At 41.7% G+C, this 144179-nt stretch overlaps 6 protein-coding genes and 2 long non-coding RNA genes across 12 annotated transcripts in view; 5 read left to right on the top strand and 3 right to left on the bottom strand.

Moving 5' to 3' along the window:
- The window catches only part of cacng3b (calcium channel, voltage-dependent, gamma subunit 3b), a 35190-nt gene extending 7652 nt beyond the window's left edge, over nt 1-27538 (top strand). For both annotated transcript variants that reach the window (XM_030407909.1, XM_030407907.1), the window contains 3 exons: nt 13189-13272; nt 16447-16587; nt 17770-27538. In XM_030407909.1, coding sequence (XP_030263769.1) covers nt 13189-13272; nt 16447-16587; nt 17770-18281 — 737 coding nt within the window. In that variant the 3' untranslated portion in view covers nt 18282-27538. The remainder of the gene's footprint in view (nt 1-13188; nt 13273-16446; nt 16588-17769) is intronic.
- An 8927-nt stretch (nt 27539-36465) lies between these two features.
- On the top strand, nt 36466-57772 carry LOC115576199 (E3 ubiquitin-protein ligase RBBP6). 2 transcript variants are annotated; one of them, XM_030408699.1, is made up of 19 exons: nt 36466-36995; nt 39033-39138; nt 40739-40787; nt 44642-44686; nt 44809-44891; nt 45156-45252; nt 45369-45508; nt 46645-46817; nt 47902-48005; nt 48103-48267; nt 48562-48713; nt 49652-49754; nt 49854-49911; nt 49994-50036; nt 50121-50441; nt 50564-50701; nt 51555-53708; nt 54809-54911; nt 55195-57772. In XM_030408699.1, the coding sequence occupies exons 1-19, from the start codon at nt 36830-36832 to the stop codon at nt 56449-56451; spliced, it is 5457 nt and encodes a 1818-aa protein (XP_030264559.1). In that variant the 5' UTR covers nt 36466-36829; the 3' UTR covers nt 56452-57772. The 2 variants fall into 2 exon arrangements, with proteins under 2 accessions (XP_030264559.1, XP_030264558.1); XM_030408698.1 differs by having other exon boundaries at nt 45156-45267.
- A 3092-nt stretch (nt 57773-60864) lies between these two features.
- LOC115576201 (uncharacterized) lies at nt 60865-85591 on the bottom strand. Its single transcript, XR_003982792.1, has 3 exons — nt 85193-85591; nt 83702-83841; nt 60865-61134 (listed from the first exon to the last, which is right to left on the bottom strand). It is a non-coding gene; the product is annotated as an uncharacterized LOC115576201 (long non-coding RNA).
- Nucleotides 85169-100732, top strand: LOC115576200 (uncharacterized). Of its 2 annotated transcripts, none has more exons than XR_003982791.1 (4): nt 85169-85487; nt 87033-87084; nt 94456-94554; nt 100619-100732. It is a non-coding gene; the product is annotated as an uncharacterized LOC115576200 (long non-coding RNA). The 2 variants fall into 2 exon arrangements; XR_003982790.1 differs by having other exon boundaries at nt 100616-100732.
- Nucleotides 100733-100873: 141 nt separating this feature from the next.
- On the top strand, nt 100874-122143 carry LOC115576198 (trinucleotide repeat-containing gene 6A protein). 2 transcript variants are annotated; one of them, XM_030408696.1, is made up of 24 exons: nt 100874-100980; nt 101820-101867; nt 103543-105597; nt 105693-105888; nt 106013-106485; nt 106808-106939; nt 107033-107197; nt 109707-109895; nt 110026-110192; nt 110353-110430; nt 110530-110697; nt 111485-111640; nt 111954-112073; nt 112416-112553; nt 112853-112948; nt 113086-113260; nt 113640-113783; nt 113976-114146; nt 114243-114383; nt 114992-115099; nt 115275-115502; nt 115877-115947; nt 116351-116490; nt 117312-122143. In XM_030408696.1, the coding sequence occupies exons 2-24, from the start codon at nt 101822-101824 to the stop codon at nt 117658-117660; spliced, it is 5706 nt and encodes a 1901-aa protein (XP_030264556.1). In that variant the 5' UTR covers nt 100874-100980; nt 101820-101821; the 3' UTR covers nt 117661-122143. The 2 variants fall into 2 exon arrangements, with proteins under 2 accessions (XP_030264556.1, XP_030264557.1); XM_030408697.1 differs by lacking the exon at nt 111485-111640 and having other exon boundaries at nt 117312-117660.
- Nucleotides 122144-124296: 2153 nt separating this feature from the next.
- On the bottom strand, nt 124297-128031 carry ndufab1b (NADH:ubiquinone oxidoreductase subunit AB1b). Its single transcript, XM_030408836.1, has 5 exons — nt 127810-128031; nt 126336-126455; nt 125795-125882; nt 124671-124785; nt 124297-124561 (listed from the first exon to the last, which is right to left on the bottom strand). Exons 1-4 carry the CDS (start codon nt 127978-127980, stop codon nt 124694-124696), a joined length of 471 nt encoding a protein of 156 aa, XP_030264696.1. The 5' UTR covers nt 127981-128031; the 3' UTR covers nt 124297-124561; nt 124671-124693.
- Nucleotides 128032-128438: 407 nt separating this feature from the next.
- On the top strand, nt 128439-132299 carry dctn5 (dynactin 5). The gene is made up of 6 exons (XM_030407194.1): nt 128439-128633; nt 128826-128894; nt 129019-129137; nt 129496-129607; nt 130992-131094; nt 131195-132299. The coding sequence occupies exons 1-6, from the start codon at nt 128586-128588 to the stop codon at nt 131290-131292; spliced, it is 549 nt and encodes a 182-aa protein (XP_030263054.1). The 5' UTR covers nt 128439-128585; the 3' UTR covers nt 131293-132299.
- A 3030-nt stretch (nt 132300-135329) lies between these two features.
- hapstr1a (HUWE1 associated protein modifying stress responses a) lies at nt 135330-142558 on the bottom strand. Its single transcript, XM_030407193.1, has 5 exons — nt 142112-142558; nt 140923-141003; nt 140266-140333; nt 139856-140066; nt 135330-137736 (listed from the first exon to the last, which is right to left on the bottom strand). Exons 1-5 carry the CDS (start codon nt 142305-142307, stop codon nt 137426-137428), a joined length of 867 nt encoding a protein of 288 aa, XP_030263053.1. The 5' UTR covers nt 142308-142558; the 3' UTR covers nt 135330-137425.
- Between the last annotated feature and the right edge of the window lie 1621 nt (nt 142559-144179).

Below are 144179 nucleotides of genomic sequence, written 5' to 3'. Positions count from 1 at the left end.
TTTTCATTTTTTTTAAAAATGTGGTTTGGGTTAGATCCCTTCATTCTAATTAAAAGAAATCTTGATAGTTAATGTTGCTATTTTGGACAATGGTGATCATCCAGCATTAAGTAAACTGTGTGGGGAAGATGCTTTACTGTTTTGATGCTGTAATTCCACCGTGCACAAAGCAACACCCATAAAGAAATGTTTTTCTAAGATTGGTGTGGAAGAAGCACCTCGAGCATCTTTAGGGTGAACTTAAACTCAGCCTTATTGCTATTAATACCAGTACATTGAAAGGCACAGTATGTCGTTTGTGCATCAAGTGGTCTTTCAATCAAAATGAAACAAAAGACATAGGTAGGGTGGGATCATGGGAGTTGTTGTCTTCATTGTTCAACAACCACCATCATAGAGGAGAAGATGACGTTAGTGTGAAAGAAGCCATTGGCCTTTAGGTTTTCTCTATACTTTGTGAGTTGCATTATCATGTTATTCGTATTCCAAGTTTTACCTAAATGTTATGCTTTTATTTTTATCAAACACCACAGGCACGTAGTATAGCCTTACTTTGAAATGTGTGGTGGCATGACAGCCAAGTGTAACGGCAAAGTGTGTAATTGACCTGCCGAGCTTGTGAATGTGATGTTTTTTGCCTCTCCCAGGAGCAAAAAGTGCAAGCATTTGTGAAGTTATGATACCAATGAGGAGAGCTGAGGATGAGGTACAGATTAGGCTGAAAGTCCATGTCAGAAGGAGGTTTGGGATGATCGGGTGGTTCATTAATAGTACCTACATCCAGGCAACCAGGGTTTCAGCCCTGTTAGAAGCAAGTGGTCAATAGTGACTGTTCTTAGAAAGCAGCTATTTTAAGTGAAACCGTGATGTTTTCCTCAGCCTAACAAAGTCGTTTTGGTGCCTTTATTCTGGAAGTGTAACCATACGTTGGTGACACTGAACTGCCAACACTGCCAAAACACTGCCATCGATTTCACCTCACCACAGACTGTATAGCCATCACATGGTTTGGGCACTTGCAATAAATTGTTTGCAGTAATTTGCTGTGAGCAATCTTATTATTCTAGATCTTGGTAAAAAAGGATCAAACGCAAGTTCTGTTTGATCGGAGAAGTTTCAATACCACTAACATCGCTACTGGGGTATTTTGGTTGATACCTTTAAGATACTGAGCACTGATCCCCAGCCCTACTTATGCCCCTCTGTCAGTGCCTGGCTCTTTTAGCTGAATGGGAGCAAATTCTCATGGCCAGCTTTCCATGAAGAGTAAACGGCTGTTGTATCAGCATGTTTTGGAATGAGTCGTCCACATACTTTTGGCAACATAGTATGACTGGATCCTAGAAACAAGCATGAACAAAAGTGAGAAGAGATGAGAGGAAGATGACGGGGGAAATTGGAAGGCAATGAATGGATGTTTTGGTAATGAACGTAGAAAAAGGGAAGTAGAGTAAAGAGGGGATGATGAGAAGATTTGAAACAGGAAGAAAGAAGTGTTTTGGAGAAAGACAGAGAGAGAGAGAGAACATGGGCGTTTGAGGAACAACAGACTGAGAGAGAGAGAGAAAGAGGAGAGGTGTGCAACCAAGCAGAACCTGTCTCGTTCTCTTTCATCAGCCATCACTGTGGAAACTAGCCTCTTCCTCTCCCTCTTTTCCCTCCCTCCCGTCTTCTCTCTCCTCCGCCTGGAAAGAGGTAATCAGAGAGAGTGAGTGAGGTAGGGACAGAGAGAGAGAGGAAGAGGCACAGTCACACACACTGAGCTGTCAGAGGCGCTCTGAGGAAACAAGCAGTCCAATTTGCTCTGCTTTTCAACTTCCTTTCCTCGCTCTTGCTCACTCCCTCCTCTTCTTCTCCTCTGTTTTCTAGTTGACAAAACGCTTTATATTCTGGATGCATGTGTTTGTGTGTGTGCATGTGGCTGGGCTGAGACGGGCCACTCACATGCAGCTTTTGGACCATTCATCAGCTGATTAGGGACAGCTCCCCTGGGAATGAGGCTGTCCTCACCACAATAACTACAGCAATGGTCAATTGTTCAGATACCTAAAACGACCTGTGTTCATGTTTTACTGACACAAACCCATTTTCTCTCAGAAGCAAAGGAGAAAGTTGTTCGATGTTACAACACTGGAAAACCTTGCAGGAAGTTGCTTGGTTTGGACTGAGCGTGACCGTATAAAGAGTGTGATTTTACCATGCCAGTCTTCTGTTTGCATCCGTAACCTACAAACAGTGAAAGATAACCATGATCAGTTCCTGAACTTAACCAAGTAGTTTGTGGCCACACTCTGGACTATGTTGTTGGATAGTGGGTGCACCACTTTAGCCCTGACTAGAATATGTCATCAGCTACCGTATGGATAGCTAATTCTATTTTATACAGACAGTCATGGTTCCAAGATGATTTACTTTTTCTAGTGCCACCGTGAAGTTGACATGGTTTTGAGGAGATTAATTATATGACTTTGGTGATCTCTTCCTTTGACATCTAGTGCCATAATAAAATCAGATGTTCAACCTGTTTAATACTTTGATTAATGATCAAATTCCTTTGCAAACTAATGACTTCCCCATTAGAGTTGGATGTACTTGGTGTTTAGTGGTAGTTGGCAAAATTAGCATGCGTAAACAAAACAAAACCTAAACCAAGATGTTGAACCTGCTGAATATTACCTGCTGAAGAACATTATGTTTGCATGCTAATGCTAGCATTTAGATCAAAGCACTGCTGTGCCCAAGTACAGTGTCACAGAGCCAATAGCATGGCTGTGGACTTGTAACCACGATCATTCTCTAACCGCAACGTAATATTTGCAGGAAAAGATCATCTGAATCCTTCAGTTAGAGACAAGTCTGTGTATGTGTCACTTTAGAGGGGGACAAATTCTTTTGTCATTTAGTATGAAGGACTTGTTTATGTAAAGGCATTTGGTGTCCCTGCTTTGTTTTAACTGCAGCAGCACAAATAGATAAAAGCTAAAATCCTGTAATTATTAGTTAAATTTAGCCAAGTTAGAAACTGCTAACTAAACAGCCTATTCAGTTTTAATACCTCCGCCAAGGGTGTTATATTTTGACCCGTGTGCATTTGTTGGTTGGTTGTCAGCAGGATTACACAAAAACTACTCAACAGATTCCCACAGAACTTGGATGAGGATGGATCTTGGACCAGAATAGACCCTATTAACTTTTGGTGAGGATCCAAGTGAAGGGCCTTAAACTTATTTACTTATTTCTCACTTTCTTTTTGGGGGGGGGACATTTTCATTAATTCCTCAGGGAATAATGCATGCATCCAAAGACAAATCTGAATCTAGTAGATTATAACATGTTTTATTTGATATTGGTTCAGGCTTAATTGAAAAAAAGGGGACTGTTGGGCCTTGGCAGAGGTAAGCATTCTACTGAGTGCCGTTCCAGTTAAAATAACTCATTCTCAAGAACATCAAATGCATTTCTCTTTGCACATATATCTCATGGTTTACTGTTGTGGGAATTCAGTTTGTTTTTACACACAGAAGACACAATGCTCTCCCACTACACTCAAAGTAAACCCGTAAGCTCTCATGTCAATCAAATGCTACAGATTTGACATATTTGCTTCCTGACATCACCTGATTTCTTTTCTCCTACCTGTCAAAACATGTTCACCTCATACTGTACCTGTCGCTTTGATCTGTGAACACATTTTACTGACCTGAATCTATCCTTACTTCAGAGCACGCTTGGCTGATTATTGTTATTTCAGTTGTCTGTGGTTTTTGCAGTGGTCTTGCAATTTATGGTGATTTATGGTGTTTCTGTGTTTCAGTGTGTGTGCATATGCGGGACAGAGTTAGATCAAGGACAACACAGCTGGCACCTCATGCCCAGCTAGTCACAATCGTTGGGGCGTCTGGGCACGTTGTTGTTTGTGTTTGTCTCCTTTTTAACCTTTATTTGAGGCACTATTGTACCTAGTGGGATATACTCACTGTTTAGCATGCACACTGCATTGTGCGCTTGTGATTTAACATGCAGAACTAGACTGCTACAGTAGGCAAATATTTATGTTCCATTCAGAGTTCAGAGTTGTTCACCTCTGTTGTGATGATACAGTTTGATTGTATCAATATTATGGTGATGATAATTAAACAGATAGGGGAAAGAAGACAGCAGAGAGTGCAGGCTAACCAAAAAGAGTTAGAGAGAGTGAAGCAGAGTGGAAAAAAATAGAGATGGAGGTGCAAAAAGATAAAGTAAGATGTGAGGTAAAGCTAAATAATAAAAGTGTGTTTGTAGCTCGGCACTCTCAAGAACAGCTAGCAGTTAGTCAGGAGTCGGTGAAACGGAAAGTGTTTCTCCTCTACCTCTCGTCTTTTAGCCCTTGGATTTGCTGTACTAGTGTTTTCATACATAATTTCCCAATGTGTGTGTGAGCATGTGTGCTGAACTGTGTGTCTCAGGGGCCCTTTCAGACATGGAAACTGTAACATTCATCTGTCTATTTAATTGTGGCTTTTTGGCATTAATACAATGGTCATCATGACATAAATGTTCAGCCGATATTCAAATATAAGCAGCTATTATTATCATTCTGAGTAATAGTACACATACTGTACTTCACTGCAGCCTTTATTTTGGACTGCGTCATGGAGTTGTGCCTAGGTAAGAAATGATAGCATACATGCGAAGAGTGCACATGTGTGTGTCTGTGTTCATATGAGCATGTGTGTACAGATATGTGACAGCAGCAGCGTACTGGGCCCAGTAGGAGAAACTAAACCACATGACTCAGAGACACACACAGGATGGCAATCGTGCGCGAACTGGACTCCCATGCCTATTCGCCGTGTCCCATAATTCCTTGCTGTGGCTGTGGTTGCAGATGCCCCCAGGCCATGTTGACCTTTGTGAGGCAAATGTCTCCTGATAGATGGTCCCACCGTGTGTGTGTATGTCTGTGTGTGTATGTGTGTGTGTGTGTGTGTGTGTGTGTGTTTGTGTGTGTCTATGTTCATTAGTTTACTGTTAATTAGAGTGTATCCACAACACACACAGGCTGAAGCACACCACACACACAAACAGACTTTGATGTCTCTGTATGCACATGCTTACATGACCTTCGAGGTGCATCGAATTAGAGAAACAGATTAGAGTTGTGACGTAGTGTCGTAGGGGTGGGAATCTCTTGGCACCTCACAATTTGATTCGACTCAAATTCAGAGGTCAACGATTCGATTCTAAACCGATTATCGATGCATCTCGATGCAACAGTTTTTGTGGACATTTCCATGCATGATTTAAAGAAATAATAATAATAATTAAATCTGACTTTGCTACTCAGAGTTTGCTAATCACTTCCTACTTTTGTGATGGTCATTAAAAAAAATCAACAGATGAATTACCTTCTCTAATATGTTATTAAAGAAAAGACTTTTCTTTGTCACAAATAGATATGACTTTCTATGAACACAGAATCCTCCTGTTACAGACAATGAGCATATCCCTGAGAAAAACAGTATACTGTAGCCTATATAAACATAAAAACCTATGTATCAGCTCTCATACTAAAACATGGCTACTTTTGGTCATTGATAATAAAAAAATAAACAGATAAATTTTTCTGCTCTATGTGTCATTAAAGAAAAAGCTGCTCTCAGTCAAAGATAACAATACGTCTTCTCTTATCACAAAATCCTCCTGTTATGGGTAATATCCCAATGCTATGCTACTTTATGCCGCTTGCATTTCAACACATTGTGCAACAACTTTTTGCACAACGTGCAGTCTGCACAAATGTATCCGACAGTATCCACACCTGTTATGGATTTGCAGCATTTTTTGTCTGCTACAGTATAAATGTATCTTCCGTAAATTACTTGCAAATCATATTGATGGATGGGTGCTGGTGTGGTCCTTTTACTCAACACTTAGGGCAAGCTGTCTGCCATGATACAAGGCTACAGCAAAAGGTTGTCTGTTTTGGTGTAACAGTGACAATCAAGCATTTCTGTTATTTACCAAAAGACATTTTAACTTATTTTTAATTATAAGGGAAAATTCCAACACTATATTTAAAAACATATTGATATAATGTTAGACTGCAAGAAGGGCTGACTGAATGTGATTGCAGTTTGACTTGTTTTGGCATAATGTTCATTTTGATGGTGTTTATTCTGCCTAGGGATAGCACGAGCAATAGTTGACCAATTTCAGGGTATTTAAATGTATATGAAGACAATAGTTTACTAGTGTGTTCCTATAATTTCACTGTATAGTCTAAAAATTGACAGTACTTTAAGAGCATGTAGGTTCTTATATATAAAGAAGGATATCGTCAACATATTTAGAAAAATGTACATTTTGTACCGTTTCTCAGTTTTCATTTTAAATGCAGGTCACTATGAATTGCTATGGCTAGTGGTTTGATTGCAATGGCATTTAATGAAAAGAATAGGCGACCTTCTGTTGTTGCATTATTATTTGTATGAAGAAAACTTAATCCAGAGTCTTAATCCAGTGTAACTTTCAAACCAACTGAACAAGAGGCCCTATTGTTTTTTTTTCCTGTCTGATAAAGTGAAATAATACTGTGAAGGACATTATCCAAACTCCTGCTTATCTAATTTCCCAAAAATTTGGAGAAAGGGAAATTGTACTGATCTGAGCCACCAGTTCACCTGCTTAAGTTGCATCTAAGTAAAGGACATTATTTAGAGGCCATCATTGAGGTACAGGTTTGAATAAAATTTCAATAATTGAGGTAATCTTAAAGCCATCAAATAAATGACTAATAATTGTTTATTGATTAACTTTTTAATCCCTTATCTGGAGACAAACCTATGGGTGTCTATTTTATTGGTTCTGTTTATCTCTCAAATGGGATCATGATTTTAATCATGTAATGGCTTTGTTATTACAGAAAATGTGCTAAGCCCATATGTATTGATAGCTATTTGTTTTTATCGTCCACTTGAGTGTCTTTGAGTGATTTTGCAGTGCAAGCCACATCCTCCTCTCGTTCCGTTTCTCATAAAAGTGTTGTGATGCAAATTAGATATTAGCATTTGTTTTATATTAAGTGGGGATGCTGCTTCATCAAAAAAACTACCAAATGTAATTTTGTATTGCATCGTTGGAGCCTCTGTGTAGTGCCTAGACTCAACCTAAAATAATTCATTCACATTTTCTGAAAGGTTTTAGGTGTTTTAGATTTTCCCTTTGTCTGCCTGCCTCCTGCTCCTTTGTAGGTTTTGTCCTGAGCCAAAAACCTTTGTTGTATTTAAATTGGCTATTGAACCCAGAGGGCTGATATCATTGAAGTTTAGGTTTACTGCATAATCAATCTGAATCAACATTATTTCACATATGCACTGCCTTGGAGAAACAAAGAGAGAGTGAGGAAGGAAAGCAGATTGCGAAGGCGAATAAGAGAGAGTCGAGGGAAAAGGAGATGATGATGTCGAAGAAACAAGGTTGAAAGTTAGACAAAACTACACAGTAAACAACAAAAACTAGTTGCAGGGATGTAATGTAACCTTTAATTCATGAAACAAAATGTTTCTTCCTTTTCAAACCAGGTCATATGCAATACACTATTTGGCACTGTGTGTCTCTAAGTTTGTGTGTGTGTGTGTGTGTGTGTGTGTGTGTGTGTGTGTGTGTGTGTGTGTGTGTGTGTGTGTGTGTGTGTGTTGCACTGGTTTCTCTTTGATGAGATCATAGACTGGTTGTGACACTTGACATAAGTCTGTGTGACAGCTACTGACTCACTCACTGATACAGCATTTGGAGGTAGCTCTCCAAAACCTCAGTGTGGGCTGAGGAAATATGTGACACCCACCTAACCTACACACACACACATACACACATAATTGGTTGCAGAAGTGTTAATGTATTTGCAGACTTATTTGTGGTTCCTGTAGCTGTTCTGTCAATCAAGAACTGTTGACAACTGTTGGAAGGCTGGAACTGATAGGCTGGCAACCTGTTCACGTTGTTTTCTTCCTAATTACTCACTCCATGCATGGAAACACCGTAGCCCACCTGTGAAACCAAACAGAATAAATAAATATAAAAAATGTATGAGATTAATATCTAAAATGAATATAAAGTGCATTCCTTGGACAAAGCTGGACAACTAATACATCTTTAAAAACAACAGACAAGAATCTGCATCTGGGTCGAGATCTGCATCAAAGTACACACATAGTGCTGGACAATTAAAGTGCAGTGTGTCATGACCCATTCATGTCCCTAAAAAATCCTGGGTGTGCTCCAAAGGTGATTCACTAGTTTCTTCAGCTGTTGCCTAACTTTGATGAATGGTCTGATTTAGGCCTGTCTATCAGTGTATGTCAGCATACATTGGTTACCATGTCACAGTATGTACAACAATCTAAGTTGTTGATGTATTTTTATTATTTTTAGACAAAAGTTGAGCTCTATGACAAAGAGGATAAGATACTTCTAGCTTTAGATAGACACTGTCAGGAGTAGCTGTTCATTGTTGGTTTTGTCTTTTCATGAATTTTGTTGTTTATAAGTACAGAAAATAAGTCAAGGGATATCTGTTAAGCAGCAGTTTTCTTAATAGCTGCCTCTGTTGGCTCCAGAAACACATTTTTGTGCACTGCCGTAAAAGAGCTGCAATGTGTTTGATTTCCTGAGAAAAATTGGGTTTGTTTTCGAGGATGAATTAACTGACAGTTGAAAATAGCAAAATTACCAAGAGTGCAGCCTTTTTATGTTATCTTTGACTTTTCACATCTTTCTTTCAAGCTTTGAATACAGCCAATTCCCCTGGTGTAAAGACTTTTGAATGCAAAGGTAGTATATCAGTTCATACTAGAGGCCACATATCTTCATGTATCCTCCATTCCCTGATTATGTGTGCGTGTGTGTGTGTGTGCGCGTGTGTGTGTGTGCGTGTGTGTATGTGGGTGTGTTTTATTGTTTAAAGATTCCCAGTGCGCTGTTTGTTACTCACACATTATCATGATGAACATGCTGACCTGGAGGTCCAAGACAACAGTCTTAATGATCCTCCTGCGTGTGAGTTTGTGTGTTAAGGGGTTATTTTTAGCGTACCATCTTTACCCTCTCTAAAGTAATAGTGTGGCCTCATCAGGTACACTCACACAAAAGTGTGTATAATGAGGTTTGTGTGTATGTGTGTGTCGGATTTTAACTGCGTTTATTCAGTTGTGATTTAGATTCCCAACCACTGAGAGATAAATAAAAGCATCCATCTAGCTCTCGGCTCCCTCCACACCATCTTCGCATCCACAGCTGCAAGTGTGTGTGTGTGTGTGTGTGTGTGTGTGAGAGAGAGAGTGTGTGTGTGTGTGTGTGTGTGTGTTTGTCCCTTCTTTGTGCATCGCTTCACTGGCATTTCATTACAAGAGGCTGTTTGGTGCTCTATACATCAGGATGGTTCGATACATTAAAAGGCAGGAGGTATAATAAATTTCCCGTCCGACAGACACGAGGCTGAGCTCTGACTGATGATGCTGTACACCTTAATGCTTCCAACAGTTCAGGCTACAATTACCTGATGTTACTACAGTCAAACCAGGCCACATTAATGAGTGAGAGCAGTAATCTGAGTTTGTTTTTTTTTTCATCAACAATTCCAATTTAAGAACAAAACCAACAATAAAGTGCTCCTTCTTAAAAGGGGTGTCTGTGTAGCCAAAAACTATTAAACACATTAATGAGCTGTGCTGCTGCACTGGTTGATATGATTTTTCATTAAAATGAATGTGGGCAGTGCAGTTAGTCAGCATCCACCATCCAACCCAGCGCAAAAATGTGTATCCATCCTTAGCCAAAAATAGTCTCCAACAAATTAGACTTTTGTGTCATTTTTGGTAAACTACTACCACTTTTAATGCCTCCGTGCCGGCGAAAGCTGTGGCCGTAGGCGTTATGTTTTTGGGATGTCCATTCATCCGTCCCATTCTTGTGAATGTAATGTCTCAAAAACACTCACTTGTACTCAGGGATGAACTAAATTGATAGAGTTTGGTGCCAAAGGTCACATTTTTGGCCATTAGTCAATGATTCATATGATTACTATGAAACATGTTTTACACAGATGTCTATTGGTTAACATGATTTTATATCTGAGTTTATATTCAACAAAAAATGTTCTGGCTATTTTTCAACACCATAACTCAGGAACAGCAACTTTACTGGTGTGGAGAGGCACACAGCTGCAAGGCAGTGATTCTAGTTAGAAAATGAAACTACATATCCTTTTTAGGAATTAAACTATATACTTGTCACTCGTTTATAAAGATTATGTCTTCAACAAAACGGGTGGTCTTAAGGCTGAGGGAACCTGAGAAAATAAGCACCAGGGTTATTCTTTAATATTCCTTAGCTGATGATTATTGGTGTGGTTAATGTAATGTTCCAGTGCATAAGATTTAATGGCATCTAGTGGTGAAGTTAACATTGCTCATCTCTCCCCTACAGCAGCTGCTTTAAACACGTATGGCCCCTCTCTAGAAATAGGCGGCGCACCATGGCTGACTCCGTGGAAGAGGACTTGCTCCCTCTTAAGATCTAAAAGTAACAAAAACACAAAGATGCGCGGTTAGTCAGATTGTGAAAAATGCCCTCAGCAGCTCTCAGAACCTATAGGTTAATGTCTTCTGAAGTCTTGTCATGACAAACATTCCCAAACCAGAAGACATTAAAGCTAGGGTCTACAATCCTGGAGAGCTAGCAAGAGAGCTAGCAAGATTTGAAAGTGGCACCGATGTTGACTCGGTCCAACTTCTTTCTTTATCCAGAGCCTTTATCGTTGCAGCCTTTTCTGCCTCAGGCTATCTTTTCCTTGCCTTTTTAGCGGGGTGAGCTGTTACAAGTAACACTGGCTGCATTTTCTCTGCCATTGTAACCAAATGAACGTCTTCTCCTGCAACTCCGTATTTCTGCAGAGGAGTGTGCTGAACATTTCCGGCATCGGTGAAACATAACGTGTGCACGCGCGGAGGAGGGAGGGACAGAACGAGACATGAAGGCATCTGACCAATCCGTGCATCTGACCAATCCGTGCTATTCGGGCCGGATAGCACAGATTGGTCAGCTTTTTCTCAGTCCTACAGCTGCCACAGAGGTCCGATTATTTTCGTTCCTTTTCCTGAATACATAATGTATTGACTACTCTCAGGATAGCAGGATCATTTCACCCAGTATAACAAAATGTGTTTCTGAACAACATTACAGACCCTAGCTGTAAGGTTAATAGTCATCTTTCTTAGATGAGTAAGGAAACCAGAAAATATTCAGATATGATGAGCTTGATCCAGAAAAATTTACTCAAAATGATTATTCAATTATTAGAGTAGTTGTAGATTCATTCCGTCTTGTTTGCTTTAGCTCGGACAGTTTGTATGTGGTCTGGAGACACACTGGACGGATAACCACTGAACAGGACAGACCCGAAAAGGGAGAGCAAACACAGATTTGTTAAATGCAGCCATTTTTAATCATTTGGGTTTCTGATAAATCATTCATTTTTTTCAAACCAGCCGTTTCAACCAAAAGCAGAACCATTGATAAAAGTATGAGAAGACGAGGATTGCAGCAGTCCTAAAAAGGGTGTTCAAAGAAGATACCGTACATATATTTGTGTGTATTCAAATGTAGAAAAACAGACTTTGATTCATATGAAAATGTTATAGATTTATTAACTATAGATATCAAACACTGTATAAATGTCTCTTTTGTCAATCAGAGTCTCAGTCAGAATTAAGTCACTGACTGCATGAGCTGGATGAATCAATTTATGAATGATTTTCTGAGTGTGGGTACTGGAAAGAGCCTCTTCATATGCAAATAAGCAATTAGGTTGAGTCGCTTGTTGTTCATCGGCAGCCTCCATCCTCCCATTTCTCTCTCATTCTGACGTGTCGTTGTGCCACCAGAACCTCTTTCAACCACCACTTCCTCTCTCTTCATCCTCCTTCATCTTGCCTTCTCTCCTCTTTCCCTTCATCATCCCTCCTCGGTCACCCCCCCATCTCTCGCTCTCTCTCTCGCCCTCTCTCTCTCACACATCCCCTGTGGTGTTGACCGTGTGTGAATGGGCCTGAATGATGGGTGGGAATTAAGCTGTGTGTGTGTGTGTGTGTGTGTGTGTTTGAGGCGGACTTGTACTAAGGGGGATGAGTCACTGCCTGACACACGGCACGCTTTTAGGAGACTGCATCCCAGTCAATACAACACAAACACGCACGCACACACATACACACAAACTGACATACTCTAATGTAAAGGCTTTTACTTACATGCATGATTGATAGGGTTCATATATCAGTTTAATGAGCTTTGGTGATGCGAGATGTGTGTACACTTGATGTCTGTATTTTAGTGTGTGGTTTTGTATTCAAAGTGGTAATTGCGTGTGTGTGCGTTGGTGTGTGCGTTTGTGTGTGTATGTTGGGTGTGATAAGGCTTTTCATTGGTGTTTCCCACACATGCCCTGGAGGCTAGAGCTCTGTCCTGGATCATCTGTCATCTCTCTCTCTCGCACTCTCTCTCCTGCTCGCCCTTCTGCTGGTTTTTCTGCTGTTCACCTACATGTATGTAAATGGATGTGTACATGTTCACTGTCCAGAAAATGGGATTACGACGCAGTACAATCACACAGAAAGATTGCTTACTGATTATTGATTGTCAAAAAGTGCGAAATCAGTCAGTCGATGGCCATGTTTTCCTGACCAAGCGGTTAATCATTTGACAAAAGATAATTGACACTTTTAGCCTAGTGTTAAATCTAACCATACATTATTCTTGTTTTGTAGATACTACAGCTGACTAGCTAACAGCTGCTATCATAACACCAGAACAATTTAGCATTTTTAGGCATTTGCAGTGCAAGGCCTGCAGGTGTGACCATTCAGGAAGTATGTAAGCAAAACCCTGTAGAAAGATACCGTCCTAACTTGAATCATTGCTCAAAAAAGTAACTCTTAGGATGTCAGGATATGATATAAAATAAAACAAAACCAGCCATTTATGCATTCATTCTGGTATGAATTAATCTTGACTTCCACTGACTATTTACCACTTTGTTCCATTTTAATTCAATGTGTGTGTATGTGTGTGACTGCATGTGGAGTAATACAATTATATTAAATTTTCTCATGTGTTACTAAACAGATTCTAATGTGTGTACCCTCTCTGCAGGAACATTCAGAGGTGTGTGTAAGAAGATCGATCACTTCCCAGAGGACGCTGACTATGAAGCCGATGCTGCTGAATACCTCCTCCGTAAGTTCAATATGACACACAACAAGCACACGCTGCAATGTTCACAACCAGCCTCAGATATCACTGGCCTGACTGGCCTGGTTTTAAGGTCCCACAATTTGTGTAACCTGTTAAATATGTGAGGAGCCTAAATAAGCCATGTTGACTCTAGGGCTGTAATCTCCTAGTCGACTGGTCGAATTATTGGTCGATACGTTCTGGCTCGACCAAAATTCTGATTGGTCGATTTTTAGCGTGTTAATTACATGCTGCTATGGCAGTGAGTAAACACACAGCGGGTCCTCTCCATCCCAATGCTGTGTGTCATGCATAGGCAAGGCAAGGTAAGGCAAGTTTATTTGTATAGCACAATTCAGACACAAGGCAACTCAAAGTGCTTTACAGGCACACACAAATTACATTAAAAGACATAAAAGTTTCATTTAAAAGACATTAGAAATTGCATTAAAAAACATTAAAAATAGCATTTTAAAACCAGTAAAAACATTAAGAAACAAACATCAAAACAAGTAGGCTAAAATAGAAAAGCTTTAAAAGAAACAAGACTGTAGGGTCAGAGTCATAATGCAGTTCAAAGACTTGAATTGCTTCAGTTAAAGCAGTGAATGCATATGGCATTTGACTTCATCAGGACGAAAGTACCAAATGCTAATGGGGTGTTTTCAGAGCACCCCTGTTTCACAGGTAACAGTGTGTCTTTAGAACCCCCCCACCTTTTTTTCACTATTTTGGATTAGCCCAACCCACTACAGACAGCTCGACTTCAAGCATATCACCTAAAAACGGTAAGCTAAGGTTTAATGTAAGATCAGGCTCTTATTTTACATTCTAACATAAACCTGAAATGATGAAATGATCCTAGAAAGTTTAAAGATAAAGCCCCACAAACTGATGTTAGTTCATGATGTGCAGTCTTCCTTGGCCCTGGTATTAACATTGTGTTACTCCAGTGGGTAAAATAGATACTATGTTAGCAGCTAAGACGCAGTTTAGAAGAAAGATTTAGAGAAACATCGAGTTGTGTTCATCCAGCGGAGATGAAATCGCTGCAGACATGATGGAACTATCTTGCGTCACATTGGCTGGGGAAAATAAATAGTAGCTACAAGGAACAAGAAAGAGGATATAGATGAACAGAGAGGGTTTAATGGAAACAACAAGAGATATAAACAGACGGTAGGGTTTTATCAGCAAGCACGTGAGAAAAATGAGACGGAAAAAACATCGCCATGATGAGAAAATGACGAAGGATAAAGGAGGGAGTGCATTGTTATTTCAAGAAAGAGTAATAGGACAGAGGTAAACAGGATGCAGCCACAGAGATATGGAGAGGAGGGTGAACAGAGAGGAGGGGGCTCTGTCTGTTCCTTCTTCCACAGTAAACACAGAGTAAAGATGGACGAAGCACGGAAAATGCAACAACAACAAGGAGAAAAAAAAAGGGAAAATGGATTCAGCCTGTGCTTCTTTTTCATTGCTCCACTGAACACGGAGCAACATCCCCAGAGGCCGCCAATTAGATCGCAGGCCTCAGAGCTGGCCATCCAATGGGGAGCGGGGACCTAGTGACCGGCATTTCATACAGCCCAGGGGTGTGGGCCACAGGGGCGGGGCTTATAACTAAAACCACGCAACGCAACTGGTCACTGCAGCTGTCAGTCATGCTCGAGATGTTTTGGAATGCAGGAAGCGTAAAGAAAACAGATTCACGCTCAGACGCAGAAAGACAAACATGTCAAACACAGGAGGTCTTCAGTTATTATTTTTTTAAACGATACACCTGTGATATATGGTATACGCATCAGCTGTTATCAGAAAAATAGCACGCGGCTCACTTCTGCATGACAAGCTGTTTGTAGATATCCTTCAATATGGTGTCACATCATGTACACATATGGGCCTCTGACAAATACTTCACTCCTACTGCAGCGTCGCTTTCATTTTCATCATCTCTGCGATTCATTATTTTTGCCTTGCATATGTGTCAGTGCGACTCTCCATCTGTCTTGGTTTTAGTCCATCTTTTCCCTCTACATCTCACTCTCTCTCTCACTCTCTCTCTCTGTGAAGCGAGGCCTCTGAACGCTTTAACATGTTCTGGATTCAAACTCAGTCAAGCATGCAGCAGCACACTGGCGCGCACGTGTGTGTGTGTGTGTGTGTGTGTGCATGCACAGTGACACATTTTTCATTGTTTTAGCACTTTGTTTAGCAAAGTGGATCCTAACATTAAAAAAATGACAATGAGATTAAAGACAGATTCTTTAATGAAGTCTCACCAGTTTATTTTTTTACAGTTTAAGTCAATTCGAACAAAATCTCACATTTACAAACACCGTTCACCCAATATGTTGCTCAATCAGCGGAATACATTTTGATAAACGTTACTGCAATTCACAGATATGTAGCAACATTACGTTTCTTTAGGTTTCATTTTCAATTCAACAACTTGTGTCCACGCTGTGCTCATGGGCTGGTCAAGTTTAGGCACATATACCACTTGGTTAGGCAGAGGAAAATATCATGTTTTGGGTTAAAATTCCTGTATTGGTCGCCACAAATGCAATTGAAAATTTAGCGCCGTTTAGCTCAGTTGGTAGAGCGTGCGTCCCATGTGCCGAGGCTCTGCAGCGGACCTGGGTTCGACTCCCGGCCCGGGTCCCTTTGCTGCATGTCACTCCTCCTCTCTCTCTCCCTGTTTCCTGTCATATCTTCAGCTGTTCTATCAATAAAGCCATAAAAGGCCTAAAAAAAGAAATATCCCTCTTGTGTCGCCACAAACATGGCAGGAAATAATTCTGATATTTTCATAAAAACACAGTGATATCACCCTTACAAATGTTGAAACTCTGTCTCGAACTGCAGTCCCTGGCTTGGCAGCCTTCTCACCTGTAACTCCACCACTGTCCCCTTCACCTCAAGATATGAAAGTCTGGCCATGAACATGTAATGTGAACGTGATATGACATATTTTGCAGAAATGTCAATAAAAGTGTAAAACATATAGTATAAAATATAATACATACAGTATATAATGTACTTGAACACACACTTTCCCTCATCAGTTTCTTTCTGAACGGAAGCATCTTTACACTGCACAAAATGTTTGTACCTGTCAGTTGTAATCACGTGTCCACTCTTTTCTCCTTCGTGTGTGTGTGTTTGTGTATATAGGTGCTGTGCGTGCCTCCAGTATCTTCCCCATCATGAGTGTAGGTCTGCTGTTCCTCGGAGGGCTCTGTGTGGCTGCCAGCGAATTTTACCGGAGCCGGCACAACGTCATCCTCAGTGCGGGAATCTTCTTTGTCTCTGCAGGTGAGTCTGCACTGTGTGTGTGTGTGTGCGCGTGTCTTTTTTCTAGAAATTTAGATAAACATAGATGGCAGCAACGGGCTACGTGTGTGTCTCTGTGTGTGTGTAATTTTGTAACTGTGCCGCCACTTCCAGCAGAGGATGAACCGCGCTCAAATATTTGTAGAAGAAGCCCGTCAGGCATCTAAAGCACACAGAAGTGCCTGTGTGAGAAGCCGAAGTGTAGAAATTTGGTCACAGCAGCTGATTAATCAATCAGCAAAAACAGCACAATGTGTGGGTACACACACATCATCTATCACATGGATGCTGACATTTAGCCACTGAAAACACACACACTTCATACTCTCGCCCCTGATACATACACAAAGGGTTGTAATTGCTGTTTAGTGGGATGTGTAGGGTCCCATTGGGTTTTGTAGTAAATTTATGGAGCCAAATTGGTAATTATTTACCACAATAGTGCGGGGCTGATGCTGGTTAATTGCTGCTGGCTAATTGTCCCCATTCTGTGCGTTCCACTGCACTGCATGAGTACTGTATTCTGGACTAATGATATGGAATAAGAGAGCCCAGCTGTGTGCAATGACTCTCTCCGATGCTTCCATCAGGCGCCAGTGCGACTCTCTGATACTTTACTCCCGCTTATCATTCACTGTTTAATCTCACTCATCTGCCACTTTTAGCCACAGTAGTGGTTTGGCTCTATGGCAGTGCCAGTCAGACATCCACGTGTCCCTTTGGATTTTTTGTAAGATGGTCCCATTTCTCGTGTTGGAAAGCCGTTTTTGATGTGCTCAATGTGAAACTTGCACGCCAGGCCTGTGAACTTCCCTTTCTTGATGGTCAATAGCTCCATTGCTACCAGTGTAAACAACCCTGGTCCTCTGAGCTCCCAGTCTGGGCATAATCAGCCTATCGGACCGCTAGTTGCACAGCTAACTGAGCTAACGGCAGCTACAATTAGCAGCAGTTGGGGGTTATTCCAGGTATACACCCTTTTTTTTGGAATATGAAATCGACAGATTGCACCTTTTACTGTAGAGCTGTAGAGACCAACCCCTGTCTCTGAGAGTTACTGACATTGTGTGCTGTTCTTATTGTTTTTTTTTAGATGAGTGTCAATCCCAAACCCTTTTAATTCCCATCTCCTATCATCTTTCTCTTTCTTTTCTTGTCTTCCAGGGCTCAGTAACATCATAGGAATTATTGTCTATATCTCAGCCAACTCGGGTGACCCGGGCCAGAGCGACAGCAAAAAGTCCTACTCCTACGGCTGGTCCTTTTACTTTGGCGCCCTCTCCTTCATCATGGCAGAAATGGTGGGCGTTCTGGCCGTGCACATGTTTATCGAGAAGCACCGCAAGCTACGGGCCAAGTCCCGCACTGAGCTCATCAAGAAGTCCGCCTTCAGCCGCATCCCCTCCTACCGCTACCGCTTCCGACGCCGTTCCAGCGTTCGCTCTTCTGAAGCCCCCAGCCGCGACGCCTCACCACTGGGGAAAGGCGGCTACACGGGGCCCGCCGCCTCCGAGATGCCCATGTACACGCTGAACCCACGCGAGGCAGGAAACACCGGCACCAAAGCCGGTGGCGGCATGGGCGGGCTGCTCAACTCAGAGAGGGAGTTCCTTCAGAGCAGCACGCTCACTAAAGACTACAGCAAGGACCCCAACCGCAGGACCACGCCCGTGTGAGGGAGCGCTGGCTGCAGATGTAACGCCCAATCAAAGTATCAAAGAGAAGGATGATGTGAAACACAGGGGGAGTGCGAGCGAAAGCAGGGGACACAGGGTTACTGGGTGGGAAAAGGGGGTTTGCTAAACTTTGACTGTGAACTGTGAACTTTTAGCCTTCGAACTGTGAATCCTGAGCCCTGTGAGAGTTTCAGTGCGTGTAGCAGGGTCGGTTTTGACGGAGAAGTTGTTCCCAACTCCACTTTACCACATATCACTGTAGTTATACCTGTAAATCCTTACATATGAAGGCACATTCAATTTATGCTCATAAATTGACTTCCTGGCTTTTGAAATGGGATTTAAAAGCATATCGTAAGTGGTTTGCTGTTTGGGGCAACTTCTCCTAAAATAATGTGAACTAATGGAGAAGAGGAAAGAGGTCGAGAGACTCTGTGTGACCTTTTGACCTCTGTCCTCCTGACTTTTTCGGATAGCAGCAGTTGGGATTAGTGCAGGGAACAGCCGTCGAGCTCCGAGCTGTCTCTCTTGAGTACATTGGTGTTTTAAAAGTGCGGAAGTTAACACCTCAGGATCGGGGTTGATTCACTTTCAGTTCGGCTGGATTCAAAAATATAAAGTGAAGATGCAGTTTGTCCATTTAATGGCAGCACATTTGTGGCACTAGTTATTATTTTCTAGACATATTGTATATAAACTCCTTTCATATCGATTGATTGATTTGACGCTGGAGAGGCTCACTTCATAACCGACCGAACTAAAATTGGATCTAGCTCCTTCCTGCCAACATTTACCCCCATCTCTCTGATCCCCGGTCAGTTGTTAAACCTGCATAGTGGTTTTTTTGATGAAGTACACTGACTACAGATCAGCTGTTAGGGGGGGAAGAATGGTGTGACTCAACAAAACTATCGAATCTCTTTTAGATGGTAACGTTACATCATTGGTGCTTCCTTTGACCCCGGCCACACCAGTCATCTCGATTTTTTTTTTTTTTCACCTAAAACTTAAAGAGATGATCAAAATATTTGTCTGTCTTCACTCGTCACATCTCACCCTCCACATTTTTCTGTGTAGCCCCATGACTCACCTCACTGCCACACCTCCTCTCACCCTGTCTCTCTCTCTTTTAGGTCCTGTCTTCCGTTGGTGTTGCTCGTATAGACTAGTTAGGATTTCCGGAGGTTGTTGGTTCAGGGTACCGTGGAGAGGAGACCGCTGAGCTGTGAATATGCTTTAAGGCAGAGCCAAAAAGACATTAAACAAACAGATGGACTTTTTTCCTTTTCTTTTTTTTTATTTGCCCACTACCTCTTTCAGATGAATTTAACATACAGTTGTCTTCTCTTGCCAGAGCAATTGTCAAAAAAAAAAAACCTTTCAGCTGCAGAAATAAACACTGAGAAAATGCTCACTTCAGTCTAAAGTACACATCTCTCTTCTCCAACAGAGGATTTGTTGAAAGTTCAAGATAAATAGATGGAATTGGAGGAAGTCCCATGCATTATTCAGAGGATTTGTGCTCCATGCATCCAGCTGTCACTCACAGCCTCTCCCCCTCTTTATCTCCCTTACATGTGCGCATACTGTATACACAAACGCACAAAAAACGTCTGCGCATCTCTCACATGTCTCCTACATACAGCTGACAGTCACGGCCCTATTTTATTTCAAACACCTGTTCATCTTTTCCATTTATCTCCCTCTCTCCTGCGCTCTCTCAGATATTTAGACGTAAAAAATGCTGAACGGATGGATTTAACTCAAACTTGGCAGATGTGAGTTGAGGTTAGGTCGTCGGTGCGCGCTCTCTGACAAAGTCGCTTTCCACTCGTGTACATGACGGGCACACTCCTCTGCCTCGATGAAGAGTCCTTAGTTGCGCAATACAACACAGACAAAGGGTAAAAGGGCTCGTTTTTCAATGGAAAAAGCAATGGAGGGTTTGAATCCACGCAGTGATCGGATGAACAAGGCGGCGTCAGACGAGAGATGCAGATGAGGCTGGATCAGTGTCACGAGCCAGGTGTCTATTCAGAGTATGGTCGTGGAGATAACCAGAGGGCAGTTTGCCAGTCGCAAAACTGTTATACCATCAGTCAAAGCCCGACAGTCAAACCAAATGAGGTAGAAACACGACGGAAATTAAATTTCTGTTGAATGTTACATCAGATCTGCTGCTATTTTTCTCTCTTCTCTCAGATCGGAAACAGCTGATCAGGCGTGTCAGTTCGCCATGTCCGAACTTAGTCGAGAGAGGTGTGTCCTTCTCCCACAAAGTGCATTAACTATCCTTTTGAATCGAGGAAAAAAAAAAAAAACGCAAGCAAAAGTACGAACAAAAGAATCTTTATTGCGAAATTGAGGACGCTTTTTCTAATGCTGCCATTTCGATCAATGCTTTCTAATGAAATGCTTCAAAATGCACGTACCATACACCGATGGAAACATGGCTTTTGTTGATCAGTGACGTTTTGAAAGCTAAAGACAGGCTTCATTTTTGCGTCTGAAATATATTTTTTGCACACAGACATCCACCCGATCGCCTCAGAACTTGGTAATCTGTCGCTAGCTGTCGTCCAACACTGATGAAAATCTAGCCTGTTACAACACATACGAAGAGCAACGAATACGAATACGAATGGCAACAGGAGTGCAGGAGAGTGCCGGAGATCGCTTTGAACCATTTGTCAACGACACCTGATCACACATACGTACGTAGAAGGGGGAGGGGTTGTGACGGAGTGATCGGGAGGCTAAGTAGAGTTGTGGAGAGAGCGTGTGTAGCTAGTATAAATGTTAACAGCATTTTTCTTTGTCTTTACCTCCCTAAGCCACCATTGCACTGTTTTGTACAAACTAAACATGACGCGACACAACGCTGATACCAGTCACACTCTGAGAGTTATTACCCTGATAATAAAAAGATGTTTTAAACCTCAGTCACACTGTTTAATTGATGACGCTGCTGTTTTATCCAACGCCATAATGGGAGTTTAAAGGGACAAACGTGCATCACCACGGACTTGCTCTTGCTGTCCTCCACATGTAAATATTAATTTTGCAAGCTTAACTACAACATCAGCAGTTGTCACGGGATGTGAAAGGGGGGGGCAAAAAAAAAACTGCTTTTCTCAAAGCAAGGGCTTTTAATTTTTAAAGGACAGGAGCACACAAGGGCTTTTTATGCTCGGCGCTGCGGCGACGTCGTTTCAAGGGTGTCGTGTGAGGAAGGAAAGGCAAAGTACATTTGCACAGGAGGAACCGTTTTTAAAAACCAGCTGAGTAGCTAACTGAGTATATAACACGCTTCTTGCTAAAGAGGAGCCGAGGTAGAGTAAACGCAATGACTGTACTCTCCTACTTGTGTTAGCAACAGGTAAGCCTTTAGCTGCTTTTTTTTTTGTTGTTGCTAACTTTAGCTTACATGGGTCACTTTCTGAAGTAATTAGAGATGAAGAACATTGCCTTAAGCAGAGGTAGGATCATTTTCTATTAAACGAGAATTATTTAAGTTAGCTTAAGGATCAAACATATATGAGCAAAATATTGTTAATCATACTTGGTGCCAAATATTACTCAAAATGTTTCCTGTATATCCTGGCCTCCAGGTTAGCTTTAGACTCACCGCTCTAAGTACTCTTTTTTGCATAGGATTTCCTGCAGTATACCGACTCAGCAGTAGTAGCTATGTAGCTCAGCACATCAGAGGCCCCCCTCGGATCCTGACGGTCCGCAGGGGGGTCAGGGTTCAGAACCGCATCCATGAGCCATGTCAGCATTGACCTTTCAAAACCATGCATGCCATATCCATCCGCTTCCAGTGCTCACATTCGCTATATCTCTAATCGAGTCTCAAATGGCACCCTAAGCTCTATGCCCCGTAGGGACACCGGACTGCTACACTTAAGACGCCTTACAAGGGTGTGTGGACCCGTAAGCCTGTGCTGTGTTTAATGATGTTTACTCCAATAGAGCGCAGGGTGCTTTTTGAGACCAAACCTCTGTCTATCTCTTCTTACCGCCATACAGCTTTGATACTCTGATATCAACAACAAATAATTGTATTATTAGTAAAAAAAAAGAAAAAAAATTTATTCTACTCTAAAGGTGCCACTGTGCAGAGGATGACAAACTCTGACACATATTATAGTTATTAATCTATTAACAGGGGGTTTGATCGAAGGGGAGCAGAGTTGGGAAAGCAGGGGTCGTAGTCTTTGTAATATTATATTATTCTAGTTTCATTTTCTACTTTGATGTGGTTTGTGAGATTGTGTTGTTTTGATCACATCTGAAGCCTCTGACAGGAGGAGGGCGAAGAGACAGTGGAGCGCTCGGACGATCTCTCGTGGACATTCACTTCACCTCACTGGTGCCAGAGGTCACTTTACAGTTTGTCAGCGGGACACTCAACACTGAAAGTGCAACACACACACACACACACACACACACACACATACACATACATGCTTTCCACTACACTTCTGAGGACTTATAGACCCTGTGCACGACAGATGAAATTGACCTGCAACAGGGGCCGAATGCAATCCATTACAACAGTCTGTTAAAGGGGCAATGTGTAGTGTTGGAGAAATTTTAATATTTATAATATTAATGAGGTAATGATACAGACTCAGAAATATAACTTAATAAACAAGCTGTTCTCGGAGGAAAATAAGGTCCATGAACAATGTTGGTGGCAGGGTCCGCCACATATAAACGAACTAAACCAGTATGAAATGGTGTTGTCCCTTAAGGTCAGTTTGTTTATTCAGTCATGTAAACAAAGAGTTTGTCCATTTAGTTTTACATACATTTTGTTTAAAAATCAGCATATTCTCTGATTGAAATGTCTTTTCCCAAAACTACACGTGCACCTTTAAACTGACAGAGGAAAAACATTGGAACAATTGACAATTTAAGGCTTTGTGATTTGTGACTCAACTACTCAACCACAGCTTCAAGCCAACACTTTATAGTAACTATCATTGGTAAAATAGTACATTTATAGTTAATTAAATTAGTTAGTTAATAGTTATTTCACTGTTAACAAGCTATGATACTAATACTTTATAAAACATTAAGAAATTGCTTGACTGATGTTTTAATACTTTGTAAACAGTGAATAATTACCGTGTAGTTCATCTTTGAACAGGATTTCGATTGCATTTCATCTTTTGTTAACAGTGAAATAAATAATAACTACAGTTAAATCTTACTTTTCAGTTCGGCTCGAGCTTGAGCTCACATTCATATCAGGTCGAAATGAAATGAAATTCAAATGCAAAATCCAGGAAACTAAGATATTACCAGCAGATGGAGATATTAATCATTTTGTATGAATAAAACAGCCATGCTTACCAAATCCTAATGAGGAATCTAAAGGTAGATAATATAAGAACTTCGACTGAAAACATTATAGTTATCACAGACCGTGGAGAAATAACAGTTTCGACGTCATCCGACATGTGTTCCGAGCTCCCAGTCCGGATTCCCAACTGCACAGCTAACTGAGCTAATTAGCTTGCTGCAGCTACAGTTAGCAGCAGTTAGTGGTGATATGCTGCCCCTTGATTGAGTCTTTATACAGAAGGTGGACGATTTTTACGTAGTGCACCTTTAACCAACTTAGTCCTAAATCTAACCTGAAGGAAAGCAAAACACAAAAATAAATGTCCTTATTTCAGAAGAGTTGTGTGGGATATAGGTCCTCATAAGTATATAGACGCATTAACACAACACATAGCAATACAGACACTCGTTAATGGTCCAAAAACATACACACACACATTCGTTTATGCACAGAAACACACACTCATACAGAACACACTCACAGCTTCAGCTTCGCCCAGTGCGGTTTGGGTACAAAATGTGTCCTGTTCAAAAGAAAAAAATCACTGTGTCACGTTTGGAAAAAAAATCATTCTAAGTGTTTCTTTGGGAGGAAAAACAACAAACTGTTTCTGTCGCTGACGTGTCGCTCCTCGACGGAACTTACTACACTGAGCCAGTTAATCGAACACGGAGGACCAGAAGAACTGCTTGAGAAATGTGAATTTAATGGAGTAGTTGTGAGACAAACACACGCTATAAGCACTCTACACTTTGCACTCGCTCCCAACACACACACACACACACATACACACCAACACATACAAGGTTACTGTGTGAGGAGGGCTTACGGGTGGAGTTATGTGCCTGCATGTTTGTGTGTATTAATATTTACGTGTGTGTGTGTGTGTTTTTGTGCGTGTGTGCGTGCAGTTAGCCTCTCCTCACCCATGCACCCAGTGCCTGCCTGTCCTGCCTTCAGACAGCTCCCAGATCAGCCATGGGGCTTCCAGTGTAACCTCCTCTGCATTCCCACGACCTGTAACGGTTGCACTGGGATCAGTTTTAGAGCTAACTGCCCCGATCATTCCTCAGCAGACGCAGCCATACAAGATACAAGGACTGTTTTGGAGTCAGTGGTTTTCTGGTGGATTACGTGTGTTACTGACAAAAACGTAGTAAGGAGTTTATGCTACAAAGCTGAAAGGGAAGTCATTTCTTATTTCAAAGGTCTTTTATTCAGTCACACACACTGCTGAGATCTGACTTGTCGTCTCAGGCCTGCGCGGCTGATTCAGGATCAGCAGAGGGGGCTTAGCGGGATAGAGAAGAATCTATCGTATCCCTAATGACAGCTGGTCTTGAATCAGCACAACCTAGTGCAGCCTGCTGAGAGCCAAAAATCTACTCGCTTGGCTTGGTCGACATTTTTTTTACAAGAGCTTTCACATGACAGCATGAGAGGTCTTTCCACTACCACTGCCAATCAGAAGCAAAATGTGTGTCGTTAATATGGAGAGATTCTGGACAGGTAGATTGTTGGCTTCCAATACAAGTCCCCTAAAGAGAATCTATTCAGCCCGTTTCTCCTGACTGCCATCTTCCTGATTTTGAATCAACCGTCAGCCCCTTTAGCTAGAGAGATTACATACCTGTCTCACATTCCGCATATATTATTCTGACAGCAAGTACAGAGCGGTTCAAATCTGCTTTTTTACGGTTTTCGCCTCCAGCCCCCCGTTCAGGCAGTGTTGTTTACATGCAGAACATATCCGAGGCTGGCACGGTTGACCAACCAAGGATGAAAGGCCCAAAATGGCTCTGAGAGTTACGCTCCGCATCAGGTGCATTCAGGCTCCCTCTTGCATAAATTGCTTATGAGCGGGAGCAACAGTACATGTGAAAGGTTTCCTCCCCTTGGAAAAGGTGTTTTGGAGTTATGAGAGAAATCGGACAACAAAAGTTGATCAGATTCCTGCTGAGATAAGTTTTTATTGGACCTCAGACGAATTCCTTTTATTGGATAACTGCTCAGATTTTTTGTAGAAGTCAGACTCTTATCTGAGTAAGCCATGCCCCAAAGAGATGAAACTGTCCATCACTTTCTACTGAGCCATGTTGTAATGAGTAGAGTCAGGCTACCGGAGACCAGTGAACACAACACAAAGCTATCACCGTGTTTATTCACAGTGTTCACAGGCTGTAGGGGGTTTTAGCCTTGCTAGCAACTTGGCTCCATAGATTGAAATGGCGGTCGGTTGACCACTGTGATCCGGACTGAAACATCTCACCAACTATGGGATGGGTTGCCATGACATTACAGTCTGTATAATTGTAAAAAAAACAAACTCGCAGTTATACCAGCAACGCTAATTCCCATCAGCCTTAGCCGTACTTTGCCTACAATGACAACACGCTGATGTTAGCATTGTCCCTGTGATCTTAACAACATGCTGGCGTTAGCATGCGTTAGCATGCAGCCTCACGTAGCTGCTAGCTTGGCTGAGGACCCCTTAGTCTTGTTGTGTAAAGGTGCAACATGCAAGAGGTTTAGTCGGAAACATTCAGAAATTGACTAAAGTTATCATGAAATAACATTTGATATTGCACCTTTAAAGGGGCATTAAGTAGATGTAGATTTGGAGAATAAATTAAGTCACAGATAATTACAATACTGATGTGGTAACATCACTCAGAAATATTTAACCGATTAAACAAGCTGTTCTCAGAGGAAATTAAGGTCCCCGGAACACTGTTTGGAGCTAGAAAGGTGGCAGGGCCCGCCACATATAAACAAAGTGAAACAGTTTTGTCCTTGTTGTGTTTTCATTTAAAGTCAGTTTGTCATGAAAACAAAGACAGCTTGAAAAAAAATCTGCCAATAAAAATTCTTCCCCAGAGTTACATCGTGCACCTTTAACAAAAAGACAACACTTCATTTAGTGAATGGTAACCTGACTTTATCCATTTCAAACTGACCTGAGGACTGTTAGAAAAAACTAATGCCAGAACACAAACTCAGGAGAAGAAAAGGAGGGGTTAGTGTCATTTTAACTTTTTATGTATTTCTTAATTGATTTACCTGCACTTAGGCAGTGCACAGTAACAAGAGTCCCCATGACAGCAACAAAAACAGAGTCAAAGAATATCAGTTAAAGCAACGATTGATATTTTAATATCATTGTGTTAATAATGTGTAGCAATGACCTGGAAAAAAAGCAAAACGTTGTTGTTTTTTTGTTTTTTCAGGGAGCGTATCTTGCAGGCGTTGTAGCAGTTTGCTTTGAGGTGAAACTATTCATACGCAGATGAGGAGAGTAAATAGCAACCAGCCGTTACCCTGTGACGAAAGTGAAACGCAGAAGCCAAAAGTGCAGTTGGAACCTGAAGTAGCATTAACAGATAAAATCCCCCCGCAAACGTGGGTTGTAATTTCAACACACCTAAAAGAGGTCGAAGGATGATCAACCGTTTTGAAATCTGTGTTCATGGGCAGCTTTTATCCTGCTCCATACCTCTGAGCCCTATCATGAGTTACTTAGTCCTCAACAAATACATACACAAACACAAACACACACACACACACACGTACATGCAGAAACACGCTGGCTCTCACATTTGTCTTTCTATACACAGGCACACTGACTGTATAACTCTTTCACATACACACACACACACACACACACACACACACACTCTCTCTCTCACACACACACACACACACGCACACATATAGCTGCCAGCCAGTTTCACTGTATACTTTATAATGTAAACCTCCAACTAACAGCGGTCTGACATGGACACATGCTGTGAATAAAAGCACACTTTTACTTACATGATATAAATATGAGTACCTATATCTAGAGAGAAAGAATATTATATACAGTATAATAAATAGAAAAATAAAGAGTCACCTTTTCAAAGTGCCTGTGGTGAGTTCATTTTGTATTTAAATGTGTGTGAGTGTCCGATGTGTATCTGTGTGATCTTCTCTTGCATCCTGGACACACACACAAGTGAAAAACCCTGTATTTTGGTGGTCTTGTTTTAACAAATGAACACTGTCAAATCTTTATCACCACACAGTGAGCTAAACCTGCACAATATTGACGAGAAAACATACCCATACAGCGCAAACACACACACACACACACACACACACACACAGGGACACGCTTGATGTGTATCAGCCGTGCTGTGTCAACCGTTCTGATTTATCCGTCCGATAGATAACTCCTCTGCTTATCTCCACAGCCACCACACAGATGTCTGAATGAGGGAGAGAAAGAGGACAGGAGGAGGATGAGAGTCGAGGGGGGAAATGGGAAGCAGAGAGGGGAAAAAAGCTAATGAGGAGACTGGAGGATGTGCCAGATTTGAGGTGTTTGAAGGAGATAAAGACTGGGAAGCATATAGAGGACTGTGTGTGTGCGTGAGTACACAGACGAACACATGTGTGTGCGGGTTGCTCTCCATCTGTTTATTTGTCGCTTTTTTTCCTGATCAGACCGTGATTGAAAAAGATGCATCTGATAGTATTCCCACGTCTCCGCGAGAGCGCTGCATCATTAATGTGCAGTATTTATCAGCGTGTCACATCAGGTGGTCTCCATCTGTTCACAGGGAGTGCTGCAGGAGCCACCGATTGAAACATTGTGAGGAGTAACTTGTGATTGGTGCAACTTTCGGATAAAATGTTGGCATTTGACATTTCTGCAAACCACTGATGTGTTCACGTTTGTACCTTATACATAGGCTACAGTAGCGTGCCATATCACATTCACATAACTTGTTTATGACTTATATATCGGGTGGTGGACGGAATGTGGGTGGAGTTATGGACAATCAGGCTACCAAGTCAGTGACTACAGTTCAAGACTGTGTTCCAACATTTTAAAGTAATTTTTAACAAGTGACCATGCCATTTCAACATTTGTGTGTGTCACACCACTGGGTATTTTTGAAACCTCAGAAGAATTTCCAGCAATGTTTGTGGCGAATAAACCAGGTATGTGTGACAGACAACTCTAGCGGTATTTGCAGAGACCAAAACAAGTCGCCAAAACCTGATTTCCTAAACCTAAACCTCCAAATGGTTTTTGTGCCTAAACTTAACCAGATCCTAAGCACAGTGCTGTAGAAAATTGTAACCTTAATGAAACATCAAGTTGCAACATAAAGAAATGGTGGATGGAGCTACCATGACATCATCCACTGACTGATTTGTGGACTACCATTTTGAAGCCTCAAGTTTGGCATTATGATGTCACCATCTTGTTTTCTTGAGCCAGACGTGACCATATTTTGAATAAAGGATGGAGCTGGGGGAGCGCACCTCTATCCTGATTGACTCTGACAAAAACATACCCTTCTTATACTTCAATTTTACTTTCACCACATAATGAACGCCCCCATTTTAAGGTTCTTTTTCCAAAATGGCATACCGAAATTAAAAGCATGACAGCTCCCACATAGTTTGAGACTCAGGGATGTGCTTGGTACCATTGGAAAGGTAACACCCTTAGTTTGTTTTAGAAGTGTAAGTGTGATTCTATGACATACTGACACAGAGTTACAGAGGTTGGAACACAGGTTTTGATTTCCGTCCAAACACAAGGGTGTTCCTATGTTGGAGCGGTGTTCCTTAAGGGGTTAAACAGGACCGTAATTTACTGAGTGAACTGCATGCGTTCGCGTTGAAACGAGCAATTGAGGACATTATAATGAATCAAGTGAGAAGTAGGGTCGTTTTCTCGTAAGCTTACACACAATCTGACTTCTATTTGCAACCAGTGGAGTTGGCCCCCTGCTGGCTGTTAGAAGGAACGCAAAATGAAGGCATTGGCTTCACTTTCAGACCCAGTGTCTGTGTAACCCTGCAGGAAAGATATCAGATCTGAAAACATACACCATTATCCCCGTCTCCAAACGATTATCACATCGCCCCCTCTCTGTGACAGCCAGCTGTTCGCCCTGCCTTCGAATGGAACCATTCAAAGCGGATATTAACATTTGTCACTCTTCCGACGTCATCGATCGAGACTAACTTTTCTCTCAGCACGTCCACTCCCCGACAATGTCTGATTTCACCCCTGACATCCACATCAGATGGACAGTGTGACGCTATGTGTTTCAGTATTCGCTGCATTACTTTGTTTACTTTGTCTGTGCTTAAATGTTATATGCGTGGCCCAGTTTCTTTCGGATTCACGATTGTACATAATCAGAGCATACGTAACAGCGAGACTGTGTGAGTGTGTAATGTGAGAAGGAAGGATTCGGCGGAGAGCTCAGATTCACCTGATGAATATTCATAATCGTGACGTCGCCGATGGAGCTCCGCGTCGTCGTCATAGAGATTAGAGTGGATGACGGGATTACGGGTGACTCTCCGCCACACTGGGACTGGCTGCCACTCTGCTTTTGTTCCTCCTAACTGCCTTTATATGTGCCGTTTTGTCACTCAATCTCTCCTGCCGCTCATCTCCTCTGTCGCGCGGAGATATTGTGACCGTCGCCCATGTTCCATTTTCCCATTTTTCTCTCTTTCCCCTCTCGCCCCAGCTCTCTCTGCCGTTGTTTTCCTTTCTTCTCCGTGATCCTCTTAGCCATCTTCCCCTCTCTGCCACATTTTTTTCCTGTTTCGACAAACCCACCCTCCCATTGAGCAGTACGGTACTGTAGTAATTGCTTTCTTCAGCTCCATTGGCCCAATAACAGAAAATGGCCCCTTATGCTAATAGCCCATAAAAGACGCTGAGCGTTTCCCAGCAGGAATCCCACATCAGATTATTTTATAGGGCTGTGCCAGACTGTAATGTCTTACCTCTGTGTGCTCTAAAAATAAAACAGGAATTTGTGCAGACTTTGTTCTGCATACTGAAGGTCATTGCGCTGAGCCGATCCTTTATTTCTGACAGAATATCAAAAAACAATTTGATGTTCAGCCTCGAGGACACACACACACACACACACATCTGGCAATGTTAGGATATTCTACCAGGCAAGCACCTAATGTTACACACAGATACAAGTGTAAGTGTGTGTCTGTGTTTGCGTGCGTTTGTGTCCCAGTTGGATGTTGCTCTAACAGCTGTTTGTGACAGAATGAGGCTCTGAGGGAGAGTTGCTGCCGGCTTTGATGTCCTAATTATCTATCTATCTATCTATCTATCTATCTATCTATCTATCTATCTATCTATCTATCTATCTATCTGTCTGTCTGTCTGTCTGTCTGTCTATCCATCCATCCATGAATGCCAGCTTGTGTGTTTAAATCTGAGTTCACCAGCTTTGTGAAGTCAGCTGTCATTGTTTTTGGAGGGTGTGTGTGTGTGTGTGTGTGTGTGTGTCTGGATTCACCGGGGACACGCAGCAAACGTCTTGATGTGTGCGCGCATGTGTTCCTCTGTTGTTGTACGCCGTTTGGCTGCACATTCGTATGAGCGCGTGTGCAAGTGCGTGTCCTCGCTTGTGTGGGTGCATGTGTTTTATAACATCTGTCAGTGCACCTGCACATAAAGCCATGCTGTATAGCCCATTATCTGCGCCGTTATATTATACAAGCCACTCTCACACTTGCAAATCAGTCTTCAGCCTGAATCTAACATGCTGGCGTCAAGTTTGAAAAAGGCCACAGCTGCTTTTCACGTGCAGTCTGCCTCATTAGCACCTGTTAACCCCCGCCATAACTCTCCGTGCATGGCATCCTTCACAGCATGAGCATTAAAGTGACATTATATCACACAAATTGGAGGACGGAAACTCCTCCTAGAAATCCCATTAATCAACTACCAGCTGTAGACTCCAACAAGAGCAAAAACACTAGCAGCAAATTTAGATCAGGTACAGCAGTGCTTTGAGATAAACGCTAACATCAGCATGCTAATCGGCTAGCTATGACAGTGCCACCGTGCTGATTTTAAGACACTATAATGTTTTGTAGCGGTAGTAGCCAGACACTTCTTCTTTTTCATTTTTTTTCTGAGGACATTACATTAGAACCTGGGTACGGTTTTGGAGGCGGTGCCCCATTCATTCCCGACGAACGCTGCTCAGTGGTGCATGAAGCCAAAAAAGCTCGACTTTGTGGTGATTTCCAAAATCTACGCTCAGAAGAACGTATCCATCATTTTAAAGCCACTTCTTCCACAATGCCAGCTCATGGAAAAGAGTCTTTCAGTCCAATGAAATTTGGAAAGTCTGGACGAGCTGCACTTTTAATCATTTTATCTCTATTCAAGTTAGCCAGGCATAAACCAGATGTTAGCCCGCTTTGTTGGCGGAAGCCCCTTGTGTGCACATGCGATGGGCTGAGCAACAGGGAAGATCCTGGTAATTTCAAACCCGGGAAGTCAAGCTTTATTTTTTTTTTTGATGAGCAGCTCCACCTCCAACGCTGTGGCCAGATTTAATATAAAGTCCTTGCTTGTGCCACACACTGGGGTAGTAGCTCGCTAGCTAGTTACTGCGTCTTGTTCTGCTCTTGTTCTTTTTTCCATTTGATGGCAGGTGGAGACCAGCATAAAGGTGCATTAGCACCACTTATAATGACAAAGTGAGAATATACTATCTGTGTCATTGAAAGGACATCAATATTACATTTTCAAACATAACGATTATGTTTCTTGCCACTTCTAAATTGTTCATAAAGCAAAAATGTTTGGCAAAGTAAAATTTTGATCTGATGATGGTGCTTGATAAGAAGTCTGAGGATCAACAAAGTCATTATTGTTCCTGAGGGGAACATGAATCTCTGTTCTGAATTTCTGGGCAGTCCGTCAAAGAGTTGTTCCCTTGAAAAGTCAGGGGCTCATCAAGACATCAGGATTCAATATCTGGGAACGTCTCTACCGAATGTTGTGCCAACTCATTTGTTGAAATGAAGAGATGCTTCAGTCTGTCCACCAAAGCGGTGGATAAACTGACCGACTGGCACCAAAAATGCTTTTCCTTCGTCCACTGTTGATGGCGCGCAGTGAAGTCGAAGACACAAAGCATCAGATCGGTGCCAGACTGGGTCGACAAATCTTCAGCGAGTTGAGTTTCTGAGGACAAGAGACACTTGTGTTCTCCGAGAAGGGCAAACTGAGTGAAGAGCACTCTGAACCATTGTCACTGACAAAGAGAGCAATGTCGTACGTGTCTGTGTGTGTGTGTGTGTGTGTGTGTGTGTGTGTGTGCATGCGTGCGTGTGTGTGTGCGCGCCTTGAGTGGAGTAACACTATGGCCATCTGCAGTGTGAAAAAAAAAGCCTTGGAGCTGTGAATGCTGCTCAAGCAGAAAGACAGGAAGGAGGGAGTGTAAGGTGGAGGGGAGGATGAGGGAAGGACCGAGAAAATGAAATAAAATGTTTGTCCCAGTAAAACTCACTCTCGCATGTAAACACACATTATTGTCATTGTGAATTCACATGCATTACCATATACGTTGCCTCTACACAGTATTGACGACCATTTCAATTTGCTAAAGAATACATTTAAATTAGAAGAAATAATAAATCCACCTTTGGCCCTTTTTTGGAAAATTTCAAATAGTTGATCAAACTTCCCACAGATAAAACACACAAACACAGTGATAATATAATAAACACATCATTTCCCATCCGTAATTTACACATGCACACACACACACACACACACCCACTTAAAGCTGAGAAATGTAATTGTTTCCCAGCAGCCCTTTGATGGCTGAGTCACTGAACATGTCCTGTATCATATCACGATAAGAAGAACATCAGTTTAAAGGCAGCAGCTGTTTCCCTTTCATCCTCTCTCCCTCTCTCTCCCTCTGCATCTCTCCATCCTCCCACTGCTTTCACAATGGTGCGCTAAGCCAGGGAAGATAGGGCAAATCCCTCCTCTGAGCAGAGCAGGCACGAGAGAGAGGGAGAGGGTGGGGGGAGACCGAGGAGACGGAGTGCAAAACACTTCCTCAAACACTCCTCTCTCATCTCTCCTTTCTCTCCCTCCATTTATCGGAGTCCAACCAATCAGCGTGTTTCCTCTATGTGTGTGTGTGTATGTATGTGTGTGTGCATGTGTCATCACGACCGACCTGTAGTGATGATGTCAGAGAAGACTCCTGCTTCCCAAGCTACTTTCTCACTCGTGCTCTTTCTTCACCTCTCGTCTTCCTCCCTTCAGTGGCGAGGCACGAGTCCTCTGGTACACTCGTTTTAGCTCAGATCGTATTTTTCCTTGATTTGACAAATAAATGCTCAGTTTATCGAAATGTGTCAAACTGTTCTTATTTTTTGCCTTCCAGGTGTGTTAGATCAGAAGCTTGATAGCACTCTCATGCGTTTGCAGTGGCCTATAGAGCTGCAGCCAGTTAGCTTAGCTTAGCATAAGGATAGGACACAGGATAGGACATCATTATCGATTTGCATTTTTACTGCTAGCCGTAGAGACCATTGCATTGCTGGGTTGTCAGCATTAAATAGCTGGCATGCCAGTGATTCCACCGGCATCTGCTCCCAGCCAAAGAAACAGAATCAATCAAAGTGTTGGTCAGATCACTTCCGGACACAAACCCCACGCATCACGCAGGAGTTTACATGCAATTTAATCGCCATTTTGTTCAGTGTATCCAAGTGTATCTTTACATCTCATTCATCTGAAATGCACGTTCGGTGCTGTAATATCTCATAAATAATTTAATCAACGTAAGGTCCCTGTTGTGGAGGCTGGATATCAAAGACGCTAGCAACACTGAAGCGTCGGCTAAATAAAAAAACAAGCATAATCAAGCATAGTCAAATCAGTCGGACAGCAGTGTTTGTCTGTGTATCTTTAAACATTACACCTAAGGCTCGGTCTGTACGCTGGCAGATTTACCACCTATAGAATGGCTAACTGTCTCTTTAAGGCCGACATTAGCTACAGTTTCTGTGCAGATGAAACAACTGAGATGTGTGGTAGGTGGCCTTTGTTAACTTCAGACAGAGCCAAACGAGCTGTCTTCCTACTGTTTCCAGTCTCTATGCTAAGCTAAGCTAACTGGCCATTGGCTGGAGCTTCCTACTTCCCGCACAGATATGAGCGTTTCTTTTTCCTTTTTTTTCATTTATCCCATCACAAAAGCGAAAAGGCCTATTTTCCAAATCGTCAAGGAATTGCATCGTGGAAATTTTAACAATTCAAAAATGAATATATCGATAGTGAAAATGTAGAGCTAATTAATGGAAAGAAAAAAAGAAATTGTGATGCCAAGAATTCAACTCTGGGCTTAATACCAATAATGTAATTGTTGATATGTTTAGCTGTCATTTCATGCAGTCCAAATCGAATTAAATCCCACTGTAATTAACTCTTTAATGAATCTGGAATATTAATTCCTGTTTCCTCAATCACACACACACATACTGACTGAATCTCAATGGCGAACTGACAGGATCCAGTTGGAGAGGAGAGGTCAGTGCTGTTGTCAAACAGCGCTGTCAGGTGACATAGGGCTTTATTTCAGCTAAGGACAATTAGGCATTGTTTTTTAATGGGCTTTGGGCCGAAGGTGTCAAAGTATGAACCTGGCAGAACAACTCCCCACTGCAGCACAGCTCAGCTAACACAAACACACACACACACACACACACACACACACACACACACACACACACACACACACACGTATGAGTGTCATAAATGGTACTTTGTCTCCCTCTAGTGTGGTTTTAGGCCACACGCAGCAGAGCTACTAATGTGCAACAATTCAGCTGAGTTATGTGCATGTTGTTGCTTTTGTTAATCAAAAAATTAAAAGAATAAATAAATGTAGTTCTTTTTCTACTGTGTACCTAAATCTCAATGAGCGCGGCTGCTTTAGAGTGAGTTTTCCACTGGGATTACAATACAATTTATTTAAATGATATAACTCAACAAACTACAACGTTAACAGAAGGAGTGGACAAGTGGAGGCGATAAAAATAATCTTTATTAGATGTAAATGTGGTTTCATTTGCGCCAGGCTGCGTGTTGTCCCCTGAGCAGGTGCGCTGCTCTGAGCGTGTGGATCACAGTGTTGCCTTCAGGGGTTGAGAGAAAAACATGTAAGAATCTAAATTCTAACCTGCATGGTCAGCTGTAAGTGTAAAAATATACATAGTTGTTTTTAGGCATTATCACAAATGTGTATGAAGGTGGCTGTGTATGTGTGGACATTTTTTCTCTTCTTGTATGACACTAGGTTATATATTATTGATGGGAATGCTATGCAGGACAAAATTATATTTGTGTATCTTTTTCCAGATTTTAAGTAGATCCTCGTTGTAATATACTTGAGCTGCAATGTTTAGACTACTTTTATCGGCCTATTTTTACCGACATGCACTTGACTTTTTTCTAATAATGATGATAATAATAATAGTAAGAAGAAGAAAGAAGAAGAAGAAGAAGATGATGATGATGATTTCAGAAAATGAAATTATCTTAGTTATATCAAACATAAGGTTACAGATTGAGTTGTGGAGATACTGTTGAAGTGGATATATACTTCTTTGCTCTTGTAAACCATAATCTCTTATTTTGTTTTAGTTTTTTAGTTTTAAGTTATTCTTTGGAAACTCCGATCTTTTATCTAGACCCTGAATGCGAAGTATTTGCAAAGAGTAAACTAAAATCAGATCACGTCAAACAATAATAAAACATCAGATAAATATAAAACGTCTTGTAAAAAAATAAATAAAAAATCAACAGCGTCTTAGAGCACATACGCATAAAACAATACTTTTTCATCCATTAATAAAAACTATAAAAATCGATACAGGGTGTTTCGAGCGAAGGGCAAAACTCAACAGGAGTGGAAGAGGTCGGAGCGTGCGGGCACCACGTGAACGCAGCATCAGACGGTGCGTGCACTGTGCTGACGAGCCGTTGCCTGCGGAAACAGCTGGTGGTTTCTGTCAGCGAACAGTTGAGCGTTTTTGGCAGGAATAAAAGTTTAAGTTAGACTCGAAACAGACTGAGGTGGCTTCGGTTTGCCTCCCCGACGCTCTTCCGCCAGACGCCGGGAAATGTCATCCTGTGAACGCCACTTTATCGCTCAGTTGTTCGCGAACGTCGTAGCTCCACAGACCGGTGACGCTCGACGCTGCTAACGCCGGCTAGTTAGCTAACTTTATTCTCCCGTAGCAACTGACAGGCTTCAGCCAGCGCCGAGAAAGTGACAGCTGTCTGTCTGACAGTGTGGGACGAGCTTTCTTTTTGTTTCATTCCAGCATGACTCATGTTCATTATAAATTCTCCTCCAAACTCAGCTACGACACGGTGGTGTTTGACGGCCCGCACATCACGCTGAAGGACCTGAAGAGGCAGATCATGGGCAGGGAGAAGCTGCGAGCCGGGGACTGCGACCTGCAGATCACCAACGCACAAACCAAGGAAGGTAATATCACACAGACACACGGACGGACTGATGATAGGAGTGTGTTTGTCTCGACTGTTTGAACTTCGGAAGAAAAACACGTGGTCCAAGGTTTTTTTCACAGCTGGCTGGTGAGAGAGGTTTTTTTTTTTTTTTTTTTGCGTCACCTCTTTCAGCTCGACGGGGGGGTCCAGAAAAGTCAAGCACTGACAAAAGGTGGGGGGGGAGAATAATGAATGGGACACATTCCTGCTGCATTTAAGCTTCACGCCGGTCATTAGGCGGCCTGGTGCCGGTGGCAGCATGCATGTAGAGGTCCTCGCACATGGGATGCGTTAAAAATAGCACAGGTGTGGTAGGGAGCACAAGCCTGGCCATGACCATAAGATCAGAGCTGAGCCGCACACACGCACCAAAATGGAAATGATCAATAAAGGGGATCAGTAATGAATGAATTGGCCAAGTAAACCCAGTATTTCTATGTTTGACGCAAAATCAGAGCTTCATTGGGAGTTTAAAGAACAGATAAAGTAAGTTGAGAAGGGGGCATTGTAGAAGGCACAATAATAAAATGAGTGATATGCGGATCAAACGTGATAATCACCCACGACTTCTAAGAATTACCGAGAGTGAGTCACTATCCTGCAGCTAAACTCTGAAAAGATCCACAGCTACCTGACAGTTTATACTGATGGGAGAAGAGACGATGGTTACAAACAATGAGAAAAGAGGGCTGTGTCATTCCAGCATCCGAAGGTGTCAATACTTTTTATTTATTTGTTGTTGGGTTTTTTTTTACTCTCCTGAGTGATTTTTAGAGGAATGTAAAATAGTTAACCAGGCTCTTTGAATTAATACTAAAATCTTTATTTTGCAGTCATGTTTTTGTAATGCCACAGCTTTTTGTGACATGGTGAAATATACACAGCAAAATACACACACATAAAAAGAAGTTACCCTTTGTAACATGTTTTTAGTATTTTTTTTTAAGTATTTTTGTTGCCTGAACCAAACTAAACAGTGAAAGAAAAAAAAAGGGAAAATACCTGAAAATAACTATTGAAAAGTAAAATAACATGCAAGTATGAACTTAGACAGCAACTACTTTGATAATCCAGGAATTGTTTTAAGGGATTTCTTATGGTAAAAGGGCTCATAATCCACTACAATTTAGTTTTCATTTCTTTTACTATCATAGAACATCTGATAGATGAAATGTAATGAGTAAAAAAAATAATCAGTAGACTAGTAAATGTATTTCTTGTTATTATGAATTCATTTATAAAGTTATTTCATTATTCAATTATCAGCTGCCTTACCAATCGATTCTCGATTAATCATATGAAATATGTTGGAACTTTTTCCATTAGAAAGCTGTTTTTAACACTGATATGATCTATGTTTGATGTAAAATCAGAGTCGGCTACATCAGGAGTTAAAACAACAGATGAAGGGCAAAAGGCTACCTGAATTTTAAATTCGGTAAGACAAAATAATGACTTCGTTTTGATGACGAGGCCCCCCCCCCCGTCACTTTTCTACAACTGGCAACAAAATCCAACCCATACTGAGGCGACTTAATGACTAAAATGTCATATCAGTTTGTGTCAAATGGCTTTTTGTAATTTTTTTTACTAACAAATGACATGTATTTAATTAAATACATTTTCTCATGCCAGTATTTTGTATTTTATTTGGATATATTTGAAAACCAATTATCTGTAATCTGTTATTGTAAAATACTCTTGATTTATTTGCGCCCGTCTCTGATTGTCATTGATCGTTAACATCCCTTAATAATTAATTGTTGCTGTAGATTTACAAAACAAAGACTGAGACTTGGAGTAGAATCCTTCTTGTTAAAGTCTCAGACTCGTTGTTTAAGACTGTGCCTAAGATTAAATCTCAAATGTACTGATTTCTCAGTAACCCTCAAGATGAGAGCTATTTTTGTGAAAGTAAAAATCCACTTGCCTCTCCAAAATCCCAACTCAAATCATTTTGTGTGAGCTAACCCTTCCCCTCTAAACCCTCATTTTCTCCATCTGTCTCACTCAGAGTACTCGGATGAAGAAGGTCTGATCCCCAAAGGCTCCTCCGTCATCGTGAGGAGGATCCCCAACAGCGGAGTCAAGTCCGGCTCGCACAGCAAGACCCGAAACACGTAAGTGCTGCATTCCTGCTTTGTGATTAGTGTTGATATCCCTGCTGCTGCAAAGTCTCCACCCTGCCTTCAGGAGCCACCACCTGGCACCTTCAAGTCTACCTGTAGTGTGGCAATGAGGACAGGTGTGATCCCTTCAGCTGATGGCCAGTATTTGATAAGACAGGGTGTTTTTCATAACATTTCCATGATAATTATGCTCACAGAAAAAGAGGAGAGACTAAAACTGAAACTCTACCATGACGTTCAGAGGGATTACCCAGATATTAGTCGGGCTTAGACAGGGGAGGCAGCGGTGTTGTGGGTTTTATGCATTGAAGGCAGGAAAAGACCTCACTGGAACCAACTGGCGGTCATGTGATTAGCCCCGTCAGCAACATGCAGACGGGGGGGGGGGGGGGGAATGAGGGCAAAAGAGTGGTGCGGCTGCGGCATGACTGCCCACAAGATTAAATGCAGCAAACAGACTCTCCACCTGCACAGGCAAGCTGACAGTCGCTCAGCTTCAAAGGCCTTAACTTTGACTCCTGTTCACTTCCATTTAAAAGTCAACTGAAAAAAAATCACTGTAAATACATTTTGTTAACGGTGCTGAATAACAGCATTGTGGGTGGATGTAAGTGGCATTTATGTGTCCAGTGTAATATTTAATATATTGTGTAGTTAACTAGGCCTGATGTGGAGGTTTTGATGTGATGATGACACAGGATTTAAGAGCAACAGTAAATATCAGGTTTTGGTTTTCAGACCTTCAGAATCACGAATAGGAACTATTCTTCCTATAGTCACCATTCTGCATCACCAATGAAGACACATAGTTGGAAATCTTTTATATAAAAACAGTGTTTCTTCCGCTAAAATAATAGTGTTTTTTTGTTAAAAGCTACAGATTAGACATAAAAGCAAGAAAATATTTTATAGACTTTGCCAGATTGCAACCATATCTTTGAAGCTGTACTTTTACTTGATAAAAGCTAACAAATACAGGGCTCAATAATTAGGATTTGGCAATTTCCAGAGGCGAGTAAAATGCCACATCCTGCAAGTACATCTTGCAATTCACTTACCCAATCAGGCTGACTTTTGTTGATATGACCGTTAACTTCAAGCTTTCTTGTTATTTGTCAACCCTTGAACATCCACTATAAAGTTAACTTTACTAAACTTTTATACACACCTACCCGACTCTCAGCTTAGAATTCATTCTTTAGGGGCATTGTGGGTAATGTAGGACATCTCAAAGTCTCATGTTGAGAAAAAACATTTATTGCTGACATCCAGAGCCACAGGTACAATGTGTTGGTGTGTCGTGGGTGCCCACCCTGAGGAGCCAGGGACCTTCTTGCTGACTTCTTTATAAAAGAAAATAAAAGTAAAAACTTTCTAAACCACAATAACGCTGGTTTTCATTAGATGTGTGATTCACTTTAAAGATTGGTTTTAAACTTTGATATTTTACACTGTCTCTTGATATGAAGTAGTGCCAGAAAAATGTCCTTAGATAAACACAAATGTTTTTATTATTTCAGCCCTTATCTTTGTTACCAGTGTTAGATTGTCTTGGACAACTTATTTAAAAGGGTTTCCTTTTGTGTTTTAGTGAGCGATCAGACGGCCAGCATCACCACGCTTTTGGAGCCCTCAAAGCAGTACGTAAACCAAACCACATCCCATTGCACTTCTTCTGCTGCAGCTCCACTAAACACACACAGTGTTACTGACTGGTCTAGTGTCTGTGATTGAACATTAGTTGAATGTGTACTGTGGTACGATTGGGTTAAACAAATGAAACCACAATCAAATTCACAGAAAGCCTCTGTTTCCTCTATTGCACTTTGAGTTCCTGTCGCAAAGAGGAAGCCGTACTTAGTATTTGATTTACAGGGAGCTGCTGATGATGAGTAAAAATGTAGTATTTGCGAGTAAACGGTGTACAAGATTTCAGTTTAACCAGTGCCATATGCGTAACCAAAAGGGTAAAACACCTGCATGTGTTACCTCTAATAAAGGCTCTCAGCTGTTAATTTAACAAACTGCTGTGTCACCAGTCAGGGTTCATTGTTGACAGTCATTCAGTATCTGTCTGTGGGTGGTGGGAGCTGTTCGGGCGGGTCAGACTTTATCATGCAGACCAGCTATTAAAGACTGATAAACCCAACTGTTGCTTTATGATGCTGGAGCTGCTGACAGTCGGTGTCCAGTAGTTTCTTCTTCACAAGCTGCTGCAGCACTTGCTAAGATGCTCTCAGACATCTCATAGCATTTGGAGATGTATACATTAATTTATTAGCCTTCATCAATAGCTATGCTGACGAAGTCTTTCAAGGAGCAATTCACCCAAAAATGAAATGTGGTCATTATCCACTCAGCCTCACCCTGATGGAAAGTTGGGTAAAGTTTTGTAGTCTAAAACATTACCGGAGCTCCATAGCAAACGGCATTCTCCTCTCTACGTACACATAAAACGTCTCAATACAGTTTGGCTGGCATAATCTAATTGTCCAGAAGCCTCAAGATCCCAAATTGATTTGAAACACATGCTTCTTTGAAGCTGAAATTGTCACTGCAGTTGCTAAGCTTAACATATTGGCATACCCCAAGCCTGCAGTGGGTACACAAGCTTGGCAAGGTGTTGTAGTAATGTCTTTTTAAAATCAGTTTGGGATCTTGGGGCTTTTGGAGATTAGGATTATTTTGGACGAGATGTATAAAGCCATTTAATGTTTTTTCTTCTTTTTTTCGGATTGTTTTTATATTTAAAAAAACAGCTCCAGAAATGTTATTTGGGCTACGTTAAGTTATCCGACAGTCTATTGGCAAGAGGCTGAGTAGGTGATGACTAAATTTAATTTGTGGTTGAACTTCCTGTTTATATTAATGGCAGTGTTTGATTTAGTACACTGGAATTTATTTCGTCCGCAGATAGGATTAGTGTCTACCATCCACAGAAAAAATTAATGTGTCAAAATGAATAAATTAGCATCAGGATAATCTAAATCTACTCTAGTGAAGTAAAAAAAAAATGCTGATGAATATTTATCATTAATTGACACCAATCAAAATCTTCATATCCCATCAAGAAATGATGTCTTATTGCATTTGAGATAAAACCAACAAAGGAATATGAGGTCACCTCCCTTCTTATTAAGGTAAACAATGTCATCTTTTAATTTAGGACCAAAAATTCATCATTTTTCTTTCATGCTGAGTTCTTGTAGTGCAGATTTGTTTCTGATCCTGTGAACTAAACACATCTCAAAACCTTTAACCTGCTCCAGTCTGAATTAGTGTGCTCTGACTTGACCTGATTTTGTCTCTGGTTTCTCAGTAGGAGAACTGTCTGCCACTCTTCTCAGTACGTTGAGTCTGTTGGACTGCACATTTTTTTCCTTTTGTGTTTTTCTACCAATAAAGTCGTTTGTATGAAGCTGTCTTATGTATTGATTATGTGTTTGACTTCACAAGAGAGAGAAAGACACTGATACACAACCACAGTCGATACCTCAGATAACACGTTTTACAGACACATCCCTGTTTGTCACCATTGAACATTCAGATCGATGGTTAAAGTCTTTTGTCCACATTTTTCTTTTGCAGGAAAGACAAATTGAGCTGAAAAATATTGTTAGAGGAATGGCATTGACCATCGGACAAGCTTGAAAGGGTTCAACTCCAGAGATTTAGTATTGCTCTTTCACACAGCTGGAGGTCTCATAAAATCCATATTTTAAGAAGAGAAATTAAAATCAAAGCAGTGGAGGCAGAGGTATCATGACCTCTAGTCCCCAAGCTCCAAAATACCACATCCTAGATTTTCAATAAAGCATCTTTGATAGCTTCTTTTGTGAGATTTGTCAGAGTTTTAATAAAGCCAGACATAAAGATCTGTCATACTGCCATGAACAATATGATATTGATATAATATATATACACTACAGTGTAAAAGGTGTTGTTTTTAGGTTTGGCTCTATACTCCAACAGATTGGATCTTAAATTAAATACTGAGGTTTATTTAACAGCTTTAAGGTTTATATGTTTATGATTTATGAATATGTGGTAGTGTGTGTGGTGTTTCAAAGCATTTTTTTGTAAAAATAAATAAATATGCATTTATTGAGCAAATATAAGGAACAGTAGTGACAACACCATCTTTGTAGAATAATGTGAATCTCTGCAACAAATCTGTAACTTTATCAAAGCTAATGCATTTAACATGCTGATGTTTAGCAGGTATAATGGAAAGCATGTTCACTGTGTTAGTGTAGACTTGTAGCATGTTAATATTTAATTAATAATTAGTGAGTATCTAAGTAGTGGACAGTTTCAAAATGTTTAATTGATGGGTGGTGTGATTGGGATCATCCTGGAGGGGATCTGTAAAAAATTTCATGAAAATGCCAACCTCATGGTGGCGCTTTGTGAAAAAAGTCGGGTGATCAACAAAGTCTTTGGGGTTCATCATATGGGGATCATGAATGTTGGTATAAAAAACAAAAATCCTTTGAATTTTCAGCTCCATCCAGTAAAGGTGCAATATGTACTCAAACCAAACATTTGCTCAAATTATCAACCGAATGTGAAGAAACAACATCTTTGACATTATTACATATATATTGTGTTGGAGAGATGCAAAATCTTATGTACTGAAGATAGCATGCTAACTAGCTAGCCCCGGCCTGATCTGGTCCAAAGCTAAACCCCCTTTAGTTTTTTTCCCAGTGCCAGTACTGATATAATGAAGTATAAAACTCTGATGTCTATATCTGCCAATACATACACATTTTTTTGCAGTTATTAGAAGCATCATTTATGATTATTTTGGTCTAAAAATTGTTAATTGTTTTCACTGAGCATGGAAACATTGTGCAAATTGGACAACATGTACGCTGGGCTCTAATATGGACCAGATTTCTGGGACAGCCAACCGGCAGATCAACATAACCATCCATGCTAGTAAAATGAACAAACCAAGAACGGGTTCTGGAAAAAACATGAAAGCACCAAGGTGATAGGAGGCACTGAGGTAGATGTTAGGTGATGGGAGCAAAGATGTTTGCTTTGTTTTTTCCTACAAAATGTTGGCCCCACAGGTGCAAATTCCCAGGGAGCATTATGTTGTTGGCTCCTTCAATTTCAGCAAAGTGAGTGAGAAGGGAGTTGGCAGGAGCAGCTGAGGCAGTAATCTTGGGATGAGAGCAGACATTTATCATCCGCTCTGTATGAAAATCACCGCTGGATGCTGGTGTAAATTATATCTCGGCTCAAAATCACAAATGATACCCGGGCTAAAGCATCAAGTTTAGCAGGACAAATGGTCTGTTGGAATAAAACCTTGAGCATCTTTTTGAATCAACTGTGTGTATTTTCTGGTAAAACTTAACAGTGTTTCCTTTCCAATACATATATATTATCAGAGCTCTTAATCTTCTCCCAAGACACGTAATTCTGAGGCTCGCTCTTGTCGCTTCATTGGTGAAACTGATTTTGTGTTTAATTATAACAGATGGAGGAGCAGAGTTCTACCAGAGCCTTGCCCCTTTTTTCCAAGGTATATTCACCTACATTCATGTTGCTTTTACACATTTATCCTAGTTCACGCGAGTCACTGATCCTCAGATTTGACCTGCCGTCTTTGTGTCTGTTTACATAAATCCATGTCTGTACATGCAGATGGCCAACCTGGCAGATGCGGACGTGCCAGAGGAGGATAAGATCAAAGTTGTGTTAAATCAGTCCATCTACGAATCCATGAAGTGAGTCGTTTTCTGTAATGCCCTCAGATCTCCTCCTCGTCTCTCCACCTGCTTTTTCCTCGTCTTTTCTTTCTTTTTCCTTTTCTTTCTGTCTCCATGTCATGATGCACCACTTGTTCTCTCTTGGCTTTCATTACTCTATTGCGTCTTCTTCCTCAGTGTTCCAGCACGCTGTACGTTATTTTAATTATTCACCTTAATTAACTTTCATCCTCCTTGCTTTTCTATCATTTCTTTTCTTCATCTGTCTTTTCCTGTCTCCAGTTACAACAAGAAGTTTGGTGCTGTTCTTCCATCGAACTACACCTGTTACCGCTGTGGAACTACAGGACACCACATCAGGAACTGCCCCGCTACCGTAGTAAGACCAGAACATGTAGGCAGTTTCGGTTGCAAGAAAACAATTTGTGTGTGACTGTGTTGTTTGCATGTGTGTACTGCTATCCTAGCATTACCTGCGTGTGTGTTTTGCCACAGGATAAAAACTTCGAGGCCCTTCCGAGATTGAAGAAAAGCACAGGCATCCCTCGTTCCTTCATGGTGGAGGTGGACGATCCAAGCATAAAGGGAGCCATGCTGACCAACTCTGGACATTATGCCATTCCTGCCATTCACGCGTGAGACTAAAGATAAAATTTTTGTGTGTCAAAATCAACACCGCTGTCGTAAATACAAATCCCAGGTCTGTAACAATTTGTAAGATGTAATTTAGGTCCTAACTACAAACAACACTCTTTACATCACAACAATGTTATGTGTTGAAAACTTGTATCTTCAAGTAAACATGTATGTAACGCTGTGAACCTACCCTCTTACTCAAGTTACATAGTTATTTTAATGAAGTCATATTATGCTAATTTTTAGGTGCATACTTTTATTTTGGGGTCCCTTGTAAAATAGGTTTACACGCTTCAGTTATCAAAAAACACATTATTTTTCTCATATGGTTCACTGCTGCAGCATCCCTTTACACACTGTGTCTTGAACACCAACATTTTGGCTACAGAGTGAGACATCACATCTCTGTTTGGTGAGAGTTGCACATGCATATTACTTACTGGGCAGGACGTAGCCATTCAGAGGCAGAGAAGGGTGGATCATGCTGAGCAAGGTAGTGTGATCTAAAATAACGCAGCTAAAGCAGTAGCTGTAACAGTAGCTAACTGTATGTCTGCTGACTGACTGGAGTGTATATATTTTATAATAAATATATATATATATATATATATATATATATATATATATATATATATAAATATAAATAAAATATATTTATACAATGCCTGTAACATAGTGACACACATAAGTTATATATAAATAGAGAGAGAGAATAAATCCCTTTAGCGTGGACCTCACCTTACTTTGCAGAGCTTTTACAGGCAAAACTTGCTCACTCAAGCATTAATAATTGCCCTCATTTTTTTCTCTAAGCCCAATCCCTAAATGATAACTGTAAATTGTATAAATGCATCATATCTGTGGTGAAGGCAAAACATATTAATTAGCTGAGTGTTTAAACGAGGCAACTAGATTTTCTACTTGGTTCTCTCCAATAGAGGAGAAAGAGACCTCTTGTTGAAATCCTGGTACATATCCTGAGGCCTGTTTAACTGAATCATCATAAGCACATTTAGCAAGACTGTTTGTGCCCATCAGCTGACAGTTGTCAACCATACCCTTTTAAAAGTCACTCTGGTTAAAGGCATGCTCCAAACCCATAAATATCAGTGTGCAAACTGTTGTCTGTCTGTAGTAAGGCGTACGCCATCGGCAAGAAGGAGAAGCCTCCGTTCGTTCCTCAGGAGCAGCAAGAACCAGAAGACGAGGAGGATCCTGTCCCCAACGAACTCCTCTGTCTAATCTGTCACGACCTGCTGAGCGACGCTGTAGTCATACCCTGCTGTGGAAACAGCTACTGTGATGACTGTGAGTGTCTGACACACACACACAAACTTTAACCCTCAAGGACCGAGAACAATTGTTGGGATGCTCTCCTGTAATTCTTTTGTTTTTATTACTCTGTTCTAGCAGTTGTCATCAAGTGCCACACATCAATTTATTCAGGAAAACCTTAAGTTTCATTTTACATGTAGTTTGGCTGAGAAAGTTTGAAATTACCAGAATTGTTCTCAGACAGAACCTTAGGAAGTTTAGTTTTTTGTTTTTTTTAGATATACTATGATGTTTTAGAATTCAGTATAATTTTTTTTCTATATCTGATTAAGCAGGTTAGAGCCATTTATTATAATATTATTCTAGGTGTTTTTCAGTGAAAAATGTGTATAATCCTGTATTTCATTTACTGGCCATGTAGATGTGTCCTCAAAAGTTATTAAATCATAGCAGAGGAACATTCCAAAGTGACTTTTTCAGAAAATATGTTACCAAAGTAACATGAACAACAAAAGCAGGAAGGAGCTTCCTTGACGACTCAGCACTGCAGAATGTGATGGTCTAATAATAACAACATAACTACGGAGCCCCTTAATGCCCCTTTACCTGCTTTACATGAGTTTTAAGAATGTGGATAGGTGAGCTGTTCAAAAGTTATGAATCATTTTAAGACAACAGCTATTTTTTTGCTGCTGGTGGCTTACCAGTTCTTTGAGGGTGAAGGAATGAGTCATTATTTGATGCTAAATCCATATTAGTTACTTGGTAACTCCCAAAATTAAACAACAAGCTCAATGAGATTAGCCAATTTTGAATGTTTAAACCACTAACATGTATAAAGGTGGATGTTTTCTTTCATTTTAGGTAGTTTCTATCACACTGTTGCGTGTTTAAGTGTTCATTATTCTGACAAGTTTAGTTTTAATGTTATAAAAAGGTGATGAAACATCATGATCGCGTCATGTTGCAATGGGTGTATGGGAGGGAACTCGATACCACAGCTCCACCCCTGATCACTGCTAGGCCAAATGACATCAACAGCGCAATATAGCCGTGCAAATATCCAGGATATTATGCCTTTATTATTGTACAGAAAACCATTTTATCTCTTCCTCAGGTGTTCGCACTGCTTTGCTAGATTCAGAGGACCATGTCTGCTCCACTTGTGGCAAATCAGATGTCTCCCCTGATACCCTGATACCCAATAAATTTCTCCGGCAGGTGAGTTGAGAAACAAATGGAGAACATGCATGGAGACAATAAAATAAATTGGCGGCAGTGTTTGACCTGAAGCCTTCTATTGTTCCTCCCAACGCAGGCTGTGAACACTTTCAAGAAAGAGCAAGGTCAATCTAAAAGAGGAAAGTGTGGTAGCTCCCAATCCCAAAATCCAACCCCGACACCGAGCCCTGTCCCCACCCCGCCGCCTCCAACCATGCAGATCCAACCACAGAAGCCTTACCAGCCGACCCACAGTCAGCAGGTGATCCTCTTAATGATGTGTTTCATCTGGGAGGCAGACAGACAAAGACTAGCAGAGGAGCTGCATGACTCAAGAGCAAACAGAATAATTACGGTTCTCTTTCACAGTCACATGTTCGTCAGATCTCAGAGTAATAGTTCTCTTATGAAAACCTTTGAAACACTTAGAAGACACTATACACTGCGTATTTAAATGAACAAGAATGAAACATGTATATTGTCATTCATGTATTCTTTCTTTCTTTCTCTGTTATATTCTGATCCCTGTTGTATTCTTCTTGCCTCCTTTTGTTAGGATCCTCTCCTCTACTGCGCACAGACAGCAGACACGCTGCCATCGTCTCAGGTGGCTGGGGCGCCTCCCACAGCTTCAGGCCCCGCCCCTGCTCCTGACACGCCAAGCACATTCCTCCAGCCTGTGCAAGGCCACCTGGAGGTATCTGACAGGTAAAGTCACTTCAGAGTGAAGCGTTTGTGTGGGTGACGTTTGGACTTCTGGAGTCTCGGCTGGTTGAAAACAGTTCACCCGAAAATCAATAATACATATCTTCATTACACAATTCTTTAACCATAGTGCTAATTATCCATCTAGATTGGTTTGGTGTGTGTTTTTGACGGCACAGGGTGTAAACATTAATGGCCTCCTGTTGATTATCTGTAACATTAGCCTGACTAGCCCTGACTAGATATCTACTCATCTACTTATGAGAAGCTAGCTAACTAAGCTAGCTAAGTAGATATCCACTATTGGATGAGAGGGATGCTAACTAAGTAGATTTCTACAGTTGGATAAGAGACTAGCTAACGTTACAGCTAACCAAGGAGGAAGCCATTAATATTTACATCCCTTGCCATCACAAGCATGAGTAGATGCACACTTTCGTCTGCGTGGAGATCGATCTGACGGGCGGGGTAGAAAGAAAATAGTTCCTACATGAAATGTCTCACAACATAGTAAGTGGATTATCTGTTGCACAGGTCAGGATTTCTTTAAAGAGACATTGCTGTTGAGTTTTTCCAAATTATTATTTTTTGGCTCTTTGAGTGCCCCAAGCCGAGTGCCATCTGGTTCCATTACACATGAGAGAAGGCAGACATCCCTACAGCCAATGTTTAGAAAAATTAGCGATCGTCACCAAAACAATCTCGATGCAGTAGGTCAAAGGAAAAACATGTATTTTAGATTTTTTTTTCTTCTGTTTTATTCATGACAAAGTCAATGCTCAAGCTCAAGAGTTGTCTGTGTGGGTACAGCCTTCAAGTACCCACAGAAGATGAGCATTTGGTGCAATCACTGATCAAATGTGGCGCCGTGGATTTGAGCTCAAAGAGCTCGCAAACACTCGCATTGATGTGGTGCGGTGATGTATCTGCTGTTTATTCAGGGAGCCTGAAGAGAGGACACATGATGACTCAGCGGCTGCTGCACCTTCTGTGCTGGTGTCACATGAAGATCCCACTGCTGCTGCATCACAGCTGATACCACTGGTGGGGACACACACACACACACACACACACACACAGACATAGACAAACTCACTCCATGCTGCAAAGTTTCTCCGTATGAAATCTGTGATGTCTGCTCAGGTTAAACACACTGCGGAGGAACAGCCCCAGACAGTGAATCCACAGCAGTCCTCCTCAGGTGAGTGACTCAGTGACAGTCTCTCTGTCTGTCTTTTCGTCTTTTCATTATACTATAAACCCATTTATCCCTGAATCCACAGGTCCAGCCCAAAGAAACCCTGGACCACCAACAATCTGGGAAAGGTAAGTGAAGTGTGCATGTTTTCTAAGGTCCTAGTATGTATTTTCTTCTATCCACTGATGTCATTTCCTCTCTCCCCCCCACAGCGCCTCCTCCTCCCCAAGTTGTCCCCCCGCAGGCTGGAGTGAACTGAACAACCAGCAGCTGCCTCCCTCCTCCTCCTCTTCCTCCTCATATCCAGTAGCTCCTCCGCCTCTCTTTCCCTCACCCCATTTCCACACGTTCCTCGCTGCTCAGCCGCCTCACAACCGTTACCCCCCTGGATACCCACCGGCCACGCCCGTCTGGACCCTCCCGACCCCCCAGGGTGCCCCTATCCCTTCCCTCTGCTCCTCTGCCTCCAGCTCCTCCATCCCTACCCTCATCCCCCAGAACTGGTACATGCATCAGAGAAAGAAGAAGGAAACGTAAATGAAACACACAACCAATGTCTAATATATCAGTTGTATTACGCAGTATGAATGTATTAATAATTATATGAAATATAGATCTCCCCCTCACATGCCAACCCTCCTCTCTTTGCCTTTAGGTCACCTAACAGAGGATCTACCTACAGACACTCCTCGTCTCGCTCAAAGTCTTCAATGTCCAAATCTTCCCACTCATACTCTCGTTCATCGAGCAAGTCCAGATCCCGCTCCCGATCCAGGTCCCAGGGCAGATCAAGGTATTTTGTGCCTTTTTTTGTTTGTGATTATTCTATTTTCTAACAAGAGCTCATGTTTAGTGTGTTGCCCTACCTTGAAGCTGAACCTCTGGTTCTCGTCTGCAGTCAACATATTATATCCAAGTCGGTACTTACAGTGATACATGTATTTTTTTCATAAACGTGTAACTTAAACATTGTTGATACAGATCTCTTCAGATACATACTGAGCCTGTCTTCGTTTACACTTGAATAATCAACTTGTGAGTGCTCTCTGGTGGACAAACTATGTATCGGTGACACTGTTTTTACTGTGAATTACCTCAATCCTTATTTGCCATATTTATGCTTCAGTACCTTGTTGCTAATCAGTCAAGATATACACGGTCGAACTGTAGAAGGTATACGGATTCTTTCTTCAGGATACTATCCAAACGGATGTTCAAGAGGAATAAATAGGGAGTAAGATAGTAAAGGCACGCTATGAGTATCGTCTGATAAAGTGTTAGGCTGAAATTATATATTGACATCAGCCCAAAATGAACATTCCTGCCAATATGTAAGGCCGATAAGATTATGCCTTACTGATCTTTCTTTCTTTTGCCCAGTGAATGTGTTCATTCTTGTTATTGTATGGGGAGAATTAAGTTCTTTGCAATGAGGTGGAAGAAATGTGTGCATATAAAGGTCTCAGTAACAGCAATCGGCCAAAATGAGTTTGGAAATATCGGCATGTCGGATATCGGCAAAAATCCAATATCATGTATCTCTAGAAACAGACATGGAAGAAACTCAAGCAATGGCAAGACAATAATGCCTTAAAATGTGTGAGACATATGACATGTCTGAATATTCTCTCTTTGTTTTGTTCCAGACCCCACTCGCCCTACTCCCGCCACAGAAACCTCCATCCCCGCTCTCATTCCTCCCACTCCTACAGCTACGGTTACAAGCGCTCCCCTACGCCGTCCTCGTCATCTTCACCTCGAGTCGGTTACCGTTCAAGGTCCAAGTCCCCCTCGGATCACCACAAAGCCAGCCATCACAGTCGGCATCACAGCAGGAAGTCCACTTCGAGCAGGTACAGCTCCAGGAAGCGAGGTGAACACTCTCAAAAGGAAACAGGAGGCGAGGGGAGAGGTCACCAGTACGCTCAGCCCTCAAATCAAACCAGAGGTCTGGAGCTGGACAGAGAGCGCTACCTGCAGTGGAAGCAGGCGTACAAAGAGTGGTGTGAGAAATATTTCAACAGCTACGTCGGTCACTTCCACCAGCTGCCTCCTCCCCTCCTCGGTCTCCCTCCCTCTCCTCCTCCTCAGTGGGTGGAAAGAGAAGGTAGCAGAAGTCACTCGCGCGCCAACTCGGAATCACACAATCGACTCCAAGGTAGACGGACGGACGGACGCTCCCCTCCATCCCAGTCATCCAGCGACAGCCGCTCCCCTCCATCTCACTCTTCAAGTGACAGCCGCTCCACGCCATCTCAGTCGTCCAGCGAAAGTCGCTCCTCTCCGTCTCATTCGTCTCACGACAGCCTCTCCCCTCCATCTCAGTCGTCCACTGACGGACGCTCCACTCCATCAGAAGACGGAGTTCCGCCGAGGGCACTCGCAAAGGGCAGTAAGGAAGTGGATTTGCAGGAAAGAAATAAAGACGACAAGCGGCTAATTACAAAGAAATCAGAGAACTTCAGCACCTCAAAACATGAGCAAGGGAGCGTGAAGAAACATGAGAAGGAAAGAGGAGAGGTGTCCTCGTCCCCTGACTCAACGGAGGACTGCAGAAAGGGCAAGAAGAGCGACAACTCTGGACCAAGTGCCTACAAGGATGGCACCCCAGTACAGGATAAAGTCACTGCAAGTGAGGCCTTAGAATCAGTCCAAACACTCTTGAAACCAGGTAAACATCTGGATAAAGAAAGAAAAGGCAGAGAGCAAAGGAGTTTGGAAATAGATAAAAGATCGAGAAGAGACAAATACTCTGACTCAAAGCAAGATGTGGAGAGACGACACAAAGAAAGGCGCAGCAAAGGTGCAGGCAGGGTGGATACAGACAGGTACAGAAACCCTGGAGGCAGAAGAGCCTCTGACTCACGATCAGACAAGAACCGAAAAAGAAAAGGAGAGGACGAGCAGAGAAGCTCTGTGAAGGCCCAAAGCAGCAAATGTCTGAAAACAAAAATCACAGAGGTCCCAGAGACCCGCAAGAGTGAATCCCTGAATCCAATTGATGAAAAGAAACAAAACACAGAGAAGAAGCAGGAGAAGAAGTCATGGCCTCTGACGGAGCAGGACATCTGGGAGGGAGGGATAAAGGTGAAACCACAGAAGAAGATAAGCATCAACATCAACCTGGATTTAAAAAGGAAGGAAGAGAACACTGAAAAACTGGACTTGTCTTCTTTCGAGAGCATCGCAGCAAAAACAAGTGAAGAAATTGAGACGACTGGTAACGGAGAGAAGTTAAACAGAGGAACGACAGAAATTGAAGTAAATGAAAAGAAGGAATCCAGCAGAAACCAGGAAGGTGAGCCTGAAGGAGAAATAAAACCAGAAGAAAAAGAGGCAAAACCAGTATGGAAGAAAGATACCCACAGAGACAATGAGAGAGAGATGAAGACAAAAGAGCATAGAGAGGAGGAGGACTTTGACTTATGGCATTATGCCTTCAGAGGAGCAGAGGAGCAGAAGACGGAGAACAAGGAACAGTGGGAGGAACGAGACAGGACGGAGGCCAGTGAAGGACAAGAGCTGTCAAATGACGAGAGGAGGAATGCGAGGGAAGGAACCGAAAAAGAACATAGTGTGAGGAGAGACGGCAGAGGTCAAGAGATGGAAGAGTCAGTCGCAGGTCCCCAGAAGGAGACGCAGAGGGCAGAGGGAGGAAACCTGCCAAAGGAGGAGCTGGTGGAGGGAGCGAAGTGGTGGATGGGAAAAAAAGAAGAAGAAGGAGCGACCAACTCCAAGTCACAGTGGAGCAGAGAGGAGAGCCACCATGACAGATCGAACACCAAGGTGGATGATGGCAGGTCAGAATACAACTGCTTTGTCCTTTAAAGTTCTTCTTGTTCCATGACACCACACAGACTTTAAAACTGATGTTAACAAATACAGAACAGACACATTTATGATTTTCCCACGACTGCCTCACAGTGAAACCTACTCCATGTTTCGCTCTAATGTGAACTAGCACAAGTAGGAGATCTGATAAGGCTCTGTTACATGTTACAGAGAGCAAACAGTTAACAGTGAGGCTGATTTCAGTGAAATAAAATTACCAACTGCAATGCTGGATTAGGTACCACATAGAAAGGCATAGAAAGGCCATCTGAATCTACCGCTAGAATCGCAGACTCCGCCACCACCAATGATAACTAGAGGTTGACTGGTTAATCGGTTTGGCTGATTTAGGTGCACCGTTTTACAGACTGGTAACCAGGATTAATGGGAATTGACTCTGATAGTAGCCGATGGCTAGCAGCTAACCCAGCGTCCAAAGTGAGCAAGTGTTAAGCAGCGTCAGGATATTTTACAAGAAGGGGAAATAATGTCTCAAAACGTTAAAATGGCTCCCACCCAGATTTTTTGCAGGTGGTTTGACATTCACAGAAATATTAATTTTTTCAATAACCGAATAAGAAGGAAAATAAGACCCACAGAACACTGTTAGAAAGGTGGCAGGTTCCAACACATGTAAACAAAGTGAAAGAGTATGAAACTGGGATTTGTCCTTAAAGGTAAAACATTTTTATTCAATTTGTTGAGGCAAAAAACCAAACATGTCATTAAGATCTTTCTTTTCTGATTAAAATGTCATCCCCAAAACTACATATTGCACCTTTAATTATATGTTGATAATAGATGCCATGATCAGCATGTAATTCAATCATCATGTGAACATAATTAGTTGTATTTAGTTGGACATAACTGTTATTTATGATGATTTCCTGTCCAAATAGCACAGAAGTCGTTGGCTTATCAGATCGTTCAAAACAATTAAAGCCTGTCAATTAACAGATGCAGTTGTCTGCCAACATAAGAACACAGTGTGCTTCATGAAAGCCTAAAATACATTTTTAAAAGTAGAGATAGGGCTGAGTTTAATTTTCTGTGTGCTTGTTAAATGCAGCTCTTATGAGGATCATCAGGAGACAAAGACGGTGATGAAAACTCTGGAGGAGTTCACCCAGGACAGAGCTGCTGACAGGGAGGAGGATCTCGCTCTCATACAGGTTTGTCCGTCAGAGCAGCATGTGGGGCCAGATCAGCCAGCAGTCACATTGTGACTTAACCAGAGTGTAAATAAACCACTTGCAAATATGGTTTGCATATTTGTATTTTTTGTATTTTCTTAAAACTTTTGTGCCTTGTACAGTAATTGCTCATTTGTCGAATGGCAGGATGTTTTGCTTTGTTTTCAATGTTTAAGAGTCAAACATTTTAGAAGCACCCCTACATGCGTGCACAGATAAAAGGTGCATTTCATCTCAGTCAAGCCTTCGCTGTCTGTCTCAGGTCCCTCGTTCCAAATGGGAAAAGGAAGAGTCTGAGGAAAAAGAGCAGGACCAACCAGAGACCAAAGTTCAAAAGGAGGCTATGGCAGTGTTCCTGCTGCCATCATCATCATCATCATCATCTGTGTCTGTGACAGCAGGGACGCCAACCGACAGGAAGACAGAGGGAGAGAGCGAACAACAGAGACTTCGAGAAATGGAGAGAGGGAGGGACAGAGGGAAGGGGAGGGAGGGTGAGAAAAACTCCAGAAGTGTGGCTCCCTCTAGTGGCAGAGACAGACCCGACAACGCCTCATCTACGGAGAGAGACGGGGAGAGGAGGACGGGGATGGAGAGACCGAAGGACAGAGAGAGAGGGAGGGAGAGCGAGAGGCCGAGTGACAGGCAGAAAGAGAGCAAAAGATCTAAAGAGCGAACGAGGGATGAAGGGAAAGGGAGGGACAGGGAGAGAGAGAGGGGACATGGCAGCAGGAATCTCCAATCCTCGTCACATGACAGAGAGAGGAGAGACAGGCACCGGGGGGACGACCAGGGCGGCAACAAGAGCTCCTGGTGTCTCGGTGGGAAATCCTCCAGCGGCTCGATGAGCAGAGCCGGCGAACCGCCTGACCAAAATGCACACAGAACATGTCGAGACACGTTCCCTGATTGGAAATACAAAGACAGGGACCATTCCCAAAATCCCAGAGATACATCAGGCAACTACAGGCGCCAAGAAAGGCCTACAGGGACCCGCCACTCCCCTCCTTCCCTCTCCCACAGCTGGGGTAAAGAGCTCTCATCCGAGTCCCCTGGAGGGTCAGAGCTCAGGAAGCCCAGAATGAGCAGCCCTGGTCGGGAATTAACGCAGAGCAGAAACAGAAATGAGAGCAAGGCAGAAAAGGGGGAATATAAGCGAAACAGGGTGGATAAGGAAATAAAAGAGGGCAAAGTGGAGGGCGATGCCAACAAACTGTATGGAGGGAGAGAGCTGGAGGAGGGGGAGAGGCCCAGCAGCAACAGCGTCAGTACATCGGCGAGCCAGGAGAGCAGCAGCGACGACGACGACAATGGGAGTAAAGAGCAGAAGAAGAAGCACAGAAAGGAGAAGAGACGAGGCGCCCCGGAGCTCCTGGAGGAAGGAGAGCTGAAGAAACACAAACACAAGAAGGCAAAGACGAGCAGAGATGGAGGAGCAGAGGGGAGTGGTGGAGAGGTAGACGACAAGTGGGAAGAGGAGGAGGAACGCGCCAAGCTCTGCTCACTTATGTTATTTTGAGCTACATGGGGGGAAAAAAGTTAAATATACTTGAATTATGTTTTTCCTTTCTCTGTCCTGAAAGTGCCTGGATTAGTTTTGTGACTTTTTGTTTCCCCAGGATACTTTTTGTATCACATTATACCACATACGCAGCATCCAAAATGAAAGTGAACAAATTGTGAAGGAAAAGCACTTTATTTATTTAAGAAAATGAATGTGAATAGAAACAAATGTGAAACTTTGGGCCTCTTTGCTTAATTTAAGGTCAAGGAACTTGCACATGCTCGGTACTCGCTCAGGACTGCCACCAACTATGGTTTATGTACTAAACCTGAAATTTCACAGCATGCATGATAGAAACCTTTTGACGACAGGTCCGTCGGTAGTTTGGTTAGCCTCACTCAGGAGCACAGGAGTGCATAAAGATGATTTATGAAAAGAGTTTATGATTAATTTAAAACAAATACTGTGAATGTTTATGATTTGAACCTCTGTGTTGTGTTTTCTTTTTCTTTTTGTAAATATTTGATTTAAAAACAGCTGCTCGGTGGAGAAATAATTTACCAGAGGAAAGTTAAATTTTTCCTGTTTTGAGGGAAATAAAAAAAAAGGAACATCCATAAAATTTGCTGTGTTTTTTTTCCCCAGCCCATTTCTGCCAGTTAACGAAAGAAATTCTGACAATTTTGCATCAATTTAAAACATAATATTCCCACGGTAAGTTGTAGTTATGAGATAAAACGTCATGATCATGAGATATATGTTAACTTATATCTCAAAATAATTTTTATTTCATATTTTCAACTTTTTATCTATTTAAACTGGAGCAGAGAATTGTAGAGAAAGAAAATTCTTGAGTTTCATTCCCATGTCGTTGAATACTGATGCTTTGAGTTGGCAAGAAAAGTCTACTTTCTTTTTATTATGACTTTTTATCTCATAATTTCAACTTTCGCCCCATCATTTCCATTTTGACACCATCTCATAGTCATGACTAAGCATGGGCAGAGTGGCAGAAATGGGCTTACAAACTAAGAGCATTAGGTGGAAACACTGAGCACTAAAACACTTAAAACGCAGATGTGAACAATAAATAGCGCAGAATGCTAACATGTTAGTGGGCTGATGTGTTTCTCACAGAGCTGCTAGCCAGGGGCCACAGGTGTTGCACTGGCCACTTCTTATGTCCATCAAAACACAACATCTGATGCTATTAAAATGCCGTCTGCGATTAATGTGTAGCGAATGATGTTGACTTCTGCTGTTGAGATGTATTTATGCACGGATTTCACAGCCTGGGAAATTCAACAATTATTAAAATCCTTCAACAGCACCAGGATCTAATGATTAATTTCCTTCTGTGCATTTTTTTCCCCTACAAGTGTCCAGCTAGGCTACATTTAAATTCGACACCCTGTTGTTCATTAGAGCTCTCAGGACTTTTCTAATCAAAGGCAAATCTCCAAACACAATCACGTCACGTTTTGTGAATGGGGATGAAACAATCATTTGTAGAAACGACAAATGAACATGGTTAAGTTAAAAGAACAATGTTTCCCATTGAAATGTATTCAGAAAAAAAAAACTATACAGGAGCTTTGAACTGGGAATAGACAACTTTTTGTAGAAAAATAACACCATTCATGTATGGATTAGTTCCCTATAAGCCTCGCCTTTACTGTGATATTCATTCTGCCACCGGGCTGAAGTTTTCCCAGAAAATAAAGGTTGAATTACGACACAAAGGAAGCTGTTGCATGTTTCCTCTTACCTTATCGGGACATGAGGTGGTTCAAAACCAGCGTTCTTCATCAGCAAGCAACAAAACCTGCCGACTTATTAAAACAACTCTGCTTCTTACAGCTGTCTTTTGCTTTCGACTATGGCCAGGCTGCACCTTCTGTACCATCTACCAACATTTAATTTATTTGTAGGCCTAGTTATGCTACTTTAAAATGCTTCAGACATATTCTTGTATTTATGTCATAGCGTCTCGACAAGCCCACACTCTTCTTTTACCATGGAATTGGTTTCCTCCTGACGTTGGGGGATGAAATCAGTTTGTACAGCCCGACGTTCAAAAGGGCAGCTTTTTCGTGATTATTGTATTTTAAAGTTTAATTGAATAATAGATGATTGAATCTGTCAGCTGGAGTAAAAAAAAAAAAACCCATTAAAATCACCATTCATCGAGGTTTTCAGAAATGACAGGAATGTGTGTGTCAGTGTTGCTGCCTGACCTGTGAATCGGTTTTAAAGCCCCTTGAGAAATGTAATAACTTGCTGATCAAGGCTGGAGAGACCAAACTTAAAAGAATGGGCCGCCTCTCCTAAAGAAATGTAATAAGTATGGCCTCAGGAGACGACCCGCTCCCTCTGTAGATATTAAAGGCTCATTTCAACCTAAGTTTTGGGTGATTAAACACAAATGAAAACGTGGTTATGAATATTATATCCCACTACTCACTCCAACACACTGGACCTTTAATGGCTTTGTGGTCTTGATGTCTGAGGGATGATGATGATGCGATGGCGTCTATCATGATACTTTCTCTACTTTCAAAATATTAAGCGTAAGACGACGGATCTCTGAAGCAACATGCTCCTTGTGCCTTTTGTTCCTCTGCTTTGTTTTCCGGCTCTCGGTTTCCTCTTTGCCCTCCCAGCTGAATACAACAGCACCACCTCCCCTCCACCCGCCCGGTCTGCCTCGCCTACACGCCAGGTACGTAATGCAATCCAAGCTGAAGGTAACACATATATTTTGGGGGGTATTTTTGTTTGTTTGTTTGTTTCTTTCTTCTCCCTCAACGAGGCGCTTAAACGTGACTCAAGGCATCAAACGGACATGAAAACGTCCAGGTTTTCCCGACAGGTTGGCGGGCGGCTGTTTGCCTTTGTTGGGGCTATTTGTTTGTACAGGAGGTGGGGAAATGTTGAAATCAAACCTAAAAGAAGTGTTCAATATGCCCGCTGTCTGTGCTGGCTCGTGTTATTGTGTGCTTGTGTGCGTGCGTGTGAAAGTTGATGCTTGAAGTGTGTCCAAGCTTTTCTTGCTTCATTAACTCACTACAAGTAAGACATGGCAGAGATCCAGCCCCTCTGCCTCCCTCTCTGCTGTCTCTGCTCTGTTTTGTGATTGCAGTCGCTCGTCGTTGTGCCAAGGCATGCTGGGAGCGAACGGAGGAAATCTGGCGGGGCTGTGGGATGCCCGACTTGGCTCGTGGCCCCGAACCTCGGGACGGCCGGGGCATCTCTCGCTCTCCCTCCGTTGACTTGTCGTGCTCTGCTGCGTGTCCACCAAGATGGCCGCTGAACTTCGCGGGGCTCCTGGCACAGCCACCTTGTCCGCCCCTGTCTCCTGCGGCGGCGTCTGCGTTTCCTCTGCGCCTATTTTTCACTTTCGTTGGGGTGTTCGGTCTAACGTGGTTTTGTATGTCCATGTGTGTCTGAAGTGTGTGTGTTTGCAGAGGGGCAATGCTGCAGACAGACAGGCAGACTGACAGTGGCAGACTGGTAGATGGGCGACAAAAGATGCATAAAATGTGAGAAACAAAACCGAGTCACATGCACGAAACCGACAGACAGACACATCCAGACGGACAGACAGATAGTCAGACAGACAGTCAGACAGACCGACAGACCGATAGTCAGACAGACAGGTTATCACACAGATAGAACAATAAACTGCAGATTAAAGTGTGACAGAACACCAGGACGCTGACCCGGCGTAACACGAAGACATATTAGTAAAACCTGAGACGGACAGATGCAGATGGCACACAGATGCACAGACAGACACACAGACAAAGATCGAGGCAGACAGACAGACAGACAGACAGACAGACAGGTGGACCCAGTAGTAGCAATCAAGAGCAGCATCCCTCCTGCTCTCTCCCTGTGTGGTGAGGATCAGAAACGAGGTACGCTTTGTCAGATTCGTCTTCTTTATTTCTCTGTCGTCCCGCCGCCCGCTGCGCTTTGTTTCTTCCTCTCTGCTTATTTCAGCTTCTTTCTCTTTTCTCTTTTTTGTCTTTCTTTCTTTTTTTTGTCTGTGTGAGTGTGCGCGCGTGTGAGTGTGTGTGTCTGGGTTTCCTTCCCTCCTTTGTGCCCGCGATGTGTGCCGATGTCTCAGGGCGCTGTGCCAACGCTGCCTGATGAGGACTAAGCTGTGTGTTCTCTTGTTTGTGTGTGTGTGTGTGTGTGTGTGTGTGTGTGTGTGGTGTATGCAGATTGGCTTGTTTGGGGCCGGTGGCAGCTGCAAACACTTGTTTGTAGTGTTACATCCATGTGGTGGTGTACAAAAAGGAGCCGCCGCCGCCGCCAGTCTGCCCCATCGAGATAACGGAGTCTTACTTTATGATTTGATGTTCGGAAAAAAGAAATCCTTAAATTCAAAGCGTTTTTTATGTAAGAGGGAACACAAAGTGTAGCAGACATTTAGCTGCAAATAAAAGGGGGGAAAACATGCAATGTCCAATCAGCAAAAGGGAAATGAGATTAATAATCCATCACTTTCCATGTTGGCGCATTCAAGGTCACTCCAACCAAATGCAGTTGATAATATCACAGCTGGTCACGCTTACTTCTTGTTTTCCTCCTCGATTTGATTTTCTTCACATAGTCCGTCTCAGCAGGCTGCATGTCGCAGCGTCTTTACCAAATGAGCCATCAAAAACATCATTCTGAAAGCAGCCCATGCTGTGAAAAGCAAAATCGCATAATGTACCTTTAAGTTATATAAATGGAAAAGTGAGCTATAGAGACCACAAACAAAATCTGCTTCATCAGACTCCCCAGAAAAAATTGCACCACCGCTACCCTGAATGTGAGATAATGAAAAAAAGAAAATTGGTGGAAGGGGGGGTTGAAGTCCGTTACCAATCAGAACTCATGCACACACACTCATTAAAATTGGTCAATCAAAATCAGTTTCAAGGACAATTATAGCACTGATACGGGCAATGCAATGTAATGTAAATACTATCCCTCAGTCTAAAATATGTTGGTTTGTTTTTTTGTCCTCCTCAACCAGCTGGCTACTGCTGGAAATGATCTTGAGACGCCAGGTTGAGAAGCAATGATGTCAAGTTCTAGAAAATGTGGTCAAACGACATGCAAAAGACATTTAATCCTTTACTTGTTTAAAATTAAAGTACTCAACTACAAGTAAAAGCTCTGCATAAAGTACTAAGTGTGATCTGAAAATGATACTTAAAGTAAAAGTATCTATAGAATATATAATTAATAATATTATATATATATATAATATTATCAATTAATCAGTATTACTGATGCAATGATATGTAAAACAGCTAGGTATAAAGCTTTTAAAATATAGCCAAATAATAGTCTTTAACTATTGGTCAGTTTAAATCGTAACAATACATACATTTTGTAAGCTAATTTTTCACATTTAAGGAAGTATAAGTAGCCTGTAACTGCTACTGTAATATACATGTAGTGAAGTAAAAAACATTTTCATCTGAATGTCGTCAAGCAGAGATTTAAAGTAGCATGATATGGAATTCACATGACGTGGAAGAGCCTCATTAGGTTCTTAAAGGAAAGGTTTACCCAAATATGAAAATTCAGTCGTTGTCCACTCTGCCGATGGGAAGTCAGGAGACGTTTCTTACATTTCTGGAGCTTCGAAGCAAAATAGTGCTGCAGTATTCTCCAAAACATGTGAAGTCAATGGGGACTTGTTTAAAAACGCAGAAAAAACTGAGAATTAAAAGAATAATAATAAATGAAATGGCTCCATACAGCTCGTCCAGTGTCTTCAGAAGACCAGAGATCCAAAATTGATTTGAAAAGACTAGGATCTAGGCCTTTTCGGGAGACCTGGAATACACCAGACAAACTGCAAGGAGCCATTCTATGTGTTTTTGGTTGTTTATGTGTTTCTGTGTTTTTTTTTTTACATTTTAAAACATGTCCCCATATACTAGAGAAAAAGTTCAACTTCAGCAACAGGTGCAGCTTATTTCATATTTATTTGGTTGCTGACTGCAGTTCAACTAACTATTTACTGATTGTGTTAGAGAGAAAAAAGAAATAAGCAGCTTATTAAACAATTACTGATATCTGTGAAGGTCAGAGGTCAGCTGCCACTGAACCGTCATGCAGATCATTGCGCCTCACTCAAGGACTCAAACCCAACGAGCTACAGGAGGCGACACGGTGGTTTTTATTAAGCTGTGGCATGACCCCCCTGTCAGAACCAGTGAGGAAAAGCTGTTCCTCTGTCAGCCACCACTGCCACTAATATTGGGTCTAACGCCCTCTAGTGGAGAAACGGCGTAATACAGGTTGCGATTGATCCAACAGTTGCATCAAAGCCGAAGTCCAAATTAAAATCCACAAGTCCAAAGTCACAGTTCAATGACTTTGGCGTCTTCGATTGGATTTTGATTGTGCAGACAGGCTGAAGTACACTACTAAACAAAACAAAACAAAACACACAGACACTGTGGCTGATGCTGTAGGTGATCTGTGAGGTCAGACTGTTGTTGCACACACTTTGTTTTGGAAATGTTTCTATACGGTTGTGTACTTTTCTATATTTCAGCCCCTCAGCATCATTTATCCCTCTCACTCTGTTTCATGAAGTGCCAGCAGGAAAGCTTTGAAAGAAAGAGGTCTATTGGTGGCAGATGTTACTCTGGCAGTGAGGGAATGTGTGCGTGCGTGTGTGTGTGTGTGTGTGTGTGTGTGTGTGTGTGTGTGTGTGTGTGTGTGTGTGTTTGTGCGTGTGTGAGTGTGTAGTGGAGTGTGCAATTGTGTGTATGCAAATTAGTGCTGCTTTTGTATTTCTTAATCTTGTGTGGTATTTAGAATTTGTAATGTGTCATTGACAACATGTGCAGAGCTCTAGTGTGTGTGTGTGTGTGTGTGTGTGTGTGTGTGCGTGTGGGTGTGTGTGCATGTGTGTGCGTGTGCGTGTGGGTGTGTGCACTCCTGCCTGGCCCTGTCTGTGACCACAACTGTGTGCAGAATAACAATGAGCATCTCAGGCTACCCAGACTGTGTATGTGCTTGTGTGGGTATGGGTGTGTGTGTGTGTTGGTGTGTGTGTGTGTCTTTGCCAAGGGCTAGTGTTGCCCTATTGAGTTTAGGAACAGATTTAAATCCCACCTCTCCCCTCCTCTCCAGCGTGCAGGTGTTATTAAAAGTTGTATCCCATTAACAACACATTACTGCTGACCATTTTCCAAAAGTTTTCTTTTTTAATTTGCCTTCGAGGAAGCCGCTGGTTGAAGTTAAATTCAGTGTATTATGGAAAACAACTTGCAGAAACTCACAACCCAAGATAAAGTGTACAGGCCACTTAATCTCTGTACACGTTCAAAAATCAGCTCAATTTTTTCATGATTATACATTTTCCAGCTGGTAAACTGTTTCCCTGTCCTTGCTCTTGGGTTCATGGACGCCAACAAAAAGCAGCATTAGCTGTAAGCGGTCCCTGCTTACAGATGCATTAGCAGTACTTAAAGGGTAACTCCACCAATTTGACACATCAGAGTGTGTTTACAGGTCCTGGGGAGTCCTACTATATTATGTGAAAATAGTAGTGTAAAACTTCGCGGCTCCAGAGAAATCTGCATGTAATCTGATAAATTGCTTCCAGTGATGTCACTCAGTGGCATCAAGTTGCATTGTGGGTATTTTAGGCACCAGGTTGAATGTGTGGAATAAACATGGTGATATCTCTGGTCCTGCTCCATGATGTTTGCTGATCATTTGTTTTTAAACTGTCCATAACGAGTCCAACGGTCATACTGATCAAATTTCCCAAAGTCATTTATCTACTAAATGTATACATTATTGCACAATGATGCTAGACAATCTGGTGGTGGTAAAAGGTCAAATATCTGCTGTTTTAAATTATATATATATATATATATATATATATATATATATATATATATATATATACACATATATATATATACATATATATATATATATATATATAAACTTATTATTATTATTATTATTATTATTATTATTTAATTTTTTTTTGAAATTGCAGATGTTTACATTTCCATTTCAAAAACATTTCTGAGCAGTTTAAGGATTTTTGCTTTCATGCTGGCTTGAAAGTTGATGCCAGAAGAAGACAAGACTTCATGTACAACAGGCTGATAGGTGGAAAAAAAAGAAAGAAAAAGAAAGAAAAATGAAACAGAGGTATAGTCCGAGAATCTTTTTTCCCCATTTTAAAAGACTGTTTGGTGTTTGGAAATTAGAGACTGAAGACAGATGTCCGTGTTAAAAAGACAAAGCAGGAGAACGATTAAAATCACAGGAGGTTCAACAGAACGATGAAGGCAGATAAACTGACTGATTCTTAAGGATATTCTTGTTGTGGTATGTAGGTTAAAATGTGCCTGGGGTATGTGTGTGTGTGTGTGTGTGTGTGTGTGTGTGTGTGTGTGTGTGTGTGTGTGTGAGGGCCTGCGAGCCAAGGCAGTGTGGGATGAATCAGTCTTTCCTCAAGAAGGACACAGATCATGCATATTTATTAGAGCCCCGGCCTTCCTGTCTCTCCCTCTCCCCCTCTCTTTGTCACTGTGCTGATCTGTACGTTCAACACTCACCAGAGGGCAGACTGGCGGCTGTGCTGTCTAGACACCTTATTTATGATTGTGCGTGTGTGTGAAAGACACCGTCCACCCTTAGAAGGAACACACGCACAACCTAGAATAAAATATTTGCCCTCCCAGTATGAAAGAGAGAGATGATTCAGGTTGACTATCCAGCATTTTATGTGTATGTTCTTTAGTGTGTGTGTACATTTGTGTGCTTGTACTCACATCATCACCCAGCAAAAGCTCTACCAGTGTGTGTGTGTGTGTGTGTGTGTGCGTGTGTGTGTGTGATGTCTACATTCCTCTGTACACCTGATTGGGTGAGTGTGCAGCTTTTCTGTTTAATTAGCGTGTCCAAGGCGACGGCTCATTAACATGCGGCGGGGAGGGGGGAGAGGACGCGGGGGTGGGCTGTGGGAATTATGCAGATTGGCGTGCCGTCATGTCATCAATATAACGCAGGAGTGACATTCTGACACACGCGCGCACGGAAAACTGATTGCACGCCGAGCTGCTTCCACACTGACATCACTTTCTGTATTAACGAGTCATTATTTGGTTTAGTCGGCGTGTTGTTTGGTGCTCAGTAATCCTGCTGTAAATAATTTATACCTTCTGCAAACAGTCGGCTAAACAGTCACACACTTTCATCAGTCACTTCATTCAGTTAAAGTACACAAATACTGCAGTGTTGATCTGATTTATTCTGTTTTCTGTTTTCATTCCACGCCTGCTATTAAAAGCTCTGTGTCACACTCTCCAGTTGGATGAAATCATGAGAAAAAGAGTCAGTTTAATACCGTAATGTTGCCGTGCTTCCATCTCTGTTCTAATATGTTTGAAAGTAGCTGTAACTACAATTTATTATTGGTTTCAGTTGACTTCTCGAGCCTTTTTAAGCAGAAAAGTGTGTTTAAAATGCATGTTACCCAGCAGTGTTTTATAACTCAACATGCACAGAATATTATAGTTTTGTATAAAGGGCAGCGGTTCCATACTGAGTCTGAATTTCTCAACAAACCTTGTTTCTTGTCGTGACCTCATTACCTCATCACCTAATGTCTTTCTTTTTCTTTTTTTTACTGCAATGGTGTTCGGTGGTAAACTGTTGTGAATGAAAGATGAATGAAATGTCATCCTAACAGCGAAAAATCATGATTAAAAGTTTGGTGGTATGTTGGATTTCTTTGTTCAGGTGGTATCGCCATCTTCTGCGTGAGAGACACAGAAGAAAGAGTCGGGCCGAGGAAGTACGAGATAGAAAATGAGTGAGAAAGAGGCTGAATTTCTGTGTGCGTGTGTGTGTGTGTGTGTGTGTGTGTGTCCACCAGGCTCCTGGTATGAACCAGCTAGATGATTGTCCTGCAGCCATTGATATGGAGATGGAGAGGGAAGAAAGAAACTCTCTTTCCGTCCGTGCGTGCGTGTGTGTGTGTCCTTCCTGCTGTAGTAGAATTAGATTAGACAAATTTAAAATTGTAGTAAAAAATCAGAGACATTTGTTAAAATGTAGCCAGAACCAAATTAAATCATCACAGCAACAACACATTTGGGATCCAATTAAAACAAAGCAGTAAACACAGATAAATGGATTAAATGCTGAAATGTGTCCCCGGTATATCAGCTTTCACTCTTCTGACATTTCATCTCGTGTCTCTAAATGAACAAGGACAAGACAGAGGATTTAGCGTAAGAGGATTATGTATAGAAGATAATAGGGGTTTTGGTGCCAGTAAGATACTGTAACTAATATGGTGTGATAATAAAAATATCTGTAAAATTCTGTTAAGAATCGCCTCACTTGTGGTGACAGAGCCTCACAACATCAGCCGGTTGGCGTCTCTTTGAAGCGTAGCGAGACAAGTCTTACTGCTCCTCATTAACATTAGTTTGAGGGAAGGATCGGACCTAGAAAGATGACATATACTGCTGCTGCTGACGGTTCTAACGTGCGAGACAAATATTCAGATTGCAGCATCAAGACGAGGTGCAAAATATCCATTGTGTACCAGTTAAATCATTTAAGGTCATATTGATGACATTTAAAAGAAAATAAGACATCTTCAGAGCTTGTAGGGAGCTAGCTACATGCTAACGTTTTCCTTAAAAACATTATTATGCTTTTTAATGAGTCATTTTAACCATTTTTGTCACTGTTAGCGTGACTGCAATGTTAACTATATATGTATATATATATATATATATATATATATATATATATATATATATATATATATATATTATGTGTGTGTTTATTGTGTTTGTGTTATAGGATCCCAAAGAAACGCAATCACATTTTTGATACACTACTTTTGTTGGTACAGCCAAATGACAGTGAAGCTTTAATTGATTGGTTGGTCGATTTTAGCAATGTTACTGTTTGCTAGTTAGCGGCAGATGATTGTAACAACAGAGGTGTTGTGGTGTGAATCCAGTGGTTAGAATTTAAAGGCCGAATGGTATCAATAACACCTTTAAACTAGGAGGAAGTTAAATTAATGAATTGAGCCTACTGTTATGGACTATCAGATCAAGGGGAGTGTTCACTTAATCACGGTTTTCAAGTCTAAATTAGCAATATGGTGGTTAGCTCAGCAGTCGTCAGGATGTTAGCGTGAAGCCTCCGTAGTGCTTGTTTTCGATCCGTGAGCGACGTTCACCGTCTTCTCGATAATTGTTTTTCTTTTGTATTTGGTGGTTGGAAAAAAACTCTCATCATAACGGCCGTCTCCGCGCAGTGACTCAGCTTCACTCACAGCTGCTGTGTTGCTGTGTGAGCCTCGTTAAGTTACAGCTACTGCTGAACTTCGGGACGTCACACTGACGCCCTTCAATACAGTGAAAACCACCACACCATCGTTTCTCAGTAAAAAACCAGCTCTACATTTAGAAGGGAGAGGAGAGAGAAAAAAGAGGAAGCATAACCCAGATGAGAACTAAAGTGGACGGAGCTTTGCCTGAGGAACTAATGCTGTCTGAGTTTGTGTCCTCTTGAATGTACTTTTATCCGAGAGCACATCCTGATCTGATTTTCCTCTTTATTTTATTGGTCTTTATTTCTGTTTATCATTTATGATTTAAAATCTGCTCTACTTGTATATTTAATCACTCATTTCTGTATTTTATTTCACTCTATGCAGCCCTTATAGCCCTTTGTACTTTTGATGGATATGTGCTCTATGAATAAAGTTAATAAGTATGAGTAGTATTAGTATTTTAACTCTATCAATCTTAACACTTAAAACCAGAGGGACGTTCTTGCAATGAGGTCACACCCCCCCCCCCCCCCCCCCCCCCCCCCCGTGACGCCTGTCAAAGTGTTGACACTCCAGCCCCTGATGACCCAGCAGTCATTACTACATTATCACATGAGTGCTAAGTACTTGAGAGTCGGGCCACACCTAACTTTGACTTTATTCTGATCTGAAATACACTGACAATATCTGTCCACAGACAGACAGACTGTTAAAATAATCACAGTACTCGAAACTGCTTCTGTTCCTCCTTCCTATAATAGGTGTTGATGACACCCAAAACCGCATTGCAAGGTGAAAACAATGCCAGCCGATGCTAGTAAATAATTCTGCAATGGTGTTGTGGAGCCAACGCAGAATTACAAGTGACTTATCAAACTACTGGGGCCAGTGAAGTGTGGTGGCTTGCAACTACTAACAGCTCCTGCTTATTGAAAATCCATATATATTGAAAATAACGTTTGGAAATAATTCCCACTCAGACAAACAGTGCACATGCCGCACATAACCTCTGCGCTCTTAGAGGTCAGAACATTGTAGTAATGTTTTTTTTAAATCATATTTACAGTCGATGGTCTATAATGGGAATAAGTTCCTTCTCAACAATGTCACAAAAATGTAAAATCAGCAGATTACAGTGCATGTCTCAGTGGAACTCTAATGTTATTAATAAATGCTTCTGGTAAACAGGGTCACAAATATCTTATATACGGCCCTGAAACTGGAGGAGCTCGGGGTCTAATTGCTCTTTCGGTACTACTGAATGTGATGAATGACTCCTCTGCTCGCCATTCAGTAGCTTCATTAGAAACTTAACGAACTTAACTTAAAAAAGAAGAAAAAAAACCCTTCACCTTCATCTCACCCTCCCTCCCCTGTGTCCTTACATCTCTCTCTCTCTCTCTTACGCTCTCCATTTCTAATCTCCAGTCATTTCTCGCTCTGTCCTCTGTGCTCACTGAGATGTGAAATCTGCACAGGCCCTTCCCCCTGTCACCCCCTCGTTCTCTTTCACTTTTTATACCTCACTCTCACTCTCACTCACTCTCTCTCTCTCTCTCTCTCTCCCTCTGTCTGTCTTTCTCTCACTTGCTCGCACGCTCACACACTCTCTCACTCTGACTGTCATCACTGGTCTTTTGTTTCTGGTAGAATGAAAACCAATTGCCATTTGGCACCGGGCCAGGATCCGACAGAGGCGGGGAGGGGAGCCCGCACACAGACATTATAGATGTACCCACGTATACAGGTTCTCATTTATTTTCAAAGTAAACTATTAATGAGCCTGGAAAGAAGTATGTATCTATCAATCTATCTTGTCTATCTTAATTACATATTTACTTGATCTGATTCAGGTACGTTGACATCTTGCATAATTTCCTCCAGATAACTCCATATAGCAGTTTACTAGAACTCGAGAACAAAAAATTCAGGAAGTGATTTCAATAATTTCTAATACTACGCTTGAAGCGAGTCATATTTCATTCAACATTGATCTGACAGCTCTCAGTATTTACTGCGACATTTCTCCCATCTACAGTATATCGTTATCTCAATTCTATTTAATCCGTAAAAGAGTTACTTCACTTTTCATGGTTCACTTTATCAGAATCAGAATCAGAATCAGAATACTTTATTGAGCCCCGGGGGGAAATTGTTTTTGTTACAGCAACTTTATGTATATATTTATATATAATGCTAAAAGTTTACCTTTAGTTTTTGTATATAGTGTTTTTAGCAATTTTGACCATTTGTTTTTAACAAGCAGAGTTAGCCTGTTAGCTAGCCTAGCTGGCTTCCTAAAAGGCTCTGCATATATGAGTAATACTGGAACAAGTGACCTTTTCTCTGATTTATCTGGCAATGAGGTTGGTGTTTCACTGCTCCAACCTCAGTTTAATTTTTCCGAGCTAGTATAAAAACAAGCCACGGTGACCTAACGTTAACATGTGGCTAGCTAACATTGTTACCGGTTATCTATCTGTTTAAAAGATAAAAATGTTTAAAACACAATACACAAAGACAAATGGTAAACCTTTAACAATACATACAAAGGGTGAAGTATTTTAACTAAGTAAAGGAATAAAAAGCACTGAGATATCGACGTATATTGTAGATAGATAACTGTTAACAACGTTAGCTAGCCACGTATTAATATTAGGTCGCTATGGTTTGTTTTTTCACTATGCACTCCGACCTCAAAGCTGGATAGGGGACTTAAATCATAAATCAGAGTGAAGGGTGACTTTTTCTACAATTTTGAATATATATTAACATATTTATATGTAGAGCTTTGTAGGAAGCCAGCTAGGCTATTTGACAGGTTAACCTTGCTTGTTAATAACACCTACTAAGATACCAAAAATGCTTAAAACATTCAATACAAAAACGCACTGGGAACTATCAACAATATATACGAAGCAATCTTTTAAAAGTAAATAGTTTGAACTAAGTTGCAGATGTAAGAGCACTGGAATAAGTATAGATTTAGACTGTAGAGACTTGATGGCCCTGTTGCTTCCCACACATTTTTTAAAAATCATGTGAAGACCTGAAACTGCACCGCCTGAATCCTCAATGTTGAGTCTGAGTGTTAACTCCTTGTCATTGTGTCCCAAGTTTTCTTGGAGGTTTTTATTATCTAGAAAAAAAAATGAAAAAAAAAATAGCACACAGATAAGTCAGATCTTTGCGATGTGTTTGTAGAAACCATGTGGAAATAAAGAGAAGCAAGGAGACAGACTTGCTGTGTTATCTTGCATTTACTCCTAATTTGTATCGCTATTATTTTGCACAGTGTAAGGTTGTGGCTTCTTCTAGTCTGTGCTCAAACTGAGAGAGCCATAGAAACCCATACATAACCCATTAATAGCCCATAAATCTGTGAGGCCACGTACATAAAGGGATGCACACTCAAGTTGGCTTCACTGGATGTGGCTTCCTCTGTTTCTAAGCAACAACTGAGAAAACATTTGCACGAGGCTACATACTGTATTTGCAGGATTTTTTTCAGACTGAAATGCGTCACAGATGCAAAAGTGTTGGTTATTCTCCTGGCAACCATGTTTAATGACAATAAATACATATGGTCATTGATGATTTGTATTGATGAAGATGAACGTTTTCTGTTGCAGTGTGCAGCACAGCCTTTTAAAAACCTTAGAAAATGATTTAGTTACTGGAGGTTATTAAGTTTGCTTGTTGTTTCTCACATATTAAAAAAGAGCAATGCACTGACGCCCACATTGTGTTGTCTGACTCACCTGATGTGGACAGTTGGTATAAAGCTGATTGTCGGGCTCCTATTTCAAGCGGTATTCCCCTCTTCTTTATACAATGTAAATGTAACATTTTTCAAAATCCAGTCAGTGACGACCTTCAAGCTAGCAACCAACATGCTAAAAAAGACAAGTCACTCTTACCACTAATCCGGTCGCTAATGATACGAAACTAAACAAGCTAGCAGCTCGTTCCTTTGATTTTTCAGCGATTTAGCCATTTGGTTTAAAGAACAAACCAGAGCATTTTCTTCCCTATCCACCTTTTTCCTGACTTCTCGAGTTTACCCATAGTTCATAGCGTTAGTCGGTTTTGCTCTTCCGGTTGAACTGGCTGAACTCGGTGTTTATTCTAGCATAGTGGTCATGCTTGCTCTAAAAACCGGCTTTTAACACAAAGAAAGTGACAGTTCTGTAACAGTGCCACACCCGTCAGTTCTCACGGAGTGAGTAAGTGACATTAAGCAATGGCCCGACGTTAGCTACATCGACATAGTTAACTGTCTTCTATTTTCTGAGGGTGTTGATGGCGAAGAATTACGCAGTTACAAAAGCACAGAAGCGTACAACTACCTGCACAGTAACAAAATAGGGAAAGTACTGTTGAAAAAAAAAAGCAAGTTTATATTTCTGAAGGCAGCAGTAGAGCCCAGCCAGCGCGTCAGTCAGGCTAAACATTCAGCTTGGATGATGCTGAAGGAAGGAAGGAGGTCGGTCGTAGCCCAGATAGAGCTCTGGATCAGGGTGCAGTTCTGTGGGCTTTTAATCGACGAAGTGCAAGGAGCAAACATACACTCTCTTCGAGGAATATTTTAGTTTCAAAGCCACGAGCCACGCTAGTCTCCATTCCTCCTTCCTCAGCATGGCGTGTAGGGCGCAGGGCACGGATATGTTTGTTGAAGCTGTTGATGTTCTACACAAGGAGTTTCTGAAAAAACCTTAAATTTTCTTGAATTGTTGTGGCAACCAACAACGGCACATGTTGTACCTGAGCTCATTTTAAAAACAATTTAGCATTTATGACATAACGCTAGTTGTTTTGGGCTAGCTTGGCGGCGGCGGTCAGTCATGCAATTGCAAGGCAACGGGAAACAGAAAACCACCGACGGAAGTAGTTATCTGTCATGGCAGCCACCATAGGCTTCTGAGGAAACAGGTGGATATCCAGAATGAGAATTGGTGATGCCAGAGCTTTCAGTGTCTGGCTAAAAAAGACTACCCACGCTTGAACCAACGACAGATCCTGTCGTGTTATGCTAGCAGCTGCTGATGTAATCTTGAGCTGGTAGCATTAAGGGTATTGGGGAGTACTTCTGCATGAGTGAAAAAGTATTATGAAGCCTGTTGTGGCTCCAGTGATGTCACTCAGTGAGTGAATTGCTTTGTGGGTAATGTTGACAAACTGAAAATACTGAAATGCAAGTAATTTCTCTTTCAAACCAGCGCTGAGTATATGGCAATATGTTTTTAAACAGCTACATGACTGAGTGCATATATGACATTTACTAACTCCACAAATCTTAATACAAATATTTGGTTGTTTTAAACAAGAGACTCTCTGAAAGTGTTCTCTGCAGGTTAATGTGTGGTTTGGAAAATGTGTTCTTGGTGAGTCTGAAGGGACCTGCTGTGGAAATGTTAGTCTGTGTTTGGGCCAACTGTAACTCTACGCTGGCATGAATAAGTCATGCAGACAGAAACTCTGCACACAGACACGTGTGTAAACAAAGAAGGATTCCTATGGATGCACACAATGATATAAACTTTTACTGTTACTCACACACTGTCCAACCCCTGTTAGGGCCCAAAAGGGAGAGTGACCAGGGCTCATTAGAGCTGCTGTGTGTCACTGAGGAAGATGCACCCGAGGGAGACGAGAGAGCAACACACAAGAGCAACAAGTGTATTTTTAGGATGTCACCTACGTAGTTAAAAGCGGCAAAAATAGACGTATAAAAAACCCTGGCTTCTAATTTGTACTGAGATGAAACAGTTTAAAAGTGATACAGGATGTGAGAAAAAAAAAGGGGTGAGAGGAAGACAACACATAATTTTCGCATGGCTGAACACGGTCAATAAAAACAAACCTTTTAAAATTTGACCACCATTCGCAACTGCGTTACCTTCACGTTGTGTAGCTGCGTCTTTGTCAATGAATCACGACTGTTACAGTTGCTCGTGGTTTGTGCGGATGAATCATGCAGGAGGTGTTAGAAGGAAACCCAATAAGCCCACACAACTCTGCTCTGTAAAGTTCATTCTGTAAAAACGATCTCCTCACTACAATGAGATGATTAAAGAAAAAAGACATTTCTAAACATGCATGGATCTGTGCGTTCAAAATGAACCTGGAGCCGGCAGCGAGAATAGAAACGGCGCACTAATTAACACGTTATGTCTAAGCATTCCAGTTTCACTCTTTATGCTATGATTTACCTCCAACTGGAGTGCTATTTGCTTCAGCAGTTTCCAGTAAAAAGAGGCGGAATGTAAGCCATGCCCCTGACCACCAAGTCGCCAACGCTGCCTCTCCTCGGACTGGCAGCTACCCGCGATCATGGCCGGCACAGCGGAAATACGGTAAAACGGTTGTTTTCCTGCCAGGTTGGGCTCCTGGCAATCCCGGAGCTGAGTCAGCAAACAGAACAGTTTACTGAACTAACCAGCTAACATTACATTTAACAGCAGTTAGCACTTACTTTAGCAACAAAGCAACCAGTATTTGTCATCCACGAACCTCAGTGTTCCACCATCCGGAGCTGTTTATGGAGAAGCTGCTGGTTATCAGCACATTTGTTAGCAGTTACTTTAGCAATAACTAAAATGATCTGGTCAGAGCAGCCTGAAGGCAGCAGAGGGAAAACCAGAAAAAATGTTCTCCATAAAACATGACCCACTTTCTCTAAATTCACTAAGTAAAGTTATGAAGGTATGTATGACTTCATGGAACTTTGACAGACAAAAGTAAGAGTGGTATCAGTCTTCTCAGCTGAGCACGAGGTGTAGTTTATCTAATTTTTGAACTATTCCTTTAACATAGAAGTGCAACAGTAAAAGTAAAGGTCTCTCTGAAACACTTGTGGATTGTGGATAGTGAACTGTGTGTGTGTGTGTGTGTGTGTGTGTCTCATCCTGGACGCGCGCCCGTGCGCATGTCCAGGATGAGTTCTGGCTCGAGGCGGCAAATCATCCATCTGAGTACGGAGCAGAATAAAAGGAAGAATTAATATTTAAATGAGAGTCCCTCCATCACGATAAAACTAATCTGCATGGCTAACCAAAGGTCCGCTGCCCATTTAATGCGAGTGTGTGTCCCTGTGTGTGCATGTGCGCATATGTTTATGCACCTTCCTGTAGAAATATGATGCATTGCATCTGGAACCTGCTCTGGCGTTGCCTTGGTGACGCCCGTCATGCTGCCAGGCCCCCGTTGTGCACTCACACGCACACACACACTTACGCACACTTGTCGTACACACACACACACCGGTAATGAGAGACTGAGAGAGACTGGCAGCATGCCAGGACAATCTACACACACACACACACACACACACACACACACACACCCCTTCCCCCCTTTGCACCAGAACATTCTGAGCGTGCGCGCACACACACACACACACACACACACACATTCACACACGCACCTCGTTTCAGGCTGCTCGGACTGGCATGGGGGTTGGGACAGTGTGCGTGTTGGAGGAAGGTAGAGAGAAAGGGACGAGAGGAAATAAGTTGAATTTCCTTGAACGTTAAAAGAGAAAACTATAATTGCATCCTCTCTTTTTCAGCCTGTTAACTAGATTGAGAATTAACTTCAGTGTAATTACACTTAATTGACCTCTTTGCAACAGAAATAGACATCAGGAGTGAGAATAAAGGGTAGTCAGAGGTTGATTAGACCCTCATAATTGCAACATGTTAGATTTAACTGTGGAGGATTTAATATGATGGATCCTTTACTGATGTCGGCCTGAGCTCTCAGTCATTTCTGTCAGCTCCTCTTTCCCCCGCTCATCTCCTGTGGCTGCCACTTTTTTTTCCCTCCCATCACATCATTCTCCTCTTTGTCATTCACACTTTGAACTGCAGCTACACACACGCTCTCTCTCCACAAGAGGTCTGCCGGCCCGTCCAGCAGTAACAAAAGGCCAGCAGTGGCTCTGTACATGACAATGGCTCTCAGGTCAGCCTGCATGCCACACATTGCATCATGGCGCAGCAAAGAAACCAAACTGTGCTGTATGTAGAGAAGCTCTACAAAAGGAAATTGATATTTACAGGCTGGCACAGTGCCCACTCCTAACATTTGAAAGATCAAGCCTCGGTCTATCAAATTCTTTTTATCTCACTTTTTCTTTGCTTCTTCTGTGCAAACCAGATGACACTAGGGTTAGGAGTTAAAATTGCATTTGGATTTGGATTTACGACGTCTTCCTTTTGCTGAATGACAAACTGGAGATTGAACAGAACACCTACAGCTACTTAAACTCAAGTATAGCAACTCGACACTTCAATGCTCCAAAGTGCCACAAAGTTTGGAGCATACGAGCAGCCAGAAACGTCTTTTTTTGTCAGAGCGGCATGTATTATTAGCTAATGTGAATAGCAAAGTAAGTAGCAAAATACAAATGTCACCCCAGTAGCTGTTCTGCAGGCTCTGTGGATACAAAAACTTTATTACACATTTTAATTTTTCAAAGTTCTTTTCAATAAAGTTGAATCAAGACAAGTCAAGTCATGTTTCAAAATTAATACACCTATGGAGCTTGTGGGAAGGTGCCGAATAAAATGATCTCTTTTCCTTAAAAACATTATTATGATCGTAACAAGAAAACTCGTTGTCTGTCATTTGTGTAAGAATACAGTCGATTCCAGCTTCTAACAAGGTTTGTAATATAAGCCAGTAATATAATGCTGTTGGTATCATGAGCCAACAATATTATTATTTGAACTTAGCAATAGTACTGGTCTGTTTCTGGTGTCTACTTTTGCATTTTGAGCTTCATGTCTTTCGTGAAAGTAGAAGTTGTCACTCACCATGCACGCATTATGCTGCTTCACGTGACTTTCCAACCTGAATATATATCAGATGTTATGTCGGTAATGAACCTTCAATGATTCATGGCGTGACTTCAGATGACGCTTCACTCCATTTGAGATGAAGTCTGAACTTTTTTCTCTGTACTTGTGTTGATATTTACTTTGCAGGGCAGGAGTTTGGGCTCCGGGCTCCCTGGGTGATTTTTTCCACTCTGTGTTTAAAATACGTCTTCTATTCTGAGATAAACTTGGCAGGCTGGAGATGCGCTTTTTTGCTTTCCAAAGAAAAGATTGAATGTGAACTGCTGAGTCACATTTTACGGCCAGCTATGAAGAAAAAACAGCCAAATTATATCTGGAAACAAGACAGATTCTCAGTGACTTACAAACTATTCTTGCCCGCCACAGCATTTCTTTGCGATTGGGGCCCCAGGTGCCTTCTGTGGTTCGTGGTTTGCTCAGTCATTTATTGGTTCAGGTGATTCCACTGATGCAAGAAAAGCGAGGCACCTGTGCCACGTATGGAAGAATTAAGGATGGACAGACCAACCAGCCTGTCCTCACCAGACAGACGGCTGTTATGTGCAAGTAGCTTATCATGACCCATATTTACATTTACAGAACAGAAGCACCACAGGGGAGCACTTAAATCCTGTGGCTACCCAAACTGGGCCTTTGTCAAAACCTCTGAAAGTTCCGGCGCAGACAGAGAGGAGGAGACGGGAAAACTTAACGACATCGTCATTCGCTATGTCGCGGGAAAACAACCCCTTCATAAACGAATGGCACAACGCAGGAGGGCCAACTCCTCAGGTCAAGACTCTGCTGTCCACTTACATCTGAGGGAGAAAAATCATTCCTTAGAGGACAACAATGTAAACATCTCGGCCAGAGAAGACAGATGGTTTGAAAGAGGAGTAAAAGAATCCATCTTTGTAAAACTGGAACGACTGTCTCTGAACAGAGGATGTGGCCTAAGACATTACTTATCAATCACCTACAATGCAGTACTGAGTTCCCTCCCAAGACAGCTTAACAACCTTTCACACCTGGGCTCACCTAGTACTGTAAGGACACTCCCACACAGGGTTTAAAAGCCTGCAACTCCCCTCCAGGTAGTTAGATCTGGAGAAGCTTCTTGGATGAGAGGCAACACGTCTTCAAGAAACTGAAACGCGTCCAGTTGCCGACGACACAGCGCTTTAAACACGGATGATTAGGATGTTGATGTGAGACTCAAAGTTATGATCTTAAGGGAGGAAAACGTGTGTCCAAAGATTACACGAAAAAAAAAATGCCCGACATCAAATTCAGTAATTAATATGTTATATAGCCACGTTTGCTGTTACCTCTCATTTTTTAGTCTTCATGCGCTAAGCTAAGCCAACCGACAGTTTACCATACACCGATGTCAGTAGTATCAATCTTCTGATGTAACTCTCGCCCAACGTGTTAAACTCATCTTTTAATATGAAGTGTATGCCTTGATTGCAGAAAGCAGTCTTTTCCAACCACCTCTTTGGTACAGGTGGACCATCAGAGTGGAATTGGTAGTTTTTGTCGGTGTTGCCTTCCCCTAGAGCTACGCCCACACCCCCAGCAGACGCAACGACAGCAGAGTGCCAAGGCTGTCTTCGCCACTTTCATCGACTGCCGTTTACACGCTGTGGGCTGCAGAGTGTGAGCACGTGACTAATGTGTGCGACCGAATGTCTGTGTGATTAAATGTGGTACTGTGTGTTTGCTTCTCAATCACCTTTCGCTGCACAGTAAAATATGTCCGCCAAAGATGAATGACAAAAAGACCAGCCAATCACTGCACCTTGTGACCACCGATCTGCATGAGTTCCTGTGTTAATAGAGGAGCGAGGCCGGCATTGAGTCGGTGATATGAATATAAATGAGTGTGAATTTAAATAAAGAGGGTACATTTGAATATGTTATACCCTCACCCAGCACACTTATCAAGACTATCTGCATATTCAGAGCCTGGTGATGGATTATAGGGACAGAAATGGGAAGATGTCTTGTCTCTAATGCGAAGGAACCTGTATTGGTGTGCATGCATGTGTTGTGTGCATGCAAAATAAAATCTGCAAGGGTGAATGAAAGTCATATGTGTGTAAAAAACAAACAAACAAACAAACAAAACACAAGCAAAGCGGTTGATGGATTGCGTTGGTATTCGTCTTGAGAGGTGAAGGGGATGAATGTTCAGGTAATTGGTTGAAGACCAGGTGTAAGTTTAACCACAACAAAATCCATTTCAAAGCTGGTATCCTGTCGGAGATGGAGGTCGAGAGGTGGAGAGAGACAGGCAGGAGACAGAACATTTCCTTCTTACAAGTCTGTTGCAGTCAGCTGGAGCAACAAAATCAAGGACTTGGACTCGTACAGGAATGGAATACATTTGCATGACATGCAATAAAGTCCCCAAACTGGACTTGAAGGTGGTGCTGGCTATGTTCATTTTTTACTTTAAATTCTCAAAGGGGCACTATGTAACAACATGCAGCTAACAACTTGTATTAACGTGATGTGTCATTTAATTTATCAGTCAGTTTAAATACAGATTTTTGGTATTTATATTTTTGAAATATACCAAATATCCATAAAACTACAAACCTAGACTGTGAATTTACATCTCTAATGTAAAATAACATGAACAATCTGTAACTGAGTAACTGTGTGTGGCTATTGGCTATTGGCTATTCACATAAAAAAATACACTATATTGCCAAAAGTATTTGCTCACCTGCGTTGACTCGCATATGAATGTAGGTGACATCCCATTCTTAATCCATAGGGTTTAATATGTTGGTCCACCCTTTGCAGCTATAACAGATTCAACTCTCCTTGGAAAGCTTTCCACAAGGTTTAGGAGTGTGTTTATGGGAATTTTTGACCATTCTTCTAATCTGAAGGCCACATGAAGTTTGGAGGTCTGTAGCGATTGACTCTGCAGAAAGTTGGTGACCTCTGTGCATCATGCGCCTCAGCATCCACTGACCCCCATTTTACATGGCCTACCACTTCGTGGCTGAGTTGCTGTCGTTCCCAATCACTTCCACTTTGTTATAATACCACTGACAGTTGACTGTGGAATATTTAAATTTCACGACTGGACTTATCACAGTACCACGCTGGAATTTACTGAGCTCCTGAGAGCGACCCATTCTTTCACAAGTGTTTGTAGAAACAGTCTGCATGCCTAGGTGCTTGCTTTTATACACCTGTGGCCATGGAAGTGAACACCTGATTTCAATTATTAGGCTGGGTGAGTAAAAACTTGTGGCAATATAGTGTATGTATTAAAATCCAATAAAATACAGCAATGTCCTGCAAATATAAGCCTGGTGATGAATATAAATAAGATTTCAAGAAGAATTCAAGCTTAAAAACATATTTACAATTTAACTTATTTATGGAAAATAACTTTGTTTATATGGGTTACTAAATACTGTGTTATTTTACAGTATTTCTTGGTACCACTTGCTGCCAGAATATTACCATCTATTTCTACGATTCTTTGTTTGTTTTTTTACAGTGTCTACTGTGCTGTGGACGAGTTGCTTAAGATGTTTCATCCTGCGGGATCCTGCCCGATTTCTTTGTGAAGGACATTTTCGCACCTGTCTACAGGATGTGACCTTATGCACATTCTTGTGTACCTCGTCTCAGTGCCTCTCTCCACTCGGCTAACGGTGAGCAACACCAGCTAACAATAGTTTAGAAATGGAGTCCGGTAAAATAAGCAAAGGACCGGCTTCTAGCAAAACATACAAGTTCCACAGAGCCCCTTTAAAATGAATGAATTGAGTGAGCACTATCACAGCTTTGAAAAGTCAAGGTTGTCCACTGTCTCTGTTCAGCTTGTAGCTCATTTGAACTTGTGGTGTACTTGGAAGTGGAAATGTCATTGCCAATGGGTTTGTGAGTTTGGCAAGTTAAAAAGAGTATTGCAGGGTTTCCCTTTTGTAGGCTTTCAAATAATGAGATACTGTGTCGCTATCTGATGCAGAAGCAGGGAGGAAAAACTCGGCCCACTTTAAATGTTGACGGGTCAGTTGGTGTCGACAGGCAATCCCCAGCCCGTCCAAACTTTGATGGACCCACCTTTTGACACTGTAAGTTCCTTACTGGTGTTTTTTTTATTTTATTTAATTCACGAAGGCAGCAAATGCACGTTACATCACATGTGTTTTTTGCGCCATTTGATAGATTAGAAAATTAAACAATGGATTAATTTCACCCGACAAGCTCAAAGGAAACACATTAATGAGAAAGCGAGAAATAAATAGAGAAGAAGAATAAGAGAGAGACAGCTCATGACTCAGTGTGTGTATGTGTTTGTGTGTGTTCGTGTGTGTGTGAGCGCATGCTGGCTGCGATTGTGTATCTGAGTGTTTGTGCTGATAGAAAGTGAGGGAGGAGGGTGGAGGCAGGGAGAAGATAATGAGGTTGGAGGGGGCCAAACGTGAAAAATGAAGGGGTTGTGGTGATAAGTGAGGACTGCTGGATGGGGGAGGCAGATGGGACAAGTGATGAATGATTTTCAATCCGACTCGAAGAAACAGTGAGGAGGAAGAAGAAGAAGAAGAAGAAGAAGAAGAAGAAGAAGAAGAAGAAGAAGAAGAAGAAGAAGAAGAAGAAGAAGAAGAAGAAGAAGAAGAAGAAGCGGAATCACAGTCTAACAAGGACACAAACACAAAACATATATTTGTTTCTGTTATTTTGCATTAGATGCCAGTCGAAACCTAATTCTGATAAGTGCAGTGGCAGCTCGTTTTTGGCTGGCAGCCTGCAAGCATGCACACTCACTCACACACACACACACACACACACACACACACACACACACGCTGCAGCACTATGAACACTGCAGCTTACTAGTGTGCGTGTCTGTACTCAGGACAAGCCTATTACTACTTGACATGCAAATCTCTTTTCTGACCTTCTTCTGTCTGTCAGTCTGTCAGTCTGTCTCTCTCTCTCTCTCTCTCTCTCACACTCTTACCCCCTCCAAAAAATCTCTCTGTCTTTCTCTCGCGCTAACTTTCTGTTGCTCACTCTCCCTTTTCCTCCTCCAGCTTTCACACTTCAACCCAATGTTCCATGCCCCTTTCTCTCTTTCTCCGATACAATGGTCTTCCCATTTTTTACACTTCTGCAGCTGCAGCCGTGACCTGTGTGTTTGCGTGTGTGTGTGTGTGTGTGTGTGTGTGCGCGTGCATGCATCGAATACGGACTATAGTTGAGCCAAACCGAGTAACAATCAAGACGAGTAATGTATAAAGCATGACACACATAGTAAAGAAAACAACAATAAACCTGGATGTGTGTATACATGTAAGTAATTGCATAACTTGAACTGTCATTGCTGTGTCAGCAGACCTGGACACATGTGTATGTGTAGGCTACCTGTGTTTGCTCAAGTAACCAAGGTCTATTTCCTGCCTTTGACTCCTGAATGTGTGTGTGTGTGTGTGTGTGTGTGTGTGTGTGTGTGTGTGTGTGTGTGTGTGTGTGTGTGTGTGTGTGTGTGTAAATGATTAAACCTTGGCCTGTTCTGTATACACTCCTCTGCCTGTCAAGGTGACTACCTTGTCCCAGACTATCAGCAAACTCTTTAGCTGCCCTGCTCTCCTCCCAGTGGCACAAACTCAGCCGGATTTCGAAATTGTAGATTTATCATTAATTGTGACACATCAGCCAAAATGTAGTTTTCTGTCCTTTCAAAGACACATGTCCAGGTTACTATCGAGTGTTGGCCTTTGAGCCAGTTTAAAATATGAAGCAAAAGCTTCAACGTGAATAAGTTTTACTTGTGCTGGTGACCTGATTTTGTAGCGAACCTTTTTTTCCTGTTCTGCTCTATTCTTCTCTGTCTTTCTTTGTTCAGGTTTTTACACTGGCTGTCTCTGGACTTTTCTGTTTTGTTAAGGTCTACCAGCTTAATCTAATGCTAGTTTGCCTCAGTATATTGTAATGCATGAGTGGACACTCACCGGACGCGCCAGACAAGCTCCCAGGTCTTTATGTACTGAAGTTGACCTAACTTTTAACTTCATCAAACTTTCATATCTGGTATATCTTCCATCAGAACATGTTTATTCTCGCCACCAGACATGTGAGCTCTGGGGTTTGTGTCAAAGTGCCCTGAACTAATGGTGACAGTATGTACTGTAGCGTCCCCTGCTTTCCTCACAATCTACCTGAACAGTTGAATTGTGGGATTCGATAAAAGGCATATGATGAATTTCCAGACTTTTCTTGAGAAATTGGAATGCAACACACTATCAAGAAAGCAAATGGCAAAAGTTGCAAAGCAGGTAATAATAAATTACATACAACACGTGATTATTGTTAGTAAAAGAAAATCAAATACTCTAGAAGCCAGGATTTCAGATTAAAATTGGGCAGCAGCAAAAATCCAAAGTATCATTCCAGTACTATAGTTTATTGTTTTACTAGCCATGCTAGCTGGTGTGGTTTTTGAATACTAATATTGGTCTTTTGTTTTGTTCACGATTATGGTCCAGATTGACACCTGCTGAGCCTTCAAATCAGAGAATCTGGAGAGAGATAGTTAATTGCTGAGTTTCATACCCGGGTTGGTTTTGCTTTATGTTTACATTGCTCTCAATAGCCACCCAAACCAAAGCATCAGTGTTTCACAACCTGGAAACGAAACTTTGCAGTCAGCTGTTTTACACATCTGGCACCTTTAACTTTTTGGCAGTGACATCATCTGACGACATTCCCATGATGAGCCTCAGTCACACTTTGCGTTTAGTGCTCATTAGCAGATAGCATGCCATCATGCTAATTAATTATGCTGAACATGGTTAACTTTATACCAGCTTAACAACAGCGGTTTAGCTTTGTCATTGTGAGTGTGTTAGCATGCTGACATTAGCACATGGCTCAAAACACCACTGTGCTTTATCGCGTGAATGCCACTGACACAATTTACTGCACTTAGCTAACACTCTTAAGGCCTTCAATCATTTTAATATAAGACCAATGACCTAGGCTACATTTAAAACAGAATTTACAGGTAAGATCAGTACTATCTAGATGATTTACTCACCAGATATTTTTCTTGCTTGTTTGAGTTTGTTCCAAAGAATAACAATGCGTCCAAGGTTTCATTTCTCAAGCAATCGAACCAACAACTTCGCTGTCCTCTGATATCCTTCAGGTATCTGATCTTGTAGTATGACCTGACAGCTGGGAAAAAGGGAACTTTAAATAAGTGCATGAAGGCGGAATGAATTCCAAATACAAGACCTTCACTTTGGAGGGACAAGGAACAATCAATTCAGTATTTTCCCATTTGGAGGGCAATTATATCTAAATTCCCAATTGTCATGAGCACATCATCAGTATTAGAAATCTATTAGGAAACCCAGATTTGGATAGTAATTGGCACACCAGTGCTGAGAGGTCACCTCCTTGTTTACATGCTTAAACATCTAATCTCCCTGTCTTTGATATCTGGTCAAATAAAATAATCTCTTGGCAGTAGATGAACTCTACGCCTCTCTCCCTCCCTTATAGTCGCATACAAGCAGATAAGGGAGGCAATTTGTGCACAAGGATGGGGGTTGTTTTTGCCATTGGTGGGTCAATGGTCATTGCTCTGCACACACACAGTATTGCCGGTCTCTCCTGTAAGCAGCAGCAGCCTTTGTCTCGTCGGTGAAACGTTGCAGTTGGCAGATTCCATGCTGTATTTGTTTCTCCCTCTCCTCCCTGTCTCTTTTTAAAAACTTGTTTCAGGGTTTTTTTTTTTACTTACACAATAGTCGAAGAGATGGCTAAAAAATGACTTTGTTGCTTTCAGGTTTTTTGGGTTTGATCTTCTCAAAGGAAAGGTTCACTACAAAAATTTAAAAAAATCAGTCATTATTCAATCACTCCTATGTGGAAGGAAAGGTGGGTAAAGTTTTGGAGTCCACAAAACACTTCTGGAGCTTCACAGTCAAACAGCATCGCATCATCCTGCTTAACAACTGAAGTAAAAGGGGACTTTTTCTAAAATGTAAAAAAAACAAAAAAAACAAAACAACAACAACATAAAAGAAACATAAAATGGCATGTCGAGATTATACACATTACACATACAATTATTCTGGATGGAGCCATTTTATTCCCATCTACTTCAGCTATATAAGAGAATGCTGCATTAGTGTTTTGCTTAGTGTACACAATGACTGCATTTTCATTTTTAGGTGAACTTATCCTACGACAGCGTCTGTCCCAGTGCACATAAAAATGAGAATAATAGGAGATACTTTGTGGTTATTATGATTTTCATATTAGCACCCTGCTCACTTTTTACACAAATATAGTGCAAATTATGACAAATGTAAAAAAGGGAAATCACTACTGAATGCTTAAAACCAAATATTTAAAATAAATAAACACACGGATTGATTTTTTTTAAACGGTTCCAGGTCTGATGCATATGCTACCACAGTTTATTACGGGTTCACTAACATGAAGGGACCGAGGTACTTAGCGTGAACAGGTCTGACATGTCTGGCTTTGCTTAAACTCCTCTCTCAATACCATTTACCTTCGCCTTGGTGTTTGGTTTTCTCAGTCAGAGGAAGTGGTGAATGTGTTTCCTGCGCTGTCTCCCCCCTGCAGAAACACACACACACACACGCAGTCATAGCTGAAGTGAATGCAGAGAGAGAGGAGGGGAAAGCAGAGCTCAAGCGAAAGAAGGTTAGCCAGCAGCGAGTTAAGAAAATGGCGATCATGCAGGACGGATGCCTCCCCTCGTAGATGCTGCAAACGCGTTGAAATTCTTCTAGCCTTACAGCCGGCTTTCCTTTCCACTCTGTTGCACTTTATACTTCAATGAGGTAAGGTTTGTTTCACGGTGTTTTCTCACTGAATGGCCGCGTCTTTTTTTGTCGAGCGAGTGTACACAGAGAGCCCAGAAGCAGGGAGACCGGGGACTGGTGTCGATAAGTTGAGCAGCCGCTGTTGTTTAGTTAGCCGTGAGCTGAGCTAAGCTAGCATGCTAGCACTTGGCAAAGGCGGCTCAGTTGCATTGCACTTCGCAAACGTTGACGGGAAAAAAACATCGGTTGACCCACCAGTGGACTGTACTTGCCTGCAGATGGATGAACACTTCGAAACGTTTTTTGACAGGCAAACCTTTGTGTTTGTGCGCAGGATAACCTTGTGCTAACTGCTAACTAGTACGAGCACTGGTTAACCTTAGCTGGCCAGCTGTGCGTACATATCTGTCAAAAGAGCTTATTCTGTGTTTAGTCGGACATAAATGGTTCCAGGGGTGTGAATATCAGTAAAATATCGTTGTTGGTGGATTCAACGCGCCACTATGTTCATTAAATTACATTAACCGCTGGATTTTAAATAAGACCGGGTAAGTTAAATAGCCGCTTCGTAACGTTAGCCGCGAGCTTGCATTAGCAGCAATGCTAATCTGACGACGTAGGTTGCTCGGCGGTGACTCCGACTGATCGCCGGGCTTTTTTGCGACGTGCACACAGGACACCGTTGGGGGAATGACATCAAATAACCAAAATGTGTTGGTGAAACGTACTATAATGTGATATTTGGTGGTAAATGTGTGAGTCCGCAGAGTTGTAATTCGTTTGAGAGCGTTTAACACCCTCTGTCGGCAGAGAGACAGAGCGGCTGGTTAGCTTAACACTAGACCTCCGCTATGCTGGTTTTGCAGTCGTACTATCTACCTAACTTTTCGCACTGGCCCGACGACGCTGCAAACACAGCTAAGCCACATAATGATTTAATTGCATCGATTGTAATTAGATGCCCTGTTACGGCTTTTCGTTGGTCTTGGCTCGCGCTGGAAAAATACCAGGCTTGAGAGAAGCCATGTTGGTTAAGCTGTAAGTCAGGCAACAGCTGAGATAATGGCCGATCAGGACCCGAGCTGTAACTCTGACCCACACACACACTCTCTCTCTCTTTATCTGTCATTCTCAGACACACACATTCACTGTTCACCTTGTAGGGCCTCAGCTGTACGAGGCCCTCGTCGTGCATTGCCCAGTTATGCAGTTCAACTTGCGTTTCCACATTGACCAATTAACATACTTTTAATGCATCTTTACTGACGAGTCTCACTCTTTGTTTGTGCGTGCTTGACCTTGCATAGATTTCGTAGGTGAGGTGCGCCTCTTTTAACCACCAGTAATGTATTCGAGACATTAAGCTTGAGTTATGTGAAGCATTTCAGGAGTAGCAATAATCTGCAGCCTTGCATGTAGTTTCACAGGGTGTTGTTAAATCACAGCAAACTGATAACACTGTATACCACCCACAGGCAGGGTATCTTTTTATTCATAATCGGGGGTTGTTTAGGTAAATTAATTCGGGGAGATTAACCTTCTTATCTCGCCTTTGTCTTTCAGAGATTTGGAATTGGAAGCTGTTGCCACCAAAGAAGCTGAAGCATCTTAACAGGTGAGTGTGCCATAATAAATGCACACAAGCATGTGCATTTTAAGACTAAATTTACCAGTTTACGCCTAATCTTGTATCTTTAGATGGTAGGATGACCTGTGTGTGTGTGGGTGTGGGTTACTGAAGGGGTGTGTGGGTCAGGGGGACAGAGGCTGGGCAGCTGCTGCTTATGCAAGCACATGCAGTTCCGTTTGAATTGAATTGGAGGGTCTGGGTTGGTCTAGGCCGCATTGTGCTGAGTAAGCTTTGCTGTTTTAAAATCGCTAAATGAGAAGCCAGAGTCCTGATGTTTTGTGTGTGGAGAGGTGTTTGTGCAGCTCATTGTGTCCATACAGTTGGTCTACATGCAGGCACACAATAGAGCCGTGGTCCACAACTAGTCCATCAACCCACTCCTCAGGCTGTGTTTAATGTGTTTTCTGTTTTTAGGTCCTAATTCTGTTTATGAATCTTGTTATCTTGACCAATTTCCTGAATTAGGATCTTTTTGTTTTGGTTGCATGTAATTGGAGTCAGTCCATCAACTCACCTCCTTCTCATTGCCAAAAGTGTGGGTTTATGTCCAGGGATGTTTTTCATACAAGAGATAAAAAAATATCTGAACTACATAGTTTTTACAGCTGTTTTAGTCCCATTTCTGTTATATCTTCTGTAATGTATTTGGTGTGTTTTATGGTTTAAGAATATAACGTCTGCCAAGGAGGTTATGTTTTTACACATGTTGATTGGTTTGTCTGAGAGATTGCACAGAAACTGCGATACAGAGTTCCATGAAAATATGATGCAGGATGGGTCTCGGCTTAGAATAGGAATCGTTACCCTTTGTGGATCCTGATACAGGGGTGCATCCGATAATTTTTTCTTGCTTTTTAAAATTATTACAAGACACACTTTTGTTTATTTCTCAGGGCATAATGTATAGATGTGGATGAAAAACATCATATGTTTAGGTGGCTGGTATCTGTGAATGAGTACAACTTCATGCAGATCCCAGATCTTGTGATCTTACTAATATAGTTATAGTTAAGCAGTTATGGGTGGTTTAAAAATTAGTGATACAGGGCTAACAAGCTTGATATTGGATTAGGCTTGATTCAATTAATTGGTGGTGGTATGCACACTACTGAGTGCCATTCTATTTTATTAAGATAATGGCTTTATAAAATATTGTTTTATGCTTTATATTGTTTTAGGGTTGCTTAAGCCAGCTGATGATGATTCACATTTTCTTAGTATTAGGTCATATTTTTCCAGCTGTGTTTATGTTGGAGTGACTGATACTGAAGTCACGTAAGGGAAATGTTTGGAAGTCGACAGATTGACTAGTTTCTCCGTTTGATTCTATCTCGGTATCGGCCACCAGTCAACCAGCGACACATTTAACCCATTTTTGTGTGTGTGTATATGTATATGTATATATATATATATATATATATATATATATATATATATATATATATATATATATATATATATATATATATATATATATTTATATTTATATTTATATATATATATATATATATATATTTTTTTTTTTATATATATATATATTTTTATATATATATATATATATATATATATATATATCTATATATCAGGGTTCTCCCCAGACGGTGGAACAGCGGCGCTGCGCCGCTCTACCGCTCGGTCAGCGCCGCTATAATCCGCGCGTGACAGTGTCGAGCGTCCGTCCGTCCGTCCGTCCGTCCGCCGTCTCCCGGCTGACGGCGATGAGCGTCCGTCCGTCCCCTGGCTGTCCGTACGTCCGTGTCTCCACCCCCCCGGACTGACGTTGACGAGCGGTCCCCCCCCGGACTGGCCCCCCCCCCCCCCGGAGAGACGGTGCGCCGCTATACTAAGAATTTCTGGGGAGAACCCTGTATATATTATATATATATATATATATATATATATATAATATATATATATATGGCGCCCCCACACACATTCCCCCACACACATTCTGTCACATATGCAGTTTATTGCTTTTCACATACTAACATTCAAATAGCATTTGGTGGATGGTTCTATAAAAGGCTCACCACTATTTTTTCACCACAGTATCATAAATTCAATACATTTATAGTTATAGAGTTTGTGGCACCAGCGAGGATTACATCCTTAAGGGTAAAAACTGAATAAGCATTCAGAACTCCTATTCCGAAGCCCTTCGTTATGCATAAGCAAAACTCGACTGAGTCATTTCTAGACACAGACTTGCCATCAAGCTTGCTCACGGGTACTCACAGATCCTGTCTATTGCTTGTAGGCCTGTTGCATTCTTTATCATAACACAATTAAAAATTATGTGTAATTAGTTGTGACTTATGTGTTATTTCCTTTGCCTTTGTACAGCAATGTGCTGTCTGGCTTCACTTTCACTTTTGGTTGTCTGGCTTCATTCGTCAAATTACTGTTCTCTCTAAACATGTTCTTATTCTTGTCTAAAAATATTAGGAGTTTTCACCAAGGCTTTAGGACCTTTGAAGCTGTAGCGTTGACTCCAGGCTGAAATGGCCTTCTTGAGATTGTCGTATTTGGAATTTAATACAGCAGTGCTATAAATTCCTACCGCGTTGCAACATTGCTATATTGGTTGGGGATCAGGTAGTCGAACATTGCCCCTCTGAGCAGTAAAGCCACACCTGCAGATGGTCATGAGACTGGAGCAGGAATGGAGTATTATGTGCTGTTGCTCTGTGCAGGCTCACGCACAAAGCTGATCGTAGGTGAAAATGTTGTTTAGCTATGTGGATATGTGATGGTGTCTTTTGGCATAGCTGAAATTGTGACTGGTGATTTACAAAACATTGACCTCAAGCCTGTTTTTATCCTTTGTGTAACGGGTTTAATTCAAACAAAATGTCTTAATTTTAAGCTATAAAGTATCAACAAATTTAAGTCTAGTAGTATTTTAAAAGTATGCTCATCTAAACATAGTTTGGCACAACTTCTTATAATAATGTTCTAATTTCATCCACTATAAACTGCCCAATAGTACAATTTACATCCAACTAAACATTTACTGTTATTTATTTTTTTCTAAAAAGTAAACATGAATCTGTATTTCAGAAACCTGCCGAGCCCTGCTGGAGAAAATACTTTCCCAACTTGCCCCACCCTCCTCTGCCTGCGGCACAATTTGAATAGCTTTTTTTCATCCAGAAATATCTTATTGCCTTAAGTCACTGTGACCTGAGATGAACCAACCCAATTGTGACGCTGCTGTTGAAATGGCAGGTATAATGCAGCTAGGCAGTAAATGTGACATCTTGCAATCACAAAGCGTACGCAGTTGGGCTGTTTGTGCAGAGGAGATACTCGTTGTCATTCACTAATTGAGTGATGGCTTTCTTGAATGGAGCCTCCAGTGTTTACCTTCTATGAGGACATGCTAATGCAAATTGATGCAAATGATGCTGATTTGTCTATGCAAATTAGCCATGCGACAACCCTTTTGGCTTTTGTTCTTCAGGGACAGACAGACTCTTGTGAGTCTATGTTTGTGGATGCTCATGTCTACTGGTTTATGTTTGGGTCGGTGTCTGGGGTGTATGAAAAAAGTGCCATCCACGAGGCTATGAATGCAATCAATACTTCGTCTCCTATAAATTCAAGAGATCTTGCTGGCTTTTCTGCATGACTCACTTCTTCAGGGAGAGAGAAACACTCCTACGGGGTCTTCACATGCAGCAGTCTAAAGCCTCAGATTTCTGATCTCTACCTCCTCAGAAACCCAAATATAGTTTGATTATTTTTAAGTCTTTCAGCTCTATTTGACAGCTGGCAGAAACGGGTTCACAGAAAAGGCAAGTGGATGGCAGAGAAATCTGTCCTACACTGTGAATTTCAGAATGGTAAAGAAGAAGTAGTTTAAAACTGAACTGATTGTAGTGGGTAACACTGAAGTTAATAGAGGATGAGAGGTGAGTTCAGAGAAACTTGCTTTGTTTACCAGGACATACAGACCACCTTCTAAAAACTACAATGTAGCAAAATGAAATGTATATCTGCTATACTAATTGGACTGTGACGTATTGTGTTGCACCTAGCATCACTAGTGACCTTATACAGCTATTTCCTCATCTTTCGTGTCTGTCTGCCACTTTTTCATCCTCCTCAGTTCTCCCTCTGTCTTAACATGGAAAAACCAAAAAGTATGTGCTTAATAATGGATTCAGCTGCCCAGATTGTTATTTTATCCACTTTAACACAACACAGACCATATTTAGAGATGAGATATTTTTGGGCAGCGATTCCTTTTCATCAGTGTGGTGATTTGTATGTTAGAGTAAAAAAAAACAGTAGCACTTTTCTATGTGGAAGGTGTTGTAAAACAAGGCAACACAATAAGAGTATTTTGTTATGATATGTAAGTGCCAACAGTAGACTGCTGTCTAGATTGGCAACCGTTTGTTTAAGCAATTTAAATGCTACCTTTTTCTAGTAGTGAAGCTTATTGTTTATAAACGTTGAGGAATTGTAAAGAATTACCATCGCATTTCCCAGAGCTGGATGGACTGATGTTTAGAGTGGGCAACTCTGACAAAAATCCATTCTCTGAATATCAGTTCACAACTTACATTTCTTTTACAATAAGAAAATATAACAGTGAATGTGAATAAAATTGCGGTTTTATACATGCTACATGTCCGCACAACTGTGTAGGATTTTTTAGAATGTATAAAAAATAAATAAATGACATGCTTGAATAAAAGATTTATGAGGTTGGAGGCTTATTGATGCCAAGACTCTTCACAGCACTTCATAGTAATGTGTGGCAGGAGTTACAAATCTTAAAAATCTGCAGGAATTTTCTCAAAATTTGAAACGGTATCATACTACACTCCATAAGGTAGTCTAGTGAATGTATATGAACTTGTAGTGTTGTTTGGAAAATGAATTGCCATCTGTCACATTCAGTAATTGCTGAAGATATTAATGAAACCAAGCAATCATCAAAAATAAAAAAATACAAGTGATTTGATACTCACATTCAATGATTATTAAATATCTTAGTATTTTGGCCACACTGGTTTCTGGGAAACTTTCTCTATTTAGTCTTGGTCATTTGCAAACCATAGCACATCTTTTATTTTTGTTGTAGGTTGTTAAGGAAAGTGCTTACAGGAAGTAAAGTCTAGCACTTGAACTCATATGTTCTGCTTTTATAGCTGAATTAATAGTGTATTAATTGTTGGCTGTTTAAAATGCAGGACATGGTCTTGGATTGATTTGTTTCCTATTTTTTGTTAAGATGTGGTGCTGAAAAAGGAAAAAACAAACTATAAAACATGTTTGCAAATGCAACTTTGTTGTCCTCTTCCTTCCCTCCCCCTGTGGTGACTGCCTTGTTCTTCTTTATCCCTCCTTTTGCTTTTGATGACTCGCGAAGCCCCCCCCCCCCCCGTCAGCTGTAGTTGTCGGGGGATGGGGAATTGTCGGCCCATTGATAAACAGATGCTGTCCGTGGTGTGTATGTGTGCACTCCAGGAGGGCCCCCACCATGTTCTGCTGTTGTTGTTGAACCCAGAACCATCTGCTGAAGCACTGATGGCTGGAGAGGAGTCGAAGAGAGGGGGGAGTGTGGGAACAGAGGAAGGAGGGTGGTGACTGAAGGTGGAAGCAAAAGGATGAAACCATGTGTTCAGACAAACGGCTGATTTAATCTTTCATTGAAAAACATTGTGCAGAATAATTTAGGTAGGTAACTAAACATTTCTGACTTTGGTGACTTTTGAAGATGGTGTCAAACGGCGATGCATGTCGCTGCAGTCTGTTAATCAGAAAGCTGTCACCGGCTGCTCTCTGGTCATCTCTAGGCTTCAGCTTAGCAGACTGCGCATACAGTCAAAGGCAAGGACTTTCTGTCACGTAAAGAAGACCTGTGAACATTCAGCAGAGTTTAGCACCAGCTCTGGTCACTGGTGCCTGCAGAAACTCAGCACTGTTTGTAAGATCTGTATGTTTTTCACTGGGGACAGTGCATATTGTAATTGTTGTCCCTTGGCTTGATGATACATTATCCAGTAGAATTGACGTTAATGAGTTGATGTATGCTAAAGACGGATACCTCTGTCTGTTTAACAATAATTAAGCACTATTTTTTTCTTTTTGTTACATCAAACGATTCTGTGAAAATATGTCTTATTTTCTGAAAGTTTAGTTGTTTAATGCAGTAAATGTCTCCAACATACTAAACATTTAATTGCATTTAAAACAGATTCAGTGCAATTCTCAAAATAAATGCCACGTGGACAAATAATGCACTTTAAATGTTGTAGCCATGGTGTCTGAGTTGTCTCAGCATCTCTGGTCGTCTGTCTGTTTATAGCTAAGGTAAGTGCTGCGCTGTAATCCCATTATTGGATTAGACTGCAGCCTGCAGCTTTCTCCTGCAGGCTAAATGGCACACCCACTGAGCCAAGTACTGCTGAACTTAACACTCACTGAGGGAGAAGCCACCGTCTGATTACAAACCAATAGGACACTAATAGGAAGAGCTTATTTCTTTCTGGGAGCCAAAAAAGTAATATGGTAGTGACAGTGTTTCCCCTCGGATTTGCATGAGTTTTATTTCGCACCAATGGAAGATATTTGGTGCTACTACCAATATAAGGACCAAATACACATTTGTACACAGTTGGAGATACTGAATTTATGTTTGATAAAATGCCTTCAAACACATGCAGACAATGTATGTTCTGCTGTTGGTCTTGCCTCTCTTACTCCTCCACAGTCACAATTATCATATTTTGGAAAAATGTGTGCCATGTAGGTGTCGATTAGGTTGTTAGATATTTTGGGATTTATTGAAAATAGATTTATTTTATTTAAATTTATTTAAAATACAAGTTTTTGTCAATATGAAATGAAAAAAGGTAGTGGAAAAAGTTTTTATATTATTAATTATTTAAGTGATTAATAAGTGGAGTTGCTGTCTAAAATAAATTCCACACAAATTTGTGATTGTCATGAAAATGACCGCTACATGTGCTGACATTAACTTTTGCATTGGCTGTCAGTGGCCTTTTTAAAACCTTTCATGAACCCCCATGAGGTAATATGGCTGCCATCTCAAATGTTCATTCGTATGGTTTAGGTTTATGAGACTGTCTATTAAGTGTTTATGTGCTTTGATTAAACTTGTTTATCTCATACAAATACGAAAAGCAATTCAATTCTTTTTATTGACTTTTTAAGTAAATTATGGTGGTAAAAGAAGGATTTTTCCCCTTCTCTTGCCCCTTTTGCTAATTACATATTTCCTTTAATTTCACCCATTATTTAGGTTATTGGGCCACATAAAACACAAAATACATAACCAATTGCAATCAAAATAATTGTATTTCCTTCTGCTTTCCACAGGGAACATACCCATAGAGGGAAGAACAGTGGATGGAAGAGAGAGAGAGACGGAGAGTGTGACGAGGCAGGAGGATAAGAAGATACAGGTCTGGTGAAAAGGTGAGACAAGATGTCATTGTCTTGTTGGGAGCTGTGGGAAGGTTGGATTTGTGTTCTGGGCATGAAAGAAGTACTTATACTCATACTGATACTCATTTTAGTAATTTTATTTAACCTATAGCAATCAGTATAGCAATGTATTGATTTGCCATTGCAAATGTAGTTGTACCAATCGAGGACTTGTTGATTTATCGGCATCCGCTGTTTCAACTTGCACACAGCTATTAATCTATAATGAGCGGTGAGCCGCTAAAACGGAGGTTTCAGTTCTTGGTGTTAAAATTGTCACCCTTTCCATTTTCACTACTAAATGCATTGCAAATCAGTACTGTAGGTAGTAAAAGAAGGATCAGTTCAAAAAAGTTGAAATATTTGACAACCATCAGTGCTGCAGTTTTGTGTTGAGACATGATTCTGGCAGTACATGATAGGCATTGGCAAAGTATAAAACAGCAAAGCATGCTCAAGTCCCAGAAGACTTGAGAGATCCACAAACTGCTTGGCTCACATCAACTCCTATTGTCTAATTTTAAACTATTTGTCCATCTCAGCTCTGAAGGCTTCAAGAGTTTCAAAATATTAAGATGTTTACTTTTCCAACATTTTTTCTTCCTTGCATGGTCTGTGCTTTGTCTCTGTTTGTCTGCCCAAATAGTTCAGTGTGCTTTCTGTTTGCGTTCAGCACTGGTGTACTTTGCAGTGTGACGTAGTAGCGTTTTTCCATTTGAATTGCCTTTACAGTTTCCACTGAGTCCTGTTTGTACGAGCCTACTACTGTTACAGCTGAAGCTACTGTCACGGCTCGTGTAGGCAGGAAGTCTGATAGCGTCTATCTCTGACCTTGAGTGTCTTTATGTTTCAATTGCTCTCTTTGTCTCTCACTTTTCACTCCACTCCACCTCCGTCCTGCTGTGTCTCTAGTCTCAGCCTCTGACTATACTGTTAGATTTGGTGATGTGTTTCAGTATAAACAGCTCAGTAGTCTCTGTAGTACCAAACTGTGAACTGGCACAGCCATTTATCGTCCCCCTAGATAATGGTTATACAATAACATGAGTGAAGTCATTGTTCCTCTGAAAGACTCAGTGTCTATACTTGACAGTGTCTTACTATAGCTCGAGTCCATAGGCTGCTTTGCCTTCAGTAGTCAGAGGCTCTTGAGCATGCACCAGTTTGATTATTTTTGATTTTGAACCGAGTGGGAATATGACTCAAATCTCCTCTCTCTCACACACCCAAGCTGCATTAATAAAAATATGTGCATCAGTTGTAATACAAAAAAAGTTTGTTTTAGGTATTTTTTTTTTTTATAAGCAAAAATGCCCAAATTCTCTTTATTTGCTTTTCTGAAATATTTGTTCTTCCAGCTTGTCTTTATCGCATATGATAGTACACTGGATATCTTGAGTTTCGGGCGTTTTTCTGGCATAACAAGCATCTTTCTTCACATTGGGTTCTGAGACCCTGTGATGACATTTTTTTCCATTTTCTGACACAGTACAAGCCAAAGAATTTATTGATTAATCAAGAAAATAAGTGGCAGATGAAAATAATAATTACTAGCTGCCTTTCACGCTAAGGACTATATTTAAAACACCAAACAAAGAAATGGAACATCCAAGAGAACAAATGTGCAAAATGCATAACCAAGGGTTTGAGTGCTTATCATTATTTACACTCTTAAGCAACACTTTCATTCTTAATTATGTATCAATGATTTAGAAAAAAATGTCAACAGATGCAGATAATGAAGTCATCAGCAGGATTGAAACTGGCTGATGAAATCTCCAGTCATGAAAAGAAACCCAGAAAATAATGAATTAACACGGGCTTGTTTCTGCCAAAGTTGCCGTCTTGAGTAGAGTGTGTAGTGTCGTTGTGTAGAGACATAAACCTGGCCATGCACAATAGTAATTGGTGCAAAGCATGCTCAACTCCCAGAAAAATCCTTACTCAAACCAGCGACTAGAAGCCAACACTCATCATGACCGTTTTAAACTATTTGTAGTGTTAAAAAAAATTCCTAAGCACACCTGGTGGCAGCCACTACCAGCCTGGGTGTGGGTGGACAGGTGACTGTAAAGTTAATAAATGGCTGAATAATGGACAACCCAGTAATGAGTCATAGTAAAAAATGGAGCTTGTGTTTTTGTGTACGTTGCCCTTAGTTAGGGTTTGGTGTGCATGTGTGGACACCCCTTGTAACCCCTTCCAAAGTTTGACGTGACACTGATGGACCATGTGACTAGTGTCCTTATCTACTCCTGCACACATTAACGCTGAGCATGCAATCTCATGTAGTGAACACTGTTTTGAAAAGGATGTTCAACACTCCAGTAAATGTCTTCACACTTCCTCATGCTCTTGAAACAGGAAAGATTTCCCCTCAGCTTTTCTGTTTGTTCACAAGGGTTTTTTGAATACTTGAGAGAGAGAGAGAGAGAGAGAGAGAGAGACTGAGAGAGAGGGACGCTGGCATGTGCGTCTTGCACTGATGTCATCGTGCTCGGACAAGCCCAGAGGAATTGGGAGTGTTTAGGAATGTTGCCATGACAACATGGTCTTCCCTTACAGGAGCTCCTTTACTGATTAGTCAGTTTCAGAAAATAGATTTCGATGGGTTTCACCCAACAAGGACTATAAAGATAATCAATTGAACTATCCTTAACATATAATAATACAGTGTATGTACACCATTTGCTGTATACAGAATAAATAGGCAGCAACGCTGGCCCTCATAATCAAACATGTCTGAGTATGAGGAGTGTTTGCCAATGTGTTGTGTGGGAGCTGGAGCTGATTTTCTAGCAGTGCTAGAGGGGATGAGGAAACATGTCCATGTATGTGGAAAGTTCAGATCTGCTGTAAGTTCTGGTCCCTTTCTCACAATTCAGGTGTACATTTATTTAACATGAAAATAGAAGTGCAGGGAGTTCACTAATGCTTGTGCTGCACTTGAAGTGATGTGACAGGTGAAATCCATTTAGTACGAGGACTAACTGTGTAGCCAAATCCGTGTCAAGTTGCATATCTGTGTTTTATACCTGTTATTCCGCCCACTCTTAGAGCAGCCCTTTTTCTTTTTTTTAAAAAAATTCAGTGTTGAAATTTGTTGCTGAGGGCCTGGTGTGTTTTACTGACATGCAAATGATTCTAAAGAATATGTCAGCTTTTGGCAACAAAGCACCATGTTTCAAATAGACTTTGCAGTTGCATAGCAACAGGACACATGAAAAGTGCCTTTAGCGAAAAGAAATGTTCAGTTGACAATCGGTGCATGTAGTGATTTCGACAGCCCAGTCAAACAGTGCAAAGCTTGTAAATTGCATTGTTTTACCATTTGTGGGTTGTCTCCAGTGATTGGCATCACTGTCACTTTTTTTTTTTACTGATCAAATTATCTATAATAATATCTGGTAAATCGAGTGACCTCCTGATAAATACAGTGACTTATTTGATCTAACTTCCTCAAGTCAGGACTCTCAAATAGCTTTAGAACCCGTGTTGATTACAGGGTCTGTCTTTTATGACCCAATGTGCAAAAAACAGCCTTTCATCTGTATTCACATGTACCTTGGTTTAGAACCACCTCTGTTCTACTCCTACTCTCCAGGTTAGTTTATGTAACAGGTAAGGTAGAAAAACACTTTCTTGGTTAATTCTATTGATCCTATTTCACTGTTCTAGGATTCAGCATTTTGGAGACTTTCACACACTTTAGTTTCTGTGTTTCTTGCAAAGAGTACACATTGTACTGGGTTGATGTGCGGCTGACTTCAGGAAATTGACCTTTCTGCCTTTTATACATGTTAGAAGCTGCAGCTGCATTCCTCTCACATCAACTTCAGTGACAGCCTCTTTTTGCCTTTTGCTCTTTGTCCCTCCTTATCCACATTCCACCTCTCTTCCCTCCTCCTTAACCTTGGTATCATCTGGGTTTTCTTATTCTTTTTGTCACATTTCTCTTCTCTCGTCACCTCAGCCACAGACTCTGTGTTTGTGTCTTGTCCCTATATTCCCTCTCTCTCTCTCCCCTCTCCTCTCAACGGGCTCTGTCTGTAAGATGATAGCAGCGTTCGAGCTGCTGCCAACTCCAGGGGCCCTCATGAAAGCAGCTCTCAGATGGAAGCAAAGGGGAAGAGGAACAAACTGTACTCTATGTACAAAGCAGCAGCAAAGAACATGCTTGTCCACACCAGGACTGAGCAATGTTGAAGTTTATATTTTGCGATTAATTTGCAATGTGTGTTGCAGTCCACACTCGTTTAACAATCATATACACACTAGCGCTGCAGCAAACAATGATTTTAGTTATTGATTACCTCAGGATGGTTGTTTTGAACACAATATCATGTAGACAACCACTATACAATGAGAGTTAAATAATGGTTAGAAAATAAAAATCTTTATTTCCCCCCGAAAAAACAATGTCTGTGTGTCTCAAGTGTTGAGCATCTTTCTACATGACTTTGACTCACACTGCCTTATAAGGATACGTGTTTTTCCCTGTGTAGCCTCTTTGAATCAAACGCTTTCGGGTTGACAGAGGACTTTCCATGTAAGAAGGTTGAGTCAAGATCCATGTAAGTAAACAACTGCGTTTGCTGGAAGGGGCTTGTCCTGTTAAGTGTCAGGGCTGCCTGAAGGAGCAGGTCAACCCTGCAGTCAACGCTACACCTTTCTGCTATGTTTCTTAGTCAGTGGGTTATTTGTATTGTAATGCTTCTTCTTTAAAGTACTTTAAGATCAGTTTCTTGAGTTCATAATAATGATATGATGTGTTTTTGATCGGTTCCAGAGAGAGGCCGTACAGCCTCTGGCAGACTTTGTTGAGATGCTGGCTGTGTGCCCAGGTTAAGCGAGTGAGCTGTGAATTAACAAAGGTGGAGTTTGGCCTCAGTTAAGTGCGTCTGGTCCGTATGTAGGGTTTTATAGCATTGGCTGCTGGTTTGTGTGCCTGAAAGAAACTTTATTGCTTGTGACTTTGAGTGGTTGGATTATTTTGTCTCTATTTGATAAGGTTGTCTTACTATAGTAAACATGCCCCTCCGTACTGCATTTTGATAACAATTGGGAGCACACTTTCAAACTTGCAACACATTCATGCTTCATAGCACATGCAAACTTGCTCATTGTCCACACATGGGTTTGTTTGCTCTCTTATCATTATGGCTAGTGAACAGAGTGGTTGCTATTTGAACTCAAGGTTTATAAATAGACCTGGGTACTGCTGCAGCAGGCAGAGAGAGCTAACGCACTTGGTAACCTGCTTGAAGAAAAGGTCAGAAGAGACACACACACACACACACACACACACTCCTTACTGTCAAACACACCAGTCCACTTTTTACTGAAGGAGTCTGCCTCTTATTGTTTTTACCTCGCCCTCTCACTGGCTGTCTTTGTTTCTACTCCTCTCTCTTTCTGCTCAAGGATCAGAGGTTTTGCTTGCAATGGCATCCTAGGGTAGTGCTGCTAGCTTTAAGCCTGTTGTATAACTCTAATCTAGTCTTACCCATACACAATCATCCCCCTTTAAGAGAAGGTGTGCTGGTGGTCACTCTTTCTTCATGTTACTTTTCTGACTTACATATTCGTCTCACATTCTAGTGGTACCATAAGCAGGAGAGAGGAGAGATGGGAATGATAAGTCTCCTTTAACCATAGAGAGAGAACAGGGTGAACGGATAAGGTTGTGTTCACTGGGTCAAAAAGGCTTGTAATTAATTTCCAAAATATCATTGAATTGGCTTCCATAGCTACTGTATACCTTTGCCTCCATTAGAGCTGGCCTGCACCTTCTTTAATTGTGTTTTAATGTGTGTTCATGAGTCGCTGTGCATTGATTGAACAGTATGTCCAATGAGTCATATGAGCAGCAAATGTAACAAATTCTGAAAGAGACTTTAGTCATCGCTGTTGGTGTGATTTGGTGATGGATATTGATGTGACTGAGTGGTTTCCAAACGGATGATTGTCTTTGAAGTTATTGATAATGGTCATGCAATCCGCTGACCTAACCATATTTCTCTCCTTTTTTGTCTCGTTCTTTCTTTCCCAGCAGTGCCAGAGCATACCAAGTCAAGGCAGAGTCCTTAATCTGAACCACATCCCCCCCCTTCCCCTTCCCCACACATACACCTACACACACACACATCCCCCCCCACACACACACAAACGAATACACACACACATACAGTCCTCAGCAATGCCAAGGGGGCCCGATCAGCTTGCTGCCCGCTCTGACAAGCCCTGCCTCTTCATCTCAGGCCCTTGAGGCTGTGCCCTCTGAGCTTTGACCTTTTGACCCCCCCCCCCCCCCCCCCCCCTTTGTCGACCTGGGAACCAGAGGTCACCTGTTTTCCACTCAACCAGGGGACGTCCTCCTGCCCAGCCAGGAGCCACATCCACACGCCCCACTCACAGGTAAACCATGAAAAGAAATGAAAGGGCGCAAGCAAACAGCAGTGGATTGCATTCAATCAGATCCGCATGCATCGTTAAACACATAGAAGGAAATAAGCCCACACACACACATTGTCTGCCAATAATCACATTCTTGGATAAGAAAGACAACAATTGTGCAGTTACATTTAAATGGCAATAAATGTTACAATGTGGGTGTGTCATTGCTCATAGCTTTCGGATGAGTTTCTATTTGTACCTCTATCTTGAAAAAGTAAACACTGACTGCAATAAATTCAGAGTGGAGGCTGCTCTAAATGGTACCCTAAACATGATTTACTTGTAATGATTTATGGTATTTAAATTGGAATTGCACTTTTTGGGGAACATAAATTATTTTCTAAATTGATTTCATAATGGTGATATTGAGCAAACTAAGTGGAACATAATGACTTGTTAGTGTGCAGTCTTATTATTGCACCAAAAGGGGACTCAATTACAACAATAATAAGAATAAAGATAATAAGAATAAGCACCAATTTTAGCTCCATCAAGTCCATGAGAATCACTCACACACACACACACACGTTATTACTTATTTTATCAGCTGGATAACCAATTGTAGGTACTAATGTAGGTTCTGCAACTAGCAGGGTTTGTCAACTAATGCTATTCTACTTGCAAGCTCTTTCTTTGAACCCTCTTACTTTAACACTCTAGTCTTCTTCTCTGTTTGCTTGATTCTCATTGAATGTTCTGTCTGTCTAAACTATTTCTAGCATCTTCCCATTTATGTTTTCTGGCTCTTTCTCTAACTCCCTCCAAGTCTGTTTGACAGTCTTTCCTCTCTCTGTTTCCAGGCATGGCTCCCATTCGGGATTCCGTCAGCCACTCCCCTAATCAAACAGGTGACTACACATTTGCCCTCTTCCTTCTAGTTTTCTCTGCATTTTACTCTTCCACCCATTGTCTTACTTTGGCTCTCTACTTTGTGATCAACAGACTAGGTAAACTGAGTCTGACTTGACCTTGACAGATGATGCATTTTATTCATGTCAAATATGAGATAGAGAGACAGGGAGAGATGAATGAGTGAGTGAGTGAGTGAGTGAGAAAGTGGGTGTGAGAGAGGGTGCAAGAGGAGACTTGGCAAGCGAACACCACAAGCACCATGGAGAGCTGGCAAACACTTTATGTGAAGAGAGGCTTTGAAAGTGAGAGATGCTTTGAGTGAGAGTGACCCAAAGCTGTGCAACCAATCGGTCAGGAGACTCGTCAGTGGTCTCAGGAGATAGTAGGTGAAGAGACCGACAAAAAATAAAGAAAGTAGATTTTTTTTATGATTGAAAGGATATAAAGTGTTAACAATAAAACGGTGCTCCTTTGAGATACCTTCGAGCCAATGGAGTGGATATGCTGCCCTCTGTATCTTCATAGGGCGGGTACCAGAATTGATTTGACTTTATAGCCTCATCATGTGTTTGCTCACAACCCATAAGCTCATTACTAAACTGCAAAGCTCAAGCAGAGTGTTTTGTTTTTCATCTCTTTCTAAAGGTTTATTGATTTTTCATTAACCAGAAACAACAAGACAGATTTTTTGATGCCTGAAAATCTATGTAGGCCTTGCACTGTCTCAGATCACCAACTGCCTGTCAAAAAAAACAAAACAATGAAGTTTATTTGGATCAACTTAATGGAGTCAACCTTGGGTAGTCAAGGGTAACATTAGAGGTTCTGTCACAATTAAAGCCTTTTTCAGTGACTACTTGGCTCCATCACCGCTTTCACATTGAAACACTTTGGTACTCACCAAATTCATTCTGGCATTAAAGTAACTTACAGCAGGATATGAATGGGGACCTCCACTGCAAGGATGCAGTTTGAGTTACAAAGCCTCCTGCCAAATTATGATGGCAATTATTCAAAGGGGTTGCTGCAGCGCTGAAAATTCAGACACTCTTGATTGCGACTGGATGAGTGTGTGCATAATGGCCATGCAAGAAAAATCGGATCAGAGGTGGTCTCTGGAGTCTAATTCTAAGGACATGCCAGGACCGCATGCAGATGATCTCAGACACTGTTATTGTGTTTGGAAAAAGTATCAAGGTTTAAATCAAGTCTGAACCTTTTCTGTTGCCACCACCTCTTCGCATTTGCACCTCCTTCCCTCCCTGCCTCTTTTCACACTCAATTGCCATCTCCCCTATGCCCTCCATCTCTCCTCTTCTGCTGATTTTCAACCTCCGCCTCTCTGAATCCTAGTTTATAGCTTTGGCATGCTTTTGGGTCCTGCTGTGGTGACAAAATGGTGGCAGCTGTGTCCAGGCTCAGGCCTGGCACTGATCGCATTCAGAACAGTTGGGATGCTGAAGGTTGGAGGGAATTGAAAAATAGAAAAGCGACAGTGAGTGAAGCGAATTCAAACCACATCTGTTGTTTCATTTAATATGGACGTAATTTCTTGACAGTGTGAAACTGCATCTTTGAAACTAAACTTGGTATATTAAGTCATCTTTTATAAAATGTACATCTCCAATCTAACAGTATCATCTTCATCCATGTCCATCCTTCTTTTTTCAGGTCTGGAGCATTCTGGCTTGGACTCGCAGTATGAGCCTTCCCCCTGGTCCTCTGGCTCGCCCTGCAGCAGTGACGGCAACAGCAACTGGGGCAAAGTCCTAGTGGACGGAAACACAGACAAACCCAACAACCCTTCTTCAACTAACTCTTCTGTCTGGCCTCCCTCATCCTCTTCATTCTCTTGCTCCTCGTCTTCTTCCTCTTCAGGCTGTGGGTCCGGATCGGACCCTGAGTTGGCATCAGAATGCATGGACGCAGACTCTAGCTCGTCGATTGGCTCTGAGAAAAACCTCGCCGCTGTGACAACAGTGATGATGATGTCAGCAAATGCTTCTTCTTCTGTGTCTTCTACGGCTTCTTCCCCCTCCTCCTCTATGGTGACTTCTGCCATGATGGTCGGCGTTTCAGTGAATGGAGACAGCAACGGCAACAGTCGCCAGGTAATTGGTGGAGGAATGGGAGCCATCAGCGGTGCAAATAATGGAAATAATAACATCAACGGGCCCTCCCACTACTCCATGGCTGGGTCCAGCAGTATTGGCAGCAATAACATGGGTAACCACAACAACAAGCCCGTCAATAATGGAGGTGTATGGGGCACCCCGTCAGGCAGCAACATGATCACCGCCGCCGGAAGCACCCCCTGCATCAATGGAGGGTTGAACCCAAATACTTTAAACCCAAATGCCAACCACGGTGCCTGGCCACAGAATTTAACCCCAAGCCCAACGTCCCAGGGCCAACGTCCTCCACAGGCTCAAGGGATGAGTTCCAAACTGGGTCTAGCTCCCCAACAGGGCCCGATGTTGGGCTGGGGTAGCATGGCAGCTCCAAACAACAGCAGTATGATGGAAGACACTGAGGTGAATAATGGTACAGCAAGCAGCAAGGTGTTAGGAAGCAGCAACAGTGGAAATGGTGGCCTCCAGCCTACCAACCTTAACACTGAATCCAATGGACCAAATAACACTATTATGATGAATACTACTACTACTACTACTAATGCCACAATGACCTCTAGTCCACCAAACTCTACCGCCTCACCCCAGCTTAGCGGGGATTGTTCCTGGGGCTCTATTGGAGGAGGGAGTGGGGGTCCGCTGCCCAATGGAAACCCCTCATCAGCCCCCCAGCACCCACAAGGAGAGCTGGGGGCTCCTGGGGCCTTCGGTACACCTTGGGGCGCAACTACCTACCCTGGAGAAAAGGGCCACCCAAATGCAGACACTGTGAACCCCCAAAACCCTGCCTTAATGCAGGGTGGGACCCCCCAAAACTCCTTAACTGCTGCTTACAAGAGTAATAATACCCACAATAACACTGGGGCCCCACGCTGGGACCAGGGGCCCACCAATAACCCAAACCAGCCCCAGAGTAACTTGTCCTGGGGTGTCAGTTCGAATCAGATCCCAGGCTCTGCAGGCCAAACACCAGGAAATGGCAACCAAACTACGATGGGCCCTCCAGCAGGGATACCTCGTCCCTGGGGGAGCAGCGCGTCTTCTTCTTCCTCGTCCTCATCGTCTTCTTCCGCATCTAACAACAAGATGTCAAATGGAGAATGGGGATCGACTGCTCCTGGTAACAACCATTTAGATGCTGGAAGTCATAAAGGAAACTCTGCCAACAATGGCTGGAAGAGCCTGGAGGATGACGCCATCGGCATGGGAGGTGGAAGTGGAGGTGGAAGTGGAGGAGGTGGAAGCCATGGCTTGGGGAGTGGAGGCTGGGGTCGCTCTGGAGGAAGTGAGGGAAGCGGAGAGAGCTCTGGAGGTCGTTCCAGCTCTGACAGAGATGGCAGCCAATCAAAAGGGGGAAACCGCAGAAAAGGTACTCCAACAATACCACCAACTGTGACCCGGAACGATTTGGACCCAAGAGTTCTGTCCAACACTGGATGGGGACAGACGCCTGTACGACAGAACACCGCCTGGGATGTCACTACTACTTCTAACAATCAGCACCAGGGTCCCAGGGGAGACGAAAGAAAGCATAGCAGTGGAGGCTCCGGCTGGGGCACAACAACACCGGCAGCTCCTTCCCAGACCTCTGGAGGTATGGCTATAATATGTATGAAATAATAATGTATTTTAGTGATATAAAGAAACATGTTCAGGTATAAAAGAGAACATTTTCAATTCAACTTGCAGGTTGGGGAGGTGGGCCAGGCAGCTCAGGCCCAGGTACAGGAGGTTCAGGCTGGGGAGAGCGACCAACCTCTGGTTGGGACAGCAAAGTCCCAGCAAGTGGAGGTGGACAGAGTGGCTGGGATGATGGACCCAACTACAAGGGAAGCAACAGCAACACCAGTAACACCTGGAGCAATAACATTAACAAAGAAGACAGGTAATCTAAGTTTAAATTGGGAAATACTGATGGCATTTTCATTTCATTTTCTCTACTTTTTGCAAACATTATTGTCTATATCCACCTTATAATTTTACTGATCACATTGATTGCTTTTTTGTAGGTCCAATACATGGACTAATGCGCCCAAACCACAACAGGGCTGGGGTTCCAACAGTGGAAATGGAAGTGAAGGCTGGGGTAATAGTGGAGATGGTGCCCGACCAGGGGCCAGCAGCCATTGGGGGGAACCTCAGAAAGGTGCAGGCTCAGTGGGTTGGGACAGCGACAGTGACCGGTCTGGTTCTGGATGTTGGAGCGAGCCAAGCAGAACCAACACCAGCAGTGGCAACACCTGGGTTGGGAGTGGAGGATCAAATACTCCAGATCAGAGCACTCCAAACCCAGGTTCCAACTGGGGCGACTCTGTCCACAAACCCAATCCTCAGAATAACAGCCAGGGCTGGGGTGAGCCAATGAAGAACAACCAAGCATCCCAGAACTGGGGTGAGCCGAATCCCAAGCCCTCCAACGAGTGGGGAAAAGGTCCTGAATCCAACACATCCAGAGGCAATCAAGGCCCTAACAAGCCTACAGGTAGTTAAGATTTATATAATTCCTTATTAGTCTCAGAGTCTCCTGTGCAAAGAAAAACCTATAGTGAGTACATAGTACTCTTTGTATTGTAGCTCATATTGTGTCTCAATGTAAATGTGTTCATAAGTGCTATTTTGACTGTAATATGATTTTAGTGTCCCATTTTGCACATACAACCAAAGAAATATCTCTTCTTTTTTGCACACAGAAAGTAGACAATAATGTATTTTCTGCATGCCTGTACACAGCAATCCTGCTATACACTGTATAGCAAAGACAGAGGTGGGAGGACATACAATTTACAAATACACTTTTCTATCAGGCTGGCTGGGAGGCCCCATGCCCACAGTAGGTCAGAAGGAAGAAGTGGCAACTGGGTGGGAAGAGCCTTCTCCAGAGTCCATTCGTCGGAGGATGGAGATCGATGATGGGACAGCAGCTTGGGGAGACCCTGGTAAAGAATCAAACGCAAAAAAAAGATTGGCTGCGTAGCCTGAACAAAATCATGAAATTCCAGACTGATCATATAATTCAACTTTCTTCCCAGGTAAATACAGCGGTGGACCTGTCAACATGTGGAACAGCAGGACTGGCCAATCAGAACAGGAGGCTATGGGCCCATCCTCTCAGCGCCAGTCCCACCCAGCAAACGTCACAAAACATCCTCCTCAGCCCATGCAGCCTATTGCCCAGGACAAAAGCTGCACTTCTGGTAAAGTGGAATTTGTATGCATGCACCCATACGGCCTGATGAAGCCAGATTAATTAGTTGTCCTAATTAAAAGTAATTTAAAAATAGGTTCTATACAGATGCTAGATGTATGTAATGAATAAACTAAATTTCAGTTGAACCAGTCATAATCTCACAGAGCTTTGACTACGAAAACACAAATAGGCAGGAGTACAAAAACCTATGCACGTGCCCACGCACGTGCATACACGTGGAAACAACGATGATGCTGATTCGAGCACATCTGAGTCACACTAGCTCTCTTTGTAGTATACCAGGTTACAACAGATCTCGTCATTAGCTATATGTTTATTCCTGCAGGAATACTTTCATCCTCTCACTTGTGACAGAATGTACCAAGCCCGAGTTGCATTAGCCTGCAGTTTAATGTTTTATTTTTAATTTGGTATTGAGGTACACATAAAAATGCTGGGACACGAGCCATTATCTAAAATGCTACAAGCATGTAAGTGCAAGCCTTCTGGTGCAGTCTGTAAACCTCACAAATGGATAAAAAGGTGCAAGTCCCACCCACCCACACTCTCTTTTTGAGATGGCTGAAACAAGGTCTTAAAAGGTTTTTGACACAAAACAGCGTGGATGCACACACATTGACAAATGTATTCAAAAGCATACACAATTTGCACAGAGGCATAGATAGAAAACAAACACGTACAGCTATTCTCTCCCATCTCCCCATGGTGTTGTCTATGTCGAGGGCTTTTTGTAAAGCGGGTTGAGTCATCCCTTTGGAATGCTAAGAGCATCGATTTTTCTCTCCCCTCATTTGCCTTTCTTTCCTCCTCCCTTTCTCTTTCACCCGCCAATTCTGCTCAGTGAAACACAAGCTTTTATTGGGTTTGAGAGAGAGAGAGAGACCGTGAGTGGTAGAGGAGGAGGTCTGGTGACTCGGTTATAGGAATGGTTCCAATGTTAGATGGGAAAACTGAAAAGAGTAGCTATTCTGTAAAAGTAGGCTGAGGAAGGGAAAAGAGGGGAGGGACTGTTGGGGTTATGCAGGGTTGCTGTCTCGCAAGCTAACTGGAGCAGCAAAGTGGGTGGAAAGGAAGGGCGGGGCAAACTAGGCAGCTACTGTGAATCGAAATCTACAACCTGATTATTTCTCTGATCATTTTTATGCAGAAATTTATTAAAAGTGGCAACTTTGTAAATTGAAAGAAAAATTCTGAGGTCTTTAAGTAAATGCATATTTGTTGTAATATTTAGAATTGGATAAATATGTTGATTCTGTCTGAAATAATATACTGCTCAGTCTGCTCCAGGATTTGAAAATGTGCAACTGAAATCAAATTTTATATTCTGTACACACATGCACACACACACATGCGCACACACATCTTGTGTTTCTCATCCCCCTTTTATTAGATCAACTAATGCACCTACATAGATGGTGAAACGAAGCAATAGATGCAGGCTAGGGTTACATTTTCTCTTTTGGTGTTTATGTTTGCATCACATGTACAGTGTTGAGTGCATATGTACAGCTACCTTAAACATGAAAACATGTGCCAGTTTGTGCAAACTCAGCTACCTCTGCATGACTGTTTCGCTCTGTGTTTGTTTTTGTGTTGTTCTATCTGCACATACTTGGGTGCAAGCATGTTCGGTCACATGAGGGACACTGGAGCCTGAGGCCACCCCATGATCTGTCCTATTTTTACGGGGAGGTATCCCTGGCATCTCCCCAAACGCCTCCTGTGGAGGGAGAAAGTAGCAGGTCTGGGTGGTCAGCTGTAACAGGACCTCTTTGAACTCATACTAACACTCACTTTGAGGGCACAGTCTCACATTTGAAAGCATATGGGGACCTGTGCACACCCACAGGGCTTAAAGTAAACAACACTTACATAAGCAAGGTGACATGGGGTTCCCCAGGGACATGAGCAGGGCTTGCTCCTGGAGCTTTGCAGCAGAGAAAAACAGTGTAAACTTGCAGCATCATTGCAAATGGCTCCCAAGAAGAAAATGTTTTCATCCACATATTTAAATGAGGGGCATCGATGTCACCTTTTCCACATGATGCTACCCACTCTCCAACTCATGAGTGTCCAAAGGAGCGTGATATGGCTGCTCTATCTAAGGAAAGTCTTAATAAATGCCAGTTTTATGTGTTTTATCAACTACATCTTGATATGTAGTTGGCCATAGGGGTAATACTGTCACACTGAACAAGGCATGTTCTGCAAGTAACAATTAGACTTTCTTTGTTCTATAGAATATTTAAAAGTTTTTTATTGTGTGTGAGGACATGCAGCGTACAGGCCCAGTTGGAATATTGTGGTATCATTGTTTCTGCTTGATGGAGAGTAATAGTTTTTGCTGTCCTTTCTTCGTATATTTTAGCTTTGGATGCATTTTAGCTTTTTGAATATTCAAATAATGATACATTTTAATGAATGGCCATTGGTTCAAGACAACACCACAGAAAGGGCATTCTTATTCTAATGGGTACCTCCCTCTTTTCCTGCAGGTTGGGGTGAGCCTTACACCCAGCAGAAGGAGTCCTCAACGTGGGGGGAGTCTTCCTCTGCTCCACCTGTAACAGTGGACAATGGGACGTCTGCCTGGGGGAAGCCCATGGACACTAGCTCCAACTGGGATGAACCCAGCAGGGGTAGCAGAGAATCTGGGCCTGGATGGGGTGGCCAGCATAAGTCTGGTAGGTGCACTCATTTACATAATTATTCAGCAAAAGCCTGCATCTGAGGTGAAAAATGGTGTTAAACCTGTATGCTATCTTGTCTGATGTTGAAATGATTTTCTGTTTCTTCCTCTCCGCCTCTTTGTAGCTCCAGGTCCCAAGCCCATGGAGACGTGGGGTGGTGAGGAGGTGTCCATGGGCAATAGCTGGGACCAGGAAGAGGAGGTAGAGATTGGCATGTGGAGCAACAGCCAACACGACAACCGGTCCCATGATCAGAACAGCTGGAACTACAAGCATAAAAATGCCTACAAGGTTCGTTCACCTATTAAAGTAAAGCACAACAAGGTTTATGGTCTGGAGTTCTTTTTTGACAGAATAGAAATATTAACATTGATGGTTGGGAACTAATGTCTTTGATACTTCAGAAACAAGGCCACCAAGTATCTCAAATCATATTTCAACTGTTTTTCAGATGAACAAACCAGTCAACAAACAGGATGAACCCTGGATGAAACCCTTCATCAACCAGTTCAACAGCATGAACTTCTCTGTGAGTACTATTTCCCATTGTTTTGCTGTCAGCAGCCTTGTAGTTCCTGTTATATCCAACTTTATATGGATATTACATTTTCTTGTCTTCCCCTTGCAGAGAGACTCTCCTGATGACTCAATGAAGACTGGAGCAGGGATGGTACAAGACAAGCGTATGGACATGGGCGGTATGGGAGACTACAATGGAGTAATGGGGAAGAACCCTGGGTCCCGACACCAGCTCCACAAAGAGTCTGCCATGGATCGCAGCCCCTACTATGACAAGGTATGCAGCAACATCAACATTTATCTGGTATCCTATGGGTGGAGGTAAAGAAGGGTGACAGGAATACACACAGCAGGTGGGCTGCATCGGCACTTGTACACTGTTTACAAACAACATTACTAGACAGAGGTTTGGGCAATCTCTCTGTCATTGGTGGTGATCTCGAGGTAGGTGTGGAGTGGAAGAGAGTCTCTTGTTTTAATCTGCCTCTAATGTCAGGCCAGGTAGTTCTCCCTCAGCCCTGTAGTGCCCCACAGTGGTTGTTCTAACACACTGCATTTGATGGATGGGATTTTTCATTTGCTGTGTGCAAGATTTATTTTACAATTATGAAGTATTAGTTTGGCCGTGACACTCATGGGCAACAAATAAGCATTGACATATGCACACTTAACAATTGGTAGTTTTGCACGTGATTTGTAAATATGAGGTAATGATTCATTCCTTTCTGTAGTTCGGTACAAAGCTGCCGTGGGTTTGATTGGCTCTGCTGCTTTTCCTTCTGCATTAAAAAGCTCCTCTTCCCTAATTTGTCTACTGCTCTTCCCTCCACTCCATTGCTTACTCTTCTATTCACCATTTATTACTCCTTTCACCCTTTCCTACACTCTCCACTCTCTCTGACCTCATGTCACTTTCTCATTCCTCCTCTTCTCCCCCTCTTCTGTAAAATTAACTCTTTTCCTTCTTTTCTCCTTCCCTCTCTGCACTTCTTTGGCTGCTGATGCGCTTCCTGTCCCTCTGTGCTTGCCGTCCATCTGCTGTGCACCCGGCCTTGCTTCTGCAGCTGTCTGTCTCCCCCTCTGCTTATGGTAGCCAAGCTTCTGATGAACTCTCCTCCAATCAAAGCATGAGCTTCTCTCCCTCCAATTCTGCTCAGCCTATCCCCTGTCTTGACTCTGGGCCGTCTCCTGCCCACTCTAGTCCTGGGGGCGCTCGGCAGGTGAGTGTGGGATGATGATGAAGAGGATGTTGTCTTGAGGTTGTGACCTGCTGATTCTGAGATGTCAACATTAAGAAAGAATCTTTCTATGTGTATAAATAGGGATTAAATAAACCATATATTACAGAAATGGTATTCTAGGAGGTTACCCGTCAAATGTCAATTCCTATTTGTTTTTTTTTATGATTTTACTTGCTAGTAAATAGCCAGTGGTCAAAAAGTGACTGGCGTTTTAAGTGTAAAACCCCAGTCATTTTTAAGTGTGTTACAAGTTTTTTGACCATTTCTGTGTGTTTGTGTCTTCCCTACTCAGAATGTAAACCCTATGATGGGTGGCAGCAGCGTAGCACAGGGCCGAGGTGGCCCCCAGTCCCAGGTCCCCCCCCAACCCAATCTTCGTAACCAAGTGCCTCCACCCATCCTGCCCTCTCAGGTAACACATGCACAAAACACTTAACATTGTTTTCATCTCGTTCAGGCATCATTGCATCCATTGCTCATAATTTTTGAGGTTACATAGTGTAATCAATAGTCTCAGCATCTCTTATGTGAATGCTCTTTGATCTTGCAGATCGTTCAATTTAGTCTATAGACTTTTAGACTGAATATTAGAATTTTGTTGTAAAATGTATTTAATAAAACTATTAGGTGATGGTTCAACTTGTGCCTATAATATAATCAATGGGCCATGGTTGGCTTTCTAACATTTCATTCACAGGAAAGACATTTGAATGACAGTATATAAACTGAAACATAAAATCTGGTTTATGTTCAGGTTCCTCCATCCCTGTTGAAGTACCCAGGAGGAAATGGAGGTCTGAGCCCTCTGTTTGGCCCCCAGCAGGTGGCTGTTCTCAACCAGCTCTCCCAGCTCAACCAGCTGTCACAGCTCACCCAGATCAGCCAGTTACAGGTAGAGTGACACAAATGCACTTAGGCGTGAAGATGAGGGCATTTTCTGCATTGTTTCAGGTTTTTGTGGTTGTTGAGCTTTTGTGCCACTGAAACTGTTGAAAAGAACCTGATGTAGTTGAATGAAATATCCCTAAAATTCAGCTAATGTACATCCTACATACACATGTTTTGCAGTAAAGTAAGTTAACCTTGTATAGTGTTCCCTTGCAGTATATCCATACTGGCTTATGAATTATATACTATCATTTGAAGTACACAGTATTTGGTTGTAAATGTTTTCATTTTGTCTATCTGCAGCGTCTTCTCCTCCAGCAGCAGCAGCAGCAGCAGCAGCAGCAACATCAGAAGGCTCAGAGCCAGAGAGTCATGCCTGTGGGACGACAGACTGAACAGGTGTGTGTAGAGAAAAATTGCTCTTAATCGAGCATCATTACACCTGAAATTACATTTTTTTTATATGATGAAATAGCACTGGTTCTGTGACGTTGCCTCATTGATTGGTTTCTCAAACTCCTGCCTCCTGTCCCTAGACACGTCCTATTGGTTCATCTCCATCAATGATGCAGCCCCCTCGGCACCTGGACCCCTCCCTGCTGAAACAGCCCCCACTCCCCAAACCGTACCTGGATAACTACTTGTCCCACAATACCCCTGAAATGCAGAAGGATGCTGCTGCTCTTGGATCCTTCAGCAACTTCCCTTTAAGTACGTGGCTAGTGTTAGAGTTATTTTCTACATTTGATTAGTATATTCTCCCTAATAGGGCTGCACGATATTGGAAAAAACTGACATTGTGATTTTTTTTAACCCTGCAAAATATATTGCGATGTGAAAAAATACAGGAATTTTCATCAGATGACCTGAACAGCACTTTATGTTATGCCGCACTGCTGCTATCTTGTGGACAGTTAACTTGCACTGATCTTACCTATTTTTGTCATACTGAGCTGTGTGGTACCAAATGGTCAAACATAAACTTTTAGTTTTTACCAATTCTGTTGAGTTGGCTCATATATTTAAACTCACAGCAACTGACTTCCTCTCTTCTCTGCTGTTTTCTCTCTTCCTACATCGCTCCCTTCAGGCTTGAACTCTAACCTGAATGTATCCCTGGACATGGGTGTTGTTGGCGGTAGTGGTGGCGGAGCTGTGAGCTACAAAGAGCCGCCCCAGTCCAAACTGAAGAAACTTTGGGCTACTGACCCTCTGGAGCAGAACAGCAAACCTGGTAAAGAAGAGCCCCCTGTTGTTTTTGGGACAAACACTAATAGAGTGAGGGTGGGGATTTAGCTGTATAATTTAGAGGTGGCTTAACAGCGTTAAACACACATTAAGATTATTGCTCCACATTATTTATTGCTCCTGTTTTGGTTGGCTCTTTGTGATTGTGTTCTCATGTTTGTGTGTGTTGGTCCCTCAGGTGCTATGTCGTCTGGGCTGCGTCTGGAGGACTCTCCCTTCTATGACTTCCTGTCTCCTGGCCCATCTCCCCTGAGTCCTCCCGGCCAATCAATGGGCTCGGTGGGTGATGGCTGGCCGCCCCGTGCCAACTCCCCCCCACCCCATGGAAACACTGTCACCTGGCCCCCAGGTAGACTTGCTCTCAAATGCACAAACAAACAAAAAACATTTTTTTGTGTAAAAAAAATGCTGATTGCTGTGTGTGTGCCTTTGTGTTATTGTGCAGAGTTCCGACCCGGGGAGCCTTGGAAAGGTTACCCCAACATTGACCCTGAGACTGACCCGTACGTGACCCCCGGCAGTGTCATCAACAACCTCTCCATCAACACCGTCCGCGACACAGACCACCTCAGGGACAGGAACAACGGTAGGTCACACACACATACACAGACGCATTCTGCTGGACAGTAATTTTTTTTCATTGCCAGTTCCATTTTGTATTTGTTAAATTTGTAATCTACAACGCAATCTCTTAATTTTATTTCTTTTAGCAATGAACTTTTAGAAAGTATACATCCTTATTTTAAGCCAAAAAATTGTCAAATTTACTGGTTTCAAAAAACAGCAGGCACCGGCAGATTATATCAATAGCAGGCTAGCATCTGTGTTCGGCCAAACATTGTGTCAGAGAGAAGAAGCACCACTCTCTACCATTAACTGGACTGTTTGGCTCTACTGAAAAAACAGAATCATGTGTCTTAATACAAGCTAATATAGCTTAATATATTTGTGTTAAATTTACTTTTTATGAAATTATGAAACTGAAATAACCAAGAAATTGGGTATGGAAAAAATGGGCCATCAGTATCAGTTCTTAAATATAAAGTTATTTATTATTTTTGTTACACATGAATGTGGAAAACTGAACCTCAGTAGATTGAAGAGACTTTTGAAAGGATTCAGGTCTGATGAGCAGTTTTCATGCTATTGAACACACTCTCACTGACACTTATCCTTCTCTTCTTTTTTTCTCAGGGCCATCCTCATCACTGAACACCACGATGCCTTCTAACAGTGCCTGGTCATCCATTCGTGCCTCCAGCCACAGCGGTTCCCTCACCAGTACAGCACAAAGCACTTCAGGTATGAGTTCGTCTCGACCCAAAAAATCTTGAGAAAACTTAACATAAAGGAGAGGAAAAAAGTTAGAATTTTAAGAACATCCAGAGTAACAACAGCCAAATTAAGTCAAATAGATGTGTGACAATGGACTGGAGGGTATCAAAAGGTTTCACTTTGCTCTCCTGTCGCCTTGCAGCCAGACCCAGTGAGTCAAAGTGGTCACCCGGCGGCGGTTCTGTGTCCAACTCCTCCCTTGCCCATGAGCTGTGGAAGGTCCCCCTGCCTCCCAAGGCGCTGTCTGTGGCAGCCCCCTCCAGACCACCACCCGGCCTCACCAGCCAGAAGCCCAGCTCTGCCTCCTCTGGCTGGGATGGCTCAGCCCTGAGGCTGGGATGGGGCTCCTCTGAGTCCAGATACACACCTGGTAGGAGCAGAAGGAGATGCACATAGGACTTACTAGGATCTCTTCATGTTTTTTTTCTTTTGTCACTGCTAGTGGATATAAGGAAAAAAACTGTGAATATAAGAAAGGGAAATCTGCTTAGTTTAACAGTTTAGTTTTACAAAAAATAACTTTATATATGGGAATAAGAATCATACTACTGGTCACATCCTTTGCCTTCGTGTATAAAATGCAGGGTATACTACTACTACTACTACTAAGTGTGGGACAGTTTATCTGCATTTTGTGGCTAGATGACGCATCTAATCTGTACCTTAACACTTGTTTTACCATCTAAGACTTCACACAAGTTGCTCTTTGTTAGCTGATTGTGATTCCACTCTGTGCATCGCCAGGTTCCAGTTGGGGCGATAGCAGCAGCTCAGGAAGAACCCAATGGCTTGTCCTGAAAAATCTCACACCTCAGGTACTTGCATGTTCCTAAATATAAAATTAAACCTGTGTGTTTTGCCATCCTGTATAGAGTTGTGAAGTGGTAAAGTTTTAAAGTGAAATGATTAAAGTTTCCATTTTCTCAACAATGTAATCTGTAGCTTTCACTCAACAGAATCTTACTTACCAAAATGCACCTTGGGGAGTCCTAGTTAACGTCTACCTTATAATTTCCATGTACACAACCCTGTACCTTGTACTTTTTATTCAATCAGAGGGACCAGATGTTTTCTTACAAGTTCTGTTAATATTTGGCCTTGTGATTCAGCCAGGGGAGTTTCAAGCCGATCCAATCCATAAAGGTGCTGCAACTGTGAGCCATGTAACATTGTCTATGAGAAAAATCAATGAAATGCGGGGGTCCGTTTGTCTCACAGATTGATGGCTCTACCCTGAGGACCTTGTGCATGCAGCATGGCCCCCTGATCACATTCCACCTCAACCTGCCGCACGGTAATGCCGTGGTCTGCTACAGCTCCAAGGATGAGGCCGCCAAGGCCCAGAAGAGCCTGCACATGTAAGGAAACCACACGCACACTCACCCCTTCCTATCCTGTACTAAAGCCATCACTCTGTATTTGACCCAGGCTCATTATGGCACATTGACTGACCTGTTCAATACTTGACTCAGTCAGGTTAGGAAATGAAATCAATAAGTTGTTGGCTGGAAAGACGGCTGGATGTTTGCCCCTGTAGACCATTTGAGTGATTATATTAACTGTGCCTACTGAGGTAAATGTGCTACAGTTTGGCATTAACGGCAAACATATTTATTGAGTGCTATATTAAAAAGAAACTCAGTCACTATCACCTGGCAGCAGATAAAACAAACCAGATTTCTCCTGGAAAATGCTGATTGCTTGACTGCGAATACAGGTGGCTGAATTAGACGTGAGCAGTTGAGAAAGGAAAAATATGAATGTGATTAACACTAGTTATTTAAAAAAAGATCCCAGCTACAGTCTGATGAAACGAACCCATAAGTAGCCTCTAGAAGTTGAAATTGTTATCATCATTGAACATTTGATCACTTTTAACATTCAGGAAAACCTTTGCTCTCACTACTCTTCTAACACACTAATGAATAAAAAATACAATCAAGACGCAGCAAATTGCACCACTACAACAGGTCAAATACTTAGAAATGCTTGCAAAATAAAGGGGATTGAAAATGATGTGTGTAAATGCACCTGGTTACTGCAGTGCATGTAAATGTCGAACCTGATTTCTGTGAATAACCTGGTTCCGTGAGTACATATAAACATACTAGTGATGGGTGTTTTTAAGAGACAAACTATCTCACAGGTTCCGTGTCTAACCTGATGTCCCTTTTTGTAGGTGTGTTTTGGGGAACACTACTATTCTGGCTGAGTTTGCCAGCGAGGAGGAAATCAACCGTTTCTTTGCACAAGGGCAGTCATTGGCCACTCCCTCCTCTAGCTGGCAGACCATTGGCTCCTCTCAGAGCAGAATGGATCAGTCTCACCCCTTTCCCAGCCGCGCTCCTGAACCCAACCAGTGGAACAGCAGCGATCTCCACAGCTCCTCCCTCTGGGGTGGGCCCAACTATTCCAGTAGCCTATGGGGGACCCCCAGTGGCACCGAGGCAGGGAGGATCAGCAGCCCTTCTCCAATCAGCTCCTTCCTCCCGGTGGATCACCTGACAGGGGGAGGGGAATCCATGTGAACCGCCTGCCAATCAAACAGGCTGGGGGAAGGGTCAGTAGAGAATTATCAATAATCAGCAGAAGAAAATGAGAAAAAAAAAAGTAGTTATAAACGCAATGGCACTAGTTGGACTCTTTCTCACTTACAAGATATTCAACAAAACGGGGTTTCCCCTGTGGAAAACAAGTTACGTTTCTCTCTCTGCACATATGTCCACTTTGTTTTAGCCCAAAAACATATCAGTCGGAATACTTGAATCATGCAGGCCAATTCTATAATGTGAACGGATGGATATTTGCTTCCAGGTAGTGCTCTTTCAGACCGAAAAAAGCTTCAATCGAGCTCATTATTATATATATATTTTTTGTTTCATTCGTCATGTTTATTTGAATTCCAATTCTTTTTATTTTAATGTTTTCTTTTTGTTTTCTTTTTTTTTTTTTTTTTTTTTTTTTTTGCATTTGTTTGCTGACAATGTTGGAGTATGAGCTTTTTTAACTTTGCACTGAATGTGGTTTTTTCTCAGTATATATAATCTGCAATATAGAGGGAGCAGCCAGTTTTTCCAGTGTAGCTGTTTACTCATTGAGGTCCTTACCGTATGTGTGTATGCGTGTGCACGCGCACGAGTGTGTGTGAAAGTACTTTGTGTGTGATCGCGTGTGTGAATGAGTATGTGTGCGCTCCTCTCTGCCTTGGCACGCCTACCTTACTGCGTTGTCGTGGAGTTCAAGATCAACAGATAGTTAAAGAAGAATAAAAGCTGACTTAGGAGGATTATCTGGTGATAGTTAAAGTGACATTAAAAAGTATTGCACCAATTTTGTTTTAAAACTAAAGAACGTCGAGCTCTGCAGTGCAAAGGACTGTAGCCGCAGCTGGGACTAGCAAGCCCCGCCCATCCTGCTATGGGGGGCGTGGCCTATCTAGCAAGCCCTCCTGCTGGCCCCCTAGTGGGTAGCAGGAGGGAACAGCACTTTCAGAATAGGCTTTCAATGTTTTGGAGGTGCCACACTGCAACCTCTTGTTTACAAGACTTAGGAGGCAGAACGTGTGTTCATTCTTCATTTTAAAGAGAAGATGGAGTAAAATAGAAAAAAAAAAAAAAAAAAAAATTAAAAATCATTTTAAAAAAACATTAAAAAATGAATAAAATGAATAAAAAATAAATTTAAAAAATGTAAACTCTTATTGAGGATGAAGACGATGCTTTGTAACTCTGGGAATTCGGATCAGTGTTTTTGGCCATGGCGTTGGTTATTTGAACTTATTCCTCTTTGTCTGCTAAATAACCAGCAATGGTTCTCAGGAAATCAAGCCAGTTTTCCCCCCCTTGTAGGTGAATTTAAAAAAAACAAAAAAAAAACTACTACTCCTTGTAGGAAAGGAAAATCCAACTTCTAGCACTGAAAACTATGTATAGGTCTGTAAGTTTTTTTTTTCTCTGCCAAATAACTGCTTTAAGCTGGAGAAGCTCAACACACTGCTTTCAATATGCTGTCTTTTGAGGGAGGGGGGGTCCTAATGTGGGGAGGTGGAGGTCCCTCTCTCCTCCTCTTCCTCCTCTCCTCCAGTCCTCCACTCCACTGATGTAAGAATTAAAAGTGGGGAGTGTTTATTGCGTGAGTGTGTGACTGTCAGTGGAAAAAGTTCTGTCGTGTCAGACTTATAAACCAAGAGAAAGGCGAATCTGTATCTATGCATACTGTAGCCTCTCACATGGCCTACTGAGAGGCGTTTTTTTTTTCTTTTTCTCTTTCCCGTGTCTCGATGTTTTTAAATGTTTCATTAAGTACAACAAAAATGCGAAATATTACTTGCTTATTTTTTATTTTTAATCACTCTCATTGCCACAAATGGTGTTTTGAAAAAAAAAAGGAAAGAAGAAAAACTTTAAAAATCTTGTTTTGGTTGAAGATACTATTTTAACAGTGCAAAAGTCGTCCACATTTCATTGCCTTGATCCTAATTGTGTCCGAAGATGCAACAACAAGTCAAGTGGCTTCTACCTGTTTACAAATAGAATATGATTGTATTGTTGTACTGTTTTTTGTTTTTTTTTTCCTTTTGGGTGGGGGACGGGGGGGTATACTCATCTGAAGTTCCTGACCTGATGAATCGTGTGTGTGTGTGTGTGTGAATCGTGTGTGTGTCTTTGGATGCTCTGTGCCGGCAGATGCGAGTTCTACCGCTAGAGGGGAAGATGTGGGGGTATGGGTGGGAGGGAGGGGGGTTGTGTCGTTGCGTGTGTGTATGAGAACAGCGTGAATGTAAATCCACCAGTGGTGTTTGTCGACAACATACACGTGTGAATAATATTCACCTACCTACCAGTGATTGTTTAGTTACTATGATGCACAATATCCGGGGAAAAACAAAAGCTTCAGAGAGTGCGTGTGTGTGAACGAGAAGTCAGCATTAGCGAAGCCATGGACCTTAATTTCTTTTCTTCATCGAGTTATAATCGAGTTATAAGCCTGTTGTGTGTGTGTGTGTGTTCATGTGTGTTTTCCCCCTCCATTATAAAGGTTTTTATTTCAGAAGTACTCAAAACGTTGGCTTTAGTTGTGTTTTTAAGTTTAGCCGTGAATATTTAACAACTTCAAAGCATACGTAGTGAGACAGAACCTTGAGTATTAGCCAGACTTGACAGTGGTGTGTGCCAGTATTGAACTGCTCTCTACCAAATAATTCAAAAAGCTTAGTTTACTTAATTCCAGATCTCTTTGCTTAAACTATATATATCTCGTTTGTATTATTTTTTTTGTCATGTTTAACAAATGTTATAAAGTGGAACATCTGAACCATGTTTGTCATTTGTTTTCGAGTTAACTTAATTTGACAAATTGAACTGAGGAGCCTTGGAATTTGCACTTGGGTGGATTAGACTAAAGGCCGAGCGAGCGGAGAGCAAAGACAGAAGGACGGTCAGACAGCTTGCTGGTGACGACGTTGATGTAGTTTGGATTTTCAGCTCTGTCTGTGAGAGTATTGTGACAGGGTAAAGTGTGTGTGTGTGTGTGTGTCTACATGTTTTCAACTGAAGTGAAAGTGTGTGTGTGTGTGTGTGTGCGTGCTGTGGCTAGAGAAGATGGTGCTTTGTTGGCCCCAGTGAGGGAGCAAGAGAAGAGGGAGGAGGACGGTCCTCTCCAGGTTTACCTCTTCTGCTCGCTGGGCCGGCTGGTCAGAGCTGCTGCGTCGCTTTGCCGCCTGAACCGAGCCAGAATGTAGCTGAAAACGGTTTTTAAAAGTATAAATGACGGCCGGAGCCTCGATCAGCCTCTTTGGCCTCAAATGCGTAAACATAGAACGGGAAAAAATCACGTCATGAAACCACTGCTCGGCGTTTTTGTGTACGAATAAGCATTTGACTACTGTTGGCGTAGAGACGCTCGTGTCTGTAGCTTGACTGAAACGAGGCGAGGCTTCTTGTTAGCCCGTGGTGACTCAGGCAAGGGGATGTGACTTGTGATCGGCTGGTTCTTCCTGGCTTTTCAGGAAAACGGGGTTACACTTGCCTCCAGGATCAGCTCCCCCTCTCCAACTCCTAAGCTTAACTACAGGAGAGGAAACCGCAAAACTGACAGGAGGTCAGGGGCAGATGAACTCTAAAATAGTCTAGATTCCCTTTCCGCTCTGCTGAAAAGATTTTACACTTCATTCATTCTAATTTTGTAGATGTTTCTCTCCTGCTGCTGATCTGGGGCCGGTTTCGTTCACTCCTCAGTATCTTTACTTTAACCATTAGCGGGACGGAAACGGACCCCTGATCAGCGACTCGGGAGGTGGCATCGTTCTGCTGTTAGAGAAGGGACAAGCAACGTCTGTAAAACGCCTCTCATTGATGTGGATGTTACTGTTTCCAGCTTAATCTCGCTCTGTTTCTGTTCCGCCAATCTACTGTTAGTGTGTATGTGTGTGTTTGTGTGTGTGTTGTGGGAAGATGCAAAATCCCAATCTAGTACAGAAATTGTGTGTGTTTGAACACATTATCATGCCAAATCGAGGAGGGAGGGTGAGAGGGAAGGAAAGGGATTGATTTTTCTTTTTCCTCTTTTTGTCGTTGTTGTGTATGTGTGTATGTGTATTTAAAAAGCTGGACAATGTTAAATGCTTGAAGAAAAAAAATTTCATTTGCAAAAGGATGATGTGAGGAAAACCTTTTTCAGTAAGTGAAAACCACCATGAGCAATGTACAATCCCCAGGGCTGCCAAGCAGCTTCCCGACAGGGCCAGACAAGGGGAGGAAGGAAGGAAGGATAGAGGGTAGGAGAGGAGGGAAGCTGGCTGGTGATACTCTACTACTTTTTAATGTTTAAGGAAAAAAATAATGTGACTCTTTGTTTTTCTCTTGACTTAACTATCCTGTGAGCAAATGCTATCTTATATCATAACACACACCCAATGGCTCCTAAATGTCGATCAAAAGCGCTAAGGCTATTTTTTTGACACAAAAAAAAACAAAAAACAAAAAAAAAAACAAAAGAGAAAAACACAAAAACTGTGAGAATCTGCTGTCTTTTTTGTCATTTTACATTTAGTATGAATACACAAACAAAAACCCTGAAAAGCTTTAGTCTAACCAGCACAAAGATGTGGGGCGGGCGGGGCGGGCGGGCTATCGTGGGAGGGCGCGGGTGGGTTACAGTACAGAAGGGGAGGGGTGGGTGTCGCTCAGAGAGACTATGCAGTGGAGTGTTGAACCCAGGCTTCCATGTCCACCTTGGGTTTTTTGCTTTCTTTAAATAAAAAAAAATACAATAAAAATCCCAAAAACTTTTTAAAAACAGCTGAGATGGGATTCCCAATAATATTCCTCAAACATGTTGTGCCATCGTTGAATCGTACTACTACTACTACTACTATTACTAATAATAATAATAATGATGATGATAATAATAATAAAAACTGAAAAAACCTTTATTACCTAGCAACCGTCGGGCCAGTTGTAGCAGGAGAGGAGGACAGGTTAAGATTTGCAAAAGTCCATTTCTTTATTTTCACAGCTCGTCTCGTCCTCGATAACCCGGGGGGAGTGAGGCCGGTGAAACTGCAAATTTTACACAACTACAATGTTTTTTATAGAGATTCTATCAATCCACAGTGTGTAGTTGGATCACCTGTAAACCTATTATGCACATTGCTTTGGGAGACTGTTGAAACTATATATAATATATTATAAAAATATATATATATATGAGAATATAAGCGTACATGTCTATAATCAAGGAGAGGAAGTCTTCCTCTCTCACAAACAAAACAGGAAGTACCTTTTTATTTTCAAATGTCTTCCTCGGGTCATCAAAGGATTTTATCTTAAACTTTGGGGGAAACTGCACTTTTTGAAGGACAATCTTTATTTGTATGGGTATAAAAATTGACAAAAACGAAGTCGCCTGATATTACAAGGTATAGAAAACCAACTCCAGTGTGCTCTAATAATGAATGTCTCCTCTGATGCTGTCTATTTGTTTGGTTTCATTTAATCTTTTTATTCTCCTTCCTTTGTTGCTTGGTTTGTTCTGTATTTTTTTTTCTCTTATTTTTCTGGATTTTAGTGCTCTTAAGAGAATCTGTACTAAGGTGTAGAGTAGTAGGTAGTAGGTCTTCTGTTGGCTGTACTCGTATACTGATTACTGTTTGTAACCCTCTGGCTCCTGCAGCCGTCATACAAAGCTGTAAAACTTGGGTACAACCCTCAATAAAAGACTAACAATGACTCACTGGTCACCTCGACTTTTTTTCTCCATGTCTCTTTCTTGTTTTATTTTTTTGAAAGAAGAGAAAGGGAATTTTAAATCTGTGAGACCATTTAAATCCTTAAATTTCATTTTAAGAAATTTGCTTCTGGGAATTTTTCCTCACATTGTTTTTCTCTGCCAGATAATCTTCCATGTTATAGCTTTAAGTTTGGGGATAAGGAAGGAAAAATCATCAGTTTAGATATTTAAAATGACAAGAATTCACGCCTGAGGTACATTTTAAGCTCAATATCTTAAAATGAACTTTTGTCTATTTTTCTAGCACAGATAATGGAGTCTAGTAACTTTGTACACCATTTTCTAAATGTCACTATACATATTTGAAGTTCTAGTTATTTTAAAGGAGTAATATGAAAGAATTGTCGACCTGTTAACTTTATACTCAAACAAATAGAGGATAGCATATCACCAGAGTACCGCTAACTGTAGCTGACATTAGCTTGTCAGCCATGCAGCTAGCAGTTGTAGCACTCAGTGCCAACCACTGGACAATCCTATCGTGAGGTACAAAGTGGTACTCGATAGGAAGGGCTGGCACTAAATCTTTTAAACAGAAGAATTGAAACCTTGGCTTGTGCAGAAAAAGGCCCCAGCGACAGACATACATTGCATGACTAAATTGTTGATAGTCATGTCTTGATTGGATACATTTTACTGTTGTCTTTTTTGATTTACAGTTAAGCATTTCAGTCTCAGCCCCCGAAAGTGTCCAAAAACAAGTCTGGAAGGTCGTGAGATGATCGATGTGGTAGGAAAAGGTTCCGCTGCACAAACATAGACGCTGAATCTCCTAAGGGGCAATCCGAATTTCCTACTCTCACTTTAAATGATATTACTATCTTGTCTTACAACATTGTGTCCTCTGAGAATGAATATCACAGCAGACACACAGGTCTATACAGCATGTGTCTTTATTGATCTACTCTTGAGAAATTATACATTGGAACCACAGGGTGGAGCTGGAAGTAGAAATAAACAGTGATATAACCTTGTTTTATATTTTGTTTAATCTCCAAGCTCCCAAAGCACATGTTCATTTAAATACAGTCAAACACAAGACACGGCAGCCAACAAACGCCGTAGTGGACACAAGAGCTGATGGGAGGAAGTGGAAAATTGTTTACTGATTCACGAGTACTTCCTGTGGGGTCACGCTCTCTGGAAGAAAATAAGGAAAACAGTGATTAGACGGCGACAAATAAATGATGTATGTGATTGAGATAGTGATGAGGCAGGGAGAGAAAGAAAACTTGGCTGAGAGACTTGCCTCTGTAACGAGCTATGGAACAATTATTCATAAACGTCCTTCTTGTCTGCAATATACTGTACAATCTCCTCAGGACTCATCAACTTCTCGGCTTCTGCGTCAGGGATCTCGAAGCCTGCAGGAGAAACATACAACACCGACTCTCATTTTCTGTCACAGACTGCAGCCATTGGTGTACCTAGTCCCACGAGCACCAGATATCTCCAAATTTGGTGATTTGGAATTTTTCAGTTTAATTTAAGGATAAATTGTACCTTTGTGGATTGAAAAAGCTAACAACTAACTATCACACATTTTCTCACTTGTATTTTATTAAATAAATAAGGGAAATGCACATCACATTCTTCCAGAGTCCTTGTTGAAATCATTAGTTGTCTGTCATCCAAGCAACAGTCTAAAACCTGAAGATATTCAGTTTGCGATGAAAACACCAGCACATCCTGGCATTTGAGGAGCTGCAGTTTGACATTCTTTAAAAATGTCTTCAAATTCATTCACTTATGAATTACTGAATTAGTTATCTGTCCACCAACTAATTCAATTAGGTGTTACAGCTGTATTCAAACTCTTCTGAAAGCTGATCACAGACTGGTTAATTTGAACTTGTGCAAAGGTCACAAATTCGGAGTGACCAACAAATGAGCGCAGACTCTACCAAATGTATAGAATGAGAGAGAGAGAGAGATAGATTCTCACCCTGAAAAAAAAAAGTGAGACTGCCACAGGGAGCTGCAAACAACATAACTGTGCCATCATTCTGATTGAAAGTTATGCAGCCAACTGTCATTATAGCACTGCTGATTTATTTTGAACTCAGCTTTTCTTTGGGTCCAGCATTTCTTTATTCGCACAGACCTCATAAAGCCAGGAGTTGGTGTTGGCTTTAATATCAGAGTTACAGTATAATACACGTTTTCATTTTTACTTAAAGTGAATAAATTGACGTAAGTTGACAACTGCCTAATGCATTTTTCGCCCTACATGAAGTCCATTTTACCGCAAGTGCCCCGGGCTGTTTGGGCATCGCACCTATCCAACAATAACATTTCTTCTTTGCCATCGTGTGTAATTCTGTGTACCCCTGTCAGTTTGGCAGCAACACACACGTGCTGACAGACACTCACCAAACTCATCCTCCATGGCCATGATGATCTCCACCTGGTCCAAGCTGTCCAGGCCCAGGTCTTTCATGAAGTGGGAGGATGTTGCCAGCTGTTGGAGCAGAGAGTAAATGCCGGGTTATGAAATGTCTTTTTTCACAACCATGACCTGAATATTTATTGTGCATATTCCAAACATATACTGACTAACAGTCACATTGTCACATCTCATTAGCTGGATTATTTTCGTACACCAGAGAATTAAACAAGCTTTTACTTTATCAGCCTCTTTACATTGTCACTGACAAGATGCAGGCTCAACAAAGTCTGTTGCAGACTAACTGATTCTGACATTTATTTTTCAGGTCCTCTCCAGTAAAACAAATAAATGCATATCATAACTAATAAACCCGATATAAAAATCTGAAAAAAAAAAAAAAAAAAAAAAAAAAAAATCCTATTGCAATAAACTCATACATTTCGATGTCAGTATTTTCTAATATTGTGCGGCCCTAACATCCATCTTTCACCAATAACTTCTTAGCCAGTCGGCGCTCACTCTCACCTTCTCAGGGTTGATCTTGTCGTAGAGCTTGAGGACATACATAACGCGGTCTTTGATGCTCTCTAGGGTGAGGGGGGGCAGGTCACCGTACTGTCGGCACAACACTCCCACTGAGGGAACCTGGAGAGGGTGAAGAAGAAGAAGACGAGGTGAGCAGGGGTCAAGGAAATACACAGAGGACAAAGAGGTGGGGATGCTATTTATGCTCACTTCCCATCCATGGGTCAAAGGTTAGGAGCACGAACTGTTTAACAGGCTGTAGCTCAACAGTGCAGGCCCACTTGTATCACAATGTGTCAGGTCGTGTCGGCAAAGAATGATCGCAGAAATACACGACGGACAAATAATTACCAAAGCAAGGTATCAGTTCACAATGAATTGCCAACACAAGGGATTCTTACGAAATGCAGAAGAACTTTTTTTTTTATCGTTTTGCTCATTCATCCTAACCACAATAGACTGTAGAGCTATCTTTTCTGGTATATGCAGACAAACAGGAGGAAGGCTTCAGCTCCTCACATGTTCACACTAAACCTGAACAGATAACACAAAACATATTTCAAAATTCTACTTCTGGTCATTATCGTGATTGGCTTCCCAATATATTTCTGACCTCTCCTAATATCAGGGAGTGGTCTAACAGTGACCGACATATAACATCCAGATACAGTGATGGTGCCTTTTTAAATACTTTTCCACAGCAGTTTCGGTTTCGAAAAGTGTAAACAAGGCCATATTCTAAAGCTGCTAATTTCTGTCTGCCTGTCTGTGGGGTGGATGTAGAGTTTATCACTCTCTTTGGGTGTGTCGGTGTTTTAATCTCTCCAATTAGTAAAGGTGCTATATATAAATACATTTGTCTCGCTTTCCCTCTGACTACTTAGGGAACACATGGCTTTCATGACGCAGGATCTGTTGTAACATGACATCATCTTTATAACGGATGACATGCCGTTATGTCAACAATGAATATGCTGAGTCCCCCTCCCCAAATAAATAGCTATACACTGAAAACATCACAGATAATTCAGAAATATTTCTAGCTGCAGCAATGTTTTACAATTCCAAAAACCATGCGGGCCTGTCAAAGCATTGCGAGCCTCTTCTAGCTCTTCAGGTCACAGTGTTAGAAGGCGCTTAGATTAGGTTTAGGCAGCATATGGCTCTGAATTGCAGGTGAGAGGGAAGCAACAACATCCGCGAGTCAATGAACTCACCAACTTTGCTAGCTAGCTAGCTAGCTAGCTAACGATAGCTTCCAAGCAAAACATGGCCGTTTAGCAACCAAAAATATGACGTTACGAGGTTTCATGGATGTCAGGCAGGATATCACTCAAACAGGTTTTTATTCATGGTCAAATAAACTGCTATCCAGTCATCCTGAACTTTTAGCCGGCTAGGTTAGCCTGACAGTTTTGAAAGGCGTCGGTAGGTCACAGCAGGCCACGACTCTTCAATGTTACAGGAGACTCACCCGGCTCTGCCCGAGCCACCGCGTCCTCCGGCTGTCTACGGCGAAGGAGAGAGGTCGGTGGATGGTTGCTGCCGGGGCGGCAGCGGCTCTGACTGCCAGGTTGGCAGAGGAAAGCCTCAGCGAGGGCCGGGCGAGCGAGCGGACGCACTGCTGCAGGACACGAGCCGCCATGACGGAGAAAACTGACTGTCGGCTCCCAGCGTGCAAGGCGAAGAAGAAACGGGGTCAAGGGCTCCGGTGTACGCATGCGCACAACACAAGCTGTGCCTCTATTTTGTGTATTTTATTTTATTTGTGCTTTGTACAGTGTTATTTATCGAATATTCAATTAAAAATACATTATTCTATGAACATATAAATGTTTACTCTGATTAAAGGTAAAATACAAAAGTGCTAAGGAGCTAGAATTCATCTCAGGGGTAAGCAATCAAATACAGAATAATATCAGGAATAAGTAGTTTTGTAGTTTTATAATTGCCAGCCCAATAACCCGAAGAGCAAGAATAATTCAATACTGTATATACTTTCAGAACTCTTGTACAGTACATCTCAAATATAACACATTTTAATGGATTATTTCATTTATTCGGTTAAAGGAAACCCATCGATGATTTGGCACTCAACTCTTACAGTCCGAAAGTCCATTCATCAGAGTCAGCCGAAGAAGAGAAGCTGAGCGAGCTGACAGCAGAGCAGAGAGCAAAAACAGATAGATGCGTTAGCTATTACTACTGAATTATCCCCACTGTCTTACATATTTTGCCGAATTCACAGCCATGGAGTTGTCTGAAATACTGTACAACAAAGCGGAGTACATTGAGACGGTAATGTGTTGGATTTTAAGCCGTTGTTAGCTAGCTAGTCGCTTGCTATTTGGCTAACAGTAGCTGAGCGGGGCGTTGGGCGTCTGATGGGCTTACTGAATCAATGTTTGTGCTCAGCTCATTTTTAACAGTGAAGACCAGAACACACTTTAATACAGTTATTAAGTAGTCATTTCTGTCATTTTATTTCAGGCTTCTGGCAACAAAGTGAGCAGACAGTCAGTGCTGTGTGGGAGTCAAAACATCGTCCTCAATGGCAAAGTATGGAAAGAACAAAAATGCACCTGCCTGACAGTGAATTATACAGCTTTCCTTCAGAGCTGTTGTTATTAATGTATACATTTTGCATATTTTAAGTTGTATGTGTGTTTGTTCTCTCCTCCAGACTATAGTCATGAATGACTGCATTATCAGAGGCGACCTGGCTAATGTCAGGGTGGGCAGACACTGTGTGGTGAAGAGCAGGAGCGTCATTAGACCACCTTTCAAAAAGTTCAGCAAAGGGTAAAACATCCTTCTCATTATGGAAGATATATTGTCAATTACAATGCGAGAATAAAGTGAGAGCTGTGAGAAGGAAGTTACATTTTTACTTACTTACTTACATTTTTTTTTAATTGTATTGGGTTTGTCCAAACAACATCCCTAAACTCAAAGACATACATGTATCTATTGAATATGACGAAGAAAAGCAGCAAATCCTCACAGAGAAGGCTAAACTAGCAAAGCCAGAGTGCAGAAGAGGACTGTACAGCGACTATTCTTACCACCTGGTCGATTTTGGTCAATAATTACAGATTACTCCACAACAAACACCTGAACTTCATATTTTTCTCCTCCCACCCTACATCTCTCCATCCAGGGTGGCCTTCTTCCCGCTGCACATCGGAGATCATGTCTTCATCGAGGAGGACTGTGTGGTCAACGCAGCACAGATTGGTTCCTATGTCCACATTGGCAAGAACTGTGTCATAGTAAGTGCGATCACTTGCACGCAATCAAGCTGATCAACAGCGGCAGGAAACCATGCAGAAAGAGATGCATCTCTTTCCCAGTGAGAGAGGACATGAAAGGAGGCTCTGTCTCTCTTGCCTGTGGTCAAACAGTCACATGGCAGTCAATGATCAGATGAACTTAACAAAGCAGCAAACTGCTCACAGGCTGATTTGAGCAAAGACATAAAGTTGGGCCCAAATGTGAAATGAAACACATTTAATGACATATTTTGAAATTGTATTGCAGTTGAGCAGTCTTTACCACGACATATAACATCTGATACCCATTGCTTTACTAGATTGCACAATTGAAAAAGAAGAATTTAAAATGGTAATTTAAACAGATCATATGTCTTGATTTTAGTTTTCAGTATTGTTAAAATTGATTGTTCATTTCAGTTTAAAACAATACATTGATTGTTGTTTAGAATATTAAAGTAGTGGGAGAGGTTACCAGAGTCCACTTAAACCTGAAAGGATAGAGAGTTGAGAGGGCAACACCTGGCCACAAACAACCGATAATGTAACAATTTCTTTTGTAAAAAGCAGAACATGCACAGCTTCTGAAGCAAGCAGATGTTGAAAAATATAAATGCCATTGATATTAACAATTTGAAATAAAAATCTAGTAGATTGGTACTTATCTCTATCAGTGTATTTATCACTGGAAACGTGCATTTTGTGATGGATTGCCCCAAATGTGGTATAAAAATATTTGCAAATGATTCTTCATATTTTCCTTTGAGTTTATTATGTTGATAGTATCATGCAACATTTTGGTATTTTGTGCTACACGTGCATGTTCCTCACTGATTGTTGTAAAAAAAAAATTAGAGCTGCAATGACTAGTTGCTTGTCAATCCAAAGGAAATAAATCTCCTACTATTTTGATAATCAATTAATCGTTTCAGCTATTTTGCAAGCTGATATGTTGAAAAACATTTGCTTATTCCAGTTTACTCAATTTTAGTATTTGCTGCTTGTTTTATCCATCAACGATAGTAAATGAAAAGTCATTTAGTTTTGTCCTTTTGGTTGGATATGAAAGCAGTTATAAATAATCACTTTTGGCTCTGGGAAATTGTTACTCCCATTTTTTTGGTACATTTCATAGACTATACAATTAATCAACAATCACAGATTAATTGATAATGAAAGTACAGATGCGATTCAGTAGGTGCCTTTCCAACAAAGTTATACAGGTTTTTGTAGATGGTTCACAAAACTGTTTTAAAACACTGCTGTTTTGTCCACCAGTCATCGTTTTTCATTGTGTAATCATCAGAAAAGGAAAAAACTTGGGGTGGCGTTTGACTCAGTATCATAGGTTCGTTAACTTGTCTTTGATTGTGTTTGTGCGCAGGGTCGTCGCTGTGTGCTGAAGGACTGTTGCAAGATCCTAGACAACACCGTGCTCCCCCCAGAGACCGTGGTGCCACCTTTTACTGTCTTCTCTGGATGCCCAGGTCAGCCACACCACACAAACACACACCACTTCAGCTCTTTCTTCTAGCTTCCTGGTCATCTCTCATGTCTTCATCTGTGTTTATCTATTCTCTCTCTCAGGTCTGTTTTCAGGGGAGCTCCCAGAGTGCACGCAGGACCTGATGATCGATGTAACCAAGAGCTACTATCAGAAGTTCCTGCCTCTCAGCCAGATCTGAGTCCTGCCCTAAAACCTTTGGTAGGATCCACGCCCCTTCCAGCCAGTTCCTGGTCTGGGACAGGGTCACTCATCAGACTGAAACAAACTCTGGAACTCACCTTATATCCCTCTTCTCTCAGAGACCCTGAGTTTCTCTGCCCAAAGAAAAAACATTTGGTCCTATTAGGAGCACTAATATGATGCTAGTTTATGAGTATAAGTAAAGCACATAATTAATAAAATAGCTGCAAAAGGCAGTTTTGTATATTTGCAGCTCCACATTGCAGCGAGAGTCTTCAGTCTTTTAAATCCAACAATCCTCGAAGGCACACTTGTGTTCACCATCCCAGCTAGTCTGAGATGCCTTCCATGGGAACCAATACAAACCTTCAATCAACAGGCTCTCAGCTTTAGATGTTTTCTGAGTGTGTATTCTGGTCGGAGTGCTGTGGAGAAACTCAAGGACCTCTGGGAGGCTGGCTTCGACCTCTCACAGCAGCTGTAGGTGAAGATGAGGAGGTGGGGGCAGTCTATGAGAGGGAGGAGGTGAAGGGCAGGGGCGTTTTGAAGAAAGCGGGAACAGAGCTTGTAAAATACCACCCATGGACCAAAACAGTAGCAACAACAGTTGTTTTTGCTGTATGTTATTCATGCCCACAGATCACTTGGGCAACAGAGCAGTACACTCATATCAACAACCTGTCAAATTGTGTTCTTTTTAATTTTCAATGTTGAAGATGATGCGTTTGTTTGCTTCCTCCTTCACTGGCTTATGTAATTTCTCATAGAACGTATTTAATACTGTGTGGATTAATGTTTCAAATATGTGCAGGACAACCCTCTGTGCTTTGCCCTCGTCTTTCTCCGAGCGTCCAAAAAAAACAGAGCCAACATCTAAAATAGTGCTGCAAGTAAATGAATATAAATTAAAATCTGCCACATATGCCCTGTCTCATGCTTTCAGTACAGTTTACAGTTACATTGTATGGTCATACCGCCAGATTAAAGAAAGAGCTGGTCATTTAATTGAAAGCATGCAATGCAGTGTTTTTAAGAGTGGGTCCCTGTTTGTGTGCTTCAAAAAACGGGTGAATATATACATCTCTGTTGCTGCTTTTATGCAGTATTGCTCACCGTCTATTTGTGCTGTTGATAAGTAAAGAAGTGCAACGACATGCGAACAAAGGCTGAGAGGAGGAAGAATGTGCCATCAAGTGAACATGGATATAAATACTGCAGTGTTTGAAATATTCAAGCTTAACATGTGTCATGAGGAAAGAAGTGCATTGTCTTTGTAATAACCCAAAGATGAATAGTGTGTTTTGGTTAAAAAAATTAAATTGTTTGTTATATGAAAATTCTAGAGGCCGACTTTGATCCAATTGGTGGCTAGCACCTTTAAAGTGCAGAGGAATTATCTTGTAAACAAACAGAACATAAATCTTCAGAGATTTACAGAAAGTAAATCTCCATTTGGTGTCACTAAGAAAAACACATTGTGAATTTCATTAAAGTCTAGCTAACACACTAAGTCGATTTCCTTTCAAAAGCAGATTTTTCTTAGCAAAAGCTGACTCCTGAATTCTGCTTTGTTTACATCCATGTTTACTTCCTAGCAGTCTTCTTCTCTGCTTTGTCTTCTCCGCATTGCTCCGTATTTGTCACATTACCGCCGCCTGTTGGTGAGTCAGCGGAATAACATGAAGTGCTTTCTCAAAGTCAAATACTCCAGAGGGAACCTTTAAGATAGTAGGGAGGTTTAGAGACAGAGGTAGAACAGTAGATTCCATCAGAATGTGATCAAAGTAGATGGACAATGATGGACAGCATCAGAACAGGATAAAACCTAGCAGAACTGTCTCGCTACATTTCCTCATGGCAGACACTGGAGGTTTTTCCTAATGCTGTCCTCTGGCAACACCTAGTGGTTCACAGCAGAAATGCTTATTCTCATCTGATCAAGTCTTTTCTGTGACCTTTGAACGGTTCAGTGTAGAAACAGTCACCCAAAACTTAAAAAACATTAGAGCAAAAACAGGCATGTCAAAAAACACAGGCACTCAAAAAAGTATTCAAAATAAGGAAAAAAATAAAAAATGAAATTGCTGAATTGTTTTAAAAAGGCCAGAGTCATTAAAAACGTTACATAAGTTCGTAAAGAGTTTGTATTTTAAGTTATGGTGAGGTGGGAACAATAACAGCCCACTGCTAATTCGCACAGGTCAATACAGGAACAAAACTCTTGCTTAAAAAAAGTTACATAGTGCACCTTTAAACATGAGCTAAATCAATCATATGTGCAGTGAAAGGAAATGAGGTAAACTGCATATTTTAATGTTACAACTTAAAGGGCTCCACTAACAGTTTGGTTTTCCTTGGCGATCATTTTTTTCTTGTGAATGGTGAACCTTTTCAGCGTGGCCCTCCTTCCACAAGAAGTAAAATGAAATACACTACAAGAGCACAGATTATTCCTTTATATTTATTTATACTTTGCATTCATATTCCATTACACCTGCTTACTTCTCCTTATCTGCACGTCACAAGGTGCCGTAACCAAACAGATCTATCCGGTCTGTGGGGAGAACCTGTGCTGCAAGGTCCTGAGTTCACAAAATACTGTATGTGTGCAAACAGCGAGGAGTGACAAGAGAAACTAAGCTTCCAGTCTTTGACTGGAAAAGTTTGTTTTGTTGTTTATTTCCCGTCAAATGATCACTCAAGCAAATGTGACTTGCCATATTTCAATTTTCAAGGAAAATTCCTGTTAATGACCAATAATAGAATCTACAGGTATTAAATGTTAAGTAAATCTAATTTTTAAAAAGGCAAAGCAAAATGATTAAAATATTTATTTTGTAATGAAACGTAGTCCATCCAATTGCAACTCAATGGTTTTATTTCTTTTACAATGTGAACCACATATATCATACCAACAATTAAATGTTAAGTATATAGATTAGCCATTTATTACTTTTTAAACAAATAAGTATCAAGAAACAGCTGATAATAGTGTTGGCTCCAGAGACACGTGGCATGAGTCAGCCTTTTCAAACAATGTGGATGAAGGCCGGCGACTGGCTCAGGGGAAGAAAAGAAACAACACAAAGTGCCCCCTCTACTATAACCAGGCGAATCAATGGGGGTCAACGCTGCAGGTTGAACAGTGGGATTGGAAAGACTCTTTAGTTGAGCCTTTGGGAAAAAAATATAATCAATTGATAGTCTGAATTTTAATTCATTTTCTGTCAGCAGACACTTCACATCTTCCCTTTAACTGACATATCTTCATGCAACAGAAACACAGGGAGGCTAGGACTACTCATTTATAACTAAATGCGCCATTTGGTTTCAGCCATGTATAGTAACAATGACAATGTGGAGTGTCAGACACTAAACAGTGAGTCAGGTGTCTGGAGAAAGAAAAAAACAACTAAAAATATTCTAAATGCATTCCTCTGATTTAATGAAGAACACGCTGTCAGGTCCGAACTCCATTTTCTACTGAGCAGTCCGCAACATCCCACTGTGATGAACTTGTAATGTCACTTCTTTTAGGATGATTTCCTATTCAAGAAACATGGATCCTTCCTATGTTACATTATCTAATCAGACCTGTGAGAGATATATATATATATAGATATATATATATATATATATAGATATATATATATATATATATATATATATATATATATATATATATATATATAGATATAGATATATATATATATATATATATATATATATATATATATATATATAGTTTAAGCCAAGGCCAACATGCTTTCCCCATGAATTACTCGTCTGCCCTCCTCCACAGTTATCACAGGCAAATCTGATCTCCCTTTCCCAAAACGAGGTTTACATTTTCAGTCTAATTCAGTGGTTTCACTTGTATGTGAGAACAAACTCCTAAATGCACACCTCTTAATTCCTTTTGATAGAATCAGCAAATCTCAGCCTGGTTCTTTTTCTTTCAGACAAGCCAGTAATCATGTATGAATATAAAAGCCAACCTATAAACGCAAAAAAATGAAATCTGTGACCAAAATGTAACAGAAGTTAAAAACTGGCATGCTTTATACAACAAAAGAAAAACCCATCCAGGTCATAGAGTTGAGGGGAGTGAACAAAAATTTGGAAAAGGAGAAGGAAACACTGACATCCCACAAGTCAGCCACAGCGGGTTTTACAGGTAAAGTTGGATGTATCACTACTACGGCACTGGATATATTTAAAGTTGATTTCAGAACTACACAACTCAAGATTTTTTTGAATAATTTACACTTTGTTAGCTTCCTATGCTAAATGAAAGCATGTTCCAACAATTGAGTTTATTACGCTCACAAACAAGCTTAGATTTAACTCCAATAAGACCCTAAAATAAGCTTTTACAGTACCAGTTCACATTACTTAACAAACTGTTAAATATACCCACACTTCTGACTCGTGCGATATCTGTGTCTCCTGCTCGACTCCCTTACACAAGGATGTAAGGCAACGACCATTTCAAAAATGAAACGAGCCCCAAGTTGCATCATCCTGTACCAAGTAAAATCAAACCCATCCACGTCTTCCTAATGCACACACCCCTTATACAAAAAGCAGACGGTGTCCCAACACACAATCCATATCTGAATTATCCAGAGCATTGTGTGCACCGGCTGTCCTGTTTGGTGTTGGGAAACACTACCTTTGTAAGAACATTTGAGATTTATGCTTTCTTTACAGCACCGATTATCTTCCGATAAGTTAAATGTCGGGGAAGGACGTGAGAACTAATGATCCACAAGGCGGTCAAATAATCTCAAAGAGTTGTGCGTGAGAGCTCCATTTCTAGTCATACCAAGTGTCTACGTCTTCTAAGCATCACCTGGTAAGTGACATGTGGACCGACCACAAGTGGGCCCGTTTATGGTTGGACAAGGCTACAATGGGGATACAATGGAAGAGCCGATTTTGTTTGCATGAATTAGAGGTGAAAGCTAAGTGCAAAATATCCTTATTGCAACTCATCAGAATAATCACGAGATCACATAAAACAGCAGCTGCTTTCGTAATAAGACTAGGGGTAAAGGGGGGGAGGGCGCTGCAGTCAGCAAACAGGCTTTCTGAGAAGCTGTATACACACAAACTAAAAAAAAAGTTTTCCTTTCCATTATCCTCAACAACAAAAACACAAAGAAAAACAAGGTGATGGTGAAAGAACGCAAAACTAACTTGGCTATCACTGCTGCAAACAGTGGCAACAAACCTAGAATTTTAACACTGGTGGTTGAGGAACTACAAACAAAAAGGGCGACTGACTGAACTAAATCGAGCCACTGGTGAAGCAGAGTAGTTAGCAGAGATTAAGATCTAAATTTCCAAACATCGATGGCCTGCTATTGGTAGTTACATGCCGTCAAACTAGTAGCCAGAGAGATGTAACTGGTTACAGATGAGGCAGGATGATGCCACAGATGTGCTCCTGCTGGGAGATTGGGCTCTACCACTGACAGGATACTGAGACCTTCAAATGATGAAGTAACAGAAAAAACAGGTTGTGGTTGTTTTGACGCAGAGGTGCGTCTCTGACGGAGTTGGGTCCGACATTTGGCGAGCAACTTCACTGAGTGAGACGATTTGATCATGGCCCTCACTTCCTTATTAAGGTGGTGGGTGAGGATGGGTGAGGTTAAGGGAGGGAAGGGCACGAATGTGTCAAGGATCAAGTGGCTTTAACTTGTCAAGCAGCACAGTGCATGTTCACCCCTATGAGAACTGTCTGCATCCCAGAATGAGTTGGTGGCTTTCTTCGTTGTCTCCTTTCCAGGGCAGCGATGTCCAAGGAGTTATGTGATGTCGGCCAGACCCCCCAGTCGCCTGCACACACGCTCATCAAGTGTTCGGATTGCAGATCGGTGATTTGTGGCAACAATGTAGGGAAAGGAGACAAGGAACAGAATTCATTCAACATCTGAACAGACTGAACTGAGACCTTCAGTCCTTGTTTTCATTTTCAGCCCGGGTTCTTCGGCACAGCCCGGCATCCGAACGTCTGTCCATCTGCACATCTGTCCCACATAAGCCCATCCATCCCCCTCTCCGAGCCTTGGCCTTGAAGGCATTCCCCCCCACCCCCCTCACACACATAGGCAGGCAGCAGATCAGATCATCCTGTTGCGTTTGTGTGTAGGGGAGTCTGTGATGACATCACTACACTGGGTGGAGTTTCGTTTCCTGGTTGCCCCCCCTCCGGCAGAGGCGGAGCCTGTAGAGTCCAGATGCAGCGCCATCTCCTCTGCGATGAAAGTGTTCAGGTCAACATCTTGGAGCCCGTTACGCCTGCCACGGCAGACCGGCCCCGAGCCAGAAGAACCACCTCCGCCACCTGCGTTACTGCTGCTCCCACTCACGTGTGTGGGAGACCCTGGAGCACCAGAGCGCACACTGATACTCGCCATGGCTCCACTCAGACCTGTGGAAGGAGGAGGAGACCGGATAGATGGAAGAGAAAGCAACAAACAGACAAAGAGTATCACTGGGTGGAGAAATCAGACGGATAAGCCAAGTCATTTCCTAAAAAGCTTGATAACCTGAATAATGCAAAAAAAACTAAAACTGTCTGAAAACTGTGTCCTGTCAGTGGTTCTAAAAAAAGGCTACAAGTAGGCATGGGACCATATGAAAATTTCATGCGATAATTATCCTGGTTAAAATAATTGCTATTCACAATATTAACTGAATAATCAGAAAGAAATGTTTTTAATTGGCTCCCCCATGTGGCAATTCATAAATAAAATTTAGAACTGTATGTTATCCAGCTTTTCAAGTCACAGGTTAGTCAAGATTATCTCGATCACAGAAATTTACAACAATCAGTTACTGTTTAAATTCCAATCTATTATAAAACTTTATATCCTCAGTGATACATCAGTCCAGTACTAAACAACGTATTTTTATGAACCCTAATTGCAACTGTCCGATTAAAGTGGCACTGACACAGCGCGGCAGAAAGATGGCATGTGAATCTTCCTACAGAGGATTTCTGCACAGGAGTCTTGCACTGACAATGCTTTACCATGTTGGTGACCAAAGTAGGTTTCCATCTCAGAACTAACTTAAAGATGTACAAGGCATGTCACTTTTTAACCAGACATAATTAGTTAGGAGCTATTAAAACACGTGGTTTGGAAGACTGGTGCCCAATAAGGACACAGCAAGTAAACACCTCTTTGACAGGACTTCATCATTTGTTAAAGAAACCCACTCCGGCTGGTTTTCTGATTCCATTTGGATGCAAGAAGGGAACAAGAGTTGAGCTGAAGCTCCTTCCCAATGGCATTGTTAGGATGTGGGCCACAAAACAGCTATTGAAACAGGTCATTGCTTGATGTCAAAACTTTAACATAACTGAACATTAGAACTACCACAGCAATAAAAACAGATTTCTGTTGTCAACAGTGACTTTAGATGGTAGGTGTATCTTCAGTCCAGTGTGGTAAACCAAACCATTTGTATCGCCCAACTATGAAGATGACATGTAGAGAAGTACAGTATGTGCTGTACTTGTAATGCAGATTCCTCATTTGTAATCCAACAAACAAAAAGCCCCTCCTCTGACAAGGACATAAGGATACACAATAACTGATTTGGTGCCACAGATTGGTTAAAGAGATACATCAAAGTTTACTTGTGTTATCACACTGAACAATAAACTGTGAATCTGACTGAGAGTCGAGGGTGCTGTTGAAATCAAAATGAAGATTTGGTCCGGACTACACAAACACTGGTGGTGAATGCAAAAGATATCTGAAAACTGAGAAAGGACACACACTGAAACCACCTGACACAGTCCAAACTTGTGTGTCTGTAACCTTAACCACCACATGCCTAACATCATCCACCCCTTACCTCAGCTACACCCGAAAATGGCCCCTTCAAAATGTGGAGACATTCATTTAAAGTTCTGAATATTCAACTGCGCTGACAGCACAACGAAAACAGTAACAGACTGTAATACACCGGCATTACCAAATGGAAACAGTTTCATCTGCATATTTAAGAAAAGCATTTAAAAAATACCTGGCTTTTGGTTCAGGGACATGTCCTCTCTCTCTCTCTCTCTCTCTCACAAACACACACAGGAGGGGCTAACAACGTGAGGCCCTCTTTCACCATTGGCTGATAATTCAACACCCGTTCACAACATACCCTTATCTCTAAGCCACATGTGGCAGCAGAGCAAGACGGCTGAAGGACAAGCGTGCTTTCTCACACTCCACTAACTAAGATACTGTAGATCAGTGCTAAGCCTGCAACACAATCATTTGTTCCAATTTGGGTGACAGCCTGTTCTTGAATAAATTATTCAGTTAATATTTTAACTTTTATTCTTCATAATAAAATCCCAAATCTCCACTCTATCATATGTTGCTAAACTTTAAATCTATCAATCCACACAAAAACAGATGTGCAACATGAGTGGCGTTAAAGAACAGCAGTACCACTGATTTTCCATCCAACTACGTAGCTGCCACTTGGGTTTTAAATCAAGTTTCTTATTCGGTGGCTAGAATGAAATTAAGTATCCTCACCATGCAGTGCTATAGCCTCCCTGAAAGGCTGAAGGTCTGCTTCCACAGATGAGCCGGTCTCGGCTGGTGAATTAGCCCGGCTGGGGGCCACCATGGCTAGCCGGGGGTTGGCCCTGCTACTCCTGTGTGGTGGTGCTTTGCCGCATAGAAAGCTAATAAGGTCCTCCCTACGGATGGTTCTCCGACGCTTTTTCACCCAGGCCAACATGTCCTGTGAAAGTAATCCATCCATCAGTTAGCCACAGTTCAATTTTATCAACAAATGGTGATGCATTTTTTTTGTTCAATACCCCTATTGTGTAAATATAATGTAGACTATAAGCATGTGGTATCTGAATGTAAAAAAATAAGACAGGGAGGTGTTGTATCAAGAACTGAGAATCTAGGTGCCTCAGGAGAACAGGACCCACCTTGTTGCGGCGTTGGTGCCCTATCTGAATGCCCCGATCGAAGCTTCTCTGATGGGCCTCCACACTCTCTGTGATGGTGGAAGACATCATGAATATTTTAAAACAGTGTTCATCAGTTCGTTCAGTGTTCATCTTGTATTCCAAAGCCAAGCAAATGTGAACAGTACCTTTAACAGCAACCCACATGACTGGCAGCTTTCAATTAACAGCAGATTACTTGTAGACAGTGCAAACTACTCACTACTCCTACTACTCTTTAGTCTGTGTCCTCAAAAAGGGCAAGGAATTCAGTCCAGTCCAGTACAAGCTCTTTGTTAGTACAAACTACCTATGTTTCACTAGCACATTCTTTAAATTGTTATAAACAAGTTTTAAAATGCAATCTTTTTTTTCTCTCACTGACCATAGGTGTCTGACATACAAACGCCTCCAAGCCCTGTGACAGACTGATCAATAGGGAGCTGATAAGAGTGCTAATGACCGCTTCCGTTTACCACTTATTGGATGAGCCTGTCAATAAATATATGTCTACATTTACAGTACAGTGATTGTCAACTACAGCCCATATTGATGAAATGAAGGACACAAACAAGTGTAGGTGTAGCAGCTGTCAGATCAATAAGTCACGGTCGAGAGAAGAGGGATGTAGTTAGATACCTTTGTAGAGGTTGGTAACTGCTGTGGCAGAGTTCTGAAATGGCACCCACAATGACAGGCCCTGCTGATGGCATACTCTGTCTGTGGGAGGAAAGGGGAAAATATGTTTGGTTTCTATACAGGACAGTTGTGTACAGTCTAAAAGCAAAGCACCCTTGATAAATGGGACCAAAGGGATAACGAAACATCTGAGGGGCACAACAGCTTGGTGATTGCAGGGTTGAAGTGAAGATCGTTTTCAATCGCCATTTTGTCTTGCATCTACAATTGCATGAACAGGGTTTGGCATAAAAATAACTGTCAGCCAGTGCTAGATGGCCAGCTTGGCAGCAGCTTGTTAAGCAAGAAGGCACCGACACAACAACTTAACTGCCCTCTCAGCAGTTAAGTTGCAAAGCTATGTCAAACATACATGCCAAACATGGGTCGACTCGGCAGGTCGAGCTCTGTCACTATGGACGGGAACTTAGTGTGTCTGAGAACACAGCAGCCATAGCAGATTGTAGACAAACCAATATTTCCACAGCGAAAAATACTATCCTCGCCATTTTGTGATTATAACGCTGGCTATGCGATGCTAAACAAACTGCTCACTCAGCAGCAAACCGGGCGTTGAAAGCAAGCGTACACTTCTGTGGCTAATAACTTTATTTCCATAATGCACATTTCCGCGGCTAATCTTGTCCACTGTCACAGATGGTTACACTGACAGTATTCAAGAGACTGTCATCTGGGAATGTCGCGTAGCTACGATTGTTGTTACCATCGCCATTTTGTAACTAGCCTGGCTAACATTACGTTAGCCATCAGCTGCTGTCCAACTTGGTTGTCAACAAGCTAGCTTTTGGAAAAAGAAAGTTATTATTAACTTAAACTACTTTGATTTATCTGTCAAACTAGCTGAGGTTGTTTAAGGGTCGAAACGGGTTTACGACGTCAGATTCGACTTTAAAAGCTGAGTTAACTGTAGTCTTAGGCTAGCAAAAGCTAGCTAATTTTAGCATTGCAAAATCAGCTGTAAACGTTACCCTGTACTGGCCAGCGAGTTTGCTAGCGAGCTAGTTAGCATACTATCGCCGCTGGCGCTAGTTCACAGTAAGTAGCCAGGTTACTGACCACCAAACCAAAGGTATACTGGTTGTGTAAGAACCGCTAGACGAACAAGCAAACAGAAAGCACTGGCTTGAACCTTTGTATAACTGGGCCACAGCAGTGGCAGAGTTCTGGAAGAGATGCCACAGTTTATCCTGGTCGTTGTCGGCCTCCTCTTCGCTCGGCTCCCTTTGCTCCGCTTCGGCCAAACACTGCCGCTCCCATTTTGAGAACCAGTGCTCGGGTCCGTGTTCCTGTATCTCCGCGTCTCCGTCTTCCTTCTTCTCCTCCATTTAATGCACCAAAACTCGATGAAATTGCGCTTTTAATTTGTTGAAAGATTAATATCTGGACACTATATGAAGAATAATGTGAGCAAATTCATTAATACTGTTAAGCGTTTAACAATTCCGCACTATAATACAACGTCGCTCACACTTGCCACCATCTGTGAAGATAAGCTTAGCTAACTATTTTGCCTAGTTGTCGACGTCGGGATATATACAACGCAGACTATCATGTTATGCGCTTCATCCCGCCCATTACACTAGATGTCAACGACAATTGGCGGCGTTAGCACTGCAGGGTGGGCTTGAGGTGTTTTCTCAGCATTTCATTGGTTCTCCGACACGTCTGTCATAGCATTGACACAAAAGAACCTCAGTGAAAATAATTCCCCTTTGCTGAAGCTTGCAAGAGAGTGCAAGTTTTGTCAGAAAAATTAATAGAATAAAATATATATTAAGTGAGTTAGTAATTTAATATATTATTTTTGAAACGTGCATTATAAATATTATAAATGTATGTTTTTAAAATCTTATGTAAACATATTATTACCCTTCTAATAAATTCATAACCTACATGTTTCAAAAGGTCTGTAATAACCGTACAAACATCTATCTTTTGACAAATGTATTTTTTTGTTTTTGTTTTTATAAGTCGACACCCATAAAAAGTCTTCAAGTCGATGTGTGATCATTCATCCGTGAGAATAGTTTTTGATATGCTGGATTTACGGGAAAAAAAGGGAAAAAGGATTAATTATAAGCTCTACAAATTTAAACAGAGATGAGATAAACATGAGCGAGTCTGTCATTATAAAAAAAAAATCCAACTGCGACTGAGCCTAAGGCCAAGCAAGGGTGCAGTGCTATTTTTTCTCCACATGATGTCGCCATTTACTTATATTGTAAGTAATGTCTGTTTAAGCTCCGGACAGTCTGGTTTCAGCACTGCAGATATCCAGTTTAGCAGTAATGACATTCCCTAAAGGGATAATTCAGGATGGGACCTAGTTCTCTCTACAAAATGGTAATATTTAAGCGTTGGTATGTTTCACCAGTGAGTAAGCTGAAGAAATTGTAGCTTTGTTGTAAGTGATTTACAGTTTTGCAGGACAGCTTGTTTTCAGTTATTATATTGATTGGTTTAAGGTTTTTGTTTTTTAATGTGCATTTAATTATTGAATAAACATGTAATACAATTCTTTAAATGAGGCAGTGCAGCTGAAAAAGACTGAAATTGTGCACTTCTCCTCAGTGACACTGCGTCCAAATTGTTGTAGTTGCGGGCTACTTCTGATGGGTATTACTCTAAATTTTTGATGCGTTTGATGTAAGTTGGTAGTTCGTAGGTCTGTCTAATTTTGCGGTCTTTTCTGTAAGTGAGTGTAATTTATTATTTTGCAGCAAAAGAGGCGCTGCAGTGACATGAGCTGGCACTTGGCAACCTTTCAGTCAACACAGACCAACCTGAAGAGCATCACAGGATCAGGCTGTATCACACTTATATAACGCTGTATTCTGAAATAAATTAGCAAGCAGCTAAAGGGCAGCAGAAAGTAATAGCCTTGTAAATCAAATGAATCATGGTGCAGGTTCCCAAAGAGACTGTTTGGTGGAGATAGTGTAGCACAATGTAAAATGAAATAAAAAATACTGCATTGAAGTACAAACCCTGTATCCATGTTGTACTCAAAGAATGTCCAGAAAGTAAAATGAAGTTAAAACTCTGTTAACTTATGCAATGTGTTTTTCATGTATGCGTTTGATATATGATACATGCTTCAGGTAGTATACCGTGTCCTCATATGATTTGCATAGGCTTAAAAATGTCAATTTGAAGAGATAATACTTTTTTATTTCTTTTCTTTCTTTTTTTTTTTT

This window comes from Sparus aurata, chromosome 23, assembly GCF_900880675.1.
Source record: "Sparus aurata chromosome 23, fSpaAur1.1, whole genome shotgun sequence".
NCBI lineage: Eukaryota > Metazoa > Chordata > Actinopteri > Spariformes > Sparidae > Sparus > Sparus aurata.
The sequence above is the reverse complement of the archived record's forward strand: the minus strand, read 5'-3'. Positions and strand labels throughout refer to the sequence as shown.

Coding starts and splice junctions, on each gene's coding strand:
- LOC115576199 (XM_030408698.1), top strand. CDS start 36,830: ATGACTCATGTTCATTATAAATTCTCCTCCAAACTCAGCTACGACACG. Junction 39,139..40,738: donor CACAGCAAGACCCGAAACAC/GTAAGTGCTGCA, acceptor TTTGTGTTTTAG/TGAGCGATCAGACGGCCAGC. Junction 44,687..44,808: donor CCTTGCCCCTTTTTTCCAAG/GTATATTCACCT, acceptor CTGTACATGCAG/ATGGCCAACCTGGCAGATGC.
- LOC115576198 (XM_030408696.1), top strand. CDS start 101,822: ATGGCTCCCATTCGGGATTCCGTCAGCCACTCCCCTAATCAAACAG. Junction 105,598..105,692: donor TCCTTCCCAGACCTCTGGAG/GTATGGCTATAA, acceptor TTCAACTTGCAG/GTTGGGGAGGTGGGCCAGGC. Junction 113,261..113,639: donor CTTCAGCAACTTCCCTTTAA/GTACGTGGCTAG, acceptor CGCTCCCTTCAG/GCTTGAACTCTAACCTGAAT.
- ndufab1b (XM_030408836.1), bottom strand. CDS start 127,980: ATGGCGGCTCGTGTCCTGCAGCAGTGCGTCCGCTCGCTCGCCCGGCCC. Junction 126,456..127,809: donor GGTGGCTCGGGCAGAGCCGG/GTGAGTCTCCTG, acceptor CACCCTCTCCAG/GTTCCCTCAGTGGGAGTGTT. Junction 125,883..126,335: donor ACAAGATCAACCCTGAGAAG/GTGAGAGTGAGC, acceptor CTGCTCCAACAG/CTGGCAACATCCTCCCACTT.
- dctn5 (XM_030407194.1), top strand. CDS start 128,586: ATGGAGTTGTCTGAAATACTGTACAACAAAGCGGAGTACATTGAGACG. Junction 129,138..129,495: donor TTCAAAAAGTTCAGCAAAGG/GTAAAACATCCT, acceptor CTCTCCATCCAG/GGTGGCCTTCTTCCCGCTGC. Junction 131,095..131,194: donor TGTCTTCTCTGGATGCCCAG/GTCAGCCACACC, acceptor TCTCTCTCTCAG/GTCTGTTTTCAGGGGAGCTC.
- hapstr1a (XM_030407193.1), bottom strand. CDS start 142,307: ATGGAGGAGAAGAAGGAAGACGGAGACGCGGAGATACAGGAACACGGA. Junction 141,004..142,111: donor TGTGGCCCAGTTATACAAAG/GTTCAAGCCAGT, acceptor TTCCTCCCACAG/ACAGAGTATGCCATCAGCAG. Junction 140,334..140,922: donor AGTTACCAACCTCTACAAAG/GTATCTAACTAC, acceptor CCACCATCACAG/AGAGTGTGGAGGCCCATCAG.